The sequence below is a fragment of the Arachis ipaensis genome, chromosome B5, assembly GCF_059453495.1.
Source record: "Arachis ipaensis isolate K30076 ecotype BB chromosome B5, ASM5945349v1, whole genome shotgun sequence".
NCBI classification, from domain to species: Eukaryota; Viridiplantae; Streptophyta; class Magnoliopsida; order Fabales; family Fabaceae; genus Arachis; species Arachis ipaensis.
Genome location: NC_142440.1, coordinates 138,009,235 through 138,153,413, shown reverse-complemented (window position 1 = coordinate 138,153,413; position 144,179 = coordinate 138,009,235). Strand labels below are relative to the sequence as shown.

Sequence of the window (144,179 nt, the reverse complement as noted above, 5' to 3'; positions counted from 1 at the left end):
ACTTCATAAGCCAATTGGGCAACATCTGTAGATACGAATAAAAGCATTAAAGTAAAAGTAGCATAGAAACATAAATTAAAGTAAATATTAAACCTAGATCGAGAGTCACTCTTAAAAACTAAGAGAAGTCCTAAATCCTAATCCTAAGAGAGAGAGGAGAGAATCTCTCTCTCAAAACTAAATCTAAATCATGGAAAGTAATAAAAATGCGAGCTCTCTCTTGAATGGATGCATTCCCCCACTTTATAGCCTCTAGTCTGTGTGTTCTTTACCTGGATATGGGCCAAAAGGGCTTCAGAAATTGCTGGGGGTGTATTCTGTAAATTCTGATACGTGGCCTCTGTCACGCGTCCGCGTGGGTCACGCGGTCGCGTCATCTGGAGTTTTCCTTGTGGCGCGGTCGCGTCGGTCACGCGTCCGCATCGAATGCGCTATGCTCAAGTCGCACGGCTGCGTCAGTCATGCGGCCGCGTCGCTGCTTCTTCGCTCCTGGCACGCGATCGTGTCGTCCATGCGATTGTGTGGATGCCAGTTTCTCCAAAACTCTGTTTCGCACTTTCCTTCCATTTTTGTACGTTTCCTTTTCCATCCTTTAAGTCATTCTGCCTTAGAAAATCTGAAACTACTCAACACACTAATCACGGCATCGAATGGAAGTAAAGGTAATTAAAATAATTAATTTTAAAGCTTAGGAAACATGTTTTTCACATACATCACATAATAAGGAAGGGAAAGTAAAACCATGCAATTAATATGAATAAGTGGGTGAAGGATTGAATAAATCACTCAAACTAAGCACAAAATAACTCATGAAATATGGGTTTATCAACCTCCCCACACTTAAACAATAGCATGTCCTCATGCTAAATCCAAGGTAAAGAATAAGGTAAGGTTAAAGTGGTGGAATGTTATGCAATGCAACCTATTCTAAATGCATCTACCTAAATGAGTCATGCAATTCTAATTTATCCACTCCTATATAAAGCATACACAGTCAATTTAATTCACATTCTCAAGGAGTCATATATATATATATAGCCAACCCTTAAATGATAAAGCATTTTTGCAAATGAGTTGGGAAATAAAAATATTGTACAAACTTGCAAAATAATTAGTAAATTAAGCACAGATATATGTTGATGAGTTATTGAACCCTCACTGGATTTTTGTGTTTACCCTCTAGTCACTCAGTGTTTATTGGGTTTATTCACTCTACTTTTCTTTTTATGCTTACTTTCTATAACTTTGTTCTTCATCTAACCAATCAACAATTATAGAGTACAGTCATACCAAAAGTCATGAGGTCTTTAATTAAGGTTGTAATGGGGCCAAGGTAAAGGTAAGGATATATGTATAAGGCTAAGTGAGCTAATAAGTGAATCCTTAATTAGACTAAGATCTCACCTAACATACATATTTAGTAGAACAAGCTTCTTTACCAATTTTCCCATATTATCCCACTTGTTGTTACATGCTCATGTTTCAATTTTATTTTTATCCCATGTGCATTGCTTTTATTTTGCAGTGGGGAATTCTTTTGTATCCCCTTTTATTAAATGCTGAAAAATAACTTTTTTTTATTGCACATGGTAATTGAATCACTTTGATTTCTCATGAGCATGCTTCCCAAAATTTTTTTTATTTCTTTTAACTTTTCTACCTTTTGTTTCTATCCATGTTCCCAATAGGTTCCCCACATTTTAATCTATTCATAATTTTCTATCTTAAGCTAACCAAGGATTCAACTTGGGATTTTATTTTGTTTTTCTGCTTAAGGCTAGTAGTGTGGCTAAATAGAATAAAAGAGATTTTAAAGGCTCAAGGGGGCTAACAAGGGTGATGTGAAAGGTAGGTTATTTTGGGGTAAGTGAGCTAAAATCAAATGATGGCCTCAATCATTCTTTTGGTATGTATCTATATTCTATATTCTATATTCTATAATTGGACATATAGATTAAAGCAAAGTAAAGAACATCATAATAAAAAGAAGTGAAACACACAGGAATAAAATTATGGGTTTGAATGCAACCATACAATTAAGCTCAAGACTCACAGGCTGTGTGTTCTCTAACTCAAGCATCATATATCATTCATATATGTTATGCAGGTTTAGTTAAAAATTCCCATTATTCTCATAAAAAAATTATTTAGGGTAGCCTTTAAAGTTTTAATGTTCCTCCTTGATGAAATATTGTCAACTTAACTATATGATGTAATGCTATATATACAAGGTTTATGGATTTAAATCTGTTATGTTCAGTTTCCTAGCTTACTTCCTTTTTATATTTTTCAATTTAACTATGCTATCTTATGCTAAAAAGGGTAAACTATACTAATTAATCCACTAATAAGCCAGAATTGCAAACTAAACTAAATAACTAAAAATATGAACTGAAAATGCAAAATGCAGAAATAGAGTAAAAATACATAAAAGTAGCAATGTATAAGTACTCAGAAAATAACAGTAAAAAGAAAAATACAGAAAAATATCCAAAATAAAAGAAAAAAGAGATGTAATGGTTCACCAAAATAAAATGCTAGAGATGGCGACCTCCCCACACTTAAAATGAAGCATCGTCCCTGATGCTCAGTCAAGCCGGGTGTGAATGGGTGTCATCACTGGTAGGGATGGTAGCTGGAGGCTCTGTGGTGGTGGTGGGCTGAGTATCGGGTATGGATGGCGGCGGTGGGTGGTGGTTCGCGGAGGGCAGTGGCGGAGAGGGGGGGAAGAGAGGAAGAAAGAAGAAGGAAGAAGGGGAGGGAGGAAGGGGGGTAGGTGGCGGCGGCGTCTGGGTGGCGGCGGTGGGTGGGTGGTGGGTGGGTGGTGGTTGGGGAAGAAGAGAGGGAGAAGAGGAATTGGGGGGGGGGGGGGGGGCTGCGCGAATGTAGGGTTTCGCGTGACTGGGGGTGTTATATTTTTGAATCCACGCGGTCGCGTGGTGGGGTGAAATGGGGGTGACGCGGTTGCGTGGGTCACGCGATCGCATGAAAGGGGTGGAAGAAGGGGCGACGTGATCGCGTGGGTCGCGCGATCGCATCGCTGGAAATTGTGCTAAACGAACGACTCCAGCACCGTTTCAGTGCAACTCTCTGTCTCCTTCTGGGGTGATGTGCAATCCATGCGACGCGATCGCGTCGCTCACGCGGTCGCGTGGGATTGGTATTGTGCAAGTGACGCGATCGCATGGGGCATGCGATCGCGTGGGCCAATTGCGCAAGGGCCGCACGATTCCAGCCTAACTTTCTGGACGTTGGATGTTTACGCCGATCTCCAGGTCACGCGGCCGCGTGGATGACGCGGTCGCGTGGATAGTGTTTTCGCAATATGACGCGATCGCATGGGGCATGCGGTCGCGTCGTGCATCCCCTTTTTTTTTATATGTAAGATAAATGCAGAATGCAATGATTAATATGAATGCTATGCATGATTCCAGGTTTAATAAAGTGAAATGAAAAGAAAATAAAAATGAAAGCAATTAACAAGAATTAAATTGAAAAAGAAGCGACCATACCATGGTGGGTTGTCTCCCACCTAGCACTTTTAGTTAAAGTCCTTAAGTTGGACATTGGAGGAGCTTCCTGCTATGGCGACTTATGTTTAAATTCGTCCAAAAATCTCCACCAGTGCTTGGAATGCCAACAGCCTCCGGGGTCCCATACTAGGCATGTAAAGCTTCTGAGCAGCTTCAGACAAATTTTCAGGCTCCCGGGGTGACGAATGTCAGAATAGATTCCAGGATCCCAAGCTTTGCTATTAAATCCGCCTCCGTCTTGATCTATATGTTTCCATCCGGGCGGTTTAAAGAGTAGAATCTCACCATGGTGACCAAACGTTCTCTGTGATCCATGCAATTGAGCATGATACCAATCCGTGTACTTCGAGGTGAAGCGTGGAACCTTATTGAACCTTGTGCACCAACTCTGAGTACGAGCCATTTCCCTCTTACTCTTAAAGCCGCAAAGAGCTCTAAGCTGGCCATCTGTTTCAAGCAAACCATATTCAAGTGAATAAGTAAAGTTATAGGTTAAGGATTGTACCCACTTGAAGCTTGTATTGGGTGGCATTGGCCTTGGGGTAGGTGTTTCTGGTGGTTCTGTAAGTTCTTCTCCCTTTAGTTCTTCTATGAATTTCTCCACTTCCTTGCAAGAGTCTTCCGATGTGGTATCACCCTGGTCAAAGTCTTTTATGTCTTCCTCATCACTCGAGTCGTAGATTGGAGGTTGAGAGAAATCTACCTCTGCATCATCTTCGTATTCATCTGGGGAAGATTCTTCGATCTCAGAGAATTCACTTGCGGATGCAAGGTCATTACTAAGAGAGCTAGACTTGTGACTATCATCATCAAGGGAATTTGCATCCTGGGTTATTCCGTCTGATTCTTCATAAACAACTTGCCTTGGAGATTGTACAATATCCTCCTTAGCATCAACTGTAGCATCTTTGACGGAGTTCTCCTCAGTTCTGGATTCCCATGGAGGTTTAGCATCTCCTAGATCTTCAACCAACTCTTCTTCTTGAACAATGACAGCTTCTTCTACTTGTTCTAGTACGAATTCATTCTCTGTCTTGTCCACTGGAGTTTCTGGTATCTCCTTCATGCTACACTCTTCGTTAGACTGTTCACATGGGGTTGTGGCTGATCCTTGTGTATTTGAGCGCCTAGAAACCCATTGAATTATTGTTTGCTCCAATTGTCGAATGGTTGTTTGAAGTTTATTTATTGTTTCCTTTAGGCGAACCTCTGCTTCTCGGGTTGCCGGACTTGGGCATGTGGTGCACGAATTGTGAATCACACTTTTCACAACTCATACCACTAACCAGCAAGTGCACTGGGTCGTCCAAGTAATACCTTACGTGAGTAAGGGTCGAATCCCACGGAGATTGTTGGTTTGAAGCAATCTATGGTTATCTTGCAATTCTTAGTCAGGAAGTCAATTATATTTATCAGTTGAATTGCGAATGAACAAGAGAGCATGGGTTAAAAGTTACTTGTTATGCAGTAATGGAGAATATGTTGGAGTTTTGGAGATGATTTGTCTTCTGAATCTCTGCTTTCCTCTGTTCTCGGATTCACGCACGCACGTCCTTCTATGGCAAGCTGTGTGTTGGGGCATCACCGTTGTCAATGGTTACATCCCCTCCTCTTGTGAAAATGGTCCAAATGCTCTGTCACAGCACGGCTAATCGTCTGAGGTTCCCGATCATGCTGGAATAGGATTCACCCTCCTTTTGCGTCTGTCACTACGCCCAGCACTCGCGAGTTTGAGGCTCGTCACAGTCATTCAATCCCTGAATCCTAATCGGAATACCACAGACAAGGTTTAGACTTTCCGGATTCTCATGAATGCCGCCATCAATCTAGCTTATACCACGGAGATTCTGATTAAGGAATCTAAGAGATATTCATTCAATCTGATGTAGAACGGAGGTGGTTGTCAGACACACGTTCATGGATTGAGGAAGGTGATGAATGTCACTGATCATCACCTTCTCCATAGTTAGGCGCGAATGGATATCTTAGATAGGAACACGCATGTTTGAATAGAAAACAGAAATACTTGCATTAATTCATTGAGACACAGCAGAGCTCCTCACCCCCAACAATGGAGTTTAGAGACTCATGCCATCAAAGAGTACAAAGTTTTGATCTGAAATGTCATGAGATCCAAAATAAGTCTCTAAAAGTTGTTTAAATACTAAACTAGTAGCCTAGGTTTACAAAAAATGAGTAAACTATGATGGGTGGTGCAGAAATCCACTTCTGGGGCCCACTTGGTGTGTGCTGGGGCTGAGACTTGAACAATTCACGTGCATAAGGCTGTTTTGGGCGTTCAACGCCAGGTTTGGATCCATTTCTGGCGTTGAACTCCAACTTTTGATCCTTTTCTGGCGCTGGACGCCAGACTTGGGCAGAGAACTGGCGTTGAACGCCAGTTTACGTCATCTATCCTTGAGCAAAGTATGGACTATTATATATTGCTGGAAAGCCCTGGATGTCTACTTTCCAACGCAATTGGAAGCGCGCCATTTTGAGTTCTGTAGCTCCAGAAAATCCACTTTGAATGTAGGGAGGTCAGAATCCAACAGCATCAGCAGTCCTTTTTCAGCCTGAATCAGATTTTTGCTCAGCTCCCTCAATTTCAGCTAGAAAAATACTTGAAATTACAGAAAAATACACAACTCATAGTAAAGTCCAGAAATATGAATTTTTCCTAAAAACTAATGGAAATAAACTAAAAACTAACTAGAATATACTAAAAACTATATGAAATTAACCCCAAAAAGCGTATAAAATATCCGCTCATCACAACACCAAACTTAAACTGTTGCTTGTCCTCAAGAAACTAGACAAATAAAATAGAAGATTAATAGGTTGAGAAGCAATAATATCTCAGAGTTTTTGAGTGAAGCTCAGATTCTAATTAGATGAGCGGGACTAGTAGCTTTTTTGCTCCCGAACAATTTTGGCATCTCACTTTATCCATTGAAGCTCAGAGTGATTGGCATCTATAAGAACTTAGAATTCAGATAGTGTTATTGATTCTCCTATTTCAGTATGATGATTCTTGAACACAGCTATTTCATGAGTCTTGGCCGTGGCCCTAAGCACTTTGTTTTCCAGTATTACCACCGGATACATAAATGCCACAGACACATAATTGGGTGAACCCTTTGGATTGTGACTCAGCTTTGCTAAAGTCCCCAATTAGAGGTGTCCAGAGTTCTTAAGCACACTCTTCTTTCTGTTTTGGACCTTGACTTTAACCGCTCAGTCTCAAGTTTTCACTTGACACCTTCACGCCACAAGCACATGGTTAGGGACAGCTTGGTTTAGCCGCTTAGGCCAGGATTTTATTCCCTTAGGCCCTCCTATCCACTGATGCTCAAAGCCTTGGGATCTTTTTTATTACCCTTGCCTTTTGGTTTTAAGGGCTATTGACTTTTTCTGCTTTTCTCTTTTCTTTTTTTTTTGCTGCTTTTTCTTGCTTCAAGAATCATTTTTATGATTTTTCAGATTATCAATAACATGTCTCATGTTCACCATTCTTTCAAGAGCCAACATATTTAACAGTCTTAAACAACAAATTCAAAAGACATATGCACTGTTCAAGCATTCATTCAGAAGACGGAAAGTATTGCCACCACATGTAACTAATTAGAATTTCTCTTATTAAAAACTCGAAATTTTATTGCCTCTTATTCAAAAGATCTACTATTTTATTCATGTTTGCTGATGATGATAAAAATAAACTATGGCTTAATTGGAGATAAAATCAAAATAGATACTAATTACTACTATATGACTCCTTAAGGTGAACTTCTATAATGACACTATCACAGAGTTAAAGCAGAAATTGGAATTCAACAACCTTAGTTCTGGGAAACGGATGTTCCTCGGATCTTTGGGGTGCTTGGTCCTTCAAGAGATAACTTCTGGCGCTTCAATTCCCTCAAGTCACGCCCTTATTGATGCTTTGGTGATTGGTTTCTCGACTGAGATATACTCAGTTATTCCCATCCTTACCCCAGCGTCCTTGCAGAGCAGAGAAATCACGTTTGGATAAGCCAACCTGGCTTCTTTAGAATTTTTGTTAGCAATTTTGTAGAGTTCAGCTGAGATCAGCTGATGAACTTCCACTTCTTTTCCCATCATGATGCAATGGATCATCACTGCTCTTTTAACTGTGACTTCAGAACGGTTGCTAGTAGGCAACAGAGAATGCCCAATGAAGTCCAGCCATCCTCTGGCGACTGGTTTGAGATCTTCTCTCTTGAGTTGATTTGGGACACCCTTTGTGTTGGTGGTCCACCTGGCTCCAGGGATACATATGTCCTCTAGAATCTTATCCAGACCCTTGTATGTTCTCATCATTCTCCTGTTGAAGGAGTCTGGATTATCTTTCAGCTGAGGTAGCTTTAAGATCTTTCTGATCTTGTCAGGGGTGGTATGAACAATCTTTCCTCTGACCATGGTCCGATATTCATAGAAAGTAGTTCCAGATAGTTTTTGCTTGTCAGTCTGCCACATATTAGCATAGAACTCCTGGACCATATTCCTTCCCACTTTCGTTTCAGGATTAGCTAGGACTTCCCAGTTCCTGATTCGAATTTGCTCATGGATCTCCGGATATTCATCTTCTTTCAGATCCAATCTAACTTTCGGGATCACTGATCTCAGACCCATTATTTTGTTATAATGGTCTGAATGTTCTTTAGATAAGAACTTCCCTTGATTCCAAAGTGGTTTTGGAACGCTCTCTTTCTTGCCTCTTGGAGTAGGTTGTTTTCCTTTAGGAGCCATGATCTTAGTGATCGCGGATAAACACACCAAACTTAGAGGTTTGCTTGTCCTCAAGCAAAAGAAAAGAAAGGAGAGGGATAGAAGGAGAGCTAGGTGCAATTGTTGATGGAAGGGGAGGGAGGCCGAACCCAAATTTAAAGGGAGGGAGGGTGGGTTTTCGAAAAAAGAGATAAAGATATGATAAAAGAGATTGATTTGGAAAAGATAAGATAGAAGATATGATAAGAGAGGATATAGTTTAAAATTGAAAAGATATGAAAGATTTTTGAAAAAGATAAATCTAGATTTTGAAAAAGATAAAGTGGAGATTTTGAAAAAGATATTGATGAGTTGAAAAGATAGATTTGTTTTTAAAAAAAGATTTGAAAAGAGTTGGATTGAATTTGCAAAGAGGGTTTGTGCTTATGGATTAAGATATATTTGATATTTTTAAAGTAGGATTTTTAGAAATTAGGGATTTTAGAAATTAGGGTTCATAACATGTTTATGCAAGAAATCATGAATTGAAGTATGAAAATCAAGATTAGAATGAAAAAATATGAAGAAAAATGAGTTTGCCTCCTCCCTGCCATCCTGGCGTTTGAACGCCCAAACACTGCCTGTTTTGGGCGTTCAACGCCCAAATGCTGCTCTCCTGGGCGTTCAACGCCCAGTTGTTGCCCTTTTCTGGCGTTGAACGCCAGATTGCTACCCTTACTGGCGTTCAGCGCCCACTGGCTGCCCCTTTTGGGTGCTGAACGCCCAAAAATAGGCTCTTACTGGCGTTTTCTTGCCAGTGAGCTCTTTTTCTCTGTTTTGTGTGCAGATTCCTTCTGTAACCCTGTGAACTTATGCAATTGATTCTTTACCTTGTTATCAATGAACTCTATATAAACAAATAAAAATAAAAATAGAAATAGGGCAAAATGCTTAGAGGATTGATGCCCCATGGCTGGGTTGCCTCCCAGCAAGCGCTTCTTTATTGTCTTTAGCTGGACCTTGCTGAGCTTTTAGTCTAGCTTCAGCCTTGAGCACTCTTGCTCAATGTTGCCTTCAAGATAGTGCTTGATTCTCTGTCCATTGACAATGAACCTCTTATCAGAATCAATATCTTGAAGCTCCACATAACCATATGGTGATACACTTGTAATCACGTATGGTCCCCTCCACCGGGATTTCAATTTCCCAGGGAATAGCCTGAGTCTAGAGTTGAACAGCAGAACCTTCTGTTCTGGCTCAAAGATTCTAGATGACAGCTTTCTGTCATGCCACTTTTTTTATTTCTCTTTATAAAGCTTGGCATTTTCGAAAGCCTTGAATCTGAATTCCTCTAGCTCATTTAGCTGGAGCAATCTTTTTTCTCCAGCTAATTTGGCATCAAAGTTTAGGAATCTAGTTGCCCAGTAGGCTTTATGTTCCAGTTCCACAGGCAGGTGACATGCCTTACCATACACAAGTTGGTATGGAGAGGTCCCTATAGGGGTCTTGAATGTTGTTCTGTAAGCCCACAGAGCATCATCCAAGCTCCTTGCCCAATCCTTTCTACGGGTACTTACTGTCAGTTCTAGGATTCTCTTTAATTCTCTGTTAGAGACTTCAGCTTGCCCATTAGTTTGTGGATGATATGGAGTAGCCACCTTATGGCGAATTCCATACCGAACCATGGCAGAGTAAAGCTGTTTATTGTAGAAGTGAGTGCCCCCATCACTGATTAGTACTCTAGGGACACCAAACCTGCTAAAGATATGTTTCTGGAGGAACTTCAGCACTGTTTTAGTATCATTGGTGGGTGTGGCAATGGCCTCAACCCATTTTGATACATAGTCAACTGCCACCAGAATATAAGTGTTTGAGTATGATGGTGGGAAAGGTCCCATGAAGTCAATTCCCCAAACGTCAAACAACTCAATTTCCAAGATTCCTTGTTGAGGCATGGCGTAACCGTGAGGCAGATTACCAGCTCTTTGGCAACTGTCACAGTTACGTACAAACTCTCGGGAATTTGTATAGAGTGTGGGCCAATAGAAACCACATTGGAGGACCTTGGTGGCTATTCGCTCACCTCTGAAATGGCCTCCATATTGAGATCCATGGCAATGCCACATGATCCTCTGTGCTTCTTCTCTAGGCACACACCTATGGATTATTCCGTCTGCACATCTCTTAAAGAGATAAGGTTCATCCCACAAGTAGTACTTTGCATCAGTAATTAATTTCTTCTTTTGTATCCTGTTGTACTCCTTGGGTATGAACCTTGCAGCTTTATAGTTTGCAATATCGGCAAACCATGGTGTTTCCTGAATGGCGAATAAATGCTCGTCCGGAAAAGTCTCAGAGATCTCAAGAGAGGGGAGGGGCGTCCCTTCTACTGGCTCTATCTGGGACAGATGATCAGCCACTTGGTTCTCTGTCCCTTTTCTGTCTCTTATTTCTATATCAAACTCTTGCAGAAGCAACACCCATATGATGAGCCTGGGTTTTGAATCCTGCTTTGTGAGTAGATATTTAAGAGCAGCATGATCAGTATACACAATCACTTTTGATCCTACTAAGTACGATCTGAACGTGTCAATGGCGTAAACCACTGCAAGTAATTCTTTTTCTGTGGTTGTGTAATTTTTCTGGGCATCATTTAGAATGTGACTAGCGTAATAAATGACGTGCAGAAGCTTGTCATGCCTCTGTCCCAACACTGCACCAATGGCGTGATCACTGGCATCACACATTAGCTCAAATGGTAATGTCCAGTCTGGTGCAGAAATAACTGGTGCTGTGACCAGCTTAGCTTTCAGCGTTTCAAACGCCTGTAGGCACTCTGTGTCAAACACAAATGGCGTGTCAGCAGCTAGCAGATTGCTTAGAGGTTTTGCAATTTTTGAAAAATCCTTTATAAACCTCCTATAGAATCCTGCATGCCCCAGAAAGCTTCTGATTGCCTTAACATTGGCAGGTGGTGGTAATTTTTCAATTACCTCTATTTTTGCTTGATCCACCTCTATTCCCTTGTTTGAGATTTTATGCCCAAGGACAATCCCTTCAGTCACCATGAAGTGACATTTTTCCCAGTTTAAAACTAGGTTGGTCTCTTGGCATCTCTTCAGAACAAGTTTCAGGTGATCAAGACAGGAGCTGAATGAGTCTCCATATACTGAGAAGTCATCCATGAAGACTTCCAGAAATTTTTCCACCATATTAGAGAAAATAGAGAGCATGCATCTCTGGAAGGTTGCAGGCGCATTACACAGCCCAAATGGCATCCTTCTATAAGCAAACACTCCAGATGGACATGTGAATGCTGTTTTCTCTTGATCCTGGGGATCTACTGCAATCTGGTTATAGCCTGAGTAGCCATCCAAAAAGCAGTAATAATCATGACCTGCCAGTCTTTCTAGCATTTGGTCTATGAATGGTAAAGGAAAATGATTCTTTCTGGTGGCTGTATTGAGCCTTCTGTAGTCAATACACATGCGCCACCCTGTAACTGTTCTTGTAGGATCCAGTTCATTTTTTTCATTATGAATCACTGTCATACCTCCCTTTTTTGGGACGACTTGGACAGGGCTCACCCAGGGGCTATCAGAAATAGGATAAATAATCCCAGCCTCTAGTAATTTGGTGACCTCTTTCTGCACCACTTCCTTCATGGCTGGATTTAGCCGTCTCTGTGGTTGAACCACTGGTTTAGCATTATCCTCCAATAAAATTTTATGCATGCATCTAGCTGGGCTTATGCCCTTAAGGTCACCTATGGACCACCCAAGAGCTGTCTTGCGTGTCCTCAGCACTTGAATAAGTGCTTCTTCTTCCTGTGAATTTAAAGCAGAGCTTATGATCACTGGAAAAGTGTCACCTTCTCCCAGAAATGCATATTTCAAGGATGGTGGTAATGGCTTGAGCTCGGGTTTAGGAGGTTTTTCCTCTTTCAGAAGAGATTTCAGAGGCTCTTTCATGTCCTCTGAATCCTCCAAATCAGGCTGAACATCTTTAAAGATGTCTTCCAACTCTGATTCGAGACTCTCAGCCATGTTGATCTCTTCTACCAAGGAGTCAATAAGATCAACTTTCATGCAGTCTGTTGATGTGTCTGGATGCTGCATGGCTTTGACAGCGTTCAACTTAAACTCATCATCATTGACTCTCAGGGTTATTTCCCCCTGTTGGAAGTCAATGAGGGATCGTCCAGTTGCTAGGAAGGGTCTTCCTAGAATGAGAGTAGAACTCTTGTGCTCCTCCATTTCCAGCACAACAAAGTCAGTGGGAAAGGCGAATGGCCCAACCCTGACAATCATGTCTTCAATCACGCCTGATGGGTATTTAGTGGAGCCATCAGCAAGTTGGAGACATATCCGGGTCGGTTTAACTTCTTCAGTTAAACTAAGCTTTCTGATAGTGGATGCAGGTATTAGGTTGATGCTTGCCCCAAGATCGCATAAAGCTGTCTTGGTGCAGTTACCTTCTAATATGCATGGTATCAGAAAACTCCCAGGGTCTTTAAGCTTTTCAGGAAAGCTTTTCAGAATGACTGCACTGTATTCTTTAGTGAGGAGAACTCTTTCTGTTTCTCTCCAATCCTTTTTATGACTCAAGATCTCTTTCATGAACTTGGCATAAGAAGGTATTTGCTCAAGTGCCTCTGCAAATGGAATCTTTATTTCAAGAGTCCTGAGATAATCTGCAAAGCGAGCAAATTGCTTATCCTGCTCCTCTTTCCGGAGTTTTTGAGGATAAGGTATCTTGGCTTTATATTCCTCAACCTTAGTTGCTGTAGGTTTATTGCCTACAGAAGTGGTTGAAAAAGCCTTTTTAGAGGGGTTGTCATCAGTACTTGTGTGTGTCTGATCCCTCACTGGCAATTGAGTGCCAGAGTTAGAAGCTGGAGTGACGTGAGATGCCAACTCATTGTCTGTTCCTAGTGTCTGAACGCCAGAACTGTGCCCATTTTGGGCGTTCAGCGCCAGATCTTGTCCATTTTGGGCGTTCAACGCCAGTCCTGGCTTGTTACTGGCATTGAACGCCAGTCTTGGGCAGGGTCTGGGCGTTCAGCGCCAGCCTTCCACCAAATTTCTGGCGTTTTAACGCCAGAATTACTTTTCCCTGGGCTCTTACTGTCCTCAGGTGAATTTTGAGTGGTTTGCTCATTCCTTAGCTCTTTGCTGCCTTGAGGTGGGGTATGTAATGTTTTTCCACTTCTTAATTGAACTGCTTGGCATTCTTCTGTTATTTGTCTTGACAGCTGCTGCTTGGTTTGCTTCAATTGTTCTTCCACATTTATATTAGCCATCCTTGTCTCTTGTAGTTTATCCTTGAATTCAGCTAACTGCTTTGTTAGAAAATTCAATTGCTAATTGAATTCAGCAGCTTGTTTCACAGGACTGAGTTCAGCAGTTACTATTTTAACCTCTTCTTTCATGGAAGGGTCACTGCTTAGGTACAGATGCTGATTCCTGGCAACTGTATCAATGAGCTCTTGAACCTCTTCAATTGTCTTTCTCATGTGGATAGATCCACCAGCTGAGTAATCCAGAGACATCTGAGCTCCTTCTGCAAGCCCATAATTGAAGATGTCTAACTGAACCCACTCTGAAAACATTTCAGAGGGGCATTTTCGTAGCATCTCTCTGTATCTCTCCCAGGCATCATAAAGAGATTCATTATCTCCTTGTTTAAAGCCTTGGATGTCCAGCCTTAGCTGTGTCATCCGTTTTGGGGGAAAGTATTGTTTCAAGAATTTTTCTGTCAGCTGTTTCCATGTCCTTATGCTGGCCTTAGGTTGGTTATTTAACCACCTCTTAGCTTGATCTTTCACAGCAAATGGAAACAGTAATAGTCTGTAGACATCCTGATCTATTTCCTTATCATGTACTGTGTCAGTAATTTGAAAAAACTGTGCCAGAAACTCTGTAGGTTCTTCCTGTGGAAGACCAGAATACTGGCAATTTTGCTGCACCATGATAATGAGCTGAGGATTCAACTCAAAGCTACTGACTCCAATGGAGGGTATGCAGATACTACTCCCATATGAAGCAGTAGAGGGGTTAGCATATGACCCCAGAGTCCTCCTGGACTGTTCATTTCCACTTAGATCCATGATGGAGAAAGGGAGATGATGTAAAAAATATTTTTATTTTTATTTATTTATTTATTTATTTATTTATTTCAAAAATAAAATAAATTAAAATAAAATAAATAAAAATAGGTGAAGATTTTCGAAAAAATGAGGGGAGAGAAAGTGGTAAGGAAGTTTTGAAAAAGATATGATTTGGAAAAGATTTTAAAATTTTTAAAAAAAATCTGAATTTTTTTTTAAAAATGATTTTCGAAAATTTGTTTTAAAATTAGAGAGAAAAGATATTTTTGAATTTAGTGAGGAAAGAGAAAAACAATAAAATAGCACAAGACTTAAAATTTTTAGATCTAATGCTCTTTGTTTTCGAAAATTTTGGAGGGAAAACACCAAGGAACACCAAACTTAAAATTTTAAGATCACGACACAAGGAAAACTCAAGAACACTTTGAAGACTCACAAGAACACAAGCACATGAAGGAAGAACACCAAACTTAAAATTTTTAGAAACCCAAACTAAAATTTTTGAAAAACACAGAAAAATCAACAAGAAAACACCAAACTTAAAGTTTGGCACAAGATTTAATATAAAAATTATTTTTTTCTTTTGAAAAAGATTTTAAGAAAAGGAAAATAAGGACACTAAAATTCTAACACGACAACAATAAGAGACTCTAAACTAAAAAGAGAAATTTTTCCTAATCTAAGCAACAAAATAAGCCGTCAGTTGTCCAAACACGAATAATCCCCGGCAACGGCGCCAAAAACTTGGTGCACGAATTGTGAATCACACTTTTCACAACTTGTACCACTAACCAGCAAGTGCACTGGGTCGTCCAAGTAATACCTTACGTGAGTAAGGGTCGAATCCTACGGAGATTGTTGGTTTGAAGCAATCTATGGTTATCTTGCAATTCTTAGTCAGGAAGTCAATTATATTTATCAGTTGAATTGCGAATGAACAAGAGAGCATGGGTTAAAAGTTACTTGTTATGCAGTAATGGAGAATATGTTGGAGTTTTGGAGATGCTTTGTCTTCTGAATCTCTGCTTTCCTCTGTTCTCGGATTCACGCACGCACGTCCTTCTATGGCAAGCTGTGTGTTGGGGCATCACCGTTGTCAATGGTTACATCCCCTCCTCTTGTGAAAATGGTCCAAATGCTCTGTCACAGCACGGCTAATCGTCTGAGGTTCCCGATCATGCTGGAATAGGATTCACCCTCCTTTTGCGTCTGTCACTACGCCCAGCACTCGCGAGTTTGAGGCTCGTCACAGTCATTCAATCCCTGAATCCTACTCGCAATACCACAGACAAGGTTTAGACTTTCCGGATTCTCATGAATGCCGCCATCAATCTAGCTTATACCACGGAGATTCTGATTAAGGAATCTAAGAGATATTCATTCAATCTGATGTAGAACGGAGGTGGTTGTCAGACACACGTTCATGGATTGAGGAAGGTGATGAATGTCACTGATCATCACCTTCTCCATAGTTAGGCGCGAATGGATATCTTAGATAGGAACATGCATGTTTGAATAGAAAACAGAAATACTTGCATTAATTCATTGAGACACAGCAGAGCTCCTCACCCCCAACAATGGAGTTTAGAGACTCATGCCGTCAAAGAGTACAAAGTTTTGATCTGAAATGTCATGAGATCCAAAATAAGTCTCTAAAAGTTGTTTAAATACTAAACTAGTAGCCTAGGTTTACAAAAAATGAGTAAACTATGATGGGTGGTGCAGAGATCCACTTCTGGGGCCCACTTGGTGTGTGCTGGGGCTGAGACTTGAACAATTCACGTGCATAAGGCTGTTTTGGGCGTTCAACGCCAGGTTTGGATCCATTTCTGGCGTTGAACTCCAACTTTTGATCCTTTTCTGGCGCTGGACGCCAGACTTGGGCAGAGAACTGGCGTTGAACGCCAGTTTACGTCGTCTATCCTTGAGCAAAGTATGGACTATTATATATTGCTGGAAAGCCCTGGATGTCTAATTTTCAACGCAATTGGAAGCGCGCCATTTTGAGTTCTGTAGCTCCAGAAAATCTACTTTGAGTGTAGGGAGGTCAGAATCCAACAGCATCAGCAGTCCTTTTTCAGCCTGAATCAGATTTTTGCTCAGCTCCCTCAATTTCAGCCAGAAAAATACCTGAAATTACAGAAAAACACACAACTCATAGTAAAGTCCAGAAATATGAATTTTTCCTAAAAACTAATGGAAATAAACTAAAAACTAACTAGAATATACTAAAAACTATATGAAATTAACCCCAAAAAGCGTATAAAATATCCGCTCATCAGCATGATACATAGGAAAGTGGTGGTGATTGGGAGTGATTGGATTGGTACTGGGGTAAGAAAGGATCATATGGTGGCGAATGGTGAAGAGAAGCTTGTGAGTGTGGTGGTTCGATGTTATGTTGAAAGGATGGTTTATATGCATGGGGTGGGACTTGTTGGTAGTTACAAGGTTGTCCACCATATCTTTCAGCTGGGTATGCACGGTAGAATGGTCTTTGTCCAGGATATCTCGGAGGGTGTTGCTGCCTAAAGGGTTGATTAGATCCTCTTGGCTCCATCCATCCTTGATTGGTCCGACCTTGATGCATATTCCTGCTGTAACTTCTATTTCCTTCAACAAAGTTAGAACCAAACTCAAAGCGAGAGGGGTGAGAGTTCATGGTAGCAAATAAAGATAAAAAGCAAAAACAAAAATAAATAAACAAGCAAAAGAAAAATATTTACAATAACCAATAATAAGGCACACGTTAGCAGTTCCCCGGCAACGGCGCCATTTTGATGTTGAGGATTTTTTGCCAGTAAAGAAGTTCATAAAAACAGTCGCGTTGTAGATATAGTCTCTAAACCGACAGAAATCCCTTCGTACAAACGTTTTAGGTGTCACAAGTAACAAACCCCTTTAAAAATTGTTAACCGAGTATTCAAACCTCAGGTCGTCTTCTCAAAGAACTGCAAGGAAGTATGTTCTTATTATTGGCTATAAAGGTTGTAATCGGAGTTTAGAAGGTGAGAAGCAAGTGATTTAAATGACAAGTAAAGTAGATGGCAATTAAAATAAATAAATACTGCAAAGCAAACTTCTGGCAAGGTAAGAGAAATTGGAAGTCCAACTTAGTTATCTCTCTCAACAATAATGAAAGTTGAATCTAAATTCCACTTAGTTAACCTTTGCTAAAACAAAGAAAAGTCAAGGGACTAATTAGTTTGACCTTCGAATCCTATTTATTTCCTAAGAAAAAGTTGGGATTATTGAAGTTTAGTTCAATTAGCAAGATAACGATTATCAATTATGTTGAGTTTAATAATGTTGAGTTACTGATTTCTTAACCAAGACCAAAAGGGAAAAAGTAAAATTGTTGGAATAAATATGTCCTTAGATGGGAAGCAATAATAACTTAGATTAAAGAGAACAATAATAAATTGAAATACCTCAAATAATCATTAATTCAAATAATAATCTGTAACATGGAATAATTCATAAGCCAATTGGGCAACATCTGTAGATACGAATAAAAGCATTAAAGTAAAAGTAGCATAGAAACATAAATTAAAGTAAATATTAAACCTGGATCGAGAGTCACTCTTAAAAACTAAGAGAAGTCCTAAATCCTAATCCTAAGAGAGAGAGAAGAGAGAATCTCTCTCTCAAAACTAAATCTAAATCATGGAAAGTAATAAAAATGCGAGCTCTCTCTTGAATGGATGCATTCTCCCACTTTATAGCCTCTAGTCTGTGTGTTCTGTACCTGGATCTGGGCCAAAAGGGCTTCAAAAATCGCTGGGGGCGTATTCTGTAAATTCTGATACATGGCCTCTGTCACGCGTCCGCGTGGGTCACGCGGTCGCATCATCTGGAGTTTTCCTTGTGGCGCGGTCGCGTCGGTCACGCGTCCGCATCGAATGCGCTATGCTCAAGTCGCGCGGTCGCGTCAGTCATGCGGCCGCGTCGCTACTTCTTCGCTCTTGGCACGCGATTGCGTCGTTCATGTGATCGCGTGGATGCCAGTTTCTCCAAAACTCCGTTTCGCACTTTCCTTCCATTTTTGTACGTTTCCTTTTCCATCCTTTAAGTCATTCTGTCTTAGAAAATCTGAAACTATTCAACACACTAATCACGGCATCGAATGGAAGTAAAGGTAATTAAAATAATTAATTTTAAAGCTTAGAAAACATGTTTTTTACATACATCACATAATAAGGAAGGGAAAGTAAAACCATGCAATTAATATGAATAAGTGGGTGAAGGATTGAATAAATCACTCAAACTAAGCACAAAATAACTCATGAAATATGGGTTTATCACGTACTCACACTTCCTTGCCATATTGCACAAAGAGTGCAAGTTTATCATTTTGTTTGTTTAGTTACTATCAAAAATAGGTCGAGAGACCACTATGGTATCTGGAGCTCAATCTTGAAGATGATAATAGTACAATTGAAATTCGAGAAACTAAATCGAAACACGATATAAATCTCAAAAATCACTTTGATGATTTAGTTGGCAAAAATATATCATATACTAAGAATCTCTTTATTTTTTATCCGTTGAACAACGCTCAAATAATATTCAAATATTGAATATAAAAGTGAATACAATAAATGATAATCATAGTTCTGAGAATAAAATCGGACCAGTTAGTTCGGCCTGGTTAACTGATAATCGATCACTAGACTGATTCAGTTCAAAATAAAAATCTCTTGGTAACAAATTGGTCAAAAGCTAAAAAATTGTTTAAAATCGAATAAATGATTGAACGAATGTATTTTTTAGCGATTAATGGATTTTATATAATAAAAGGGTAAGTACTTTTTTTCTCTTTAAAATTTGTGGTCAAAATAAAATCATCCCTAATTTACTTTTTGGTTTAAAATCATCTTCAATATTATATTTAACATTAAAAATAATCCTTTTGAAAAAAAAATAAATTCTGGACAAATTTACCCTTCATTAAAATCATCTTTTATCATTATCTTTTTTTTTTTAAAAAAGGGAGAAGTATTGTTTTGGTCCCTAACGTTTCCCTGATGTAATTTTTTATTTAGAATTGTCTTTAATGTTGCATTTCATTTTAAAATCATTCTTTCTAATAAAATTTTTTTCTAAATGACAAAAATACCCTTTTCCCCACCATTTCATTCTTCTTGTTCTTCTTCTTCCAGAAGAATAAATTCTTCTTCCATTAACAAAACTCAAAATTTCAAATTTTTAAAGAAAGTTAACAAAATCCAATTACAAAAATTAAAAATACTCAAATTCATCTTCAATTACAAAAATAAAAAATCTATAAATTTAGGGAAATAAGAAACAAGAACAAGAAATAAGAATAGATTAGGAAAATCCAGAACAAGAACAAAATCAACAATAATAACAAGAACAGAAATCCATAAATCTACAAAAAAGCAACAGTAATCCAGAAATCCAAAAATAAGAACAAGAACAAAACCGACAATAAAAATTAGGGAATTAGGGATTATGATGATCAGATTCAACAACAACTAAGAATCAGATTCAACAACACCAACAACTAAAACATTATTCAAATCCAGAAATAACATCAAATTCAACAACCAAATCAACACACAACAACGATGAAATCAGAAAATAACAAATCAAAATCAGATTAGAAGTAGAAGCAGAAGAAGAAGGTCAAGCAAAAGTAAAAAGCAGAGACAGAATCAAGAAGCAGAAGACGAAGCAGAAATAGAGACCGAAGCAAGAAGCAGAAGCGGCGAGGTGCAGCGGCGAGACGGCGAGGAGCAATGGCGAGAACGTGGCAGTGAGGAGCAGCGGTGTAGAAGCAGAAGCTCTCTCCCTGGCTTGCGATGGCGACGACAGCTCCAAGCTTCGTCGGCGCCGTCTCCCTCCCCCCTTCCCCTTCCCCTTCTCCTCCCCCCGTATCCTTTTTAAAAGTCAAACTTTTTAAAATATATATATATATATATATATATATATATATATATATATTATTTTCAGTTATGCTACTCATACAAGTCTTTTTGCCATCCCAATCCAACCAAGTTGATCCAAATCCAACAAAAATCAACTTTAGATTAGAGAGCGTGTCAAGAGGCGCTCCCGCAACTGTTTAGTAGCGTGAACGTTAATATGACAAACGCTTCTTCTCCCTCGATCAAAACTAAAACAATCAAACATCAAACGACGCTCAAAATCTCTCAAGATCTTCGCGAAAAATCAAGAAAATCTCAAAGTTACATTCGAAATCTTCACCAAGAAACATAGAAAAAGAAGACGAAAGATTATTGAAGGTACTGTTCACTAATTGTCCAGTTTTTTCACTTTTTTCTTTCGCATTTTCGATCGTGAAATACTAAATAGTCATATTTATGTTTATTTAGTAGATTCATTTTGTGTTCTTGCGTTAAAGTACATATTACTATTCTCATTATATAGTTCATTTGGTGATAACTTTGTTAGGTCGGTGTAAAAATGTTACATAGTATTTCTCGTATAGTTTAACCTATATTTGCATGTGTTTGAGGGATTTGAATGTGTTTTTGTGCATGTTTGAGTGTTTTCATGTTTTGAAGTGAGTTCGTGTGTGTAGTAATTAGTAATAATTTTCGGTGTATTTGGTCTGAATTTAGATGCACTTGGTGTTGTTGTCCTCTTTTTGTTGTAATTAGGCAACATAATATTGTTGTAGTGCTTCTGATGTTATTTTGTGCATGTTTGAGTGATTTACATGTATTTTTGTCAATTTTTTAGGGATTTTGTTCATGGATTTGTTGTAACTAGCCCATAGAATTTTGTTGTAGTGCTTTTGGTGTCATTTTGTGCATGTTTGATTGAGTTACATGTCTTTTTGAATTGACATTGTGTGATATAATCAAGAAATAATAGCGGTATATTTGGTTTGTCTTTCGGTATATTTCATATGAATTGAGATGCACTTGGTGTTGTTGTCCTCTTTTTGTTGTAACTAGGCAATACAATATTGTTAGTTGTAGTGCTTCTGATGTTATTTTGTGCATGTTTGAGTGATTTATATTTATTTTTGTCCATTTTTGAGGGATTTTGTTCATGAATTTGTTGTAATCAGCCCATAGAATTTTGCTGTAGTACTTCTGGTGTTATTTTGTGCATGTTTGATTGAGTTGCATGTCTTTTTGAACTGACATTATGTGATGCAATCAAAAAATAATAGCACTGCATTTGATTTGTCTTTCGATGTATTTCATGTGAATTGAAGTCCACTCAACGTTGTTGTTACCTATTAACTTAATTTTTTATTCCTTACAGAAAAAATGACAATCAACAAAGTTGCTGAGAGGAGCACCACGAAAAAGAAGGAATAAAATATAGAAAATCCTTACTGTAGGTTTATATTAGGAGATATAAAAAGTTAATAGATTGTATAATGTAAACTTTTAACAATATCTCTTTAGTGTTTTGAACTGTGCGTACAGTTTTGAATTAACAAACACATACTTTGTATCTTTGTAAATATTCAATTCAAGCTTTTCATAAAATTTTTTGGCAAGATCAAACTTCTATGAACCTGTCTGTCTTGTATTGAAATCTTGTTAATCTGAATGAATCCAGGTTCACAAAATTGTAGAAAAAGATGAAAAATTTCTGCAATACATCGAATTACTAACCAAAACACCAAAATTATTCAAATAAATACCAAAAAATGCTTACAATTTTTTATGTAAATTTTCATAAGGACATATAGAAACTGTGTAGATTGAATTTCTACATTAGTTAACTATTGAATTATATGTGCACTATATATTTAAAACAAACAAATTCTTTGAAAAAATTGAGAAAACTAATTTCAAAACAAAAAACAAGAAAATATAAAAAGTAAACCTCATTTCCATTAAAAAATAAAAACATTACACAGATTGCACCAAAACTGTATTGCAAAACCCCGAAATGCCTTCAGATAAACACCGAGAAGTCTATCTTATTTTCTTGAATCTATGAACTGATAATTTATTATTTGTCCATGATAATGTCTAAAAATTGATTGCACTATTTATCCACCATCTAAAAGGTTCAACTGCAAAAATCAAATCATATATTAGCGATTAACATGCACAAATTCAATTTCCCCTATTTAAAGCACATCAATTGGTTCTTAATTTCATTTACTTTCTTATTTACATTCCGAATTTTAGTAAAAAAAAACTTACAAGTTTAGAATAATCTTTGTAGAATTGTCCAGCTTCTTTAAGGATGTTAAAAGTCATTTCAACCTTTGGCATATGCTGCTCATTAACATCACACAAAAACTGAAAAAACATCAAAAGCATTTCCATAATAAACCAAATCATAACTCCAAATGCAACGAAACTGGGAATAAAACAAATTCATCAAAATAATAATTCAGATTCCGAACTCCTACATTACATTCAAATTTAAACCGTTAACAATGAACAACAATTTTCACAAACAAAAACAAAATTATTCAGCTACAAAATCATAAACTACTAATGAACTACATTAACTAGATCCGAACCATACCTCAGCCACTTGATTCGATTCAAAACAATAATCCAATTCGTCCTGGTTCAATTGGTAGTCTGGGCTTGAATTATTTATTGTCTTCGAAAACAAAATACGTGTTTAAACCTGATTTCGTTGCTTGATTTCAAAATATTTGATCCAAATCTTTAAATCAGATAAAAGAGCATTGGTCTTGAATGAAGAGAACATAGAAAACGAAGAGAACACAGAGAAGGAAAAGAATGTAGAAAATGAAAAGAACGTAGAAAATACTGAGAAAATTCGAAAAAGAAAACGAAATCCGCATAAAAAAGGTAGTTATATATATTTGCGCGTTAAGTCAAAAGTTTGTTAGAGATAGTAGCGCGTGAAGGAGAATTAAGTTATAACAACTTAATTAAACTTGATTGATTAAATGATTTGGATATAGAGTTTTATTGTATTATTTTATTATATCCAATTTAATTCCGTTTAAACTTCAGTTAAGTTTTGAACCAATAAACTTTTAATTCTACTAGTTCGGTAATCAATTTGGTTTTCCGAACCTTCATCTTAATTGTACTCCTCAAAACAAAACAACACAACACACCCCCCAAACACACACCCCGAATTTTATTTTATAGAGAAAAACCCAAATCAGCCCCTGACAATTATCTCGAAAGACAACGAGGTCCCTGACAAAAAAAAAAACCCCAACCCGGCCCCTGACAAAAAAAAACCCAACCTGGCCCCTGACAATTACATCGAAAGGACAACGAGGCATCTGTGCCAAAAAAAATCAATGTTATTTTTTTTGGCATAGGGCTAATCAGTCTCAAAAAAAAATTATCAGGGGCCGGATTGGGTATTTTTTTTCTTGGGGGCCTCGTTGTCCTTTCGAGATAATTGTCAGGGGCCGGATGGGGTATTCACTCTATTTTATAGCATAATTTAAACTTTATAAATGGTCTATTATCATTCTCAACATAAATGGTGCATTTATATTTTTTTGGGATATAATATGTTCTCTTTACAGAATTGGCAGATTTTGTTTTTGATATTGGAGTAGCAACCGTGTTTTTTCAAAATGTGGGTTGATGGGGTGTTATTCTCAAATGTGAAACCGTTTAATTAGATAAACAAAAATCGGACCGTTCGATTTGTGAGAAGTACAGAAATTGGACCGTCTGATTTATGATGATACAGAAATCAGACTAAGGGATTTGTGAAATCGGACCGAGGGATTTGTGAGAGAACAAAAATCGGACCAAGAAATTTCTGTTAAAAAAAAAAAATTTGAATTATAGAAATCGGACCCTCCGATTTGCGTATCTTTCACACTTCTAAAAAACACCAAAAATTACAATGTTAAGGTATATCACCACTTTTACTTCTATATACAAAAAAAAAGAGCGCAGAATTGGATAACTTAATTCCTAACAAAAGATTCATTTATTAATTAGTTGAACAGCAACACAAACTATTAAGAAGTATTTCTTTCGTTAAGAAATAAGAAATGCATACATGAATAATATTTGACAAAATATCCAAATTTCCTTTTTCTACCTACCTTTTTGTAGATTTTGTCAAACATTATCTATAAAAGCGTCACAAACGCGTTTCTTTCTTTTGGATGGTTAGATTGTCAAAACCATAGAGACTAGGTATTTTTTCCAAACTAAAAAAAGAAGCAGAATATGAGAGAAACAGGGGCATATGAATTAGGAAAACTTTCTAGTGTTTCCGTTATTTTTAACCGTTGATCTTAATTATAAAAAATATATATAATATATATAATTAAGATTAATAGTTAAAATTAATTGAAACACTGGTGTATGGTATACTTAAAAACTTTCCAATGAATTATTTATTGGAGAACCAAATAAAAAATTGAAGCTATGTTGAGCTGTCTTTCCCCAAGAATACACCATCATCAACCACTATCTTTTCCTATTAGACTGGGGTTGGTCCAACATGTACACTAAACTGCTGAAAAAATCTGTATAGAGAGGGGAAGAAGGAGAAAAACATGCATGATATATTACTAAAAGGAACTTCCGTTGGCTAAAAGTTCACTACATTATCTTTGATTCCCCCCAAAATTGGAAGATCAGCATGTCCCTTAACAAAACTCAACAGCAGAATCAGGCAGAAACTCCATTCTTGTGTGGTAATGCTGAAAATGACAAACGGACGACACGGCTCAAATTAGTCTTTCTTAGAGGAGGGAGAGGAAAAACAATATACTATGTATTGAAAAATTTTCATTGTACCATTCGCAAGAACTGATCAGTATATGTTAATGGACCATATATCAAAAGCCTCTGTTTTCCATCGTCTGAAAAGGAAAAATTAATATATTGTCTTGCAAGACATGAGAGAAGTATATGTTAAAAATAGGCATAGTTCTTATGAGAATAATCGTTTAAATCATATAATGTGAATTGTGATTTGAGAACCAAAAAGGAAAATGTCATATAGTGATTTAACCTTAAACCTGAGTGATCCAGATGGCTGTAAATTAGTGTGTTTTGTGAAATCAGTGATAGACTATCTGATAAAATCAATCTAATGGTGCGGATAGGAGCTGTACCTCCAAAATAGTTTTCGCTTCGTCATTAAATGTTTTGCAAAGAATTTCGTAACTCTTCTCAATCCCCATCTGCATTCAGGAATAAAACCAAAACAATAAACAAACGGTAGGAAAAAATTTTCCTGTTATAACAGAAAATCATGTAAATAACACTAGATTACACCTTTGAAGGCGAAATGGTTGATATGATGTATCTGCAACACATAATTATTTCATCAATCAGCAATAACAAAGCAAATTAAAAACAGGAATGGAAATGGTAGTATGATAGGAAAATCTTGAAGGAAATGGTTAGGCTATTAAATTGTGATAAAAGCAGACTGCGTCGTCCATAGAAAAGTTCATGGAAGTAAAGAAAAAAAAAACAGTTGCATGACCCCCCAAAGGTCCATAACATTGTGATGATCAAGTTGTGCTTACTTATGTTTAACTTTGACATGATTTCACAAGCAAACATACACTTATATAGCAGCCTACCAGTCAGAATATGGTCTTATTTGGATTTCTCATGATGACAATTCATGACTCGCTCTCAATTTTTCAATACATGTTCATGCATTATTACTTACACCTTTTATCAAGATTTGTTTGCATGTGTAATTCTTTTGGCCACCAAATATGTTTGTAAAGAAAAAAGAAATATCTTTCCCTATGGCTACACAAATGTGATTCTTTTTCTCTTTTATTCTACTAAAAATCAACATGCAATGACTTGGTAAAGGAAATTGATTCAAAGATTGCACACACAAGTGAAGATTTTACCTCAGCTTACTTAGATAGAAATTCAGAGCTAGTAAATTTGCTTTTTGAACAGTTAGCATGACAGCACCCATGCACTTCTACAAGAGAGTTAAAACAAAAAACATAGATCAGAGACAATAGTCAATGTAGAATGTTATGCACACAAAACTCAGAAAATTTTGCAAAAGAATCACAAGGTATCCCAATGAGGTGCATAAGAACTTCAACAAAATGGACATTAGTAAGACTATACATTAATCAAATAAATAGACTTCATTTCTTCCATAAGAACAATTCATCACCTTTTGGGCAATAAGCTCAATTAGTTGCATTAGAAACTTCCCTAACCCTTTTCCTTGGACACGAGGCTCAATCTGCAACTCATACACATAAAGGACCGGTACATCTTCTTCCAGAACAAAACGGTAATGTAGAAATCCAACTAAGGGGCCACTATCTTCCACACAACTAGTTGAAGCCTCTTCTGCACTCAACATCATTCTTGTCTCATCACCAACTGAATTGGCATCCTCGTGCACAAATATATAGTGTGCTTCTGGAGCAACCATTTCTCTGCGCTTCACCTTTTCTTCATCCAACCACTCAGATCCATAGGGTCCTTCCATATTTAGCTGCAGTTTTTGAGTTGACAAGTCATATGCTTTCGGGTCTCTTCTCAATGAATAAGCTAATGAAAAAACCAACCATGAACAAAAGGAGAAATGATACATATTGATATTCCTAGATATTGTAGTATAAAAAAACCTAAAAACAATCGAATTTCAATAAACTAAGTTGGCAAAGTATTCGCCTTGGTGGTGCTAAGACGCCTCAATTATGAGGTTAACTTGTAAATTACTGAAAAGCCCTTACTTCAAACTTTATCAATTTACAATTTGATGGCTGGTCAGTTTTACTTATAATTTGTTAACATTTTCATTAAACCAATTTGAGACAAAGCTAGTTCTTAATTTAATCATTTTTCTTTGAATAGCTCTCAATATCTCTCTCCGGGGAGTGCAACTCCTTCTCTTTGTTTGACATTCCTTAATAGAATATTGAACCAACACAGATTCTTTCTCTATTCCTGTTCAGCAGAGACAATGGGCTCCTTAAAAACTAGCTCAGTCTTGTTTCATACACCTAAAATTGAGACTTTCAACTTCTTAACTGAAGATTGCAGGTAAGTTTCTAGTGATCTCTTGTCATTATCAATACTACCTTGCCTTCCTTCTCAACTTTTGAAATACCCTTCTGAACAGAGCTATCATAGCTCACATAAGATCCAGGGAAAAAAGATGGGGGGTGGGGGGGTGGGGAGTTTTCCCACAAAGAAATCAGTTCTATAACACAGTAATGCCTTTAGACATGGAGATCAAGTAAAAGGAACAAACTTTAAAATGAAATAAAAAAACACACAAAAAGGATAAAAATGAAAAACTTATAAGAGAATGTAAGATAGGTCAAAAGCCAAGTTTTTTAGAAGAAACGGAAGCTGAAAACAGAGAAACGGAGGAAGGCAAGGGAAAAGAAGAGAGGAAGGGCTCACCAAAGAGAAGAGATCGAGATTAGAGAAGCAGGACTCACAAAAACGATTATCTTTCTCACTAATAAACAAAGCACAGGATTATCTTTCTCACTAATCCTGTGCTTTGTTTAGCTAATAACATAACATAATTGTGATCATTAATCAAGAGCAGCCACCAATTTGCAGTTAACAAATCTTTGACCAGATGCAGAGGCCCTATGAGCATTTTTTGAAAACCTCATCAATGAGGTTTCCTCACACAACCTCATTGAAGACTTTGCCAACTAAGTTTCCTATCACTTTACAAAACAAAAACATAATAGCAGATTTTCTCTTATTATAGCATAAAGTATAAAGAAGGGAAATATTTCATTCAATATATTATAGTAATGTCTACATCAAAATATTTCATTCAACAAATTATAGTAATGTGTACCTTAAGGAGGCTCTGAACATAGTGCTTAACAGGAGAGGATAGTGTATCACCGCATCCTGACTTCAAACACATAGATAGACCTAAAATTCAGATTGAAATAGGCACCTCAGATTTAGGACTTAGAAGAAACAAAAAAGATGAACCAAAAATGAATAAAAGCACGGTATTGCTAACACATTCAACAATTTACTTACACTAACATCTCAAAACTTATGGGAATATTATAATTGTATTATATGAGAATTCAATATTGCATTATTGCTAATACAGTTACAGTAGTTATAAAATCCGTTGCGTTTGTTTGTTGAGTCAGTAGTTAGTTACAAAGTTTACTTCTGACTTTTATATTGTGTAAAACCATAAACACACTTTGCAACTAACTAACTGCTGAGTCAGCAAAATAAAGGTAACTGATCCTGTAACTAATCTAACTACACTGCACAGTTTTCTATTTCAGAAACAGTTACCGTTATTGACAAAGTGGCGGAACTCAGGGAAGGAAGCAAGGTGATCCTTTTCGGCACGTGCTGATTTGATGGATTGCTCAACGGCTTTCTTCTTTGCGAGGACCTGCGAAACAATGGCTGAACCTGAAACAATGATACCAGCACAAAAAGGGTGAAACGACGGCGTTTGGAGACTCACCTCGCTACGTTTGGGCTTCTTCTCTCTGGTAATGGTGCCATTTTGGATGACACTGCTTCGACGACGCCGTTGCGGCGTCTTTGAATCCATAGCTGGTGCGCTCTGCTAGAGAAGACGACTTAGCTAACCCCTTTATTTTTTTTTTTTGCTTCCTTGGGCCTTGGCTTCACACAAAAAAAAAAAAAAATAGCGAGAGGAAAAGAATAACGTTGCTTTCCGTGTATGTAAATTACGAATAAGGACAATTAGGATCTACTGCAGAAGCAGAGTTGCAATGGACAGAGACACCCGAATCCATGGCAGAAGGCCAGAAGCCAATATTCAAAGCTCATCCCCAAAAGAATCGGCAGAAGCATAAGAACCACCTATCTCATAGCATAGCTTCCAAAGGATAGATACAAAAATTACCAAAAAGCATAGCCTCATTACAGAGCCAGCACAGCAACCACAGTAGTACAGTACAGCAAAAACCGTTGTTCTATTTTATTCTTTTTATTAATTAAAGAGTCCAATTTTCATTGACTGGACATCTAATCTAATTAGATTCATCGTTCATGCGTTACACATGATTTTTAAGAAATAAATTAAAAGATTAGTTATATTTTATATGATAATTTTCCTGTGTAAAACTCTTTTACCTAATTTGATTGTATATGAAAATTAAATTTTTAATTAAAATATTAATTAAACAATTTTGTAATAAATTTTTTTAAAGATATAATACAAAATAATAAAATAACATAATATAATTTAACATAATTTAGTTTAAAATATAAATATTCATAATTCATTTGTTAAAACACACAATTGGTAAAATACAACAGAGAATTCTATTTATATTATTTAAAGGTCAAACTATTTCAAACATTTAAGATTTTCATGAACTAATTATCACACTTCAATAATAATATTGTCTAAATCTTATATTAACAAAACCAATAATAATTAGAATTATAATTTTAATTAAATTTTTATATAAATAAAATAAAAATTTATATTGTAATTTTACATCATATGAATTTAATGAGTCTCTATAGAGTGAGAATCTCTTTTCTCATTTCTTTTTTCGTTTATTTTGTCAATTTTAATAAATTTTTTTACACCATTTCTTAAGTATATAATGTATAAATAAAGATAATTAACACCTATTATATAATCAATAATCTATTATTTATCTATTTGCTATCTTCTCTATATCTATATTATATAAATTTATAAAAAAAAGTTGTCATACTAAAGATTTATACCCAAAATCTTTTAATTAAATTATAAATATTTTATCATTTCAATTAATTTTTTTTGTTATTTTACATATATTTAATAAATAAAAAAAAATGAATACATGCATATTGATCCACTAATCTTCTTATATAATGAAAATTGGAAAAAATAGTGTCCATTTTTTTTTTTCGTTTTTACTCTTAACTCGCAGCAAATAGTTATGCAATTTTTTCTTTCAATGAGTGACTTCCATAAAGTTATGATTAGTTTTGATAAAGCAAGAGCTATTTTTTATTTTTTTAATAATCTATTATTTTTTTCATAAAAGTAAGTTTAGAATATAAATAAATTTTTTGATAGATAAATAAAATTAATTTTATATCTGAAGAAGTAAATTATAATGTTTATCCATAAAAGTTAAAATGCGACCAAATCTACCAATAAATAAAATTATCATTTAAATTCTTTTATCATACACAGACTATATTTTATAGATAAAAAATTACTTTCATTGGTTTATGAATGATTTATGAGTCTTCAGGATAAAAGTATTAGTTTATTGTAATATTTTATTTTTGAAATTCCATTAATATTTTTTCCCCTCTTACTTGCTGCAACAAGCCAACTATCAACTCCCTCGCTTTCCTTCTCTTGTGTGTATAAAGAGCCACACCACCAAACCAACGAGGCAACAACAACAACAACTCTTCTTCCCTTTCTCTCTCTTTCTCTTTCTCTCTCATTCCCTCTCTTTTTCCAACTGTTTCATGCAAAGCCATTTCTAGGGTTTTTTTTCCAGTTCTCGCCATTCACTCTTTCAATTCCGTAATCGCTGCAAAGGTACTTCGTCGCTATGGCATTCCAAGCCAAGAAGCTCATCAACAATCCCGATGGTGCGCTCTTTCTCTCACTTTATCTTTCTTTCTTGTTCGCTTTGCTCCGTTCAATTTCTCGCCTGTGTAGGTGAAAGTCGGTTGCGATTTTGTTTTGTTCGTTTCTTTCAACTATTCGGTGCTCTTTCGCTAATTTCTTCACTCTTTCTTGTTTCATGAGGTGAAATCGCGTTTCTTGTTTGCGTCATTTTGACTGTTAGAGGTTCTTGCGTTGTGTTGACTTTAGTAGCATTTATCTTTGACTGAAAGGGACTGAGCTTAAAATGAGTTGAAATCGATTCTTGTTTTTGGTATCGGTCAATGAGAACTTCGTATAGCGGCTCTGATTTGATGCTTTGCTTTTAATCTTAGCGACGTAGTGTTTTACTATGAGAAGATATAATAGCGGTGTTGTTAGTTAGGTTCCTACCTTGGAGTTGCATTTTTACACTGGCGCGGCAGTTTCACGACTCTATTCTTTAGCGGCAAATAGGTTCTTGTTTTTAGATCGGTCAATGAGGACATTGCTTTTATTTGTTTTAATTCGAAGATGTTGATTCAATGAGGAAAGATGATAGCGGTAGTACACCAGTATTAGCATATTCTCACTAGTACTGTGGTATATGAAATTGAAAACTAGGAAGATAGTGCTTGTTTTCAGATCGGTCAATGACGACTTTGTGGAATTGCTCTGAATTGATGATTTTCATTTTACCTACTTTAGTTCCAACATGTCGATTCAAAGTGGAAAGTTGATGGCGGTATTATTAGCTAGGTTCCTGTTTTGCAGATTCTCAATTTCTCACTTAGCACCGTAGTTCCAAGATTGTGTTCTCAAACTGCTATATAATGTGAATATGTGATAGAAAGGAAGATTATACTTTATCTTGAACTCTAGATCTTTTGGAACAAAATTAATCTTGATTCTTTGTTAATATAATTTATTGTAGATGTTGTGACTGAATTCATTGAAGGCCTTGTGGAGACGTACCCTGGTTTACAGTACTTAGATGGATTTCCTCAGGTGATTACACATACAGAAACATGTATGGCTGTGTTAAATATATGAGAGGTGTCCATTTATTTTTGTTGGCTTGAATGCAGGTGAAGGTTGTATTACGTGCAGATGTTTCAAGTGCAACAAATGATAAAGTTGCAGTCATATCAGGTCTGTGACTATCCATCCGATGTTCCTTTTTGTTTTAATTTCTGTGAATTGTAGCATAGGATACTTATCGATGCATATAGGAATAGACAAATGGTTCATGAATTGTCGTACAGGATTTGGTCCACCTATTGTAAAAAGGTAGAAAGGTTGCAAGTGGGAAGAATGGGACATAGATCTATGCTATTTAGCCCTATGAAACATATCTAAGATCAGTAAAACGAAATATTATATGGTGCTTTTGTAACTATGTTTTCATACCCAAAGTGTTATCATGAAAATTTTTATCCAATCCTACATTCCACAGGGGGAGGAAGTGGCCATGAGCCTGCTCATGCTGGATATGTAGGAGAAGGAATGCTGACAGCAGCTATCTGTGGAGATGTCTTTGCTTCCCCACCAGTTGATTCAATTCTAGCTGTATGCTTTCCTTTTATTATGGATGGCATGTATATATCACACATCAGTTATTCTGAAGCATCTCTTATTATTGAAATTTAGGGGATACGAGCTGTAACTGGACCTATGGGATGTCTTCTGATTGTGAAGGTATCCTTTTTTTTTGTTCCCTTCGTGTTTGGGTAATACTTTAGCTCATTGACTTGTTAAATTACAGTCTTTAGAGTGGTCTTTTGGATCATCATGTATGTTGGATAAGCTATACCCAAAGTTATTGTAAGCTGTTAAATTGGAAAAATATAGTGTGAAAGATTAATTGTAAGATTCTTACGTTAAACTAATTGGGATCATTTCAACAAAAAAAAAAAAAAAAAGAGAGATAGAGAGAGAAGAAAAGAAAGAAAGAAAGAACGAAAATCAAAACATTTTCAAATCAACTTTGAGCTATGAATAAGTGATTTCTCATTTCTGCACATACGTGGTCTGTTTATGAGCAGTCATTAGGATTTGCTCTTGTTTTTTGATTCATAGTATTCCAAATTTGGGTGTTGACAGAATTACACTGGTGATCGATTGAACTTTGGTTTGGCTGCTGAGCAAGCAAAAGTTGAAGGTTATAAAGTTGAGGTACTGCTAGCCAGAATTATCTCATCTAGTACTTAGTTTTGTTATGTAGATAAAGTATGACTGAATTTTGCGAATGCAGACTGTAATTGTTGGTGATGATTGTGCACTACCACCGCCTCGAGGGATTGCTGGGAGAAGGGGCTTGGCAGGGACTATTTTGGTTCATAAGGTTCTCTCAGAAATCCACTTCTGATTTTTCAGCATTCTTTTATTTGCCCTGTTCACACATCCACTTTGAACAGCACTATTTTATGCTTGCATATATTGGACTTTCTGGCCTGTTTGTCAATGTTTATTTTATTTTCTTGTTGAACTTAGCATTGTTTTAAATATGATAGATAATTATGGTATTAATGCAAGATAGTGAATGATCTTTGGAATGAGCCTGGACGACAAAATGCCTTCCACACTATCTGCTGCTTCCTCTATTTTTCACATACCCCTCCATGTTTCCATTACCATCCATACTAATCCCTTGTCATGGGTGGACGTTCGTTTATTTAGATTAGACCCTTCTTTTAATTCTTAACATAATTCACCTTTTCCATCTTCAGCTCATTCATAATTCCGCATTTCATTTTTTGCTTCCTTTTTTCATGAACATTCAGTGGTCCTCCAATGGTTGGTAATCTTGCAGAACAACTCAGCTCTTCTCATGTATTATCATTGGTAATTTATCATTTACCTGCACATTTTGTTGATTGCGGCAGGTTGCAGGGGCAGCAGCTGCTGCTGGCCTTCCTCTTGCTAAGGTTGCTGCAGAAGCAAAACATGCCTCTGAATTGGTGGGGACAATGGGTGTTGGTTTAACTGTGTGCACACTTCCTGGTCAAGTTACATCAGATCGTTTGGGCCCAGGGAAGATAGAACTGGGGCTTGGAATTGTGAGTTTCCTTTAGTTAGGCACCTTCTTTGCAGTAGCGTGAACAGCTCGCTCTATGTTTTATGTTCTGGGATGAGTTCTCTGTTTACTTTTTCTTTTTTGATCTCCCTAGTCACTGAAGTTTGTCTTTATTCTCTACTAGTGCCATTTCTCATTAATTTACAAATAATGATGAATATCAATGCTACTTTTTTTGCTTTCTTTCTTTCCTTTTCATTTTATTTATTTATTTATTTTACAGCATGGAGAACCTGGTGCAGCTGTTGCTGATCTTCAGCCAGTGGATGTGGTGGTTTCTCATGTTCTGAATCAAATATTGTCCACGGTATGTTGCAATATTTTATGGAAAACTTTTGATTGTTGTGTACCGTTAACTCTCTAAAGAAATGTTCTTGCGACATTGTGGTACCACATCAAGAATAAAGTTCACTACTTGTGTGTTCGTCATGGACTTTGATGCTAATCATAGTTTAACCCAAAAGTTCTATCTTATCACAAAGTTCTAGTATTGCTTGAATAGGTTTGGCCGTAAGTATATATGTTTGTGTCCCTTTTTGGAGTTATCATTCCTATGAATGAAGTTACAATGCTTTCTTTTGGTAATGTTACCAGGAAACGAACTACGTTCCAATAACTCGAGGTGGTAGAGTGATCCTCATGGTCAATGGGTATGTTTACGGTATCATATATGTTTAAAAACTGAAATTAAGATTTTGTAGCTCTTAAATTCTCTTATATTGTTCTTGGGACTTGAGCACCATTTTATGAAGACATTCCTATACGTATATATCTGTGATTGAACTTAGCTTCATAGATATTCTCATCACACAACGTTGAAAAGCAATGTTTATGCTATCTACACCTATTATTGAAAATATACTGGTCTTCTCTTTTATTTATGTGCATTCTTTTTAGAATGTTTCTTTTTTGTGTGCGCTAAATTTTATCTGTTTTGATTCGAACCCTGGACACCATAATTTAATGCCTTCTCAAGTTTTATTGACCTTATGCAAGTTCTTCACTTGCAGGCTTGGTGGCACCCCTTTGATGGAGCTAATGATTGCAGCAGGAAAGGCAGTTCCAAGATTGCAGCTAGAGCATGGGCTGGCTGTTGACAGAGTTTACACAGGGACATTCATGACATCCCTTGATATGGCAGGTTTGTCACATCATTAATTCTCGTTGTGATTCATCAAGCAGTTCTAACTAGTATTTATTTCAGGTTTCTCGATATCTATCATGAGGGCTGATCCACCTATTCTTGAGCGATTAGATGCCAGTACCAAAGCACCGTCTTGGCCTGTTGGAGTTGATGGTCAGTAATTTCTTTAGTTGTTAATAACTGGATTATTCTAATAACTTGCCTCTGGATAATGTTTGTTCAAATGTAATATTGATGGAACCATTAAACTACTAGTTCATTGAACTTTTGAACTTTCTTCTCTTTTAAGGTGTTCACCCGCCTACTAAGATTCCTATTCCAGTCCCGCCATCTCCATCAGCAAAGGGCGATGAGGTATATACTTCATACACAGGGAATTACGTCATTTCTTCCATGACATTTAGCAGTTGTGGTTGAGAAGTAGTTAAAGGAAAATTATATTCAAACATGTTTGTTACAAGTTTATTTGGCTCATTGGTTAGTGGCATTTTGACATGGTTGAATATTTTTATTAGAAATTTACACCACCCTTTCCACATAGAAAAATTCTGTGATGAGTACTAGTATAACAACTTACATATAGAGACACTCAGGAAAAAATGATGTGACACAATAACAATTAAATTTACCTTGAAAAGCCAGTGAATTGTTAGACTTGTGTCCTTTCCATCCAAGAATCTCTGTGCTTTGTAATACTTCCTAGTGCATACTGCATCAACAACAACCAAGTCTTGTCCAACTAAGTGAAGTTAGCTATATGGATCAAATGATACCTTACTGAGTTGTCGTAATTCATGTTTATGTTTATGCTTCAGTCCACCATCAATTTCTGTACTTCTTGCTGGAAGCCCAAAACCAGCATCTGGCCACTGATTTTTCTCGTGATATCTTTGGCATGATCATAATATATTTCTCATAGTTATGATTATTCTCCTTTCTCACATGTTCATGCTATTGGTGAATCTGGTAAAAATAGAATTGACTTGTCAATATCATTTGAAAGCTGGTTGAGTTTTATTAAATCTATGTTAATCAAGTCAACTGTATATGTACTTATATCCTGATATAATTTTTGAAATATGGTTCCTATGTTTACTTTACATAAGCCACAGAGACGACCTCTGCAGCTAAGTGAGCAAGGCCAAGTCCTTGAGATTGCCATTGAAACCGCTGCAAATGTTATTCTAGATCTTAAGGACAGCCTAAATGATTGGGACAGTAAAGTTGGTGATGGTGACTGTGGATCAACTGTGAGTCCTGTCCTCAAAATTGTCTATTATAGCTGTTGAAGTATCATGGGAATTACTTGATTTATATGGTTCAACTTCTGCAGATGTATAGAGGCGCAAAAGCCATTCTGGAGGACATCAAAAAGTAAGTCTATGTCCTATTTGTTTAGGTATATCTTTGTTTGTACTCTTGGGGACAAGTTACTGCAAAAGCAATTGCCAATTTGAATTGTAATCACATTCTGACCTGAACTGCTGTTTTTTTGTTCACAGCTATCCTCTGAACGATGCTGCAGAAACTGTCAATGAAATTGGATCAACAATTCGAAGAGCCATGGGAGGAACAAGTGGAATCATGTATGATGCTATACTTACGCCATTGTTGAAGTTTAACTAATTATGCTGTTTGAGTATTGCTTTCAAGAAACTTTCTCTTTTCAGATATACAATTTTCTGCAAGGCAGCATATACACAGCTGAAACCAAGCTCTGGTTCTGTTGTCACGCCAAAACAATGTGGGAACTCCAATATGGCTACCTTAATTTCAGAGTTAACTTTTCCTTTTCCCTTTTTTACTGTCAATCCCTCATGAGTTGTTTGATTTTCAGGGGCTGAGGCACTTGCGGCTTCCATTGCTGCTGTTAGTAAATATGGGGGTGCCAGTGCTGGTTATAGAACCCTGCTAGATGCCCTTCTTCCAGCATCATCTGTTCTTCAAGAGGTCCTGACAATAGGTTTTCACTTCCCCTACATTATTTGGATGCCCTTTTATGGAGTAACTTACTGTGCTTTTTGGTTGAACAGAAATTAAATGCTGGGGAGGATCCTATCACTGCTTTTGTTCTGTCTTCTGAGGCTGCATTAACTGGAGCTGAGTTAACCAAGAAAATGCAAGCACAGGTGATACCTTTTGACCCGTCTTTGTTAAGAGTACAAATTTGATGCAATACTGAGTTTTAACGTAATAGCAGAGAACGTCTGGCATTCTGTTTCAATTATGTTTAGTTCATGAGTGATGCTCAAGCAAACTTGGTTTCATTTTACTTATGATTTGCTTGCTATTCTTTAATGAAACAAACATGGAGTTCCAATTTTAGGAAGCTCATTTTGAATTGCAGTTTTTAGCAGTTCGCCTCTAAAATTGAGAAAAATGCCACAACCATAGTGGCTTGTTTTTATCCATTTATTTGTTATTATTAAGTGGATTGTTGGATCTGATGAGGGAGTGTTATGTAGGCTGGGCGTTCTACTTACGTGTCTTCAGAGTTGCTTTCAACAGTTCCTGACCCTGGTGCCATGGCTGTGGCAACGTGGTACAGGGCTGCAGCTCTAGCTGTCCAGCAAAAATACAAGAGTTAGGCTACGTGCAATTAAGCTCTTCATGCGGATTTAGCCAAGTTTTGTTCCGGATTTTGTATCCTTTTAACCATTGGGCTCTCCGCTTATGTCTTTTTTGCATAAAGCTGAGAGAGCGATTGCATATACGCCAAATTTTACAGTGGATGTAAATTTCAAAAACTTGATAACTACAGTCGGACAATGATATACATCTATCTCATTGTGAGCCCTGTGCTTGTAATATTCATCGTTGGTTTATTCATTCTTTTATGCTCATTTTTTTTATCCTATGACCATCTCTTTGCGTCCTCCTCCTCAGTTTTGGCATTACTGTCTTTTCTACCGGTGTTTCTAATGCAATTTAACTTCTGCAATTTTCCCTTCGTAATCAGTAATATTGTTTTTATTGGGATGATATTTCTGTGCAGTTTTTGTAGCTGTGGTATAGATTAGGATATGTATTGTTGCTTTATAGAAAACAAAGTCGGGTTACGTGAACCGTTTCTACGTTGAAAATATCTTATGGTTCTTGTTTCTTGATAATGATATAGAACAAGTAGCATCTTCTGGGTTAACATTATTCCAGTTTGGCAATGACAATCTAGTGTTAAAATAATGAGGGAAAAAAAATGTAGCAAATATACGAGTATGGATAATCTAACATCCTAAAAATACTTACTAGTGGTGCACTGGTCTCTCTCAAAAAGAACATACATATTTGCATATAAGTTTTTTCCTTTTTATTTAATGTTAATATTTGCATCATAATTATGAGTGTCATATTTGTTGGCAATATTTGCATGAAAGGACGTGAAGAGAATCCCCGAAAGTGATTGGCGTGATGGATCCGTCGTTTTCTGGTGAAGGTGAGTCATGAGTTTTGATGCATGGAGTTTATCTCTCCATTCGGACCTGCAATGAACTTGGTTATTGTGACGACCGAGTGATATGATGGTCTCTTCTTATAAACATGCGCGACATGGAACTTCAGACTTCCATTGGATTTGGATGGGCGACATGTTGTATTCTTATAAACATGCCCGCCCTTTCCGCTTAGTAATGCTTCTGCCACTCTTCCACTCCCACTCTCAGCTACACCACAAACAAACGTGTCATCACACCACCACCCATTACGTTTTGCTTCACTCATCCCATGTTTTCTGTTCTTGCTAAACTTAGCAAAAATGTAAAAGATTAAAGTAAATTAAAAGTGAGTTTTTTACTTGTGGTATAGAATAACTTGATTACGAGGAAGATAAGTATAAAATAATACACTAAAAAACACGAGCTAAATAAGTATGGATTTGGATCCTCTAAAGTTTGAATTTCACTTTAGAGAATAAAGTGTGATCTTCTATTCTTGAATAGTTTCTCTTTCATATTTATTATTGGTCCCACCTATGAAATCAACGGTGACTCTAAAGTGAAATTCAAACTTTAGAGAATCCAAATCCAATAAGTATAATGCAACTTCTTAAAGCCACTTGTAATAAAAATAAGAGAAAATGACAAATAGGTCCCTGATTTTTTTTTGCGGACATTTTCGTCCCCGAAAAATGGAAAATACATTCATGTCACTGACCCCTCCAAAATGTGGACAAATTTACCTCTCCGTTAAAGTCACTTCGTTAAACCCAACGGAAAACGCTAACGTGGCTCCCATGGTGCTGACCTGGCCGTTACAGGGTGACACGTGGACTATAGGTTCTGAAAAGAGGACGTATTAGTCCCCATGCTCTAAAACGATGCCGTTTTTGTCCGACCCCCAATCTTTAAAATTCTTGAGTCCTAATCCTTCGAATGCATAGATAGGGTGAAGTGGGTGAACGAAGAAAGGGTGCTTTTCATCCCATGGTGTCCGATGGAGTATCATGTAGCTCGAGAAGAAGTGGAGGTGGAGGAAGACAAGATCAGTTCGCTGAAGGCTCGGTTCCTAACGGGAAGGATGGCAAAGATGACATCTTACCAAAGTGCTTTTGTGGAGAAAATGCAATCCTGTTCATGTCGAAGACGAGTAGCAATCCCAACAGATTATTTCTGGGATGTCCATTTTATAAGGTATGTAAAGCAACTCTGTGAAACTCTGTTTGTATTAGGGTTTATCTCCAAAATCATATTTTTTTTCTGAGTTTTATGGATTGATCTTATGTAGGTAAGACAACCCTATTGTAAGTTCTTTTTGTGGTTGAATGAGCATATTGCAAGACTTAGGATGAGGGATACAAGGTATCTGGAAGAGAAAAAAAAATTGGTGATGTTGAAGAGCATCACTGGAAGGAAGATGTGAAAAACAGGATCAGATTTTTTTAGAAGAGAATAGTAGCTTTAGAGATGAAAAAAAATCCAACAGGGTGGTGTATATGTGTGAATTTAATTGTCCTGATTGTTGCTGTTTTAAGTTGTAAGAATTGATCAATGGTTGAAAATGATAAATGTGGTAATTTCTTGCTAGAAAAATTCAACATGTCCTTTTTATAAATGTATCAGTATTTAGCCTGTATGTTGCAATGTATATTTGAAATGAAGGCTGGCAAAATCACAGGTAATCAAACATTCAAGAACACACATTAAAGCTGTGTAAGTAAACATTCATGATTAGAACTGACACTAAATATAAAAAGAAAACCAGTTTACTAGTAATGTCTACACATGTATGGCATGCTACCATTAACAAGTTTTTACTTGACCAATAACGGCTAACCAAAGAACAGCTAACAAAAAAAGGGAAGTTGTATGTGGAATTTGCCATTAAGAATTATAACAGCACACATTTATCCTAAAATAACCTAATGGCATGACTATTCATTCATGGGGATCCTTAGATGTTGACACACTTGGTATAGTTGGTAGTGGAGCCTCCTGATTCTGTTAAGCAGTTTGTGTGTTAGATGGAGTTAGTCTTTGGGAGACTTCTTGAACTGGTGTTGCCTGCTGTATGTTAGATGGTGTTGGTCCTTGATCAAGTGGAGCTGGTGGCCTGAAAATCTTCTACTTTGGTTTGAACTTTGATGGTTTCGGGCGACTTGTGTCATTGACCATGGATGGAGCTTTTCCTGGAGGCTTAAATGGATGGCTTGAAGTTGGGGCCGGTGGTCTACCTTGAGTAACTGTTGGCCCTAATGGTGCTATCACAAGTGTGGATCTTGTAACTTTGATTGGAGCTGGTGCAACATTTGGAGGACTTGGGCCAGCTACACTCAGAACCTGTAGGAAGGAGGGCACCAAAACATGACAACGTAAAGCACATTAGGCCATATTTAGCCAATGCATATATCAAACAGGTTATAATGACAAACAATTGCATCATTACAGTAGGGTGTTGCTGCTGGGGTGTTGAACTGCCTAGTTAGCTATTTGAAGCATCCTGGACATAGTAGTGAAAATAATAAACAGTTTAATACTAAGACATATTAGTCTCTCAGGAATAACATACTAAGACAGATTAGTCCTTGAAGATTATGGTACTAAGACATACTAATCCCTAAGCTTTCTAGTACTAAGATAGTTTAATCCTGACCTATTTAATGATAAGACAGAATTATTGCTGGAGTGTATAATCAAAAACTCTATTATCCATAAAGTGATCTTACCTCTGGTGGGGGACCTAATTGTGACAAGGAAGCACAACTAGTGCTTGGGAGGTGCTACCTTCCTTCTTCTTAGGCTGCTTTGTCTTCGGCTTCCAATTGGGGTTCGAAGGAGCTCCCTTGCAAGTTTTGTAATTGTGGCCCTTTTCACCACACTTGCTACAAGACACAGAGAATGACTTCTTCAATTTCCCCCCTTGCATCAATGGCTCAGCAGGATCTTTCTGCCTATTATGAACCTTTGGCCGGCCAATCCCTCTTTTGATGATGGGTGGGTTTGGCTGTGAGAATTCAGTTTTGGGCCAAAATTTTGCACTTGGTACTGGTTTAATGCAGTGTGCATATGTCCTCTTGATTGACTCCATACATAGCCAGGGGTGCACATAGTCTTGTAGCATGTCACGTCTCTTCCTAATGGCAGCAAGTGCATGTATGCAAGGCATGCCTGAGGTAATGAGGGAAACAGTTTTAAAAGTGACAAAATAATTAGTGCTAATAACAATTAAACACCATAATGAATGAATTAGAGTGATTACAGTTTTTACCAGTTAGTTGCCATCGGTTGCATGAGCAAGTGTACTTTATGAGGTCTACATCCACCTTGCTTGCTTTACGGCTCATCTCAAACCTTTTCTGTTCGTTGTCACCAACCTATTCTGCCGTTCACTTAGTGCTAATGTTGATTAACCTCTCCATCCTCTTTTGCTAGACTGGTGCTAGCTTTTCAGGGTGGTTGTCCAGTACTCGCTTGTGATTCACCATCCTCCTCATCAGGTAACACCTGATTTCTTTACACAGGGTGGTTGTCCAGTACTCTCTTCCTTTCCATTTTGATAAACTAGGGATCTATCACTTCCTCTGACAAAGTTACCTCCATGGTGAAAAATCGGCACCACAAAAACATCAACCATATGAAATTAACCCATGAACAACTATGTGTCAGTCCAAAAATAGTTAAAAAAATTATGAATGAAATCCCTTTGCCCTAACACAGTCCCTCCTTCTAATCCTAAACACATTTTAAAAATTGTTTTTTCACTTCATTACACCGCTGTTACCCACACTGTCAACATGCACACATAATGCCTTCATCCTTAGTTCACACAACAATAACTAAAACTTCAACGCTAAGCAAGGCGATCTTACCTTTTCACGAAGACAGCATCTACGACCTCAACAAAAACCTTCTTCTTAGCCTTTGACAGCAACTTCACCCTGCACTGATTGCTCTTCTACGTAGTGTAATTTTTTGAGGGAGAAACAGGGAGGAGGGAGTTTGATCGTTTGTCTTCTTAGGTTTATCAGTAATTCAGAAAATCAAACATGTGTGTTATGGGTATTGCATATGGGAATTAAAGTGTGTTTGGAGGGGTGGGGGAGAAACGACATCGTTTTGGAGCGTAGGGACTAATACGTCCTCTTTTCAGAAGCTATAGTCCACGTGTCATCCCATAACGGCCAGGTCAGCTCCACGGGAGTTACGTCCGCATTTTCTGTTGGGTCTAATGGAGTGACTTTAACGGAGGGGTAAATTTATTCATATTTTGGAGGGGTCAGGGACATGAATGTATTTTCCATTCTTCGGGGACGAAAATGTTCACAAAAAAAAAAGTTAGGGACCTATTTGTCCTTTTCTCTAAAAGTAGATAAACTGAAACTCATTTCATTTACTTTGGAGTATCCGTGTCTAGAAAAAAGGAAAAAGGTATCCTTAAAAAATAAATTAAATAGAAGTGGGAACAAGACACTCGAAAAGTGTCGTGTGGATATCTCATGCAAACATGTCCTAGATATGGAAATACATGTATAATTGTATAAATGAAGTATCAATAGTTCAGACAACTATATCCTTGAAGAAAAAACTAGAGCTTGGAGAACCACCCTTGAATATTCCATTTACTTTGGCTATGATTGAATCTGACAAGACTTTTACAAATTATCCATATGAAGATGAAATTAAATTTTAAGAACTGTTAAATGGCCATAATCAATTTATCAGTTACGAGGTAAAATAAAAAATAAATTGGATGAAAGGAATGCTTAAAGAAAATGTGATATTTATTACTAAAATATAATTCAGGGCAATTTAAATGAGAGGCTTATGAAAATAAAAATAAAATGAAGAAGTCTGCTTTGTGTTATATTTGTTGTAAGAAACATATTATTATTATTATTATTATTATTATTATTATTATTATTATTATTACTACGACAATAGAGATCAGTAGGAGAAGACTAAGTAGTTCCCAAATCTTCAAAAAGCTAATGAATTGCAACGATTTTAGCAAAAGTTTTAGCCAGAGCAGAATATTCTATTTTTGTGCTCGATCAAGCGGTAAAACTTTATTTCTTGACATGCTAGGAGAGTAGAGAGTCACCGAAAAACAAACGATAAATAATAGTAGAACAACGATTAGTGGGATCACCAGCCTAATCAATATTTAAATATGCTTGAAGTATTAAAGAAGATTGAGTGGAAAAATGAAGATCCTGAAACATAGTATCCTTGATATAACGAAGAATCTAAAGAATAGTGGCATAATGAGTAGTTCATGGTGCTGAAAAGAACTGGCTAACAACATGAACAACATATGCAATATCTGGTTGAGTAACAATGAAGTAGACAAGACCACTAACCAACTGTCTATAGAGAGTGGAATTATCCAAAACAGTTTCATCCATAGAAGTAAAGTGAGCATTAGGCTCAAAAGGAGTAGATTCTATGCGATTATCAGTTATCCCAACTCGAGTAAAAAGATCAGATGCAGACTTTGCTTAAGAAAGATAGATGCCATCATTGGATGAGATAACTTCTAGACCAAAAAAATAACTAAGAGATTCAAGATCTTTCATCTCAAAATAGTGGTGAAGGCTTGTTTTGAGATCAGTGATGCCATCAACATCGTCTCTAGTGATTATCATGTCATCAACCTATAATAGTAGGAGAACAACACCCTTGTCACTCTTGCGAACGAAAAGGGCATTCTCATGAGGATTGCAAGTGAAACTGAGATTGCAGATGGTATTGAAAAACTTTTCAAACCATTCTCGAGGAGCTTGCTTAAGATCATAAAGTGCCTTGCGAAGAAGACAAACTTTGTTGGGAGAATAAGAATATCCCGGAGGAGGTTTCATGTAGACTTTTCTTTTTAAGTCACTGTTGAGGAAAGAATTTTTCACATCCATCTGACATAGAGACCATTTGTAGACTATAGTAATTGCAAGAAGAGCTTGAACAGATGTGAGTCACGCAACAGGAGCAAAAATCTCTTCATAATTAATACCATACTCTTGAGTGCATCCTTGAGCAACCAAATGAACTTATATCTATCAATAGAGCCATCTGACTGAGTCTTGATTTTGTATATACATCTGCTTCTCACAACTTCCTTATCAGAAGGAGGATCATCCAAATTCCAAGTGTGTGGTTTATCTAATGCTTGAATTTCTTCCTGCATTGCTTGTTGCCAATTTGGAAGCTTCTTTGTATGAGCTAGGTTCATAAATGTGAAGAATAGTAGCAAACAATGATAATCATGAAGATATGGAGGTGGATTTCTTACCCTAGTACTGCGAGTGGATGTAGGAGGAAGAACCATAAGAGCAAGATCATCATTCTAGTTTGGATCATCGGGAATAGTGAAAAGTACATGAATAGGAGGCTCAAGAGGTGAATTTTTCACAATACCTCTATTATGATCATTAGGAAAATGATCAACAGTAGGATTAGTAAAGAAAGGTGAATGGGTAGAAGGAACAGACTAAAAGAAGGAAAAAATCAAAAACATATGATGTTCCCAGAATACAATATGACGAGATATGTGGATTCAGCGAGAGACAGGATCTCAATAACGATAACCTTTATGTTTAGTTCCATAACCATGGAAACAACATATGCAAGCACGAGGTTCAAGTTTATTATGTTCACGGGGTTGAAGGAGAACAAAAAAACACAACCAAAAACTCTAAGTGAACTATAATTTGATGAAGTATTATAGAGACACTCAAAAGGAGTGATGTTACCTAGAACAGAGAAAGGAAGACGATTGATAGCATGGACAACAGTGAGAACAACTTCACCCCATATACGTTTAGGATAAGAAGAGGAAAAAGGCATTGCACGAACAAAGTCAAGAATATGACGATATTTGCGTTCAGCTCTATCATTTTGTTAAGATATTCCAGGATAAGAGAATTCAGACAAGGTGCCCTGTTCAGTAAGGAAGTTCAAAAGTTTGGAGTCATAGTACTCCACTGCATCGTCACGTCGAAAATTTTAATAACTTTGAAAAATCGTGTTTTAATCATAGTAGCAAAATTAATGTAAATCTGAGGCAATTCATGTCTGCTAGACATTAAATAAACCCAAGTAAAACATGAATAATCATCAATAAATATAACAAAGTATCGAGTTCTCCCCAGGCCCCTATAAAAGCTATAGAAGCAGGTCCCTAAGCATCAGAGTGTATAAGATCAAAAGAAAAACAAGCAAGAGATGAAATATATGAAAGGATAAAGTTGGTTGCTTTGCAGTTTGACAAGAAATGCAATCAAAAGACTCATTATTGGTCGATCCTAATACTCCCATAGACACGAGAGGACACAATTTTCCTATTGAATTGTTAGCAAGACAACGATGTCATAAGTGAAGTGTGGATGGTGGAGAAAAAGCACAAAGGTTTGTGGTAGAAGGAACATGAAGATTTCTAATTTCAAACCGTCTTTCGATCTTACATCCAGTCCTAATGATATGTCTCGTTCGAGGATCCTACACACGACAATCAGAAATAGAAAAATTAACATCAAAAGCAAGTTTAACTAATTAACCCACAAAGATAAGATTTAAATTCAATTTAGGAATAAAATAGGTATTAGGTATGTGAAGGTTAGATTGTGCACAGGTCCTTTATGATTCACATACATAAGGGATCCATCAGCAGTGTGAATAGACAACGTGCTGGTAGTGGTTGCTGAGATACTTGTTGGCGTGACACTTAGGCTTAGTGGCATGTAATGTGGGCTTGGAATTGAGCTTGGATATTACACACCCTTAATGCCATTACATGCCTTTAATGGCGTTACATGCCACTTTGTATCTTGGACCAGGGTGTTACACGTCCTTAATAGCATGACACGCCATTCCTTTGTGATTGTAGATGCGTTGCACGCCACCTTCAAAGTCTTCCAGGGGCATTGCACGCCCATTCAATGGCGTTACACGCCATGTCTTCTTGGCTTCCAGGGGCTTCTTGAATTTCAAGGCGTTGCACGCCCTTATTGTGGCATTGCAAACCATTGCTTGTTGTCCTCCATTGGCATTGCACGCTAGTGCTTCTAAGCTGGAGTGGTGTTACACGCCACTGCTCCTGAGTTGGGGGCATTACACGCCCATAAACACCACTTTTCTTGCATAGCTTGCATGGCTTTGAATACTACGTGCATGGCTTTGTATGCTACTCCAATTGCTTGCCCTTTGAATATGATTGGTTTCCTTCTCTTTATCCTATATTTTCTTGAAACTTAAGAAACCTATTAGTAGCAAATGATACTTAATTCTATGAAAACATGAAAATAATGCAAGAAAAACTACTAATGATGCGGACGCATCACTTGCCCTTTGAATATGCCTCCTTTGCTCTTTGGTTTTTGTTGTGAGAGTTAATGTTGATCTAGAATTTCACAAAATAGAATCTCGTTGCAAGCATAGTCTAAACCAATAATTAACTCCCAATCAAAGTTTAATTTCGTTTGTCACAACACAACCAATAAAAACTGGGAGTTTTAAATCCCAGGTCGTCTTCCCTCGGACAATGCAATTAAGGTGCACATTCTTGATTGTGAAATAAGGAGGTTTTGAGGTATAGAACGAAAGATTAAAAGAACTAAGAAATAAAAGAACTAAGAAATGATAAAAAAGGAAATTAAAGCAAATTAAAAGGAAACAATATCAAAACTTAGTGAAAATGCTATAAATGCATAAAAGAGCCTTGACTTGGGAATGAGAATTAAGGAATCCTATCATCGTCATAACCACAACTACGGCAACTATGATGAGTCAATCTCGCTTCGTCAACCCTAACATCGAGGAGTAAGTCAAGCAAGCATAATTGACCTTAATCCATAAGTCCTAGCTAACTTACCAATTAACTTGGTAAAAAGCTAGTGTCAATAGAAACAAGAGCCAACTAACTACCCAAGAATTACCACTAAATGTTGGACATTATGACTCTAGTATCCTAGGAACTCATTTCCCAAGCCAAGGTATAAAAATCTACTCAAAATTACCAAGTGGCATTTTCACAAACGCTTGGTAGGCATAAAAACAAAACATGAAAATTTGCAAAGGAAAATGAAAACTATCACCAAACTATTCACAATATCAACAATAGAAACTCAATCAAGCATAGAGAAATCATAAAACATCAAATTCATAAACAAAAAATCCAAGAAACCAAAATAATATATATTAACAAAGTAACTTGAACAAGAGGAAAATGTAGCAAGAGTAGTGAAATTAAAGATGAAATTAAAGAGTACTTACAATAAAGATGAGCAAAATCCAAAATCAAAACTTAAAACTATAAAATGCTACAATGGAAATCAAGTAAACCCTAAGAGAGAATTTCTAACTATACTACTCCTACTCCTAATATGTTTTTCTATCTAAAAGTGAGCTCTAAAGTGTGTCTCCTTGATGTATGTTCATTTCCCTTTGATATAGCTGATGGAGGAAAAATGTCGGTAAAGATTTTCACAAAAATATCGCATTATAAGTATAGTTCTGATAAACCCATATTTTATGATTCATCTTGTACTCAATTTGAGTGTTTTTATCAATTCTTCACCCACTTATTCATATGAATTGCATGGTTTTACTTTCCCTTCCTTATTTTATGATATATGTGAAAAACATGTTTCCTATGCTTTAAAAATATTAATTTTAATTATCCTTTATTACCATTCGATGCCGTGATTTGTGTGTTGAGTATTTTCAGATCTCATAGGGCAGGAATAACTTAGAGGACGAAAAAGAAACATACAAAAATGGAAGAAAAGCACGAAAATGGAGTTTTGAAGAAAAGGCAGCGACGCGAACGCATGGACGACGCGAACGCGTGCCTAGCGCAAAATGGCATCGACGCAAACGCGTGACTGACGCGGACGCGTGCCTTGAGCAGAACGCAAATGACGCGTACGTGTGACCGACGCTTACGCGTGACAAGGAAAACTCCCAAACCACACGAACGCGTGACCCACGCGAATGCGTGACAGACGCCACATACAAGAATCTGCAGAAAACGCCCCCAGTGATTTCTGGACCCTTTTTCAGCCCAATTCCAAATCCAGAAACACAGAATATAAACCAGAGAATGGGGGAATCAAATAACAATAGAGAGAGACAAATTACAACTGGCATAATTCATAATTTTAGGATCAGATGTAGTTTTTAGAGAGAGAGAGAGGTTCTCTCCTCTCTCTTAGGATTAGGATTTAGGATTTCTATTATATTTAGGCTACTTCTTTTCAATCACAGGTTCAATGTTCCTTTAATTTATTTTCTACTTTTATTTATTCTATTACTTTAATTGTTATTTATTTTTTCAATTTGGCTTATGAACCATTCATGTTAGGATTTTCTTAATTAATATAAATTGAGGTATTTCAGATACAAGATCGTTTTATTCTAATTATGTTATTGATGTTTTTGATTTATCCAAATTATTTTCATTCAGTAGATTTTCTTTCCTTTTGGTTTTGGTTAAGTGATTGGTAACACTTGAGTTATCAAACTCAGCTGTTAATTGAAATTGGAATCGCTGATTGATTTGGATCGCTCTAAAAGCTAGTCTTCCCATATGAGTTGGCTAGGACTAGAGGATTAAATTAATTAGTCCACTTGACTTTCCTTTGCTTGAGTAAGGGTTAACTAAGTGGGATTAAAACCCAATTCTCATCACACCTGATAAGGATAACTAGGATAGAAATTCCAATTATCATACCTTGCCAAGAGATTTTCTAATTATTAATTTATTTTTCTTGCCCTTTAAATTGCTTGTTCCCTATTTCAAAAACCCAAGAACAAAATATACTTTTTCCATAACCAATAATAAATCATACTGCCCTGCAATTCCTTGAGAAGACGACCCGAGGTTTAAATACTTCGGTTATAAATTTTATTGGGTTTTGTTACTTGTGACAACCAAATCTTTGTACGAAAAGATTCTTGTTGGTTTAGAAACTATACTTGCAATGCGACTATAATTTTATAAAAATTTCTTTACTAGTAGGAATCCGATCGTCAAGTTCTAAACCGACAATTCAACCTCAATCAACCTTTAGATTGTTGTCACTTAAGCAAACCCAATAAAATTAACTGGAGTATTTAAATCTCGGGTCGTCTCTCAAGGAATTGCAGGGACGTGTAGTTTATTATTGGTTATGGGAAAGTATATTTTTTGGGATTTTTGAAATAAAGAACAAGAAAATATAGATTGCAAGAAAAATAAACTAATAACTAAGAAAGCTCTTAGCAAGGATTGAGAATTAGAAGTCCTATCCTCATTATCATCGTTAATTGTGATGGTAAATGTGAATTGCCTTCACTTTGTTAACATCTAACCAATGGAGGAAGGTCAAGTGCATACAATCAACTTGAGTTTACAAGTCCTAGTCAACTCATAGTGAGAGACTAGATTTAGTGAAGTTCAAGCTAACCAGCAATCTTCAATTACCATTCAACAAGAAACTTTGACAATTTAAGAGTCTCTAATTAATCAATCCAAGTCAATAACATAAAAATCTAATTTAAAATCCACCCAAGCATTTTATCAAATACTTGGAATGCACAAAATAAAAGCATAGAAAATTAATAAGAGATAATAAAATCTAAGATACCCAATTGCAAGACAACAATAACCAATAATTAAAGAAAGAACAATAACATAAAAATATAAATTGCATTAATCTAAATCAAAGGGAGCAAGAGTGCATCAACAATGAAGTAAACAAACGGAAGCAATAACAAATAAACTAAAAGAAGTAAGATGCTAGAACAAACAAGAGTAAAGGAAAACTAAATTAAAGCAAGGTGAAAATCTGAATCTAAGAAGAAATAAGACTAAAAACCCTAAAACCTAGAGAGAGAAGAGAGCCTCTCTCTCTAGAAACCTACATCTAGAATCTAAAGTGTGAATGAATGAAAAGTGATTGAATAATCCCCCATTCGTCCCACTTTGCAGCCTCTAATCTTCATTTTCGGGCTTGAAACTGGGCCAAAAGCAGCCCAGAAATTGCCCCCAACAAATTCTGTTAATTACAGCACGTGACGCTCGTCACGTGTACGCGTCAGCCACGCATACGCGTCGCTGGACTTTTCACTGGCCACGGGTAGGTGTCAGCCACGCGTGCGCGTCATTTGTATGCTGCACCAGTTACGCGTACGCATCGTCCATGCGTGCACGTCGCTACCAAATTCTGAAATCCTTAATTTCTTGTGTTCCTACCACTTTTGCATGCTTCTTTTCCATCCTCTAAGCCATTCATGCCTTATAAAACCTGAAATCACTTAACTCATATATCACGACATCAATGGTAATAAAAGAGGATTAAAAATTAGCAAATTTAAGGCCAAAGAAGCAAGTTTTTAATCATAGCACAAAATTAGGAAGGAAATTTAAAAATATGCAATTTACATGAATAAGTGGGAGAATAGTTGATAAAATCCACTCAATTCAATACAAAATAAATCGTAAAATAGTGGTTTATCAATCTCCCCACACTTAAACATTAGCATATCCTCATGTTAAGCTCAAGAGAAACTATAAAGGGGTGAAGATGGATGGTAGGATTTATTAAATGCAACCTATCTATATGAATGCAACTAAATGCAAAATGTTTCTACCTACTTGGTTAAAAGTAAATAAATCTTCCAAGAACAAATATGCACTGGATTCCATCAACTCAAATCTCAAAAAGGAAGTACAAATAGACTTGCAAGAAGAAAGCTCATGAAAGCCGGGAACAAAGAATCGAGTATCGAACTCTCACTGGAAGTGTATACACTCTAATCACTCTAGTGTTTGAGGGTCGATTCTCTCGGTTCTCTACTAATCTTGCTTTCTAAAGCTTGCTCTTCTTCTACCAATCAACAAAAATTTAATGCATGACTATACATATCAAGAGGTCTTTTCAAGGGTTGTAATGGGGTTAGGGTCAAGGTAGGATTGTATTTGGTCAAATGGACTAAAATCTGAATCCTTGATTAACCTAAACTTCGCACCTAACTTAAGACAATCCATGTAATCAGAATATAAAATCTAACTACCCATTAACTATGTTTTTCACATATTCATGCATCCAAATTTGAGTACAACTCATGTGCATTGCTACCACCATTTACTTTGGGGTATTTTGTCCCCTTTTTATTTTTTTCTCCTTTTTTTTCTTTTTATCTTCCTTTTATTTTTGGTTTTTCTTTTTCTTCTATTTTTCCCACTGCATACGATTAAGGTATTGAATGCATGAACATGTCCTCAACATTCTTTTTACATTTTTACAAAAAGTATAACATATCCAATTCTCAAATCAAATGTTACTATACCCAACTTCCCCACACTTAAATCATGAACACTCTCACTAGTCTAAGCTAACCAAGGATTCAAATTAGGGATATTTATTGTTTTTCCGCTTAGAGTTAGTGATGAGCTAAAGTAAAGAACAAATGGGATAAAATAGGCTCAACATTAGTTTGCAAAGGATAATAAAAGGTTAAGGCCATATCGGTATGTGAGCTATAGTGAACAAAGGCCTCAATTACATAAGTGCATGCATACATCAAACAATGAAAATATAAAATCAAGCAAGACAAAGATCACAATCATAGAGAGAACAACACATACAAAAAAAAAAACATTGGTTGATAGATGCAACCAATCAAATAGGTTCAAAAGCTCACTAGGTTTGTGTGTTCTAGCTCTAAACCATGTTCCAAAATAAATTCTTTAAGTAAGTTCAACAAAAAATTTTAATTCAAATTAGTGAAGCAGTGTCTTATAAAAGAAATTATCACTTCAACCAAGTAGTGCCTAAATGCAAGCAACTAACTACTCATGCAAGTTATCCTATCTAACAAACAAAAATTAAAATATTGGTGTTGAGAAAAGGAATTGTTACCCACGGAAGTCGGTATCAACCTCTCCACACTTAAAGATTGCACCGTCCTCGGTGCATGCAAAGATGTGCAAGTGGGCGGGTTGCTACAACTGGTGCGCTTTCTCCAAAGATTGTGCGGCGGGACTTGTTTGGCGCCCCATTTAGAAGTTTTTCGTTTCCCTTCTTGGTAGCCATCCTAAAAAAAGAGAAAAAGGAAGAAGAAGAACCCACAAACAAAGATATGCAAACAAATAAAATATGCGTGGGCTAATGCCAAATAATAGTGAGGTTCTCAACTACATGGTAGTTACAACATGCAAGTGAGAAAACAATATAGGCGAATGGCATATCAATAGTGCAAGAATTACAACAATGAGGGAGAGATAGTGGGTCATGAAAGACAATATAAGTTCATATCAATGCACAAAGAATGCAAGTAGCAATAGAGATTAAGCATTGACCTAAAAATTTCATTACCTAATCAATATGAAACACATCACGAGGCACCAAAACCCTGCAAGAAGTATTCAACGCTTGAGTAAGAAAATTTAACACCAATGTTAAAACAACAAATATAGAAAAGAAAAGAGGAACAAACAACAAAATTAAAATGCAATGATTGCAAGTATGCAAATGTAATAAGTAAAAGAAAAGAAAGATAAGAAAAATGAGACGTGAAATTTTGAAAAGTAAGAAGAATAAAGTAAGAAAGGAAGAAGAAAAGGAAGAAGAAAGGAGAGAGGAAATAAGGAGAAAGGGAAAAGAAGAAGCGACGCATAAGCGTCGTCCACGCGTACGCGTGGATAGCAGAATGAGGAGTCGACGCGTACGCGTCAGCCACACGTGTGCGTCATTTGTATGCTGCACCAGTTATGTGTGCGCGTCGCTACCAATTTCTGAAATCCTTAATTTCTTGTGTTCCTTCCACTTTTGCATGCTTTTTTTCCATCCTTTAAGCCATTCCTTCCCTATAAAACTTGAAATCACTAAACGCACATATCACGGCATCGATGGTAATAAAAAAGGATTAAAAATTAGCAAATTTAAGGCCAAAGAAGCATGTTTTCAATCATAGCACAAAATTAGGAAGGAAAATTTAAAAACATGCAATTTATATGAATAAGTGGGAGAATAGTTGATAAAATCCACTCAATTCAATACAAAATAAACCGTAAAATAGTGGTTTATCAATAGCATCTCAAAAGGCTTCAGCAACTCCATGCAATGTGTGCTTCTCCTTTGTTTTCTTCATGTGTTCTCCCTTCTTGCATGCTTCATTCCACTTTTTCCTAGCCATTCTTGCCTATTGGACCTGAAATCACTCACAAAACATATCACGGTATTTAATGGAATAAAAATGGAATTAAAATGATCAATTTAAGCATAAAAACGCATGTTTTCATATTTAGGTTCCATTTAGGGATAGAACACAAAAGTATGCTATTTTAGTAAATAAGTGTGAGTTTATGTGATGAAATCCGTCCAATTCAAGCCAAGAATTATCATCAAATATGGACTCGTCAGTTTTCTTCTCTTTATCTTGTATTTCCTTGAAAAACATTTACAAAACCTATTAGTAGCAAATGATACTTAAAGCGATTGGTTTAGATAAAGAAATTATAATTAATTCTATGAAAAACATGAAAATAATATAAGAAAAACTAATCATGATTCGGACGTATCACAATGCCAAACTTAAAACTTTGTTTGTCCTCAAGCAAAAAGAAAAGAAAAAAGTTGGCTTTAGTGAAGAAAAATTGAATCTCTTTGAGTGTTTTTGTCCATCTCAACAATGGGGTTTTCCAATAAACTCTTTGATCACAAATGGATTTTTTTTGTCTTAATGAATCTTGAAATCTTGGGAGTCAAGAATTCTCAAAAACTCAAATTCGGATGATATACGAGATCCCTATTTTACATTTTGATTGATCCTTGAATTGCTTACTTCACACTTTCAACCGAGAGAGATTTTTCAAATGTTAACTCAAAGTGCTTTGTCACAAGGCAGCTCTTGATGTGGGATTTCAATCGATAATCCCGAGGCAGTTGGCCCAAGTTACCGGCTGATAAGGCACCCCTTGGATCTAATTACCTAAGCCTCTCCTTGACACAGTCGCACCACAAGCATATAACTAGAGTTTTATTTTCCCAGACATCGATTTCCAGAACCTTTTTAGACTTCTAAATGTTTTATTGATGGAGGGACAATCTGGTAAAAGGATGTCAGAACGCTAAAATTTCGGCAATTTTTTTTGTTGGTAACCGTAAAGATAGGATTAGTTTTTTATCGAGTCAACCCTAAACGTGTTTCTTCATACTTAAAATGTGGGAGAGCATCTTCAAGACTTGGCAAAGGATTTTGATAAAGAAGAGAAGCTCTAATCGGCTCATAATCATCCATAAATGCCATGAGAAACTGAATTAGATGTGTCCGATTACGATAATCCTCATAAGCTTTAGCATCAATGGCATCTTTAAGAACAGGTTCACAAGAGGCCAATTGATCCCAAATGCGTTCAATTTGTGTTATAAAATCATAAACAGCCTGACCACATTCTTACTTAAGGTTGAAAAGTTCATTAAGCAATTGATATTGGTGTAAAAGATAAAAAATGGTGTAGCATTTTTCTAGATGATCCCATACCACTTTAGTAGTTTTATAACACCCAAATTGAAGATGGATTCCAGGGATAGTAGGTTGTGTAACACCCTAACTTTTAGCAACTCATTATCGCGCTAAAAGTTCAGGCATTACCTACCTCTACTCCTTTAATTTCATACTATATTTATTTAATATTGAGCCTTCGCGAATACAAATCGGATTTTTAATTAAGAAATCGAAAAATTTTTACTTTAATAAACTTTATCACATAATTATATCCACATAATATTAAATACATAGACTTATTCAAAATTTCTCAAATACAATTCCTACCCCTCTAAAAACCAAAACAATAATCGACGAGTGGGAACATAAAATCTAAAACTAAACCAAATGCAGAAAATGAATATATATATATATATATAAACACACACACACATATACATAAAGCTCTGTGGTTCGGTCGCGGCTTCACGCCAAAGATTCCTGAACCTGCCACTGAAAAAGAAAATATGTAGGGGATGAGAACATCGTCCTCGCAGGTTCTCAGTAAGGAAGGAAATACTATCAAAGTAGGAAATACTTGCAAATAGAGAGAATCCCATTATAAAAATAGTTTCTTTTTTAAAATATACTTTGGAAAAGATTTATAGGAAATCTTACTTCAGAAAGGTCATAAAGAATATTCTTTAGTTTACAAATCTGTAAAGTAAATCGTTTAAAAAGGGAAAATACCAAAGGCGTCTCTCAGGGTTTCCTACCCAACCAACTTACATCACTCATTCCTATCCATCCAACACATAACTAGAGTATTAGCTCAATACCAAGTCCAATCTACCTCAACCTCCATTACCACATCAGAAATAACATTCAGCGTCACCACCCCAGCATGAGAGATCTCTCAGTTTCAAACACAGACAAAATAATGCAAAACATACACAAATAGAGAGTAATAGAGCAATTAGATCAAATAGCAGATAGATGTAATTAATCAACTAGCCAAACCAAAAACAAGATTCACACCCAAATAATACACACAAATATAAATGTTGCATGTCTGTCCTATAGCTACCACGAGAAACGAAGCAGGATGACACTGCAGCAGCTTTTATTTCAATCATGCAATTTCCAGAACTTGACCCTAGAATGTTAACATCGTGAAATTCTCAATAATTTATAGCAGAATAATAGTGGTAAGAGTTTCAATGTTAGAATAACTTACTACAACTAAATAGAAATGAGGCAACAGAGTAGTAGTAGCTCCGGAGACCTTTACTGATGGCAGAGTAACTTGCAATAATTATTTTTCCTATCATAGACAACCTCAGCAACAACTCTCACGATAACAAGGATCTTGACAGACAAAGAAGGAAAACCAGAACAGAGCTAGAGCTTACCAAGAAGATGGCGGCTCCAACGGCGGTTTCCGGCAACTGCAGCTATGGCGGTAGCGGGTAGCTCAACGACAACGGTGACAAAACACAACAGTAGTAACAAATCTAACAGCGACTGGTCCCTCGGCAGCGCCAGAACGCGTTGGCTTCTCTTCTCCAACGCGGGCTTGATGACGACGACGACACTGGACGACGGCGACTGATACGTGAATATCTTATACCCTTTTTCTGCTTATTTTCTTGTTAAATTTAGTTGGAATTTAGTAAGTTTAATTATATTTTAGTATTAAAATCCTCTTTGGATGCTACTTTGAGTTGTTTTGGTATTTTTATGATTTCAGGTGAAATTCAGACCAATTTGGCAGAGTTTTGTGCAAAAAAAGAGAAAGAAAGTGAATGCTATCAACCTTGAACTCCTTACATTCCAACGCATATAACTTGAGTCATAGAGATCCAATTGACGCTGTTTCAACGACTTTGGAAAGCTAACTTTCAGAGCTTTTCAACAATATATAATAGTCTATACTTTTCTTCTGAAATTACTGCGATAAAGGGCGCTAAATGCCGAGTTTAGCGTTTAGCGCCTAGGAAGACAGAACCGAATGGAAACTTACTGCCAATTCTGGCATTGAATGTCAATTCTAGCACTAAACGCCAGTAGTGCGGGTCAAACTCACCCAAAGAAGCATCTTTAGCTAGATTTAGCTTTTAATTATTATTTTATCTTTTATTTTTGTTATCTTTATTTATAAACAAAATATTTTAGATTTAGAATTTTTTTTGTTTCAAATCAAAATTAGGTTAGATATAAAAGGGAAAAGGTTTAGCCCTTGGGATACACTTCTCCCGGAGGGGGTTCTTCTCATTTTTGCACTTTCACATTTTTTGGAACCCTTGTTTTCTCTATAAGTCATGAGCCACTAAACCTCCTCGATTAAGGTTAGGAGCTTTGTTTATTTCTATGGATTGAGATTATTATTTTTCTATTTTAATTAATGTATTGATTCAGTTTCAAGGATTGCTTTCGTTCTTCATCTCATGAATCTGGGTAGAACGACAGTATAACCCTTATTCTACATGTGTTCTTGTGATTCTCGACAGAGCTATCTCGCTTGAACAACAACTTGAAAGCAAATTCCTCCTAAATTGTTAATTACTTGAAATAATCTGGATACATGACATATAATTCGTTTAGCTTTGGGTAATTAGGGTTTCTGCAGTCATAAACTAGAATTGCTCTTAACCCTCTAATTTAAATTAAGTGACCAAGACATTGGCAGTTGATTTGGGTTAGAGGAGACTAAATCACTAAGACATTAGGGTTTAGTCAATTACAGTTTACTTTGAAATGAATCTTGCATGATTAAAATAGCTGGTAGGAAAACTTAATCTGGAAGAATAAACAACTTCGAAGCCTTAACTGCTTTCCATCATATATTTCACACCAATTCTATAGTTTGCATTTTATACTCTCTGAATTTCTGTTTAATGCGTTTACAACCATTAAAACACAAATTTCTGCTGGCCTGACTAAGTGAGTCATGCGACCATTGTTGCTCAATCCATCAATTCTTCTGCGATCGACCCTCACTCATCTGAGGTATTACTTCATACGACCCGGTGCACTTGCTGGTTAGTTTATGGGTATTCAAAAATCTGCATCAAGTTTTTGGTGCCGTTGTTGGAGATTGACTGTGATTGACAACTACTGGTTGTTTGATTTCTTAGATTAGGCGTTTTTACTTTAATTTAATTTAATTTATATCTTTAAATTTTCGAAAAAAAAAATTTTTTTGATCTGTTTTATTTAAAGTTTTTTTCTCTTAATTTCTAAAATTAAGTTTGGTGTCCCCTTAATTGTTTTATTCTTGCTAGTTATTTTACTTATTGAGTTTGAATTTCATACTCCTTTTTGCTTCTTAGTTGTTTTATTTTCTTAATTATTCAGTTTATTTATTTATTTTATTTTTCTTCTATTTTTATTGTCTTTTCTTTTTTATTTTATTTCTTTTGAAAAATATATATATCTTTTAAAATAAAATTTAATAAATAAAAATAAAATTCTTTCTGTTCTTTCCTCTTTGCTTTTCTGTTTACCACATGGTGTGTTTAATTCTGTTTGATGTTTTGTGATAAGAAAAATAATGGAGAGAGATCACATGGGTTACTACTCACACCCAAGGAGTGATTCATATTATTGTGGATAGAGGAACTGGATTTTGGTTGGCAAAGTCAACACCAAAGAAACTTCAGTGCTCCATATTCCATCTATCAAGAACCATCATCTCCTCACTCATATCAAGAACCATCATCTTCTTGTTCATATCAAGAACCATCACCTCCTTATTCGTACCAAGAACCATCGTCTTTTGATCTTGTCGGCCAAGAACTGCAGCAAACAATAGATAAAATTTTGCAAAAGTTTCCAACCTCGCCCCCTACTTACTCATATAAAAAACGTTCACCACGTGAGCTTGCTTTAGCACAACTCTCTCAAAATCCATAAAATCCATTCCACACTCCACAAAGCCCCTTTTAAAATACACAAAATTCATTTTACAATCTACAAAACTCCTTTCATACCCCAATACACCCTCAACACAGAACCCACATATCCACAAAATCCTTTCAAACCTTCATCTCTGGAGCTGGCTGTAAAACAACTCTCTCAAGATGTCAACATCTACGTTCAAGAGTCTAGGGCCTCAAGGAAAAATCTAAAAGTGCAAATGGCCCAAATGACACAATCTCTTGCTGAGGGAAAGGCCATGAGCTTGAAGATTGGAATAGTGCTTAGCAAGAACAATGAAGGTCAACTTCAGGCGACAAAGGAGGAGTTAGAAGTGCAAGTGCAAGATTAAGAGGTCCCTGTACCAAGTGAAATTCCAATGAAGAAGGAGGTAGTGGAGGCCTATAAGCCTAGGATTCCATATCCGCAGAGGCTACAAGAGGTGGCAAAAGAACATGCAAAGTCCCTCTTAAAAGAATCATTGCAAACTCATACAAAAAGGGAGGAGAGTAACCAAGGGAGTCCATACTCCAATGAATCAAGGAAGTGCATGGTGGTTGATTTAATTAAACCACCAATCCAAGAAGTTCTTGATAAAGGGGTCTTTCCAAACACTACACCACACTCAAGTCCCGAAAAAGAAGAAGAGTTAGAAGTGCAAGAGCAAGACCAAGAGACCCCTGTACCAAATGAAACCCAATGAAGAAGGAGGTTGTGAGGGAGGAAAACAATTATGGAAATCTACACTCCAATGAAGCAGAGAGTTGCATAGAGGGTGAGTTCATTGAACTACCAATTGAAGAAGTTCTTGATGAAGGGTACACTCCACCCATCACACAACACCCAAGTCCTGAAATCAGAGAGGTGAAGGCCATCAAGAAAAGCACTAACAAGGGGACTGTGACCAAGAAACAAAAGACAATATTCATGAAAAAGAGAAGGTCAACAAAAATCAATCCAACCCTTACCCCAACAAGCAAGGTGAATCAAGCTAATAACAATAAAAGAAAGCTTATTAGGAGGAATTCCAATCCGAGGGCACTAATTTTCTCCTCTCCTCCCTTGGGGTCATTTCTTTCAACCAACTGGAAGAAGAGGAAGAAAATTCGACAATCAAGTGTCAAGCTAATGATGTTAAAGAAGCGCTTATTGGGAGGCAACACAACCCTTAGTATCCTTTGATTTTATGTTCATTTTGATTTTTATTTATTTATGATTCTTATTCATAGTTTTCCTTGGTTTATTTATGTTTGTGGTCATGCAAAGTGTTTGAAACAAGAACAGGAGAAATCTGAAGGAAAAACAAAACACCCTAGAGAGGAAGTGACTCCGGTGCTCTGGCGCTAAACGCCAGGCTGCGTGTTTAGCGCCAGAAATGGCATGAAAAGTGGAGTTGCTTCTGTTTGCTTGGTGCTAAATGCCAAAAGCGGCGTTCAGTGCTAAGATGGCACAAATTGGTGAAAGCTTTCTGTCTGGCCAGCGCTAAACGCGGACCTGGGCATTTAGCGCCAGCCCTCATCCTTCAAAAAAATAAAAATAAAATAAAAAATAAAAAATTACTTCTTCTTACCCTTATATCACCACCTTCTTTTTTTTGCAATGTTTTTTATTTTTACTCATCTGTGCGCTTTTTATGGTCTTCCCCTTTTTTAGTTTTTCTTTTCTTGGGGACAAGAAAACTTTTAAGTTTGGTGTTGCAGAGCGAACTCTCTATTTAGGTCATCATCAATGGCACCAAAGAGAGGTGAATCATTTTCATGGAGGAGCACAACCTAAGGAGTAATACAGCCACCAGGATAACTGAGGTGGTTGAGTTCCTTTCATGCTATTTACTTATTTCAGTTCTTATTTTCTTTATCTCTTGTTTTCTAGTGCTTATTAGTGTTTCTTTTGCATGATCCTGTTTAGAGTCAGTAGTTCTATTGATAATTAGTAGTTTTAATTATCTTTAAAAATTTTCTGCTTGTTTTGAAAAGAGATCTCATGTATTGCTCACTGAGCTTGAAAAAAAAAAGGAAAAGAAAAGAAGTAGTAAAATGCATGAGTCTTGAGTTATATATCATGAGTTGTTCTGGTTACTTTAATGTGGTGGTATTATTTATGATTCTGAATGTATAAATTGAATAGTGCATATTTGATATTGGGGTTGAGAATGTTGATTCCTGAGGGACATGAACTTAGAAAAATATTATGGATTCTCCAAAACTCAGTGAGAAATTGACCCTTAAAGCAAAACAAACAGCAAAAAGAAAAGAGAAAAAGAAAAATAAAAAGGCAAGGTCTAAGGCTCTGAGCATCAATGGTTAGGAAGGTCAAATATGATTAAAAGCTCAAAGAGTTGTTTTCCTAACCATATGCTTGTGGTGTGAATGTGTCAAGTAACCCTTGAGATAGAGCACTAAGAGTCGAGACCAAGTGCAATTACAGAGTATACGAAAGGCTTTAAGCACCACTAACTAGGAGAAATTAAAAGAAAAATTAGAACTCAAAGAGTTTCCCTGTTAAGTGCTTGTAGTGTTTTTTGTGCCAAGTTAAGCTTGCAGACAAAATACTAAGAGTCACGGCTAGGGTCAAGGTGCAAAACACCAAAGAAAAGAAAAGAAAAAGCTGTGTTCAAGGACCAATCAGAGCTTAAGTAGGAAGAGAATCCATAATACCATCCGAGTTCTAGTTCTGAGGAATATCAATATTTCTGAGCTCCAAAAGGATAGTGAGATGTCAAACCTATTCAGAATCACAATGCCATCAACCCCACTCGGTAATTAGGCAAGAGCTTAAATGAATACTCAAGTCTTGGGCAATTTGTACTTCTCAGTTCCACGTTGTTTTTAGTTACTTGAGGACAAGCAACATTTCAAATTTGGTGTTGTGATACGTGAATATCTTATACCCATTTCTGCTTATTTTCTAGTCAAATTTAATTGAAATTTAGTAAGTTTAATTATATTTTAGTGTTAAAATCCTCTTTGGATGCTACTTTGAGTTGTTTTGGTATTTTTATGATTTCAGGTGAAATTCGGGCCAATTTGGAGTTTTGTGCAAAAAAAGAGGAAGAAAGTGGATGCTGTCAACTCTAACCTTCTTGCATTCCAACGAGCATGCATAACTTGAGCTACAGAGGTCTAATTGACGTTGTTCTAATGGCGTTGGAAAACCAACTTTCAAAGCTTTCCAACGATATATAATAGTTTATACTTTTCTTCTGAAATCACTGCCATGAAGGGAGCTCAACGCCGAGCCTCGCGTTTAGCGCCTAGAAAGACAGAACCGAGTGGAAACCCGCTGCCAATTCTGGTGCTGAACGTCAATTCTGGCACTAAACGCCAGTAGTGTGGGTCAAACTCACCCAAAGGAGCATCTTTAGATAGATTTAGCTTTTAATTATTATTTTATCTTTTATTTTTGTTATCTTTATTTAGAAATAAAATCTTTTAGATTTAGAATTTATTATTTTTTTAGTTTCAAATCAAAATTAGGTTAGATATAAAAGGGAAAAGGTTTAGCCCTTGGGATACACTTCTCCCGGAGGGGGTTCTTCTCATTTTTGCACTTTCACATTTTTTGGAACCCTTGTTTTCTCTATAAGTCATGAGCCACTAAACCTCCTCGATTAAGGTTAGGAGCTTTGTTTATTTCTATGGATTGAGATTATTATTTTTCTATTTTAATTAATGTATTGATTCAGTTTCAAGGATTGCTTTCGTTCTTCATCTCATGAATCTGGGTAAAACGACAGTATAACCCTTATTCTACATGTGTTCTTGTGATTCTCGACAGAGCTATCTCGCTTGAACAACAACTTGAAAGCAAATTCCTCCTAAATTGTTAATTACTTGAAATAATCTGGATACATGACATATAATTCGTTTAGCTTTGGGTAATTAGGGTTTCTGCGGTCATAAACTAGAATTGCTCTTAACCCTCTAATTTAAATTAAGTGACCAAGACATTGGCAGTTGATTTGGGTTAGAGGAGACTAAATCACTAAGACATTAGGGTTTAGTCAATTACAGTTTGTTATGAAACGAATCTTGCATGATTAAAATAGTTGGTAAGAAAACTTAATCCGAAAGAATAAACAACTTCGAAGCCTTAACTGCTTTCCATCATATATTTCACACCAATTCTATAGTTTGCGTTTTATACTCTCTGAATTATTGTTTAATGCGTTTACAACCATCAAAACACAACTTTCTGCTGGCCTGACTAAGTGAGTCATTCGACCATTGTTGCTCAGTCCATGAATTCTCATGGGATCGACCCTCACTCACCTGAGGTATTACTTTATACGACCCGGTGCACTTACCAGTTAGTTTGCGGGTATTCAAAAATCTGCATCAGCGATGCCACTCGCAACGATAACGGCGACGAGGCTTGTGACTCCACACGGCGGCGACAGAGGCAGCTTCTTCCTCTCCTTCCCATTGCGGTTCCCTTCGCGCGTCTCCCTCTCAGTGACAGGGACGGTCTCGACAACGGCTGGCTCAAGGCGATGGCGATGCGGACAGCCTCAGTCAATGAGGGTGGCGGCTCGGATGAAAGGCACGGCAGTTCCTTCCCGCATGTGGTATGGACAACAGTGGTGGCGGTGGCGGCACCTGATAAACCCCAATTTTGTGGTTTATATTGTGTAGAATTTGGGGGGTTTTGTCAATATTTCTCACACTTATTCACAAGAATTGCATGGTTTTGTGTTCTCTTCCTAATATTGCTTCATGATGAAAAACATGCTTCTTTTGCCTTAAAATTGCTATATTTTGATCATCTTCTATTACCATTCGATGCCATGACGTGTTTGTTGAGTGATTTCAGAATTTATAGGGCAATGATGGCCTAGAAGAGAGAAAGAAAGCATGCACAAGAGGAGGGAACATGAAGATTTGGATTTTGAGAATTCCAGCATGGGCGCGCACGCGCACCTCTCGCGCACGCGTGGATCTGGACAGCTGGAAGCGGCGCGCAAAGATGGACGCATCCGCACAGATTAGAAAATCCACACCGGCGCGCACGCGTACATGGCGCGCATGCGTGGATCACAATTTCAATCGGCGCGCACGCACGCATGGCGCGTACGCGCGACAAGCTGCACGTGACCTCATTAAAGAAAATCGTGCCTGGCGATTTCTGAGGCTCAAGATGCCCAAATTCATGCTGGTTCTGCATGGAAAATGTAACACCCTAACTACCAAAGCTCACGCTTCCGGCTGCACGACTCTGATAGCTCGGACATTACGACGACTCTTATACTATTTAATACTAAAATATGAGCCTGTTTAAAACTTTAAACCGCAATACCGCTCCCAAAGATACTTTTGTTCGATAACGTACATCCATAAATACCATTCAACTTACAACAACTCATAAAGAGTACATCCATATATATATATATATATATATATATATATATATATATATATATATAATATTACAAACATAATCCAATACAATTCCTATCCCTCTTACAGATTGTATCAAGATAAAGGCGAGGGAACAAAAATATACTAAAGCAATACAGAGCGTCTCAACAACAACTAAATGAACTCTTCATAACTTCTGCGCCATATCCTGAAAGGGGAAAATGTAGGGGGGTGAGAACATCATCCTCGAAAGGGTTCTCAGTAGAGGATTTTTGGGAATTACTGTAATAGGATACATGAAGATAAACCGTACTAGTGATTAATAACCGTCTTATACCTCTTTTCAAAAACAACAGTTTACAATAAAAGTAAAGTCGGAAATCTTTTCTGGAAAAAGAACCATTAAATTCTCAAAAACTCAAAAGCCCTTCAAAACGGTTTATCTATGCTGAACCAAAACAGCCTTTCATATTTTATTCCAAACCAGAAATACAAAACCGAAATCAACCAACGATTCATCTCATTTCAACCACGGCCATAGGCCCAAACAATTCAACCATCAACCAATCACCACAGTCCAACAGAGTCCCAGTAGCAAACACAAATAGGAAGATGCAAGCATAGACAAACAGTTATTACAAGTAGAACAAGTAGCAGTTAATCTCAAAAAGTCACAAAGGCAAACCAAGTACAATATGCACACCCAAACAATGTCACATAGATGCATATGATGCATGCTTGTCCCTAGTGGCTGATGATATCATCTGTCGGTTATAAAGCCAACCCGACAAGTCCTGGTAGCTAACCATTGGACTGTCCCTCTGTCGCGCATCCCCAACTTGAGTTATACTCATCATAAACTTGATCATAATCATGATCCATATCCATCACCCTCACTGGTGAATATTTACGGGGGCGAGCTCATCCGGGCCTTTCACAGTGCCCGGCCACACTTACAACATAGGGTCACAAGAGCTTCGAGTCTCAACCTGGAGCACGTGGTGGCTAGCCACTGCTTTCACCCAGGGAAACTCTTATCTCCGATAGTGGAAGTGCAACATTCACATTTATCAATGATTCAGCATAAACATGCATTCAATCTCATCCATGGATCAACATCCATCTCAGCCATCCAGCTCACGGTTCATTCCAGAACCAGCCAATATTCATATCATACACAGCCATTCTGGCTCACGGTTCAATCCAGAACCAACCAATATGTATAATCATACACAGCCATTCCGTCTCACAACAAAACAGCACTTCCACATTCAACATCATCAATTCATAAAATCGGCATTTAAGCCATAAATCACTTTGAAATCAAGTTTCAACTCTTTTCAGCCTTTGCTTTAGAAATCTCGTTTCTCAAATCATCTCAGGCTCATAAGCCACTTTTACTCAAGGAAAATTCCCTTTTTAAAACATGCCACTCTCGGCTTCCTCTTTCCAAAACTTCCAAAACCATGGAAAGTTAAAGATTCCTTTTGAAACATTCAAAATCACCCATCCAACAATGGGATTTTTGTAACAAAAGTTTCTCGGCAGAGTCCGAAGTCCTTAGAGAAGGTCAACCTATATCAATTTCTTAAAATTCATTGAAACTCTTAAAATCATGGATTCTCGGTTCAAGTAAATAAAATTGAATTTATTATGAAACCGAGCATACAAAATCACAAGTTCCAACCCGGTCCAAAAATCAACTCATTTGAAAAGGAACCGGATCATTTGAATCAAACCATTTTCAGGTTTCTTTTTGGAACCCATTTTTCTAACTCTTCCAAAATGCCTCAAACTTAATTACTCAATCAAAAGTCTAGATTCCTTTGAAATCACTAAAAGCTCCTTTTTATATTGAAATCAATATTAGAGCATCATTTTTTCCTTCAGTAATTCAAACGGTAAGAATAGTTCATTTCTAAATAAGTCAAACTCAAGGCATAAAGTTCACTAAATAAATTAAGCTTGAAAATATAATTATTCTCTTAATAAATCAAATGATACAGCTTCTCAAATCCAATCCTTTCTAAATAACTTTTCAAACAAGACTAGGATTTTGTAGAAATTTCGGCAGCACCTCCCCTAAAACTTGGACTTTTGCCACCCGGTCGGGTCCCAACTAAACCATTTCTCATTCCTTTTCAACAGCTCAAAACCAGAAATCAATTCAAAGCAAGCTAAATCCAACAGTCGCCTCAGTGGCATATCTCAAGAAAACCATTTCAAAATCAACTCAATATCAACCGATTTAACTCATTTCCAAAGCTTTAAAGAAACGGTTCAGTAACAAATCATTTGTCCAAGATCAAGTCAATTAAAGTAAACCAGGCTGAATTCGAAAGTACATTCGACTTTTCACATCATCAAATAATTGACTCAAATCAAATCAATCCTCAATGGATTAAACTCAGATTTCAAATCTTTAAAGAATCACTTCAAAACATTACATTTCACAAAGCCGCACAACAATTCAACCAAACCAACATCCATAATCACTCGAGTCAATCAAATGACACACAAGGTAGATACAATCACCAAATACACAATATCTCACAACAGTATCCATATGTAATAATTCCAATATATAAGAATATAGTTTTTGGAAAGCGCCCCTACCTCAAAATGCAATTCCATAACCCAAACGCCTCACAGAGTCCTTTCCGCCTCAATCCGAACTGACGGCAACCAAAACCTCAGCTCCCAGTCACGTGCGCAATAACCATGGCAACACTAATCGCAACATACAATAATCAAGACTCGACCCCACGTTATCAAAACTCATATTCATTAACCAAACACCACAGAATACTAACGCGAGGCTTTCCGAAACATAAATACTTACTAAACTAGCGAAACGAAGCAGCTGCGATTTCGAACCGGCGGTAGCAACAGCTCCGGCGGCGGCCAGAAACTCCGGTGGATCAACTAGAAAAACTGCACAGCATCAAAACCATCTCGAAAACCAAAAAGGCAGAAACCTCAAATGAAACCCTTACTGGCAAACTTTCTGGCGACGGCAGAAGTAGCCAGAACCTCTGGCGGTGGTTCCGGTGGCCTCAGAACTCCGGCAGCGGTGCTGTCAGACTCCGATGGTGTTTCAGGGCAGCTCTGGTGGCAAAAAGGTTTTCCGGCGACCATACACAGCAGACCCCCAACCACAGCAGCAGCTAGGAGACCGGCGGCCATAGCGGCAGACTCTGACGGCATGGCAGCAAGGGTGGTGGAACCACCCACCACCATCGCGCCTCATCCTCTCTGCAGCTCTCTCATGTGCGTTTCTGCTCCGGCGGTGGCTGAAAGGCGACAACACGAGCTCCACGGCGGGGAGCGACCGCGACCCCACAAGCCCCGCGAAGACGGCGGCGGATGCAAGGCCACTTCGCGGCGGCGACTGCACGAGGGTGACGGCGTACGGCGGGACGCGACGAACTGGTCGGCAACAAGGAGGACGGCGAAGGCCCCACACTCCGTGACGGTGGCAGGCGGTGATGGCTTCCCCGCGGTGGCTCCCTTTCGCGCATCTTCCCTCTCTCTCCCTGCGCGCGAGTTCGGCGGTGGCGAGGCAGGACGCGTCGGCGGTGGTTGTTCCAGGCCAGCAGTAGCGCGCGATGGAGGTGGCGGCAAGGGCCCTCTCCCCTCCTTCTCCTCCGATTACCTCTACTCCCTCTCAGATCTCTCTTTCTTTCTTTGTTCCTTTCTTTCAGGGAACACAAAGGAAACTTTGTGTGCTGTTGCTTTGGGGGGAAGGGTTTCGGCTGCTGAGGGCTAGGGAGCTGAGTGTGGGCAAAAAGGGAACCGGGTCGGGTAACGGGTTACTGGGTTAGGGTTTCCTTATTTTGAAAATTAGGATTAGGGGTAATTTGGTAGTTTCGAATAAAATTGGGAATAATATAATAATTGAAACCCAAATTAAATCCAACACTAATTATGTATAGAAAATACTATTTGTTCATCAATGTCACAAATTATTTTCAATAAAATGCTTGAATCCAAAAATTAGGAATAATATAATTATTTTCTCTATTTTCATAAAACAGTAGTAGTAATATTCAAAATATTAATTATTTAATCCAAATCATATAAATTTCTTATTATTTCATAACTGCCAACCTTATAATCTAAATATAGAAAATAATCCGATAATTATAAAATTGGATAATAATCATAACTTATCTCAAATTCAATAAATCAAAACTTGCCTTAATTATCTTTAATAAAATAATCTCTGAAATTAAGGCTATAAATAGCTATATGATTTGAGACTTGATCATAATAAGACTTTTCAAAAGTTCTGGGTCTTACAGAAAAGACCCAAGGATTCTAGGGGGAAAGGGGGATCATTCATTTTACACTTAGACACAATTTTTAGCTAGTTTTTTTGGTTCTTGTTCTTCTAGAGAGAGAAACACTTGTTCCTCTCTAGATCTAGCTTTAATTTGATCTTCCCTTGTTGAATTCTGAATTAGATCTTGTTAATTACTAGTCTTGATTGTTTAATTTGAATTCCTTAGTATAATTTTGTTTAGATCTTGTGTTAGTTTTATGATTTCTAGTCAATTGTCATTTTATACCCATTTTATGAATCTTGTGAATCTTGAATTGCTAATGTTACATTGATGATTTCCATGATTAATTGTGTTGTTTGAGTGATTGTATGTTGATAATTGTTAGTGGGTACTTGTTAGTTCCAATTTAATTGCAATTTGAATATGTCTTTTATTAATGCTTACCATGTGTTTGATGAAATGTTTCCTTTGATTATGGAGTAGTTCTTTTTACTCTTGGCTTAGGCTAAGGGAATTGGGTAAACTTGAGTCATTGGGTCTAATGGATTTGATGATTTAGGAACCCTTGGTGGTCAATTTGATAGCCATTGACACTAGCCTACTATTAGGTTAATTAGTAGTTAGGTTGGACCTTATGGGTTGATGTTGACTAAACCATTTGACATACTTCAAGTATAGAAGTAGACTTAATGAGTTTGGTTCCTCATAATTGTCAAGATATGGTTATTAGACAAGGTAGTGACCCCAATTCCCATGTCTAGCCAAGAGTTACTTTTATTATTCATATTTGAAAACCCAAAATTCCTAATTGCTTGTCTTAGTCATAGTTATTTGGTTAGTCTTAGAGTAGAATTATATTGGATGTTATCCTATTATTTTGGAATTGCTCACTTCTTGCTTTAGTTATTTGAATTAGTTTCTTGCATTTCAAGATTACTTGCTCATTAAGATTCCTAGTTTAATTTCTTGCTCATGAGTTGTAACTCCGGAATTCTAACCAATGTTGATGCACATGTTTGCCCATTCCTTGTGAGACGACCCGAGGTTTGAATACTTCGGTTACTTTATTGGGGTTGAACTTGTGACAACCAATTCCTTCTAAATTTGACTTGCGGATTGTTGTTGGTTAGAACTATACTTACGACGGGATTTTATTGCGAAATTCTATACCGACATAGTCCGCAAGCATCAGCACCCAGCCGCACCGACGTCATTGCCGTCTCCTTCTTCTCCTCCCTTTTCTTCTCCCCCGTCGCAGCGGTCTCTCCCTCCTTCTTTTTCCCTTTTCTGTGCGTGTGTGTGTTTTTGGGAAGGGGGTTGCGGTAAGCCTAAAATCACTCAACAAACACATCAAGGCATCGCATAGAATTAAAGTGAATTAAATTTAGCAATTTCAGGACCTAAAAAACATGTTTTTAATCATTAAGCACAATTAAGAGAAATTCACAAAACTATGCTATTTCAATGAATAAATATAAGATAAGTTGATAAAATTGACTCATTTCAATCTAAAATTTATCATAAAATTGTGATTTATCAGGCAGCTGTTAGGTTAGAGGGAGTTAAGGTAGGTTAGGGTTTGATTTGGTTAAAGTTAGGACTAAGGTTTCAGTTTGGGGATTTTTGGGTTAATTAGGGTAGAAAAATTTTAATAAAATTGAGACATAGAGTATTAATTTGAAATCTAATTTAATTTCTTAGAATTACTTTTAAAAAATATTATTTATTGTATCAATTTACTAATTGGCTTTCAATCAAGTACTCTAATTTAAAAATATAAGATGGTATAATTAATTTTCTTTATGCATAAAACTTAAGGTATTAAATTCAAAAATCTCAATTATTTATATCAAATCATATAAAATTCTTATGATTTTACAACTACTAAATTTTATAATTTAAATATAGAAAATTATTCAATAGTTATAAAATTAGATAAAAATTCTAATTTAAATAGTCAAAACTTCATTATTTTCAAATTTCTAAAACTTTAAATCGTAAATAGGAAAATACTCAATAATTGTAAAATCAGATAAAAACTTTGATTTATTTTAAATTCAATTTATCAAATCTTGCCTTAATTATTTTTAATAAAATAATTTCTGAAATTATAGCCTTTAATAAATAAATAAATTAAAGTTGGCTCATAATAAAATTTTCCAAAAGTTTTGGGTCTTACATTCTACCTACCTTATAAAAATTTTCGTCTTTAAAAATTACTTAGATAATCAAAGTCTCATTGTTTTAACTACTTGTAAAACAGGGGAAAGAGGAAATAACAAGGTATAAAAATCTCAAAACAGGCTTGATGAGTTCGCGTTAAGATAATATGGGTGGCGTTCACTCGCTCTCATTCATTTAACAAATAAAGAACTTCACTGTTTCCTAACTTGCTTATCACTCCGTTTCAAGTTCACTCGAATATCCAACATTATTCCCAATACTTTATCTTATATGAAAAAGCTCCTTAACTTCAATCCCTTTTAAATTCTCATCTCGATCCATGCCCAACCGTTATCGTTGACTTCCAGCTAACTCACTCAAGGTTTGAAACTTATTCGTCGTCAAGCAGTAGTCTAGTCAATCGATCTTATTATTTCAAAAACTTAGTAATCTGACATGCGCTCAAACACGTTAGTGCAATATCGCTATCTCACGTTACTCGATCACTTAACTACTTATTGCGAGTCATTATCCTATACGCATTGAGCTATTGAAAAATTAAACATCTTCTCAATCATACTCCTTCGTTGAAATCAAACACCCTAACCTGCGGCATTCTCAAACTCACAAAATTCACCTCTCGCGTCAACAAGCTGTGTACTAACGGAAAACGTATCGCTAGCCATGTCTGGGAGTCGCACGTGACATCGAAACAAGCTCAGATTTACTTGGAAGGATACCAAATCTTAGAAAAGAAGGACAAGCAACAAGGACAGTGTTCGCCAGAATTTGGAAGAATAGCTGAAATCACAAGTGAACAAGGATGTACAAAACAATAAAGTGCTCCAGAAAGAGAGTCAATTTACATCTTTACGAGGAGATCTGAATCAAGGAAACTCGATAGGAACAATCAAGAGGAAGAATGATTCCTTCATTTAAACCGAATTCGAGCTGAGTCAAAAAGAATACTAAAAGTCAATGGTAGCATTTACAAAGAGTGGATAATCTCAAGAAGGAATGAATCACTTTCTCAAAATAAATACTAAAAGTTTAAATAAGGTATTGCATCAAAACAACCCAAATGAAAATAAAATACGCAAGGTTTGTAAAATAAAACTTAATTGGGCTATTAGCAAAAATATTCTCTAAAAAATCTTAAAAAATACTCAGGTGCAAAATCACCTAGGAAAATGTATAAAATTGTGATAAGGTTGGAAAAATCAAGTTGTATTCAAAGAAAGAAATTCAGGGTAAAAATTGTTTTCACATGTCTATAAAAGAATAGATTGAGCATTGTAGATAAACAGATTTAAACCATACAAAGAAATTTCAGAATTCATGTAAGGAAGGATATGCTAATAAAGCGATCTCGTAAAAAATCTGAAGGATGATTGGGAAACACAATTAGATAGGGAAAGAGTCGATTCAAAACTTTCTCAATCCAAAACAAGAACTCTAGAAATAGACTGTAAGGAATGACACATCACACAAAAACAAGCTCAGATTACGTCAAGGAGTTACATAAGTCACGTAGAGGAATTCAGGGTCAGGAACTAGGATGTCAAGAATTTAAGAGATAACCAAGAATATGGTCAAATCAAGATATACCTTGGACATGACGCAAAAGAATCAAATTACATAGTTAGCTTAGTTCGAATTGTAACTTCCAAGGTTTCAAATTACTTAAGAATTAAGGATTTTATGTTACGCCAAAACAGATTCAATATCAAAATAAAGGGTACAAGATTTATGAAGAAATTTATAAATAATGATAAGAATAGATAATCAAGTCTAGTTCAAAAAAGAATTGAAACAAGGGGCAGAAAAGATGAAAAATAGAAGAATAAACAGTACGCACATCATATGGCACGATTAAAACAACCTGTTTTTGGTGCAAACTAATCAAAGAATAACATCTGACATTTTTCAAAGAATTAAGGATCATCGTCATGCAAAAACAAGTTCAAAGCCAAATCAAAGAACTCATGATTCAAAAGAGAAATATGAGCAATATCAAAGATGAACGTTCTAAATGATTTTCAAGTGAAATAATCAGGATTATAATCAAGCAGAAATATATATATAGCAACGAATAAGTGTGGTTGGGAATAGAGTCGAATCATATCCTAAAAGGGAAAATCTAAAGTAAGTAATTTCAATGCAATTAATAGAGAAAGAGATAACACTAAGCATGTGATTATACGCTGAAAGAGATAACACTAAGCATGAATAAGGATCATACGCCGAAACATAACTAACTCCGAAAATTAATTTCTAATGCTTCCAAAACCCGTGAATCGCATCACTTATTAATTCTACTTTATCTATGATAACCCATTAACTTTTCTGTACACATAAACCATCAACATTAAGTTGGCCAGACTTAACATCAGTAGATATGCAATAGTAAACTAACAGCGTTAATCAATAGATGGTCATGTGCATAAAGCTCTAATTCTTGTTATCCAGAAAAGACCTACAACATGACAGACACTCAGAGTATGCAATGAAGCATAATCAGTCCATTCCCAAGGCTCTAATCAGGATGAACTGCTTTGATACCATAATGTAACACCCTAACTTTTAGCACCTCATGATAGCGCTAAAAGTCCAGGTGTTACTTACCTCTACTCCTTTAATTTCATACTATATTTATTTAATATTGAGCCTTCGCGAATACAAATTGGATTTTTAATTAAGAAATAAAAAAGTCTTTATTTTAAACCACTTAATCATATAATCATATCTACATAACATTAAATACATAGACTTATTTAAAATTTCTCAAATACAATTCTTACCCCTCAAAAAACCAAAACAATAATCGACGAGGGGGAAAAATAAAATCTAAAACTAAACCAAATGCAGAAAATGAAAATATATATATACACACACATAAAGATCTGTGGTTCGGTCGCGACTTCCCACTAAAGATTCCTGAACTTGCCACTGAAAAAGAAAATATGTAGGGAAGTTAGAATATCGTCCTCGCAGGTTCTCAGTAGGGAAGGAAATACCATCAAAGCAAAGAAATACTTGCAAATAGAGAGAATCCCATTATAAAAACAATTTTCTTTTTAAAATACACTTTGGAAAAGTTTTATAACAAAATCTTACTTCAGAAAGGTCGTAAAGAATCTTTTTTAGTTTACAAATCTGTAAAATAAATCGTTTAAAAAGGAAAAAGACTAAAGGCGTGCCTAAGGACTTCCTACCCAACCAACTTAGATCACTCATTCCTATCCAACAAACACATAACTAGAGTATTAGCTCAATACCAAGTCCAATCTACCTCACCTCCATAATCACATTAGGAACAACCTTCAGTGTCACCACTGCCAGCATGAGGGATCTCTCAATTTCAAACACAAACAAAACAATGCAAAGCATATACAAATAGAGAGTACATATAGAGTAATTAGATCAAATAGCAAATAGATGCAATTAATCAATTAGACAAACCAAAAACAAGATTCACACCCAAATAATACACATAAATGTAAATGATGCATGTTTGTCCTATGGCTAATGAGCTCTTCTGTCGGTTATATAGCCAAACCCGACATGTTCGGAGCAAGTGAAATCACTCCACTGCATCTACCTAGATGGGTATATTTGGCAAGTGGAATCACTCCAATGCATTGCAATCACATCCGAAGCAAGTAGAATTACTCTACTGCGGCAAGTGAAATCACTCTACTATGGCAAGTGGAATCACTCCACTACATTGCAATCATATTTAAGAGCAAGTAGAATCATTCTACTGCAGCAAGTGGAATCACTCCACTGCATTTCCTAAGCAGGTACATTTCAATTAGACTCGCTTCCATTTTCATAATCATTCTCTTCATATCTCAATCATAATTAATCATTCATCACCTCTTAGTATCATAATCGCTCTCATCATATCTTAATCAAATTCATTCATCATCATCATCTCTCAATATCATAACCATCTTCATCATATCATAATCAATCATTCTCATTTCTCATTATCATACTCATCCCCATTATAACTCTTATTACATTTAACCCATCTTTCCTCAATTCACTGTCTCAGCTCACTTGGTTTCGTTCCTAACTCCTCTACCCTCTATTACACCGACTCTAGACTCATAACAGGGTTTATAGAGGTTTAGAAAGCTCAAAGAATGGTTGAGAACTTAAAAAATTCACCTTTCAGTAAAATAGGGGTGGTCGGTACACATGCACATGTTCGTGTATGCACGGGTGTAAACTTACAAATCTCGCGTATACGGACCACCTTTACGCACACGGGAATATTGGGCAGAACGAATATTCGTGTACGCATGCACATGTTCGTATATGCATGAGTGTCAAAAGACATGTTTGCGTACGCATGAGTGTTTTTGCGTACACATGCATATCAGGTTTTCAAAAAGCTGATATGTTGCAGAATTCAGTTTTTCAACCCAATTTTTGAACTTTTATAAATTTTTGTATAAATTCATTTTTCAACTATTCTTGAACCATTGGAAAGATCGATAAATAAATTTTCATAAAAATCTATTTTCGTTAAATTTTCAACTCCGAGGACCGAATTATGGCCCGTCGAAGTTGGTCAAAAATCATTTTTCGTCCAAAAGCAGAATTTACCAATCTTTCCAAAGGTTCACAAGCCTTATCAGTTTTTACTCAATATAATAATCCCCAAACCTTCCCAATTCACTCATTTATAATCAACCAAGTTCAAACCTGCTCAATCCACACATTGCAACGCTAAATCATCAACTTCACATTTCAATTTTAGGCATAACATTCAAACAACTTACCGAACTTACCTCCAAATCAAACATCACACAATTATCATCATATTCCTTAAAATAACTCTCTTTCTCTCGACTCAAATGTTTAATTCCATTAAAACCTCAAACTCACTCTCCTATTCCCAAACCCTTGAATTTATACTTAATTTACTTTTTAAAATCTTTAACTAGTTAATCAAATCTCTTTTCATTGTTATTAAAAATCAAGTGGATTAAAATCATGAATTAACAAAATCATAAGAATCTGATTTTTTTTTAAATCTTTAAAAGTATTCAAGACATATCTCTTTTGATAAAGTCAATCAAACCAAACTCATTTTCAAAATCTTAACCAAAACTTCCAAAACTCTTCAACTTCTCAGAAAAATTCCGGTAGAACCTCCCCTAAAAAATGGAGTTTACCACCCCTTCACAGTTCAATTCAACCTCAACCCAACAAAATCAGCATTTCAAGTTAACATTTCCAAATTCATCATTCAAGAACCATCATTATCAATTTCAATCAAAGAAAATCAAAATCAACATATTCAATAAATTTCACCAGAAATTCAGAAATCAACCAGTCACTAATAAACACAACATGTCAACCACAATAGAAAATTATTTACATCATTGACATTTATCCATTTGTATTAACCTACTAAACTTGTCAGGTATTCAAAACCCAAAATATTTCCTTTTTAAAACAATCCCCTACCTCAATAGTCAAAACCCTTAAAAGTTAATGCATCAAGAGTCCCTTTTATTCTTAACTCGCGGTAGCAACCTCGTTGACTTCCAGGCAATATCAATAGCGACATCAAGGATCACGACAACGACTTATTTGACATAAATTATGATTAATTCAGAATGGATATTAAGCAAAATTAGAACATAATTGACAATAGAGTATTACGGTAAACAGGAACGAAACCAAATAGTCTCACCACGAGAAACAAAGAAGGATGACACTGCAGCAACGTTTATTTCAATCATGCAATTTTCGGAACTTGACCCTAGAATGTTAAAATCATGAAATTCTCAATAATTTATAGAAGAATAATAGAGGCAAGGGTTCCAAGGCTAGAATAACTTACTGCAGCTAAAGAGAAATGAGGCAACAAAGCGGCAGTAGCTCCGGAGACCTTTACATATGGCAGAGTAACTCACAATAATTATTTTTCCTATCACAGACAACCTCAGTATCAACTTTTATGATAAAAAGAATCTTGAAGGACAAAGAAGAAAAACCAGAACAGGGCTAGAGCTTACCAAGAAGATGGTGACTCTAACGGCGGTTTCAGGCAACGGCGGCTATGACGGCAGCAGACAGCTCAATGGCAATGGTGACAGAACACAACGACAGTAACGGATCTAACGGATCTAAATTCTAATGTTAGAACATATAATAAGTTGTTGGATGGTCTTTTTAGAGTGAACAGATTCAGAGAAACTTGTGAACTTATAAAGGATATCGAAGAAAGGAATGTAAAACTGAATACGGTCATTTACAACATTATTATGCATGGATTTTCTTCTATTGGGATGCAAGAACGAGTTTTGCAAATTCTGTGAAAAATGTTGGTGAATGGAGTAAAGCCCGATGCCATTACATTCAATGTAATTACTCATGCATATAGTAAGTTGGGTAAGGTTAGAACTGCCATGCAAATTTTGGATAAATATACTGAAGAAAAGGAGTTGTATCTAGACATAAGGGCAAATCACCAAAATAAAATATTTGGGTTCCAAATTTACCGAAATACAACTTTTATAGTTTAGATATGAAAATGCAACTTTCTACAAGACTATGTAAACTGTAGGAGGGGTCCCACGGTTTCAAAATACACATAAACTGTTGATGGGGTTCCACGATTTACGTTGATAACGAATTTGGCTAGAAATCATAGTAGGGGTTCCACGATTTCTGTGTGAATGGGAAATAAGCATAAACTGTGGAAGGGATCCAGTGGTTTATGCTTGCACCAAGTTTCACTATATATAATTAACCCAAATTTAGAAGTTATTCGCCATCATTTGGATATATTATTTGTTGTATTGCAAATATCTATTTAGGTTTATGATTGGCTTCAATTCTTTTTTCATCAAGTATTAATGGATTTATAAACATTCAATAACATGAATTTGGGTGTTGAACTCTAATCTCATTGTATTTATTACAATGCAGTAAGGTGATTATGAGCTGATATATATTGACAGAGCATTTAAAGTGACCATTGCTCCTTTTTCTCTTTCTATGCTTGGAGACTATGATGATAATGATGTTAATACTATTTGAAATATAGAGCTTGTGATGGATTATTTTAGATTTAGATGCTCTCGAGGAATTAAAGTAAGGTATTTTGTATATAAAGGATCAAATTATCTTCTTGTGAATATCAGCAAATGTAGCATCAAAGTTTTTCCTCTTATAAGTATATAAACATTTATTCCACATTTGAACCTAAAATGTTATCAAGCCATGATAGGCAATTCTGGAGGAAAAAAAGAGACAAATGTATTTTATAGTTTTTGGGTTTGGATGAGGTAACTAAAGAGTCATGTGTGAATTATGACTAGTGAGTTAATACTTAATATGGTGAATTCTATGATGTAGAAAAAAAAGATTCTTCTACATGTGTATATTTGTGTTGTCAAAAGGATAATGTGACAAGTATTTAAAAAGAGAGTAGTTAAAAGGACAAGATTTGACATGTTGCAGGTGAAATGTAATGCATTTTGTCTTATGTAACATATGAATGATGTATTGATTAAATAGGCTAATTATATTTATGTTAATTAGTTATTAAAGTAATGTTGGGCTTGATATGAATTTTTTTTATTTTTAGACTTTTTGAATGTCCACTCTCTCTCCCCAGATCACAGTAACAATTGAAAAGAAAATTTTTGAACCAATAAATCTAAGCTAAAGTTAATATAAAAAGAAATCTAAGTTAATAATTTTTCTTCCAACTCATGTTACTTGAAAAAAAATTTAATTAATTATTTTTATTTACATAATAAATATCATCTGAAAAATTAATTTTTACACACAAAAATTTATTAATATTTATTTTAAATTAAATTAATAAATGTATAATATATATTAGAAAAATTATCATCTTTCTTCAACACACTTCTATCGTCTCAAAGAGAAACTAATCATATAATTTTGATAAATCTGTTTAGACATACTTTTTTCGTTTAATAAAATAATAAATATTAAATATTCACTCAATAACATAGTTTATTCATTGTAAAAAATTAATAACTTAATTATAAATAATAGGTTGCATCTAAAATATTCCAATAATAACTTGAAGTATTTAATTTTTTTGTAGACAAATTTTTTTAAATATTAATTATTAAAAGATTTTTTTTTAGTATTTGAAATTTTCTTTTAATTATTTTTTATGAACAACTATAAATAGATATTTTAATGCAAACAAAATAACAAGATAGCATCTACATAATACCGAAAAATAACTATGTTTTCTTATATATTTTTTTGTGTCAACCATGTTTTCCTATATGTCTGGTGTTATACAAATTTGGATGCACATATTTTTAGTGAGTTTAATTTTGATGTATTGACAGTATAAAATGTGTTTTACACACGTGAAATTATATTTGGTCTTTTGAATGACAATTCACACCGTCTATAAAAAGTAATTATTTTTATTAATATAGTGTTACATCATTAGATATAAATATAAAATTATTTTAAACTAACACTACATTAAAATTAAATTTATTTTTAATTTTCCTTTATAACAAAAAGAAAAGTTTTTTTATTACAATTTTCATTCTTAAAAAAATTAACTCTCCCAAAATATATATTCTCTCTTTTTACACCATAAAAATGACAGTATTACAAATGCTGTTTTGACATTAATATTTTTTAAACAATTAAATATAAATTTTTTTGTTTTATTAATTTAAAAAAATTTAAATATATAAATAATTAATAACAAACTATTTTTATAAGATGTCAAGAATATGTGGTGTTTGAATAATATTTTTTTATAAATATCTATATGTACCCAAAATAATATTGACAAATATATTGATATAATATTTAAATTAAATATATATAAATATTACCGTTAATTTAAATGTATGTAAATACGTAAAGTTATATGTTTTTTTGTTGGTTAAAATATGTAGATACATTTTTATATTTGTGAAACTGAATATATCGAAGTCATAAAAAAAAGGTATGTATATATTAAAATAAATAAATATTAATAAATTTTTGTGTGTAAAGTTAATATTTTTGGAGAGAGAGAGCGTACATTCAAAAAGTCCAAAGATAAAAAAAAAATCATACAAGGTCTAATATTATTTTTAATAATTAATTAACATAAATATAATTAGTCTATTTAATCAATACATCATTTATATATTACATAAGACAAAATACACTATATTTTACTTGCAACATGTCAAATTTTGTCTTTTCAATTACTCTCTTTCTAAACACTTGTCACACTATCTTTTTGACAACACAAATATACACATGTAGAAGAATCTTTTTTCTACATCATAGAATTCACCACTTAATATTCATGAAGTTTTTTCTACTCCAATATTATGATAGATTCATTGATATAGAAATTTTCTTCAAGGGGTGATCATCATCACCATTAACATGATATAGAGAAGTTAATCAATCAAATTCACGTTTATATAGTCATAAGATTTTGTCACGATGAATGCATACATGCCATGTCATCACTCACCAGTCACCATGATTTATATGCAAACTTTTCAAAAGAATGCAAACATTCTCATTTCTCTATAGCTTCATGCTATGCTCTTAACTAACTCCTCTCTCTGTATATTTATATGCTTTCATTATTATATTGCCATCAAAGATGAAAGGTATGTCTCTGATCTCTCCCACATCAAAGTTTGTTCATGTAAAAGAGTTAGTTAGAGTGTACTTATTCACATAAAAACCGTGGAATCCTTACCACGGTTTCTAACCAAATTCGTTATCAACGTAAATCGCAGGACTCCATCAGCAGTTTATGTGTATTTTAAAATCGTGAGACCCCTTCTGCGATTTACATAGTTTTGTAGAAAGTTACATTTTTGTATCCAAACTGCAAAAGTTGTATTTTCATAATTTTGGAATCCAAATGTTTTATTTTAGTAATTTTCCCCCGACATAATATCACATACTTATATCTTGTGGGGTATTTGCAATTGGTTAGACACTTAAGAAGCCATTGTGTATCTTTATAATAAGATGTTGAGTAAAGAAATCTTTCCTAATGTTGCCACTTGGGATGTGTTAATTCAAGATTTCTTTGACAATTGGGGTCATATAGGACCAACACGTATCTTGGATGATATCTTGAAAAATGGATAACTTGGGTCATATTTACCAACACGTATCATCCATTTTTCAAGATATCATCCATTTCCTGATCAAACTAGCTAGTTCAATCTGATTCTGTTCTCATAACTAAATTGCAATCATTCGGATGAAATTGCATAGTTCTAACTTCTAAAAATGGAAAGAAACTGACCAATTCAACTCAATAAAATAGAATCGAGCATCTAACTGATCTTATTAAAACAAAAAATCAATACAAAAAACCGGTACAAAAATATACAAAATGGGTGAATTTGTTGAAGCAGATTGTTTTTTATTGAAAAAATTGGCAAAAACAAATTTTTTCTAACAAATTTTTTAAAAAAATATATTATATGAAAAAGAAGAAACTCTTCAATCTCTTTCTATTTAAATTTTTAAAAACCTTATGATGTCTAGTGTATTTTATATTTCTTATGGTCTATCAATATTCTGATTTTATATTAGCTTTTGATTTATATTTAATAAAATCTAATGATTTATAAAAATACGGCACATTCAATAAGCACAAAATTATTGTGCTTATTTTAGACATATCCCTTATTTTGTCCTATGTTTTTTATTTTTAAGTTCTAGCCCCAATAAATATGGAGCTTTTTTGGGTGGAAAGAGTATTTTAATGACATTTAAGATCTATGACTTGCTTTTTCGGGTCTGTCTAAAATCAGCCCACCTCTTATGAGCTTATCTGATACACTATTCAATTTGAAGCGTTAGATTAGATTGACAAACGATCTAATGGTTTATATTTAAATTATTATTAATTTATTAAAAATTACACTTAAAGATATCAACTCTTTTGATATTTTAAAATGGCCCAATATAAAAGTTCATAACCAAACCCTTACTTGCTGCAGCTATGTGCCCCTGCCTCTTCCCTCCACCCACTTCCTCCATCTTCTTCCTCAAACGATGAAACGATGGTTTCTTCCTTTCGGTCTGCCTTCTTCTTCTTCGCGATGTCTCTCTGCTTCTTTCTCTACTCACTGTCCTCTGCCTTCTTCAACAACGACTCCATTTCGTTTTTCTACTCAATTTTCTCAAACCTCCAGTTGGGAACAAGTTTCGTATCGGTCAGAAAATCTGTGGCAGATTCTTTAGAGAGATCTATCTCGGTGAGCTTTCTCTTTTTAGGCTTTATCAGATTAATTTATTTTAATAATTTTTGTGTTTGTACCAATATTCAGACAAATGAAGAGGTTGTGATTAAGCTTGTGAGTACTCTGATCTACCTGTGTTAATTTTGAAAAAAAAATAGTAATAATCAGGAGGGGCAGCTACGGTTGCAAAAGGGAAGAGAAGGGCGGTGGAGGAACCAGTGGACAAGGCCACTCTTCAGAAGCAGAGACACATGATCAAGAGTCTGCTGCTAGGTCCAGGGAACGTAAACAGGTACTTAATTCATGAGGTATGTTCTTAATTCATGAGGTTATGAGTTCAAAACAATACCTTTTTATATGGCTAAACTATTTCCAAATCTTATATCGACCATTCTTAGATCTATAGGATAATTTAAAACCATTATTGATGTTGTAATTCCTCCCTTCAGTAGGTGAGTCTCCATGGATTCTTGAGGGTATTGGAGTTCCGTGACACTCTTCTGGCAGCCCTGCATGATGACGGATTTGCTGATGTTGACTCTGAAAGTAGCAACCCTTTAGTTATCAAGAATTTTGAGGACTCTATTTTGTATGAGACTATGAGTGATACATGGGCTTATGTAGCTGTCTAAACAATTATTGCTTACCGCCGCTGTATTTTATCTTTGCCCATTGTAGGATAATAAATGAACTTTTGATATTTCTATCATGGTTGTAGCTGTATCGTTGTACTTTTAAAATCAAGGTAGCGAATTCTTTCAACAACTTAGGCAGTTTGGACATGTTTTCTTATCATTTTACCTTAGAAATAATATTCATTTTTCTTTCTATGTTGTAGTTGCATTTGCTAGGCTGTTGTTTCCTGCTGAGGCTAGAGTTGCCATTGAGAATGCTGTGGTGGATTCAGCCTCGTTGGATACAACATCATCGGCTTTGAAGCGTGCAGGCGCTAATCGCGAAGTAGACCTGAATGAAACTCCGGCTGTTCAAACCGAAAAGCTGCAACTAAGATTGCAATCCCTTCAAAAAAACAGGTATGTCCTAGAGAGTGTTTCAAGTAGCTTCCTTGTGATGGTTTTTCTTCTCCCTTAAAAATCCCTAAACACTCCTCCATTTTGACCAACTAGCCTGAATCATTGTCTTGGATAATGCAACTAAGATATTTACATCACAACTTTGAAACTTTTTCTAAAATTCTGGAGTTAGATAAATTTCATAATTAAGAAAAATAGACTACTTTTTGAGTGTCTTTTTGTCCTTTATAGTTTGATTGTTATAATGTTATGTATGAAAGAACCATTTGTAATCACTTGTAGTACTTTGTAACTGAACTATAAGAAGAGAATTTGATGCAATTTTCAATTTGAGATGATAAGAAACAATGGTGTTACTTCACTTTAGCATAATTTAATGTTATGCTATTGCTAAAGTTGCTTGAGTATGTTTTTGTCTTTGGATCGGACTTGTATCCAGTTGAGAATGGTAGGCGCTTCTTTCCCCATTGCTCCGAGGTGCTTGAAAATTTCTTGGAGGACCACATACCAGATGTTTTCTTCCTAGAGAAGGGCTCAGAAGAAGAGCAGCGAATCAAGAAGGCGCGATTCATGGAGCTCAAAGACGATGTCCAGAAGGCGTTTCACATGGATATGGCCGAAAACAAACGCCATTCTGGCTTGTCATCGTCGATGTCTTCCTCTTCTTCGTCGTCTCGCAAGGAAGGTGTTGGCCATAGAGTGAGGAAAAAGTGAAAGTCCATTGTCTATGACCTCCTAAAATAGTTGCTGTTGATAAGACTAAGAAAGTTTTGGTCTCTTTTGTGGTAGTGTTTGCAAGGATAGTAGCATCTTGTATTATATTTTGTGAATAAGATGCTATGTTGTTAGAGATCTTTGTCTTAGAAATGAACATGAGAATCTTTTTGGGGAAACATCACATATTCTCTTATTACAGTCAAATCTATTCAAGATCAGCAGATATCTTTCCTAGCTTATTCAAGTTACTTATATTGAAGTTGGAACACAAGGTTGTTCCTTCACGACAGAGCTTATTTCTACTTTTTAAGGATTCAAACAAAATTTTATTTGATTTTACTTTTATCATTACAATACTCTCAAGATTCGGATAACTTATATATTGAAATACTCTATCTGTTTTTTTTTATATATTTTATTAGATATAATAAAGGATCACATTATGAACTTGAACAAAGCATATACATCATTAAGAAGATGCTAATGTGAACATACTTTAAAGTATATGAATTAATTAAATTATTTAGAATATAAAACTCATTTTTAAAAGATTAAGTAAGATTCATTACACAGAAATCAATAAACTAAGTTGGATGCACCCTATCTATAGGGAAATTGTCCATATAAAACTTTCTCCATTAGAAGATTTTTAAATTAACAACATGCAAACGCTGTTTGGGAGTGCCAAGAGAAAGAGGAACATAATAAATGAACTTTTGATATTTCTATCATGGTTGTAGATGTATCGTTGTACTTTTAAAATCATAATTTGTTTTTCATACCCCTCATATTTCTCTTTATCATGTGCGATGGTGTAACAGTGCTCTGAGTTATTTCTACTTTCTTTTACTCGAGGGACGGAGGATAGTCCTTTTTATCTTTTGGCTGCACTCCCCTTATGCATGCTTGTTACCTCCTACTAGTGAACAATATGCAAACTAATTTAGCAAATAACTGTTAAAAGATCCAGAGACCATTTTTTAAAACACCTGAAATTCCTTTCTGTTTCATCCACTTAGGTTGGGTCCTATTAGTCCACCCTTTAATTTTTCATTAAATATTTTGTAATAGTAAAAAATGTAAAAATTGGTCAACCTGATAACATCAAAATAGCAATGCTCATAGGAATAATTTTAAGGATTATGTAAACCAATTTTTATTTTATCATCATAAGAATAATTTTAAGGATTATGTAAACCAATTTTTATTTTATCATCATAAGAATAATTTTAAGGATTATGTAAACCAATTTTTATTTTATTTTATTTTTATCAATTCCAAATTACAAATTTATAATTTTCAATAAAATGAATAAAATTTGAACTTTGTTGTTGTTTTAATGCATTTGAGGATTTGCCTTGATATCTGTTAAAAAAGTAGGAATGAATGATCAAAAAAGAGGACAAAATTTGCATACTAATGATTATGCACTAAGAATGATTCAATATCATAGGTTTTGATTACTTATTACAAGTATTGAGATCATTTAATTACAAGTATCGAATACAAAGCCAGTTGGTATTTAAAGAAGTTCGCTTAGCCTTTTTGGTGATTCTGATTTGTGCCAAAACCACCCTGGCCTAATTTGGAAGCATTGGCATCTATTTATTGTTGATTGAGATAGAAACACGAGCAAGGCTCACAAGTAATGCAGCTCCATTATTGTTTTTGCCTTTTTTGAGAGAAAGTGCACATTATTACGGAAAAGCTAGTACTCATGCTGCACCTTTCATACCTTATCATATCATACAAGTTATTGACTATTTAGCTTAGCTTAAAAGAAAAACTTACTGAGAGATGTTTGGAGTTCCAATTAATAGAGAAGTTCGGTTAATGGTCAGTGTACTTTGAAGGCCATAGGCAGAAGCCATCATGGTGCTTTGCAGTTAGTATCATCAATGAGGCTTTCATACCTTATCATATCATACAAGTTATTGACTATTTAGCTTAGCTTAAAAGAAAAACTTACTGAGAGATGTTTGGAGTTCCAATTAATAGAGAAGTTCGGTTAATGGTCAGTGTACTTTGAAGGCCATAGGCAGAAGCCATCATGGTGCTTTGCAGTTAGTATCATCAATGAGATTCCTGTCTCTGCTTTGCAGTTATGTTGTGTTTGTTTTTTTTTTTTGCACCTTTCATACCTTATCATATCATACAAGTTATTGACTATTTAGCTTAGCTTAAAAGAAAAACTTACTGAGAGATGTTTGGAGTTCCAATTAATAGAGAAGTTCGGTTAATGGTCAGTGTACTTTGAAGGCCATAGGCAGAAGCCATCATGGTGCTTTGCAGTTAGTATCATCAATGAGATTCCTGCCTCTGCTTTGCAGTTATGTTGTGTTTGTTTTTTTTTTTTGTAGATTTTTTATATAATTGTTATGGTTGTGAGGATGGAATTGAAGAATCATGAAGATGGAGGTAAGTATAAATATTACTAAACATGTATAAATAATAAATATCAATATTTTATTTATGTTACACTCTAGTAAAATTTTTTTATGACTATACAATATTTATTAATATTATTTTCTGAATAAATACATGTAATATACACTAATATAATAATATTAAATTAATTAGTTACTTATTAAAATAAAAAATAGGCGCTTAGTGTAAAAAAAATAAAAAATTTGTACTATAAAAGAATACTGAAAGTTTATCTAACTAGGTCAGTAGTATAAATATTTTATTTTTCCATTTTATTAAGAAGTTTTAAGTATAAGTATTGTTAAAATAAATACAGAAGTACTTATATTTAGGAAAGAAGTTAAAAATAGAAAGTTATTAATAATTTTTTTTAAAACATTTAATCTTTAAAATACTGATATAATTTTATTTATTATGAATCTATAATAATAATTACAAATATAGAAAATCAAAGGATTAAATGATGCAAATTTATTGATAATAAATAAAATTACGTTATAGTTTTTAAGTTAGTAATAACACTTGTATTCAATTTTGAATTTTGAATATAAGAAAACAGGTTTATTTACTTGTTTCATTTTATTTTAGGGTCAGGGATCCCACAAAGAAGAGAAGCTAAATAGAGCTTCTCACTCCCACGGAAGAAACTTCGCAAAAGGGGAAGACGATGCCCAAATAGATGATGTGAGAATAGAAGGAGACTTGGGAAGCAGCGCAACAATAGAGAAGGCCGGTGTGGGAGATGGCGACGACGATGCAGCAACTCATCATCGATGTGGTGCATGCCCTGTCAGGTAATTACAACTTCTCATCTCCTTTAATCACGCATTGACATTCTTCTGTTATTGATTGATTACCTTAATTAGAGAAGATTTTGAAAATTAAATAAGAAAGAGAATCTGCATTAAAGAAATCAAATCAATTTCTATTAATGGACTGATTATGTCATATCTCTACTGATATTGAAAAAAAAATCGTAGAGATAATATCGATGGATTTAAGGAGTGTATGTGACGAGATCTTACAAGAAAGGAGTTTGTTCAGAAGAAAAAACCTAGAGGGAGAATTGCTCTGATCAATGGCCACCAATAATAGCCATGGGTAAAGGCTACACTCAATTCATTACGTTCATTGTTATTTTTGCTACTACTATTGGTTGAATTATATCTTATTATTATCATTATTGGTTCAGTTTACCCGACTCATGTGCACCACCAAGTGTTCTGATGAACTCCTTTGAGAGAAGAGTTATGGCTGATTTAGAGGTATGTAAGACCAACAAATAATTGTGTCCTATTTTTAAGTTTCAATGCTGTTGTGTTTTAAATTACCTATGTTGTATCTGTTATCTACAGGACATCAAAAGAGCTAACAACAGTATTCGAGAGGAACAAATTCTATTGAAGTCCATGATTGAACGCATAAATTCCATTTATGTCAAGCCTGAGTTGAAGGAGAATGAAAGACTTATGAAAAACAGCAAAACCAATCCTATCACCACCCCTCATAAGACATGCAAAATTACGAAAAATATAAAAAAAAGTGACAGCAAGTCAATATTTAATATGGATGTGCACCCAAATATATGTCTTGATCTGTCAGATAATGAGGATGATGTCATGGAACTAGATCGAACAACCATAACCCGCCAAGATCCACGCAAAGTTGCTGTCCAACAGAGCATTCCCTCTATCAAACGCCAGAAACTGTCACCCCAGCCAAATGGAAAAGGGAAGGCGAAACCACTATCAAAGCCATGGTTCCCTGGACCTAGTGAAAGGAGAACCAGGTTCCAAAATACGGTTGAGGTAAAATCTTTGCACATCCATATGCATTTATATGTTATTATTAAAGGGATAGGTTTATAATGCCCAAATTTCGTATGTAGGCGTTCAGAGGTGTACAACGACCGCGTCGTATGTCAACTTCTGAAATGGATGCACAAGTATCCCGTGGAGAAGCAGTACGAGCATCAAGCACGCCAGTTGCTGCACGTGTACGCGCAGAATCGAAACCGCTATCTATTTTTAAACAACAAAATTTGGTAGTGCAGAAGAAACCAAAAGTCAAATGTTCTTTTTTCTTCTACTTTTTTTTTGTTCTAACTATTGTGGTTAATAAATTAGAATTTTCAACTTTGAATTATGCAGAAATAATGCTTTAACAAAAATTGTTTGAACTCGAACAGGGAATAACAATTTATTTTAAAATGGGTGGCGAGATTAACTTGAGTAAGGGACAAGTAGAGATGTTTGCATATGTTTTTGATCCGGATTTATCACCAAGGTATACATTTTTTCATGTTCATAAATAAGCTCAATATTCATTCACGGCTGATTTTCGCATTGAGTCTATGTTCACTTGTTATCAGTGAGCACATTGTAAAGATAGGAGGTTCGTCCGCAATACGTCAAGAACTTTTTTGCTTGAGCAAGGATCATATAATTACTGCCAAGGTAAAAGTAATTATCTATCAATCTAACGTAGTCATCTATATGCTCAAAAATTGGATAAATGCCTAACCATATCTATGCTTGAATTAGATCATGGAGCTTTGGGCTAGGAGATGTACATGGGAGCAAAAAAGCATTACTCTGAAGACAACTTGGTGCCTTCCTCCCTCTTTTTCAGTACGTTTTGTTATAGTTATCAAATAAGAAAGCTTGAATTGTTATTTTTTATTCTATACTTTTTATCTACATAATTTATGACATATAAAACAAGTTGATGTATTTCAACATCTCCAAATAGAAGAGTAAATTGATAAATATGCAAATTATATGGGAAAATACCCTTCACTTGAATATGTAAGCTCTTGTCCTTATCTCTTCAGTTAGCATACAATTATGTATATTTTTTGACACCTCTATTGAACCATGCATTGTGTTCAGATTTATATTCCCATTAAAGATAATGATCACTGGTATCTAATGGTCATGAGTTTAGAACCAAAAATTGTCTTCCATTTGGACTCCAACCTGCCCCCTGAGTGCAAGGAACCAAGAACTGAATCTACTAACACTCTGGTATTGTTCTGAACTGCTTGATTCCCATAGTTACAAGCATCATGAGCTAACTATCGTGCTACAATATCAGCAGTAAAATATGTGCTACTATAATACCAGGAAGCTATGTGACCATGGATAGCAAAGCACTAAAGTTCTAAACAAGAATAAAAAATTGAAAAAATAAACAAAATAGATTCGCTCATTACTATAATGCAGTAATTACCAAAACTTAGTTGATAGTATTGGAAGCATAAAATTTCAGATCCACTTCTTCTTTAAGAATGGCAAACTAGGCAGTATTTGTATTTTTCCACTTCATTCTCCCTAATTCCTCAGCAAGATACACATTAAAAATAGAAAAGAAAAAGAAACTATGGTTGCTAGTAATTGCTTTGATTTGCTTCCCCCCTACAAAGATAGAACTTCATGAACTACTGTCATGTATATTTATTTTAGCTATGGATACCAACAATTCCTCAGAAAAACTGTTTTGATCAAATAACATAATGAAACTCAAAGAAGAAAAGAACTGGCTTCAAATTATATTTTTAAACTGAACAGATAAACCTCAGGCACCAATATGGTTTCATATTGAAACTAAGCCATAACATAAATCAAAATTCCAAAAATCACTAAAATTGCTGCACAATCAACCATGTATTATTCAGTTTATGAAGTCTAGCAAGCTGTAAAGCAATTTAACATCAATAAAAAGCATTCTTGGCTGCAAACACTAAGCAGCAATAATCATCCAAATATAAGTGCATTCACAAAAAAAAATGAATAACTCATTCTCCTCTTATAAAGTATTTAAGATTCAAAGTGATGTAAACAAGTTCCAAAAGTAAAATTAATAGAAACAGAAAAAAAAAAAAGTGCTTTTAAACTTGTCTTTGATTATTGTAACGGATGGTTCACAACTCTGCCTCATCATCATCATTTGCCCCTGAAATTTAAGCGACATATTTTTAAGTTTAAAAAGAGTAAAATAAGTATAACAAAAAATAAAAAATAAAATTTAAAACATTTTATACCACCAGAATCGTAATCCATTGAGTCAGTCTCGCCACCACTCTGTTCATAATACCTTGAGGAATCTAATATTCCTAGATTAAAACAGCAAATAGGAAGGCTTATGAGCTAGCCATACAATATTATATGTAACAAAATATACTCAACAAATGTATTGTACTTACATCTTCCTCCTCAAACCATTCAGTGTGAACATACTCATCACTTTCAGCATCTACGAAGGAGTAGTCTTCACCCTCAATATTCTCCTCAGCGTCATCATCAAATTGGGGAGTCCTTTCATCCATTTTCCTCATGGAACATGTAACAATGTTATGACCTCCTTTGCGACAGTAGCTGCAATGCTTAGGCTTCCTTGTGGTCTCTATCTCAGTACTTCCATTCTTTACAAGGTCTTCATACATGTATTCTGCATGCCCCTCCATCATGTTATTGTCCCCACTATGAGCCCTAATACATGAAAGTATATTTACCAATGCATCTTGTGATTCATTAAAAAGATCCCCTTTTAGGCACCCTTCGTTCATAATTTGTTTACACCAATGTGCCAAACATGCACGCCGACTGATATCCAACGAATCCTCCATCAAGCCACCCATGTCATCATACCCACTAATGCCTTCCTTCGCTTTTCTAGTCTATCTTCGCAGCACTAATGATTTTGGCAGCTCTGCAATGTCTAGAAAACCCAAAACAGCAAGTATATGACTACATGGAATACCTATGGAGTCCATTCTCATGCATGAGCATTTAAATTCATCTTGCTCTCCGTGAAAAGACACATGCCATATCATGTTAGGCTTGTAAAATTTTGACACCTGATAAATCTTGCAAGAACTCGTTTCCTTTTCATATATTACCTTCAATGTGCTGGCCTTGTGGAGCATTAAACGAAACAACATAAAAATTTGCTGGGTATAAATGGTAGCTGCTGACCTTTCTAATTGTTGAAAGTGTGTCTGCATCACAGGTTGTCCAGTTGATGATTTAAAGTCTGCCAAATCCTCTCTGTGCCGCATGTAGCTCAAACAACGCTGGAAGTGTTGAACAAATTCTGTCAAATTATGGCGTGATTTAACATATCTTTTGAGGACAGCATGTAGACTTTCACACCTCGAAGTCGTTCTAAACCCAACAAAGAATTTTCCTCGGATATGAGCGGTAGCCCACATGTTTCTTTTCCCATACATATCTACTATCCATTCTCGATCTTCCACTCCAAAGAATCCAACCATTTCCTCCCACTTTTGTTCGAAAACACCAACTTCGTAATCACCTAGCATTAACTTTGTAAACATTTTCGTAAACTGAGGTTTGTGAATATTGCTTGTTGCATTATGCATCAAGTGCCATGCACATAATCTATGATGTGCATTCGGAAACACTTCCTGAATAGCTAGAGCCATCGATGGATGACCATCCGTAATTACTGAAGTCGGTGTCTTTCCCTTCATTGCTATGAGAAGCTGTTTTAGTAACCAAACATACGTGCTTTTCCTCTCATTCGAAACTAGCGCAGCACCAAATACAACGGTTTGATTATGGTGGTTAACTCCCGAGAATATTACCACCGGCAATCTGTATCTATTCTTCTTATATGTGGCGTCAAATGCTAGCACATCCCCGAACATATCGTAGTCCAACTGGCACCGGCCATCACACTAAAAAATTTGCCGAAACACTCATTCTCTGCCCTTCTCAACACTATAGAACAAGTTTTGATCCCTTGCTGCTAGCATTTCCAGGTAAGCCATTGCAGAGGTTAAATCATCAGGTAATTGTCTTCTTTACTTCGTAACTTGATTGTGCATATCCTTAATTGAAAAATTAACGTTCTCGTACCCACCACACTAACTAGCTAATGACCCAAATATGTTTGGCATGCTGATCCTCACCTCTTTCATATGGTTCATTTGACTAATGTCAGGCTCAGTCATTTTCTTGTGAGATCTTAACATTCTTGCTAACTTTGGAACAACAAGCTCATGGTTGTGTTCATCACAAAAATCTCTCACTACCTAACTCTCAGTTACCGCATTGAAGATAACATGAAGTTTACTCATACAACCACATCTTGTCTCTGGTTTTGGCTCCCTAACTCGATTTTTCATATGGTTCCATTTTTCTAATCTATACCCTTCACAAGAACAAACATATGTTTTTTCTCTAACTTTTCCATCAACTATTCTACTTCTACTCTTTCGCACACTAAAGCCCCTCGTCTTGGCATATGAATTATAAAATTCGAATGCCAAGCCAAGATCAGCAAAGTGCAATTGACAAATATTTTCCATACATAGACTTGAGAAATCAATCTTACCAATATCTTCCCAAGAGTTTATGCGATATTGATCCATATCCACCGCATCTGAAGTTGCATCTTCATCCACATGATCACTAACATTATGCACATTTTGATCACTTGTGTGTCTTTGACTATTTGATGCTTCCTGTAATTTATAGTGACTAACGTTAATTACCCAAAAAATAGCATAAATTAGGTACAATTTATAATCAAATAAGCAAAACTAACCAATAATCATTGAATTTTAAAAAAGAATCACAATTCTAATTTCTGAATTTGCTTATGGCAGCTTAAATTCTATCTTGTCTCATATTTTAGTGATTAAGATCAATTATATAGATTTGATGAGCGGATAATTTATACGCTTTTTGACATTGTTTTTAGTATGTTTTTAGTAGAATCTAGCTACTTTTAGGGATGTTTTCATTAGTTTTTATGTTAAATTCACATTTCTGGACTTTACTATGAGTTTGTGTGTTTTTCTGTGATTTCAGGTATTTTTTGGCTGAAATTGAGGGACTTGAGCAAAAATCAGATTCAGAGGTTGAAGAAGGACTGCTGATGCTGTTGGATTCTGACCTCCCTGCACTCAAAGTAGATTTTCTGGAGCTACAAAACTCGAAATGGCGCGCTTTCAATTGCTTTGGAAAGTAGACATCCAGGGCTTTCCAGCAATATATAATAGTCCATACTTTGGCCAAGAATTGACGACGTAAACTGGCGTTCAACGCCAGCCTTCTGCCCAAATCTGGCGTCCAGCGCCAGAAAAGGATCCAAAACCAGAGTTGAACGCCCAAACTGGCACAGAAGCTGGCGTTCAACTCCACAAATGGCCTCTGCACGTGGAACACTCAGGCTCAGCCCAAACACACACCAAGTGGGCCCCAGAAGTGGATTTATGCATCAATTACTTACTCATGTAAACCCTAGTGACTAGTTTATTATAAATAGGACCTCTTACTATTGTATTAGACGTCTTTTTGACCATCTTTGGTCTCAGTTTTATTCCATTGTTCATCTTAGGAGACTATTGATCTCGTTTAGGGGGCTGGCCATCTCGGCCATGCCTGGACCTTCACTTATGTATTTTCATACGGTAGAGTTTCTACACTCCATAGATTAAGGTGTGGAGCTCTGCTGTTCCTCAAAGATTAATGCAAAGTACTACTGTTTTCCATTCAATTCTTCTTATTTCGCTTCTAAGATGTCCATTCGCACCCAAGAACGTGATGAAGGTGATGATTATGTGTGACGCTCATCATCCTTCTCCCTTATGAACGCGTGCTTGACAAACACTTCTGTTCTACATGAATTAAGCTAGAATGAATATCTCTTAGATCTCCTAACCAGAATCTTCGTGGCGTAAGCTAGAATGATGGTGGCATTCAAGAGAATCCGGAAGGTCTAAACCTTGTCTGTGGTATTCTGAGTAGGATTCAATGATTGAATGACTGTGACGAGCTTCAAACTCGCGATTGTTGGGCGTTAGTGACAGACGCAAAAGGAGGGTGAATCCTATTCCAGCATGATCGAGAACCGACAGATGAATAGCCGTGCCGTGACAGGGTGCGTGAGCATATTATTCACTGAGAGGAGGGGATGTAGCCACTGACAACGGTGATGCCCTTGCATAAAGCCAGCCATGGAAAGGAGTAAGACTGATTGGATGAAGATAGCAGGAAAGCAGAGGTTCAGAGGAACGAAAAGCATCTCCATTCGCTTATCTGAAATTCCTACCAATGATTTACATAAGTACCTCTATCCCTATCTTATTATATAATATTCGAAAACACCATTATCACTTTATATCTGCCTGACTGAGGTTTACAAGGTGACCATAGCTTGCTTCATACCAACAATCTCCGTGGGATTCGACCCTTACTCACGTAAGGTATTACTTGGACGACCCAGTGCACTTGCTGGTTAGTTGTATCGAAGTTGTGACAATTATGAATTAAGATCAAAGCACCAAGTTTTGGAGCCATTACCAGGGATTGTTCGAGCCTGGACAACACAATTTCGTGCACCAAGTTTTTGGCGCCGTTGCCGGGGATTGTTTGAGTTTGGACAACTGACGGTTCATCTTGTTGCTCAGATTAGGTAATTTTCTTTTTATTTTATTTTCAAAAATTTTTCTAAAATATTTCAAAAATCTCTCATATGTTTTCGAAAAAATAAAAAATAAAAAATTCTTTTCAAAAATTTTATTCAAAATTTTTAAGAATGAATTCTAGTGTTTCATGAAGCATGTTGAAGCCTGGCTGGCTGTAAGCCATGTCTAACTTTTTGGATTGGGGTTTCAACTTGCCATCACAAATGAAGAGATTCTCACACACTGAGTTGTTCTATACATGAAAAGTATCCATACTTGCTGAAGCTTGGCTGGCCATTGGCCATGTCTAGTGTTTTGGACTGGAGCTTTCATTGAAAGCTTGGCTGGCTAGTGAGCCATGTCTAATTCCTGGACTGAAGCTTTAGACTAACATGGCAAGATTCCTGGAATTCATATTAAAAATTTTGGAATCCTTATTTTTCTTTCAATTTTCGAAAAATATAAAATAAAAATCCAAAAAAATCAGAAAATCATAAAAATCAAAAATATTTTTCTGTTTCTTGTTTGAGTCTTGAGTCATGTTATAAGTTTGGTGTCAATTGCATATGCATCTTGCATTTTTTCGAAAATATCATGCATTCATAGTGTTCTTCATGATCTTCAAGTTGTTCTTGGTAAGTCTTCTTGTTTGATCTTGATGAATTTTTGTTTTGTGTCTTTTCATGTTTATCATATGCATTCTTGAATTCTTAATGTCTAAGCATTAAAGAATTCTAAGTTTGGTGTCTTGCATGTTTTCTTTGCATTAAAAATTTTTCAAAAATATGTTCTTAATGTTCATCATGACATTCATAGCATTCTTGCATGCATTCATTGTTTTGATCTAAAAATTTCATGCATTGCATATTTTTCATGTTTTCTTAAAAATTCAAAAAATCAAAAAAAATATCTTTCCCTTTTTCTCTCATCAAATTCGAAAATTTGAGTTGACTTTTTCAAAAAATTTTAAAATCAAGTTGTTTCTCATGAGTCAAATCAAATTTTCAATTTGAAAATCTTATCTTTTTCAAAATCTTTTTCAAAAATCAAATCTTTTTCAAAATTCTTAGTTATTTTCAAAAATTTCAAAAATATTTTTCAAAAATCTTTTTCTTATTTTTATACCAAATTTTCGAAAATAACAATAACAATTAATGTTTTGATTCAAAAATTTGAAGTTTGTTACTTGCTTGTTAAGAAAGATTCAAACTTTAAGTTCTAGAATCATATCTTGTGATTTCTTATGAATCAAGTCATTAATTGAGATTTTAAAAATCAAATCTTTTTCAAAACTAATTCCTATCATATCTTTTCAAAATATCTTCTTATCTTATCTTTTTCAAAAATATCTTTTCAAAATATCTTTTCTAACTTCCTAACTTCTTATCTTTCCAAAATTGGTTTTCAAAATTTGTTTCAACTAACTAACTAACTTTTTGTTTGTTTCTTAACTTTTTCAAAACCACCTAACTAACTCTCTCTCTCTCATTTTTCGAAAATATCTTCCCTCTTTTTCAAAAATTTCTTTTTAATTAACTAATTATTTTTATTTTCTATTTTTGATTTCAAAAATTTTCGAAAAATTACTAACATTTTTCAAAAACCATTTTCGAAAATCACTAACTCTTTTTCAAAAATATTTTCGAAAATTCTCTCTCTCCCATCTTATTCTATTTATTCATTCATATCCTAACATCTCATCTCACATATCTTCCATTCGTACAGTTGTGTTTCTTCCTTTACATCACATTCTTTATCTCCCCCTCTTCTTCCACTAACACAGGAATCCCTATACTGTGGTATAAAGGATCTCCATTATTATTATTATTTTTCTGTGTCTTCTTCTTTGTCATATGAGCAGGAGCAAGGATAAGAACATTCTTGTGGAAGCAGATCCAGAACCTGAAAGGACTCTGAAGAGAAAATTAAGAGAAGCTAAAATACAACAATCCAGAGATAACCTTTCAGAAATTTTCGAACAGGCAGAGGAGATGGCAGCCGAAAATAATAATAATGTAAGGAAGATGCTTGGTGACTTTACTGCACCTAATTCCAATTTACATGGAAGAAGCATCTCCATTCCTGCCATTGGAGCAAACAACTTTGAGCTGAAACCTCAATTAGTTTCTCTGATGCAGCAGAACTGCAAGTTTCATGGACTTCCATCTGAAGATCCTTTTCAGTTCTTGACTGAATTCTTGCAGATATGTGATACTGTTAAGACTAATGGAGTAGATCCTGAAGTCTACAGGCTCATGCTTTTCCCTTTTGCTGTAAGAGACAGAGCTAGATTATGGTTGGATTCTCAACCCAAAGACAGCCTGAACTCTTGGGATAAGCTGGTCACGGCTTTCTTAGCCAAGTACTTTCCTCCTCAAAAGCTGAGCAAGCTTAGAGCTGATGTTCAAACCTTCAGACAGAAAGAAGGTGAATCCCTCTATGAAGCTTGGGAAAGATACAAACAGTTGACCAAAAAGTGTCCTTCTGACATGCTTTCAGAATGGACCATCCTGGATATATTCTATGATGGTTTATCTGAGCTATCAAAGATGTCACTGGACACTTCTGCAGGTGGATCCATTCACCTGAAGAAAACGCCTGCAGAAGCTCAAGAACTCATTGACATGGTTGCTAATAACCAGTTCATGTACACTTCTGAAAGGAATCCTGTGAATAATGGGACGCCTATGAAGAAGGGAGTTCTTGAGGTTGATACTCTGAATGCCATATTGGCTCAGAATAAAATATTGACTCAGCAAGTCAATATGATCTCTCAGAGTCTGCATGGAATGCAAGCTGCATCCAACAGTACTCAAGAGGCATCTTCTGAAGAAGAAGCCTATGATCCTGAGAACCCTGCAATAGCAGAGGTAAATTACTTAGGTGAACCTTATGGAAACACCTATAACTCAACATGGAGAAATCATCCAAATTTCTCATGGAAGGATCAAAAGCCCCAACAAGGCTTTAATAATGGTGGAAGAAACAGGTTTAGCAATAGCAAGCCTTTTCCATCATCCACTCAGCAACAGACAGAGAACTCTGAACAAAATGCTTCTAATTTAGCAAATCTAGTCTCTGATCTATCTAAGGCCACTGTAAGTTTCATGAATGAAACAAGGTCTTCCATTAGAAATCTGGAAGCACAAGTGGGCCAGCTGAGTAAAAGGATCACTGAAATCCCTCCTAGTACTCTCCCAAGCAATACAAAAGAGAACCCAAAAGGAGAGTGCAAGGCCATTGACATAAGCGCCATGGCCGAACCTGTGAGGAGAGGAGAGGACGTGAATCCCAAGGAGGAAGACCTCCTGGGACGTCCAGTGATCAATAAGGAGCTTCCCTCTGAGGAACCAAAGGACTCTGAGGCTCATCTAGAGACCATAGAGATTCCATTGAACCTCCTTATGCCCTTCATGAGCTCTGATGAGTATTCCTCTTCTGAAGAGAATGAGGATGTTACTGAAGAGCAAACTGCCAAGTTTCTTGGTGCAATCATGAAGCTGAATGCCAAACTATTTGGCATTGATACTTGGGAAGTTGAACCTCCCTTGTTCATCAATGAACTAAGTGATCTGGATCAACTGACATTGCCTCAGAAGAGACAGGATCCTGGAAAGTTCATATTACCTTGTACCATAGGCACCATGATCTTTAAAGCTCTGTGTGACCTTGGTTCAGGTATAAACCTCATGCCCCTCTCTGTAATAGAGAAACTGGGAATCTATGGGGTACAAGCTGCTAAAATCTCACTAGAGATGGCAGACAGCTCAAGAAGACAGGCTTATGGACAAGTAGAAGATGTATTAGTAAAGGTTGAGGGCCTTTACATACCTACTGATTTCATAGTCCTGGATACTGGAAAGGAAGAGGATGAATCCATCATCCTAGGAAGACCTTTCCTGGCCACAGCAAGAGCTGTGATTGATGTTGACAGAGGTGAAATAGTCCTTCAATGGAATGAGAACTCCCTTGTATTCAAAACTCAAGGATCTCCCTCTGCAACCATGGAGAGGAAGCATGGAAAGCTTCTCTCAAAGCAGAGTCAACCAGAGCCCCCACAGTCAAACTCTAAATTTGGTGTTGGGAGGCCACAACCAAACTCTAAGTTTGGTGTTGAACTCCCATATCCAAACTCTAAGTTTGGTGTTGGAGAGTCTCAACAAAGCTCTGCACATCTGTGAGGCTCCATGAGAGCCCACTATCAAGCTATTGACATTAAAGAAGCGCTTGTTGGGAGGCAACCCAATGTTTATCTAACTCTATTATTATTGTTTTTCATGTTTTCTTAGGTTCATGATCATGTGGAGTCACAAAAATAAATATAAAAATTGAAAACGGAATCAAAAACAGCAGAAGAAAAATCACACCCTGGAGGAGCATCTGTCTGGCGTTCAGCGCCAGAACAGAGCATGGTTCTGGCGCTGAACGCCCAAAATGGGCAGCTTCTGGGCGCTGAACGCCAGAACAGGCATGGTTCTGGCGTTCAACGCCAGAAATGGCACACAGATGGGCGTTGAACGCCCAAAATGGCCACCAACCTGGCGCTGAACGCCCAGAGTTGGATACAAAGGCATTTTTACATGCCTAATGGGTGTAGGGATGTAAATCCTTGAACACCTCAGGATCTGTGGACCCCACAGGATCCACTCAGGATCTGTGGACCCCACAGGATCCCCACCTACCTCCACTCACTTCTTCTCACCACTCTCTTTCACACAACCCCATAAACACTCTTACCCAAAAACCCTTCACCAATCACCTCAAACTCTCTTCCCCATCACCTCTTCACCACTCACATCCATCCACTCTTCCCCATAAACCTACCTCATAAACTCCACCTACCTTCAAAATTCAAAACCAATTTCCCACCCAAACCCACCCATATGGCCGAACCAATACCCCCCCTCCCTTCCCTATATAAAGCCCTCCATTCTTCATCAAATTCACATAACACACCCCTCTACACCCTTCTTGGCCGAAACACATCTCCCTCTCCCTCTCCATATTTCTTCTTCTTCTCCTTCTATTCTTTTGTTTATTGCTCGAGGGCGAGCAATATTCTAAGTTTGGTGTGGTAAAAGCATAGCTTTTTTGTTTTTCCATTACCATTGATGGCACCTAAGACCGGAGAATCCTCTAGAAGAGGGAAAGGGAAGATAAAAGCTTCCACATCCGAGTCATGGGAGATGGAAAGGTTCATCTCCAAAGCCCATCAAGACCACTTCTACGATGTTGTGGCCAAGAAGAAGGTGATCCCTGAGGTCCCTTTCAAACTCAAAAGAAATGAGTATCCGGAGATCCGACATGAAATTCAAAGAAGAGGTTGGGAAGTTCTAACAAATCCCATCCAACAAGTCGGCATCCTAATGGTTCAAGAGTTCTATGCCAATGCATGGATCACCAAGAACCATGATCAAAGTAAGAACCCGGATCCAAAGAACTATGTTACAATGGTTCGGGGGAAATACTTAGATTTTAGTCCGGAGAATGTGAAGTTGGCGTTCAACTTGCCATACATGGAAGAGAACGCACGCCCCTACACAAGGAGAGTCAACTTTGATCAAAGGTTGGACCAAGTCCTTATGGACATATGTGTAGAAGGAGCTCAATGGAAGATTGACTCCAAAGGCAAGCCGGTTCAACTAAGAAGATTGGATCTCAAGCCTATAGCTAGAGGATGATTGGAGTTTATTCAATGCTCAATCATTCCCACTAGCAACCGGTCTGAAGTTACTATAGACCGGGCCATCATGATCCATAGCATCATGATTGGAGAAGAGGTGGAAGTTCATGAGATTATACCTCAAGAACTCTACAAGGTGGCTGACAAGTCCTCCACCATGGCAAGGTTAGCCTTTCCTCACCTCATTTGCCACCTATGCAATTCAGCTGGGATTGACATAGAGGGAGATATCCTCATTAAAGAGGAAAAGCCCATCACTAAGAAAAAGATGGAGCAAGCAAGAGAGCCCAGTCATGGAGCTCAAGAGGCGCAAGAAGCTCATCACCATGAGATTCCGGAAATGCCTCAAATGCACTTTCCTCCACAAAACTATTGGGAGCACATCAACACCTCCCTAGAAGAATTGAGTTCCAATATGGAACAACTAAGGGTGGAACATCAAGAGCACTCCATCATGCTTCATGAAATAAGAGAAGATCAAAAAGCAATGATGGAGGAGCAACAAAGACAAGGAAGAGACATAGAAGAGCTCAAGGACATCATTGGTTCCTCAAGAAGGAAACGCCACCATCACTAAGGTGGATTCATTCCTTGTTCTTGCTTTCTCTGTTTTTCGTTTTCTATGTTATGTGCTTATCTATGTTTGTGTCTTCATTACATGATCATTAGTAGTTAGTAACTTTGTCTTAAAGATATGAATGTCCTATGAATCCATCACCTCTCTTAAAAGAAAAATGTTTTAATTCAAAAGAACAAGAAGTACAAGAGTTTCGAATTTATCCTTGAACTTAGTTTAATTATATTGATGTGGTGACAATGCTTCTTGTTTTCTGAATGTATGCTTGAACAGTGCATATGTCTTTTGAAGTTGTTGTTTAAGAATGTTAAATATGTTGGCTCTTGAAAGAATGATGACTAGGAGACATGTTATTTGATAATCTGAAAAATCATAAAAATGATTCTTGAAGCAAGAAAAAGCAGCAAAGAACAAAGCTTGCAGAAAAAAAAATAATAGAAAAAAAAAATAGGCGAGAAAAAAAATAGAAAGAAAAAGAAAAAGCAAGCAGAAAAAGCCAAAAGCTCTTAAAACCAAGAGGCAAGAGCAAAAAGCCAATAACCCTTAAAACCAAAAGGCAAGGGCAAATAAAAAGGATCCCAAGGCTTTGAGCATCAGTGGATAGGAGGGCCTAAAGGAATAAAATCCTGGCCTAAGCGGCTAAACCAAGCTGTCCCTAACCATGTGCTTGTGGCGTGTAGGTGTCAAGTGAAAACTTGAGACTGAGCGGTTAAAGTCAAGGTCCAAAGCAAAAAAAGAGTGTACTTAAGAACCCTGGACACCTCTAATTGGGGACTTTAGCAAAGCTGAGTCACAATCTGAAAAGGTTCACCCAATTATGTGTCTGTGGCATTTATGTATCCGGTGGTAATACTGGAAAACAAAGTGCTTAGGGCCACGGCCAAGACTCATGAAGAAGCTGTGTTCAAGAATCATCATACTGAACTAGGAGAGTCAATAACACTATCCGAAATCTGAAGTTCCTATAGATGCCAATCATTCTGAACCTCAATGGATAAAGTGAGATGCCAAAACTATTCAAGAGGCAAAAAGCTATAAGTCCCGCTCATTTGATTGAAGCTCTGTTTCATTGATAGTTTGGAATTTATAGTATATTCTCTTTTTTTTATCCTATTTGATTTCCAGTTGCTTGGGGACAAGCAACAATTTAAGTTTGGTGTTGTGATGAGCGGATAATTTATACGCTTTTTGACATTGTTTTTAGTATGTTTTTAGTAGAATCTAGCTACTTTTAGGGATGCTTTCATTAGTTTTTATGTTAAATTCACATTTCTGGACTTTACTATGAGTTTGTGTGTTTTTCTGTGATTTCAGGTATTTTTTGGCTGAAATTGAGGGACTTGAGCAAAAATCAGATTCAGAGGTTGAAGAAGGACTGCTGATGCTGTTGGATTCTGACCTCCCTGCACTCAAAGTGGATTTTCTGGAGCTACAGAACTCGAAATGGCGCGCTTCCAATTGCTTTGGAAAGTAGACATCTAGGGATTTCCAGCAATATATAATAGTCCATACTTTGGCCAAGAATTGACGACGTAAACTGGCGTTCAACGCCAGCCTTCTGCCCAAATCTGGCGTCCAGCGCCAGAAAAGGATCCAAAACCAGAGTTGAACGCCCAAACTGGCACAGAAACTGGCGTTCAACTCCACAAATGGCCTCTGCACGTGGAACACTCAGGCTCAGCCCAAACACACACCAAGTGGGCCCCGGAAGTGGATTTATGCATCAATTACTTACTCATGTAAACCCTAGTGACTAGTTTATTATAAATAGGACCTCTTACTATTGTATTAGACGTCTTTTTGACCATCTTTGGTCTCAGTTTTATTCCATTGTTCATCTTAGGAGACTATTGATCTCGTTTAGGGGGCTGGCCATCTCGGCCATGCCTGGACCTTCACTTATGTATTTTCATACGGTAGAGTTTCTACACTCCATAGATTAAGGTGTGGAGCTCTGCTGTTCCTCAAAGATTAATGCAAAGTACTACTGTTTTCCATTCAATTCTTCTTATTTCGCTTCTAAGATATCCATTCGCACCCAAGAACGTGATGAAGGTGATGATTATGTGTGACGCTCATCATCCTTCTCCCTTATGAACGCGTGCCTGACAAACACTTCTGTTCTACATGAATTAAGCTAGAATGAATATCTCTTAGATCTCCTAACCAGAATCTTCGTGGCGTAAGCTAGAATGATAGCGGCATTCAAGAGAATCCGGAAGGTCTAAACCTTGTCTGTGGTATTCTGAGTAGGATTCAATGATTGAATGACTGTGACGAGCTTCAAACTCGCGATTGTTGGGCGTTAGTGACAGACGCAAAAGGAGGGTGAATCCTATTCCAGCATGATCGAGAACCGACAGATGAATAGCCGTGCCGTGACAGGGTGCGTGAGCATATTATTCACTGAGAGGAGGGGATGTAGCCACTGACAACGGTGATGCCCTTGCATAAAGCCAGCCATGGAAAGGAGTAAGACTGATTGGATGAAGATAGCAGGAAAGCAGAGGTTCAGAGGAACGAAAAGCATCTCCATTCGCTTATCTGAAATTCCTACCAATGATTTACATAAGTACCTCTATCCCTATCTTATTATATAATATTCGAAAACACCATTATCACTTTATATCTGCCTGACTGAGGTTTACAAGGTGACCATAGCTTGCTTCATACCAACAATCTCCGTGGGATTCGACCCTTACTCACGTAAGGTATTACTTGGACGACCCAGTGCACTTGCTGGTTAGTTGTATCGAAGTTGTGACAATTATGAATTAAGATCAAAGCACCAAGTTTTGGAGCCATTACCAGGGATTGTTCGAGCCTGGACAACACAATTTCGTGCACCAAGATTCATAGCCAAAATCAATATAAGATATACCTCATAGTAATATCCTTTCAAGAATAATTCATGTACAACTAAAACTATCAAAATTCCCAAATTTCAAATCCAATAAGAACTCCAAAGTCTGAAATAAACCTAAAATATAAAGCAACCATAACATGAACACACTGCTCAGTGCTCACACCACTAATTAGATTTCAAAAAGTGCAATTTTGATTCCTTTAGGTAGATATGCAGTTTTCAGGTATAAAGAAATAAAGCTTTTCCAAATGCTGTATATACATAAGAGTGTCACATATCAATTGCATTTCAAGTTCATGCCTGTACTCTTGAGAATCACTTCACCTAGAAGTATGAGCTATTAGTCAAGGCCTTCAAATTAAAAATGTTTTTGATGTCTATACAAATTTCACGTTAAGTCTACATTGGCTTGAAATAATGAAAAAGATTGCTCGGAGAACTCAATATTACATATTTCTAAATTCAGAGTGTAACATATAAACAAATTGATAGGTTCTATTTTTCTCCTATATGAAAGATTCTCAAAACTTGTTAAAACAAAGAGATGAACTCCACATAGTTAAACTCCAGAATCAAATAAGCAAAATTAATGAAACCATTTTATTTTAGAATTACAATAATGGAGAATTACAATTGCTACATATGATTACCAAATTGGCATGAATCTTAGCTACACCAACGTGTTTGTAGCACAAAACAGAACAAATATACCCTACAACCCCTGAATCAGAACAAATAAATAGAACAAAAAAATTGAATGAAATCAATGAAAGAAAGAAATACAACAGATTCATACAAGGAAGTGGAGGAATACAACAAGAAGATAAAAGGAACAAAAAGAAAATTAAATCAATGAAGTAACTTCATACCTGAGTCTGAGGCTCCATTGTTACTCTGGAAGTGGAGGATGAAGGGGGAGACAGAGCACCACAGGGCTTACGACCACTCAACGAGAGAAGAGAGAAGAGAGAAGAGAGAAGAGGAGACGGGGAGGGAGAGTCTACGAACGACGCTGGAAGATGGATTGGACGGCAACGGCGACGGCTTGGCTGGACGGCAACGGTGAATGCTAAGACCAGCGGAGAGTAGAGTAGGTGGCGGCAACTGGTGAGTAAACAGGGGGAAAGGAATTGGGAATTAGGGTAACGTATGGTGAGTTTGGGGGTGGGGCTGAATTTGGATTAAGGGTTTTGTTAGTTAAAACATAAAAAAATTATTATTATCATTAAACCCCATGTGAGGTATATTTCTAATTTATATTTTGTGCCTATTAGAAAAGCTCAAAAGGCTTGAGTTTACTAAAGACAGACCCTGCTTTTTCTATTATCAAAATTGACAGGTCAATTTGTAAACTTTTACAATTATAAAAAATATCTTATTTTAGGTTTCAAAAATAACGATAAACATTTTTAGTTTATTGTTATCATTGTTAATAATTATAATTATCATAATACTATAAAAGTAATTAAAACTATTAGAGTATCGTATTACTGGATTAGGTTAATATAATTAAAGGTTTGTAAATGAGGTCTATAGTTGTTAGTACAGTAGGTTAATATCAGTATAAATGTGGGGAATGGATCCTCTCAATTGTTAAAAAAATTGAGATTGTAAAGTGTGATCTCTAATTCTTCATTGTTCTCTCTTTTTTATATTTATTCTTGGTCCCACTTATAAAATTAATGGTGAGAGATCACACTTTACTCTCTCAATTATTAAAAAAATTTGAGAGAATCTATTTTCGCAGCGAGGGACGGATTTACATTCAACAATGTAGGGGCAAGTGCCCCCATTGAATTTTTATAAAATTTTATGTAAAATACATAAAAAAATATATTTGCCCTCACTTAAAAAATAAATTTGACCCCACTAAATTTTTTTTCTTGGTTCACACACTTTTCAGTGTATAGAAGTAAAAAAAAAAACTCAAAACATAAACATTAATCAATAATGAATATATAAAAACGTCAATATAAAACACATCAATTCAATTTTAGTAGATAAATCTATTATCATTAAAAGTTGATAGACTATAGATAATGTTAAAATAAAATTATTTTTTATTTGTTAATTTGGTGCTTAACAAATTAAAAAAATTAAATAAATATAATGAAGAGCCAAAATTTGACTCCATTAATATTTTTTTATTATAAAAGATTAAAAATTTATCTATGAAAAATATATTTAGTTCGCTTAATATTAATAAAAAATTAATATCTAAATTATTTGAATAGTTAAAAATAAATTTAGATTTTTGGTATGTTTATGTAAATAAATATTATCAAAGAATTTTTCTTATAAATTGCCTATATCAAAATTTGTAGTAAAATTTTAAAATCTAATCAATTGTTGAAGAAAAACCAAAAAAAGAATAAATTAAAAATAAAACAAAAAAATATTGTCTGAAATTAAATGGCTTAGTTTCTAAAATAAAAAAATTATATAAACTCAAAAAAAAATTTTTTTATTGGTAATATTTTTAAATTAGTTTTAGTTTTGTCAGTAATAACAACATTAGTTGAAGAAACTTCTTCAGTTATAAATATTATAAAAAGTCAATTTCATAATTATACGAGAGATAAATTTTTAAATAATTGTTAACTTATATAAAAAAATATTTAATTGTATTGACAATTGAAAGAAAATATAAAATCTATTAAACTTACTATTTTAGTGATTAAATTTATTCGTTAGATAATTGGAAACTAATTATATTTTACAATAACAAAATATAATTATAAAAATTATTATCATATTATATATGCATTGCCACCGTTAACAAAATTTTCTGAACCATCACTGCTGAGTGCTGACAGCAACTTTTTCTTCTTTTTTCGGCCACTCTCTGTTGTTGTATTAGATCATCAACCCTCCCAGTAACTTTTCTACGTAGTTCTGAGTTGAACAAACACAACACCACCCGAATCCAATGTTACAAGTGCTGCTGGAATCTCTGCCGCCAAAGTTGCTACACCATCATCATCATTCTCAGCACAACATTTTCTCATTCATTCTTGGTCATCTTTTCGACATCTTTGAGCAACTTCAACCACTCCATCGTATTTGACTCTTTGTCCCGAGTCCGAAAGAACCAAGATCATCGCCGTAGGAGTCTTGACGCGCCGCCACACACAGATTGAAGTTGCGGTCCTTATCACTCTTCAACCAGTTTCCAGGTTGAATCTTGACCGTTCGCTGTATCATGGTCCAGATTTTGCCACGTGTCGCAGTATCACTTGTCATCCCATACCTGGTTTTCTTAACTCGCATGTTGACTCGGGTTGACCCAACCCAATCCATTTGCCTGCGCACACGTTGACATCAGCATAGGGCTGAGTCAACTCGTTGAGGTGGTTTCTTCGCCAGTAAAAGTCTGCCATGTGTCATCTTGTTGCTGGTATGGCAGATCCGCATGGTTGTTGACGTGGCACTTTGTATGAATCTCTCCTAAAATTTTTTGGTGTCCTCTTTTCGATTTTATCCTTTATTTTGCGATTTCTACTACAATCTTGCTATTTTCACACTTTTTAAACAGTCGTAAATTTGGCATTATGTGACGGACGATATTGTATGTCCACCTAAAATTGAGACTGGCAAATCCAAAGAAACTACTAAAAAAACCAAAGAAGCTTCTTCTGAATCAATGTTCTGAAAACCGGTTCGAATTGCCCGATCGAACCGTGAATCGGTGAGAATTACGATTCGGTTTTATGCCAAAATCGAAAAAAATGGAAACCGTTGTTGAACCGCTAAACCGGCTGGTAACCGGTCAGTCAAACCGAACTGGGACCCGGCCGGTTTTTTGCTTGGCCACGCGCGTTTAGCTTTCAGTAACCCCCTCCCCAACTCTTGCGTTACCAACCCTAACCCACTCCAAATCTCCAACGGCGCAGCACACGCTCCCTCGTCCCTCCCATCACCGTAGAGCTAGCCGTTCCTCTCAACGCCGGCGAGCTCAGTCCCTCCCTTTCGCGCTGCCACGGTCCCGCCGGCGCTAGCTCTATTTCACCGCAGCCACTGTCCCGTTCGAAGGTGCTCCTTCTCTCGGTGTCTCCTTCTTTCGTGTTCTGTTCAAGGCTTCTAGCTTCGAAGGTGCTCTCTTTCGCCGCCGTCGCGCTCACATAGAGGAAGAATCATCGCAAGTGCCGCCGTTTCCTCCTCCTCTCGGTCAAGCCGTCATCCACTTCTCTGCTGCGCCGCTGTCTACTTCTCAATCCTCCTCCTTCCCCTGTCCCAAATCCATGCGGCCAGACCTTCTCTTCTAGGCTTTCTAGCTCGGCACGTCGTCCTGTCTTCGTCGGTGACTTCGGTGTTCAAGGCTTCCAGCTGCTGCGCCGTCGAGTTGCCGTCGTCGTCCTGCTGTCGGTGGAAGGTTAGTGAATTTGTTTTTGAGTTTGAGCTGTCAAACCCAAAAAACCCCTAAGCTGCTTCAGGTTTTTTGGTTGTTTCCAATCCAGCACAGCCTTGGATGAGAGCGAAAGTGACCCTTGGATTTCTTTTTCCCCTGTTTCAATCAGCTTTTCATTTTTTTTTAATTTGTGTATTAGTCTTTTGGTATTCAGTCTTTTAAGCATTTAGTCAAGAAAAAGTCTAGGGGCCAGCAACTTTGTCAAATTCTAGCCAGCATGTAGCCAGCAAAACAAAGTGAGCCATTGGATGAAATCTCACACCAATCTCACACTATTAAAATCATCATTGATGGCTATTTGATGGCTACAAATTACAAAAATTGCTGGCCTCCTAGCATTCCTCTCTATTCAAATATTCAAGTTGTAGCAATATTCAAGTTGTAGCAGCACTTCATTGCTTCAAAGTTCAAACAAAACAAAATTGAGACAATTCAAGAATAAAAAGTGTGAAGAAACCGAGTCTTTCTACCAAAAATTATTTAGCTAAAATCAAGAAATTTGTTTTTTATTTTGAGCTGTTTCAGTGTTATGAATTTGATTTTGAATGTCTGATGAGTGATTTGTGATTTTTGAATCTGAAATTAATTAATTTGTGATCAGTGTTTTGAATTTGAAATTTGCGATCAGTGATTTGTTATGCTGCATTGCTGCTGTTGGTATTTAATTTGTTGTTGAAATAGTTACTGATTTGTTGAAATAGTTACTTATTTGTTTAATTTCTGAATGCTCGGTTCTTCTTCTTTCTTTTAATTTCTGAAATTTTTGTTCAAATTTTCTTGTAATATTTTGTAATGTTTTGTATGTTTGTTGCTGTTTTGTAATTGCTGGTTGCTGGGTGCAGGTTTAGTGTCATCACTGATTTGGAATGTTTTATAATGTACAATGTTTGTTGTTGTTTTGTAGTTGATGTTTTGTAATTGCTGGTTGCAGGTTTAGTGTGATTATTGGTTAATGTTTTGTAATGTTTGGTGCTGAAGGCTGATTGTTGAGTTCAGATATAGTTGTTTATTTTGACTTGGGTAAAGAGATTTATGGTCATTTTTTCCTGCCTTGTACCAATTCAGATGATTATTTTCAGAGGATGAGCACTTATTTATGTATCTTGAGAAACTGTTTCTGTTTGTTATGAGCACTTAGTTTCACCAAGAAATCTTAGTTTGTTATGAGCACTTAGTTTCACCAAGAAAGCTTAGTTTCGCCAAATGGTCCTCAAAGCAACTCATCCAAAATGCTGCTGCACAAATCCAAGTCTATTGTCTCTCAAAGCCTGCATGCTCTTTCATTTGGTGAAGTCTTTCTAGCAGTAGTCCACTGCCAACTTTGTTATTAATAATGTTATCAAATTTGTTTATCCAAGTACTATGTTTATTTTTTTCAGTTGGATTTAGGATAATTCATTTGATATTCTCCCTATTCTTGTGAGATATTTCTTTTAACATTTTGTGTACTGATGAGGAATTGTACTTGCTTGGTATCATGCTTTCATCTGGCAATTTTGTATTTACTATAAAAAAAAAAAAGAAATCCTAAAAAAGTAATTTACCACTCTATTGGAAAAATTTCATACTACCCTATACCCTCAACTTAATACTTGCATATTTATAATTTGTTTATTATTTTATTCTAAAACGGTTTTTTTGGTTGAACCACCGGTTGAACCGGTTGGACCAATAAATCAGTGAACCAGTGACTAGAGCGGTTTGATGACCGGTCCGATTCTCAGAACCTTGTTATGAATCTTTTGATGCTAACAAGGATTTTGCCGAAAAATCGGAGGACTGGGATAGTAAGAATCATCAAATTATTACTTGGTTTCGCAATATGTAAGACTTAGAATTTTTGGAAAATCTTATTATGAGCCAACTTCAATTTATTTATTTAATAAAGATTTTAATTTTAGAAATTATTTTATTAAAGATAATTAAGGCAAGTTTTGATAAATTGAGTTTAAAAATTAAGGTTTTTATCTGATTTTATAATTATTGAGTATTTTTCTATTTACAATTTAAAATTTTAGAAATTTAAAAATAATGAGGTTTTGACTATTTAAATTAGAATTTTTATCTAATTTTATAACTATTGAATAATTTTCTATATTTAAATTATAAAGTTTAGTAGTTGTAAAATCATAAGAATTTTATATAATTTGATGTAAATAGTTGAGATTTTGGAATTTAATACCTTAAGTTTTATGAATAAAGAAAATTAATTATATCATTTTATATTTTTAAATTAGAGTACTTGATTGAAAGCCAATTAGTAAATTGATACAATAAATAATATTTTTTTAAAAAGTAATTCTAATGGATTAAATTAGGGGGAAATTACTAAAATAAAACATTTGGATTCCAAAATTACGGAAATACAACTTTTGCAGTTTGGATACGAAAATGCAACTTTCTACAAAGCTATGTAAACCGCAGAAGGGATCCCATGATTTCAAAATACACATAAACCGCTGATGGGGTCTTTACGTTGATAACGAATTTGGCTAGAAATCGTGGTAGGGGTTCCACCAAGTACACTCTAACTAACTCTTTTACATGAACAAACTTTGATACGGGAGAGATCAGAGACATACCTTTCATCTTTGATAGCAATATAATAATGGAAGCATATAAATATTCAGAGAGAGGAATTGGTTAAGAGCATAGTATGAAGCTATAGAGAAATGAGAATGTTTGCATTCTTTTGAAAAATTTGCATGTAAATCATGGTAATTGGTGAGTGATGACTAGGCATGTATGCATTCATCGTTACAAAATCTTATGTTAATGGTGATGATGATCACCCCTTGAAGCAAATTTCTATGTCAATGAATCTATCATAATATTGGAGTAGAAAAAACTTCATGAATATTAAGTATTAACTCACAAGTCATAATTCACACATGATCCTTCAATTACCTCACCCAAACCCAAAAATTATAAAATACATTTGTCTCTTTTTTCTTTCCCTCCAGAATTGCCTTCAGTATATTTATCCAAAATTTGCATGGCAGTTCTAACCTTACCCAACTTACTATATGCATGAATAATTACATTGAATGTAATGGCATCGGGCTTTACTCCATTCACCAATATTTTTCACAGAATTTGCAAAACTCGTTCTTGCATCCCAATAGAAGAAAATCCATGCATAATAATGTTGTAAATGATTGTATTTAGTTTTACATTCCTTTCTTCGATATCCTTTATAAGTCCACAAGCTTCTCTGAATCTGTTCACTCTAAAAAGACCATCCAACAACTTATTGTATGTTCTAATATTAAGCAAACACTCATATTTTTCCATCTGATGAAAATATACTCATGGCCCTTTCTATTCTTCTGTTAACACAAGCCTTTGATCAGTGTGTTGAATGTGACAACATTTGGTGGGCAACCATATTTTCAATAAGACGATGAGCTTGGTTAAACATAGACATTTGACAAAGAACATCTACCATAGTGGTGTATACCACAACATTAGGATGGCAACCGCAATTTATCACCTTGTTCCATATTGCAGAGGCACCTAATAGGTCCCCAGCTTTTACAAAACCGGATATTAGAGTGCTATATGTGGTCACATTTGGACTGCAAGAGCTTTTCTCCATCTGATTACAAATAGATATGGCCTCAACCGTATTCCCAATGGTGCAAAAACCTTGTACGAGGGCTTGTATAAAACAACATTCGACTTAACTCCCTCCATGATCATAAGGTTCCACAATTCAAGAGCTTCACCAAGTTTTCCTCCCAATAAACAGCCTTTTATCAGCGAAGAATAAGTATGAATATTAGGGTTGCATTCTTTCTTAAGCATTTGTGCAAAAGAAACAAGAGACAATTCAATATTTTCCATATCAAAAAGACAATTGATAATAGTAGAGTAACTGATAACATTTGGGTCAATGCCCTATAACACCATCTCATTCATTAAACAAAATACCTCATTTATTTTGTATTCTTTGCAAAAGTCATTGATCAAAGCATTATAGACAGGTACTACAGGAGCAAACCCATTGGCTTGCTCCTTTGCCTTCTCTACTTGACCAAGTTTACAAACAGAAGATACTACAGTAGTGTAACTTACAGCATTTAGGGGACAACCCTTATTCGACATTTCTTCAAGCAGCTTGCAGGCACCATCCATCTTCCCATTCTTACATAATGCCTTGAGAAGCATGTTATATGTAAACCCATTTGGTTCCAACCCTTCACCCTTCATATACAGGACTAATCATCTGAAACCTAGTTTCACCAAGCAATGCATCTAAAAGGTGATTTATATCTTAATTGTGGGCTTGCACTCGAATTTCCTTATCCTATAAAACATCTTTAAAGCTTGATCAATCAACTCTGCCCTCCTATATGAATTCATTACACATATGAAGAAATCTTCAGAGCAAGCTACACCTTCAAGCTTCATCTGTTGTAACAGATACGGAATGCCATCCATTTCACCATTTTCCCCAAGCTTCTCAATCATGAGCTGATATGTAAATTCGGTATGCTTGAAAGCTCCAGAATTGGCCAAAGACTTAAAATATTCAAGCGCCAAACCAATATCTCTCTTATGTTTCAATCTCTTCGTACATGGAACTCTTCAACAGAAGAAGCATTAGTGGGTTGAGGTTGGAAATTAATTTCAAGATTGAAAATTGGGTTCGTGTTAAGCACAAAAGGAATTGAAGGCATGCACACTTTTAACAACAAGGAACACCCATCTCTCAAATACATGATTTTAATATCGAAAAAATTGTTGAGATAAAAGAATTGAGTTAGCTTTAAGAAGCTGGAATATATTTGGAAAAAAAAATAAAGGGCAATTTACTTGATTAAAATGATTGTGAAGATCTTTTACTCAAATGCAACATTTTCAATTCGTTTACGTGAGTGTCTTTTTTGGTTATTATGTAAACCGTGGTAGGTAACTACAGTTTTTAATTTGTGTATAAACCGTGAGAGGTTGACACGATTTACACTTAGGAAACGTTGAACATAAATCGTGGCTGCTTACCATGGATTATGAAAAAAAAAAATGCTAGTAGAAACCGTGCTTGGTCACTACCGTTAATGAAAAAAAGTTGAGTATAAAACCATGTTAGTTATCACGGTTTATGCTTATAGTAGTATAAATACATAACGGTTGTTAATTTTTAACTAACAAATAAATACGCTTATATTATTTTTAAAATTAAACTTTTTAAATAAATGTACTCTTATTATTTTAATTTTTTAATTTAAATAAATATATTTGTATTATTTTAAATAAAATTTAAAATTAATATAAGTAAGTTTATTTAAAATTTTAATATTTTAAATAAACATACTCTTATTATTTTAAATAAGTATAGTCTTTTAATTTAAAAATAATATGAATGTATTTAAATAAAAAAATTAATCACTGTTATTTTTTAAAAATTGAATAAATATAATTAATCATATAAATACAATAATACGAATACATACAATTTTATAAATCATTAATTTAAATTATATCTATTTAAATTTTAAATTACAAATTAATACAAATTTTATAATTTAAAAATATAATTATTTAAATAAAATTAAATTGATTAAAAAAAATAAATACAAATAATCAGTCCAAGATAACGGCGTCAGTCCACGTTTAAGTGCTGCATGCATAACATCAATCCAAATCTCTTCACCACCAACATCCGCATAAGGACCCGATGCACCGCCATCCGGTACAACAACCACCACTCTCCTCTCCGTCAGAACCGTCATGTTCACCACTACTTCGTCCCGCGCCATGGACTGCCCGTGAACGGAGTGTGCCTGGCCTCGGGCCGCGATCCCGAAAGGGATAGGAAGGGAATTTGAGAATTGAATCAAAGTTAGAAATGTCCGTAACGGAAATGGGTGCGAAGATGGTTGTTGGGTTTTGGCGAATGATGTGACCGTAATCGGTCGAGGCTAATGAAATTGAGAGAGGGTTTGTTGTATTTCACTTGGTGCTTGTAGTAGTATATTTTTATTTTTAATCAATTTAATTTTATTTAAATAATTAAATTTTTAAATTATAAAATTTATATTAGTTTGTAATTTAAAATTCAAATAGATATAATTTAAATTAATGATTTATAAAATTGTATGTATTCGTATTATTGTACTCATATGATTAATTATATTTATTCGATTTTTAAAAAATAACAATGGTTAATTTTTTTTATTTAAATACATTCATATTATTTTCAAATTAAAAGACTATACTTATTTAAAATAATATGAGTACGTTTATTTAAATTTAAAAAAATTTTAAAATAATAAGAGTATGTTTATTTAAAATATTAAAATTTAAAATTTTAAATAAATTTACTTATATTGATTTTAAATTTTATTTAAAATAATATAAATATGTTTATTTAAATTAAAAAATTAAAATAATAAGAGTACATTTATTTAAAAAAATTTATTTTAAAAATAATATAAGTGTATTTATTTGTTAGTTAAAAATTAACAACCGTTATGTATTAATACTACTCTAAATATAAACTGTGGTAGTCAACAGAGTTTTATGCTCACATTTTTTTTTCATAAACCGTGGTGACCAAGCACGGTTTCTACTAGCATTTTTCTTTCATAATCGGTGGTAAACAACCGCGGTTTATGTTCAACGTTTCCTAAGTGTAAATCGTGTCAACCTCCCACGGTTTATGCACAAATTGAAAACCGTAATTACCTACTACGATTTACATAATAATCAAAAAGATACTCACGTAAACGAATTGGAAATGTTGCATTTGAGTAAAGAATCTTCACAATCATTTTAATAAAGAAAATTGCCCAAAAATAAACGTTTTTAACTGTTCATGCTTTTTATGTATCTACTAATATTAGAGTATAGTCTCTGCAAAATCTATTTTTCTTCTTTATTTTATATTCATGAATTGATATATGTCCAATAAAGATGATATTTTGATCCTACCAATTTTATATTTTTTGTTAACCAGTCCATATTTGTTAGGAAATTAGGAATCTTCTACCCAAAAAAGAGCAAGGTTCTAAAAATTAGACTGACTGGATTAATCGAAAATTGGTCATTTGGCCGGTCCAATTGACTTCAGAACCATCCTGCAAAAACTATTAAAAAATTAGTTGAACCAACCGTTAACCGTCAAACCAGCCGGGTTTTTAATCCCCGGTTTTGTAACCTGCCCCAGAAACGGCGTCGTTTTGACGCCAGTAAAAAAAAAAAAAAAAAAAAAAAGAAGAAAACCCACGAAGCCTCCCTCATCCCTCTCCCTTCCTATTTTCCTATTACCGGTATGAAGGCACTCCACCCCTCTCTTTCTCTCTAAAAATTCAAATTGGAGAACCCTAGTGCCAAACCTCCTTTGAACGCAGCCGCAGCAGCCACCATCCCTCCTCGGTCATCGCCGAACTCTTCTCCTCCGGGGACAGACCGTGGGTGCTGCGTCTCGTGTGGAAGCTCTGTTCGGCGGTTTGGCCCTCTTTGATTCGTTCCTCCTGTCGTCGCCGTCGTAGGAAGCTCTCCTCTCCTCTCATCCGGGCTCTCTCTCTCTCTGTCTTTGCCGGCAGTTCCCATTCCTCCGTCAGACCGTCACCGTCACGAAGGTCGAGCTCGTGGCGTCGCCGAGCTCAACGGCCCTGTTTTGAGCTCTCTCTCCCCGTCCGAGATCACTTCCTTTCTTCTGTCGCTGTCACTTTCCATTCCTCCGTCACCGTCACTACCCTTCCTTCCTCGCGTCGGTAAGCTCTCTATCTTCAATTTTTTTTTGCTTGTTTAATTCTGAGTTGCTGAGTTAGGTTTAATTCTGAGTTGCTGGGTTTAAGTTTGAGCTGCTGAGTAAATAATAACGATTTTGTTGATGTTTGTTTATTCTGAGTTGCTGATTTTCTGATGGGCTTGTTTAATTCCGAGTTCCTGAGTTAGGTTTAATTGTAAGTTGCTGGGATTAAGTTTGAGTTTTGAGTTAATAATAATGATTTTGTTGATGTTTGTTTATCCTGAGTTGCTGATTTTTTGAAATTTTGTTGCGGATTATAGGAAATGAATGATGTTGTTGTTGATTTTCTGATGGTCTTGTTTAATTCTGAGTTCCTGAGTTAGGTTTAATTGTGAGTTGGTGGGCTTAAGTTTGAGTTGCTGAGTTAATAATAATAATTTTGTTGATTATGGGAAATGAATGATGTTGTTGCTGATTTTCTGATGGTTAGTCACCAAAAATGATTTTCTGATGGTTAAATATTTTTGGCTGTATGTTAAACATTATGTTTGTCATTTACTCAGCGATTTGACCTGCTTTAGTTATAAACTATGATATTTGAAGTTGTTTATGAGCTTTCATTGATAAATTATTGATAATTTATTAGGTGAAATTGTGAAATTTTAAATTTTACTAGGTTAAAAATTATTAAATTTAAATGTTTTTTTTTGGTGACTATTGAATTTAAATGTTTGGAATTATATGTTGAATTTTTAATAATTTTATTTAATATTTAATTAAACCGATTGAATTCCGGTTAAACTTCGATCGGACCATTGAACCAGTGAATTAGTCACTTTTTCGGTTCATTGGTCGGTCCGGTTATCGCAACCTTGAAATGAGCGAAACAAAGGGTCAAATAAAATTGGTAAATTGCAAATAACAAAAACAAAAAATAATATAGAAATTAAAAATAAATCTATATTCTTTGTACAAAACTTATATTCATAGTGTTTATTTGTTTGTTTATTTATTTATTTATTCTTTATTATATATTTTTAATTATTTTGTAAAAATAAATTAATTTATATTTTTTAATTAGAATTGAATTAGATAACATAAAATAATATATATTTAAAAAATCAATTTTTTGTATTTGATTATTTTAAATGGATTAACAGCTAAATTTTTTTTATTAATTTATAAATTTCTTCAATTTTTGAGCACGTCGCTCACAACTGAGTACAATCGAACCAGGAGGATCGGACTAAATCAAGACCTGACACAGGTTTTCGGTTAACCTGATCAAACTAGCTAGTTCAATCTGATTCTATTCTCATAACTAAATTGCAATCATTCGGATGAAATTGTATGGTTCTAACTTCTAAAAACGAAATCAAACTGGCCAATTTAACTCGATAAAATGGAATCGAGCGTCTAACCAGTCTTATTGAAACAAGTCTTATTGAAATAAAAAATTGATAAAAAAAATTGGTACAAAAATCAGCAAAATGGGTGAAATTGTTGAATCAGATCGTTTTTTATTGAAAAAATCGGTTAAAAAAAAATAATTTTTTCTAAAATTACTTTTTTGAAAAATATATTGTATGAAAAAGAAGAAACTTTTAAATCTCTTTATATTCAAATTTCCAGAAATCTTTTGAAATTGGCAAATTGCTTTTGTAATGAGTTAGGATCTATTTATCAAAATTGGCATCTGATCTTGTCATTCTTGTGAGAGTATTTGATCACTGGTTTAACCAATAAATTATTAGTTGCTGAATCACAGGATTATAATTACATAAATATATAAAATTATTACAAAAATAATTAAAATTAAAATAATTAATGCAATTTGTTTTCAACAATTTACATTAATCAAGTATCAATTCTCGTAACAATTAAACTTTACACAACTAAATCAACCAAACAACTCATTAACTAAATCAACCAATTAATGGCTCGGCCCGGATAGCACCGGGTAACAAGGTTTCCGGTCTCACCAGATGAATCGAACCAGCTTTAGCATGAGATCTCGTTCTGCTGTGTTTATAGTTTGATTTTCCTGTCTTGATCGGCAATATTTTACTGTTTATAGTGTGTAGCTGAGATGTGAGTCTGAGACTGTTCAGTTTCTAATTTTGGATTCGATGCAAGCAACTAAACCATATTCTGTAGATTACAATGTAATTAGCTTTCATTTTGTTTTCTTCATATTAAGAGATTAGGGTATTGATCCTAACTCATTACAAAAGCAATTTGCCAATTTCACAAGATTTCTGAAAATTTGAATATAAAGAGATTTAAAAGTTTCTTTTTTTTTCATATAATATATTTTTCAAAAAAGTAATTTTAGAAAAAATTAATTTTTTAACCAATTTTTTCGATAAAAAATGATCTGGTTCAACAAATTCACCCATTTTGCCAATTTTTGTACCAATTTTTTGTATCAATTTTTTGTTTCAACAAGACTGGTTAGATGCTTGATTCCATTTTATCAAGTTGAATTGGCCAGTTCCATTCCGTTTTTAGAAGTTAGAACCATGCAATTTCATCCGAATGATTGCAATTTAGTTATGAGAATAAAATCAGATTGAACTAGCTAGTTTGATCGGGTTAACCGAAAACCTGTGTTGGGTCTTGGTTTAGTCCGATCCTCCTCGTTTGATCGTACTCCGTGCCTGCCTGGTCATTGTTGTTCGAATCTTGGCTTGTTTTGGATCAAGGTAAAAATCAGTTGTAAGCGAAGTGGTCAAAAATTGTAGAAATTTATAAATTAATAAATTTTTTAGCTGTTAATCCATTTAAAATAACTAAATACAAAAAATTAATTTTTAAATATATTATTTTATTTTATTTGATTCAATTGTAATTAAAAAATATAAATTAATTTATTTTTACAAAATATATAATAAAAAAAATAAACAAACAGATAAACACTATGAATATAAGTTGTGTACAGAGAATATAGATTTTTTTTTTAATTTCTATATTATTTTATGTTTTTGTTCCTTGCAATTTACCCATTTTATTTGACCCTTTGTTCCGCTCTTTTTTGGGTGGAAGATTCCTAATTTCCTAACTAATATGGGCTGGTTAACAGAAAATATATAAGCAAAAGCCTCGAAATAAAATTGAATAGGATCAAAACATCATCCTTATTGGGCATAGATCCATTCATGAATATAAAATAAAGAAGAAAATTGGATTTTGCGGAGACCATACTCTAAATTTCGTAGACACAGACAAAGCATGAACAGTTAAACACGTTTATTTTAACTTTTTTTCCAAGTATATTCCAGCTTCTTAAAGCTAACTCAATTCTCTTATCTCACAGCAATTTTTTTCCGATACTATAATCATGTATTTGAGAGATGGGTGTTCCTTGTTGTTAAAAGTGCGCAAGCCTTCAATTCCCTTGGTGCTTAACACGAACCCAATTTTCAATCTTGAAAGTAATTCCCAACCTCAACCCACTAATGCTCCTTCTGTTGAAGAGTTCCATGTATTGAAGAGATTGAAACATGAGAGAGATATTGGTTTGGCACTTGAATATTTCAAGTCTTTGGCCAATTCTGGAGCTTTCAAGCATACTCAATTTACATATCAGCTCATGATTGAGAAGCTTGGGAGAAACTGTGAAATGGATGGTGTTCAGTATCTATTGCAGCAGATGAAGCTTGAAGGTGTGGCTTGCTCTGAAGATTTGTTCATATGTGTGATGAATTCATATAGGAGAGCAGGGTTGGCTGATCAAGCTTTAAAGATGTTTTATAGGATAAGGGAATTTGGGTGCAAGCCCACAGTTAAGATATACAATCACCTTTTAGATGCATTGCTTGGTGAAAATAGGTTTCAGATGATTAGTCCTGTGTATAACAACATGAAGGGTGAAGGGTTGGAACCAAATGGGTTCACATATAACATGCTTCTCAAGGCATTATGTAAGAATGGGAAGGTGGATGGTGCCTGCAAGCTGCTTGAAGAAATGTCGAATAAGGGTTGTCCTCCAGATGCTGTGAGTTACACTACTATAGTGTCTTCTGTTTGTAAACTTGGTCAAGTAGAGAAGGCAAAGGAGCTAGCCAAGGGGTTTGCTCCTGTAGTACCTGTCTACAATGCTTTGATCAATGGCTTTTGCAAAGAATACAAAATAAAGGAGGCATTTTGTTTGTTGAATGAGATGGTGTTTAAGGGCATTGACCCAAATGTTATCAGTTACTCTACTATTATCAGTTGTCTTTCTGATATGGGAAATATTGACTTGTCTCTTGCTGCTTTTGCACAAATGCTTGAGAGAGGATGCAGCCCTAATATTCATACTTATTCTTCGCTCATAAAAGGCTATTTATTGGGAGGGAAACTTGGTGAAGCTCTTGAATTGTGGAACCTTATGATTATGGAGGGAATTAAGCCGAATGTTGTTTCATACAATGCCCTCATACACGGTTTGTGCCGCATTGGGAATATGGCTGATGCCATATCTATTTGTAATCAGATGGAGAAAAGCTCTTGCAGTCCAAATGTGACCACATATAGCACTTTAATATCCGGTTTCGCAAAAGCTGGGGACTTGCTAGGTGCCTCTGCAATATGGAACAAGATGATAAATTGCGGTTGCCATCCTAATGTTGTGGTATACACCACTATGGTGGATGTTCTTTGTCAAATGTCTATGTTTAACCAAGTTCATAGTCTTATTGAAAATATGGTTGCTGATGGTTGCCCACCAAATGTTGTCACATTCAACACATTGATCAAGGGCTTGTGTGCTAACGGAAGAGTAGAAGGGGCCATGAGTGTACTTCATCAGATGGAGAAATATGATTGTTTGCCTAATATTAGAACATATAATGAGTTGTTGGATGGTCTTTTTAGGGTGAACAGATTCAGAGAAGCTTGTGGACTTATAAAGGATATTGAAGACAGGAATGTGGAACTAAATACGATCACTTACAACATTATTATGCATGGATTTTCTTCTGTTGGGATGCAAGAACGGGTTTTCCAAATTCTGGGGAAAATGTTGGTGAATGGAGTAAATCCCGACGCCATTACAGTCAATGTAATTATTCATGCATATAGTAAGTTGGGTAAGGTTAGAACTGCCATGCAAATTTTGGATAAATATACTGAAGAAAAGGAGTTGTATCCAGACATAATATCACATACTTGTATCTTGTGGGGTATTTGCAATTGGTTAGGCACTGAAGAAGCCGTTGTGTATCTTCATAATAAGATGTTGAGTAAAGGAATCCTTCCCAATGTTGCCACTTGGGATGTGTTAATTCGAGGTTTCTTTAACAACATGGGTCATATGGGACCAACACGTATCTTGGATGATATCTTGGGAAATGGATGACAAGCAATTTCAGATTCTTTAATGATTGAATAATGATGGCCTTAAATTATGGTAATTTTGTAGGACTTAAATTCTCTTATATTGTTTATGAACTTGAGCGATCAGATGCCAGTACCAAAGCACCGTCTTGGCCTGTTGGAGTTGATGGTCAGTAATTTCTTTAGTTGTTAATAGCTGGATTATTCTAATAACTTGGCTTTTACCTCTGGATAATGTTTGTTCAAATGTAATATTGATGGAACCATTAAACTACTAGTTCATTGAACTTTTGAACTTTCTTCTCTTTTAAGGTGTTCACCCGCCTACTAAGATTCCTATTCCAGTCCCGCCATCTCCATCAGCAAAGGGCAATGAGGTATATACTTCATACACGGGGAATTACATCATTTCTTCCATGACATTTAGCAGTTGTGGTTGAGAAGTAGTTAAAGGAAAATTATATTCAAACATGTTTGATACAAGTTTATTTGGCTCACTGGTTAGTGGCATTTCGACATGGTTGAATATTTTTATTAGAAATTTACACCACCCTTTCCACATAGAAAAATTCTGTGACGAGTACTAGTTTAACAACTTACATATAGAGACACTCAGGAAAAAATGATGTGACACAATAACAATTGAATTTACCTTGAAAAGCCAGTGAATTGTTAGACTTGTGTCCTTTCCATCCAAGAATCTCTGTGCTTTGTAATACTTCCTAGTGCATACTGCATCAACAACAACCAAGTCTTGTCCAACTAAGTGAAGTTAGCTATATGGATCAAATGATACCTTACTGAGTTGTCATAATTCATGTTTATGTTTATGCTTCGTTCCACCATCAATTTCTGTACTTCTTGCTGGAAGCCCAAAACCAGCATCTGGCCACTGATTTTTCTCGTGATATCTTTGGCATGATCATAATATATTTCTGATAGTTATGATTATTCTCCTCTCTCACATGTTCATGCTATTGGTGAATCTGGTAAAAATAGAATTGACTTATCAATATCATTTGAAAGCTGGTTGAGTTTTATTAAATCTATGTTAATCAAGTCAACTGTATATGTACTTATATCCTGATATAATTTTTGAAATATGGTTCCTATGTTTACTTTACATAAGCCACAGAGACGACCTCTACAGCTAAGTAAGCAAGGCCAAGTCCTTGAGATTGCCATTGAAACCGCTGCAAATGTTATTCTAGATCTTAAGAACAGCCTAAATGATTGGGACAGTAAAGTTGGTGATGGTGACTGTGGATCAACTGTGAGTCCTGTCCTCAAAATTGTCTATTATAGCTGTTGAAGTATCATGGGAATTACTTGATTTAAATGGTTCAACTTCTGCAGATGTATAGAGGCGCAAAAGCCATTCTGGAGGACATCAAAAAGTAAGTCTATGTCCTATTTGTTTAGGTATATCTTTGTTTGTACTCTTGGGGACAAGTTACTGCAAAAGCAATTGCCAATTTGAATTGTAATCACATTCTGACCTGAACTGCTGTTTTTTTGTTCACAGCTATCCTCTGAACGATGCTGCAGAAACTGTCAATGAAATTGGATCAACAATTCGAAGAGCCATGGGAGGAACAAGTGGAATCATGTATGATGCTATACTTATGCCATTGTTGAAGTTTAACTAATTATGCTGTTTGAGTATTGCTTTCAAGAAACTTTCTCTTTTCAGATATACAATTTTCTGCAAGGCAGCATATACACAGCTGAAACCAAGCTCTGGTTCTGTTGTCACGCCAAAACAATGTGGGAACTCCAATATGGCTACCTTAATTTCAGAGTTAACTTTTCCTTTTCCCTTTTTTCTGTCAATCCCTCATGAGTTGTTTGATTTTCAGGGGCTGAGGCACTTGCGGCTTCCATTGCTGCTGTTAGTAAATATGGGGGTGCCAGTGCTGGTTATAGAACCCTGCTAGATGCCCTTCTTCCAGCATCATCTGTTCTTCAAGAGGTCCTGACAATAGGTTTTCACTTCCCCTACATTATTTGGATGCCCTTTTATGGAGTAACTTACTGTGCTTTTTGGTTGAACAGAAATTAAATGCTGGGGAGGATCCTATCACTGCTTTTGTTCTGTCTTCTGAGGCTGCATTAACTGGAGCTGAGTTAACCAAGAAAATGCAAGCACAGGTGATACCTTTTGACCCGTCTTTGTTAAGAGTACAAATTTGATGCAATACTGAGTTTTAACGTAATAGCAGAGAACGTCTGGCATTCTGTTTCAATTATGTTTAGTTCATGAGTGATGCTCAAGCAAACTTGGTTTCATTTTACTTATGATTTGCTTGCTATTCTTTAATGAAACAAACATGGAGTTCCAATTTTAGGAAGCTCATTTTGAATTGCAGTTTTTAGCAGTTCGCCTCTAAAATTGAGAAAAATGCCACAACCATAGTGGCTTGTTTTTATCCATTTATTTGTTATTATTAAGTGGATTGTTGGATCTGATGAGGGAGTGTTATGTAGGCTTGGCGTTCTACTTACGTGTCTTCAGAGTTGCTTTCAACAGTTCCTGACCCTGGTGCCATGGCTGTGGCAACGTGGTACAGGGCTGCAGCTCTAGCTGTCCAGCAAAAATACAAGAGTTAGGCTACGTGCAATTAAGCTCTTCATGCGGATTTAGCCAAGTTTTGTTCCGGATTTTGTATCCTTTTAACCATTGGGCTCTCCGCTTATGTCTTTTTTGCATAAAGCTGAGAGAGCGATTGCATATACGCCAAATTTTACAGTGGATGTAAATTTCAAAAACTTGATAACTACAGTCGGACAATGATATACATCTATCTCATTGTGAGCCCTGTGCTTGTAATATTCATCGTTGGTTTATTCATTCTTTTATGCTCATTTTTTTTATCCTATGACCATCTCTTTGCGTCCTCCTCCTCAGTTTTGGCATTACTGTCTTTTCTACCGGTGTTTCTAATGCAATTTAACTTCTGCAATTTTCCCTTCGTAATCAGTAATATTGTTTTTATTGGGATGATATTTCTGTGCAGTTTTTGTAGCTGTGGTATAGATTAGGATTTGTATTGTTGCTTTATAGAAAACAAAGTCGGGTTACGTGAACCGTTTCTACGTTGAAAATATCTTATGGTTCTTGTTTCTTGATAATGATATAGAACAAGTAGCATCTTCTGGGTTAACATTATTCCAGTTTGGCAATGACAATTTAGTGTTAAAATAATGAGGGAAAAAAATGTAGCAAATATACGAGTATGGATAATCTAACATCCTAAAAATACTTGCTAGTGGTGCACTGGTCTCTCTCAAAAAGAACATACATATTTGCATATAAGTTTTTTCCTTTTTATTTAATGTTAATATTTGCATCATAATTATGAGTGTCATATTTGTTGGCAATATTTGCATGAAAGGACGTGAAGAGAATCCCCGAAAGTGATTGGCGTGATGGATCCGTCGTTTTCTGGTGAAGGTGAGTCATGAGTTTTGATGCATGGAGTTTATCTCTCCATTCGGACCTGCAATGAACTTGGTTATTGTGACGACCGAGTGATATGATGGTCTCTTCTTATAAACATGCGCGACATGGAACTTCTGACTTCCATTGGATTTGGATGGGCGACATGTTGTATTCTTATAAACATGCCCGCCCTTTCCGCTTAGTAATGCTTCTGCCACTCTTCCACTCCCACTCTCAGCTACACCACAAACAAACGTGTCATCACACCACCACCCATTACGTTTTGCTTCACTCATCCCATGTTTTCTGTTCTTGCTAAACTTAGCAAAAATGTAAAAGATTAAAGTAAATTAAAAGTGAGTTTTTTACTTGTGGTATAGAATAACTTGATTACGAGAAAGATAAGTATAAAATAATACACTAAAAAACACGAGCTAAATAAGTATAATGCAACTTCTTAAAGCCACTTGTAATAAAAGTAAATAAACTGAAGCTCATTTCATTTACTTTGGAGTATCCGTGAGTGTCTAGAAAAGAGGAAAAAGGTATCCTTAAAAACTAAATTAAATAGAAGTGGGAGCATGACACTCGAAAAGTGTCGTGTGGAAAATCTCATGCAAACATGTCCTAGATATGGAAACACAGGTATAATTGTAGGAGCTTTCTTAAGTGGGAAAAGTATTTTCAAGATCTTTATGGTCCAAGATTCTTTATATATAATGGCTATTAAATTTTTGAATCAATGGCTCAGATTTAAAACTTTTATTAATAATATAATAATTATATATGTTTAAATATTTTTATAAATATTTCTATTTTAAAATTACATTTTTGTCCTTTCTTTTCATCTTTTTTCCATCACCCTCTTTTGCCGATGATGTCATTGAAAGGAGGAGCACCACCGCCACGAGGAGCCGCCTCGAGGAGCCACCGTCGTCGTCATCTTCTCGGACTGCCTCTGCGTGCGCCGTCCTCGCCGTCGTTCATCCGCGTCTTGTCGTCACCGAGCCGCCGTCGTCGTTATCTAGATATTTCAATGGCTGTTGCAGATGTTGAGTTCCGGTGCTTTGTTGGTGGGTTGCATGGGCCACCGATAATGAAGCTCTAGAGAAAGCCTTCTCTGCCTACGGAAAAATCGTTGAATCGAAGGTCCGTATATTGCAGGCATCATCGATCGGGATCTAAACACCGATTTGGATTTGGATTTGTTACCGCTATCCATCTGATCTGTGATATGTGATTTCTCTGATCTCTGATCTGTTCTCTGATCTCTGAGCAAGCCATAAGGGATGCGATTGATCGCATGAACGGCTCCAACTTTGATGGCCGTAACATCACTGTCAACGAGGCTCAATCCCGTGGAGGTGACGGATTTAGCCGCGGCGGCAGTGGTGGTGGATACGGAGGTGGGGCCGTCATGAAGGTGGATACAATAGAAACAGTGGTGGCGGCGGTGGCTACGGAAGAAAAAATGTGAGAAGAAGAAGGAGATGAGGGCATTTATGTAATTTGTTATTTTATTTTATAATTTTTTCTTTTAAGACCACCAAGAACCTGAATATACTTTCCCCACCTAAGACAAAGCCATAATTGTATAAATGAAGTATCAATCATTCAGACAACTATATCCTTGAAGAAAAAACTAGAGCTTGGAGAACCACCCTTAAATATTCCATTTACTTGGCTGTGACTGAATCTGACAAAACTTTTACAAATTGACCATATGAAGATGAAATTAAATGTTAAGAACTGTTAAATGACCATAATCAATTTATCAGTTACGACGTAAAATAAAAAATAAATAGGATGAAAGAAATGCTTAAAGAAAATGTAACATTTATTACTAAAATATAATTCAGGACAATTTAAATGAGAGGCTTATGAAAATAAAAATAAAATGAAGAAGTCTGCTTTGTGTTATATTTATTGTAAGAAACATATTATTATTATTATTATTATTATTATTATTATTACAATAGAGATCAGTAGGAGAAGATTAATTGACCCCAAATTTTTAAGAAGTCAACGAATTGCAACGATTTTAGCAGAATTTTAGCCAGAGCACAATATTCTACTTCTGTGCTCGATCAAGCGGTAAAAGTTTGTTTCTTGGCGCGCTAGGAGATTAGAGAGTCACCGAAGAACAAATGATAACTAGTAGTAGAACAACGATCAGTGCGATCACCAGCCCAATCAACATCTAAATATGCTTGAAGGATTAAAGAAGATTGAGTGGAAAAATGAAGATCCTGAAACATAATATCCTTGATATAACGAAGAATCTAAAGAATAGCGGCATAATGAGTAGTGCAAGGTGTTGATAAGAACTGGCTAACAACATGAACAGCATATGCAATATCTGGTCGAGTAACAGTGAAGTAGACAAGACCAGCAACCAGCTGTCTATAGAGAGTGGGATTATCCAAAGCAGTTCCATCCATAGAAGTAAAGTGTGCATTAGGCTCAAGAGGAGTAGATTCTATGTGACTATTAGTTATCCCAACCAGAGTAAAAAGATTAGATGCATACTTTCCTTGAGAAAGATAGATGCCATCCTTGGATGATATAACTTCTAGACCAAGAAAATAATTAAGAGATCCAAGATCTTTCATCTCAAAATAGTGGTGAAGGCTTGTTTTGAGATCAGTGATGCCATCAACATGACAACATCGTCTCTGGTAATTATCATGTCATCAACCGAGAATAGTAGGAGAACAACACCCTTGTCACTCTTGCAAACGAAAATGGCATTCTCATGAGGATTGCAAGTAAAACTCAGGTTGCAGATGTTATTGCAAAATTTTTCAAACCATTCTTGAGGAGCTTGCTTAAGACCATAAAGTGCCTTGCGAAGAAGACAAACTTTGTTGGGAGAACAAGAATATCCCGAAGGAGATTTCATGTAGACTTTTCTTTTTAATTAAGTCACCATTGAAAAGGGCATTTTTCATATCCATCTGACATAGAGACCATTTGTGGACTGCAGTAATGGCAAGAAGAGTTCGAACAGATGTGAGTCACATAATAGGAGGAAAAGTCTCTTCATAATCAATACCATACTCTTGAGTGAGTGCATCCTTGAGCAACTAAATGAACTTTATATCTATTAATAGAGCCATATGAGTGAGTCTTGATTTTGTATACACATCTGCTTCCCACAACTTTCTGATCAGAGGGAGGATCAACCAAATTCTAAGTGTGTGCTTTATCTAATGCTTGAATTTCTTCCTGCATCGCTTGTTGCCAATTAGAAGCTTCTTTGTATGACCTAGGTTCATAAATGTGAAAGATAATAGCAAAACAATGATAATCACAAAGATATGGAGGTGGATTTCTTACCCTAATACTGCGAGTGGACATAGGAAGAAGGACCATAGTAGCAAGAATATTGTTCTAGTTTGGATCATCAGGAATAGTGGAAGGTACATGAATAGGAGGCTCAAGAGGTGGATTTGTCACAATACCTGTATTATCATCATTAGGAAAAAGATCAACAATAGGATTAGTAAGGAAAGGTGAATGGGTAGAAGGAACAGACTAAAAGAAGGAAAAACTTGAAAACGTGTGATGTTCCCATAATACAATATGACGAGATATGTGGATTCAGCGAGAAACAGGAACCTAATAACGATAACCTTTATGTTTAGTTCCATAACCAAGGAAACAACATATGCAAGCATGAGGTTCAAGTTTATTATGTTCATGGGGTTGAAGGAGAACAAAACAAACACAACCAAAAATTCGAAGCGAACTATAGTTTGATGAAGTTTTATAGAGACACTCAAAAAGAGTGATGTTACCTAAAACCAAGGAAGAAATACGATTGATAGCATGGACAACGGTGAGAACAACTTCACCCCAAATACGTTTAGGACAAGAAGAAGAAAAAAAATATTGCACGAACAGAGTCAAGAATATGACAATGTTTGCGTTTAGCTCTATCATTTTGTTGAGACGTTCCAGGATAAGAGAATTTAGACAAGGTGCCCTGTTCAGCAAGGAAGTTCAAAAGTTTGGGATCACAATACTCCATTGCATTATCAAGTCGAAAAACTTTAATGACTTTGGAAAATCGTATTTTAATCGTAGTACAAAATTAATGTAAATCTGAGGCAATTCATGTTTGCTGGACATTAAATAAACCTAAATAAAATGTGAATAATTATCAATAAACATAACAAAATATTGAGTTCCCCTCAGGCCCCTATGGAAGCTATAGGAGCAGGTCCCTAAACATCAGAGTATATAAGATCAAAAGAAAAACAAGCAAGAGATGAACTATATGAAAAGATAAAGCTGGTTGCTTTGCAGTTTGACAAGAAATGCAATCAAAAGACTCATTATTGGTCGATCCTAATACTCCCTTAGACACAAGAGGACACAATTTTCCTATTGAATTATGAGCAAGACGACGATGTCATAAGTGAAGTATGGATGTGGAGAAACAACACAAAGATTTTTGGTAAAAGGAACATGAAGATTTCTAACTTCAAATAATCTTCCGACCTTACATCCAATCCTGATGATTTGTCCCGTTTGAGGGTCCTGCACACAACAATCAAAAATAAAAAAAATTAACATCAAAACTAAGTTCAACTAATTAACCCACAGAGATAAGATTGAAATTCAATTTATGAATAAAATAGGTATTAGGTAGGTGAAGATCAGACTGTGACACAGGTCTTTTATGATTCACATACATAAGGGATCCATCAGCAGTATGAATAGACGACGTGTTGGTAATTGTAGACAAAGATGAAAAATCATGACACATAGGTGCACGTGATTGAAACTACCAGAAACAAAGTACCATTTAGAGTTATCTCGAGGAGTGGATAGAGCAGCAAAAGTATTACCAAAGAATGAAAAAAGTTGTTTGAAAAAAGACTCAACATCAGATGGAGAAATAGGAGATGGACTACCAGAAGTAGATGAGGTAGAGACATCAGCGACAGCAGCTGCAGTGATAGGCGTTTACTTGGGAGAATTGGAGTGAGAATGATACGTGTTCTTATCTAGATGAGGTGCACAAGTAGGTATCAAGTGACCCAATTGTTTGCAGTAGTGACAATATAAAATGGAACAATTTGAGGCAATATGACATTTCTGCTTACATTTACGACATTCAATAGAGGGACAATTTGGTAGAAGGAGGTCAGAACGCTACAATTTCGACAAAATTTATCCTTTTTGTTGATAACTACAAAGATAGGATCAATTTTTGATCGAGTCAACCCTAGACGTGTTTCTTCAGACTTAAGATGCGGGAGAGCATCTTCAAGACTAGGAAAAGGATTTTGATAAAGAAGAGAAGCTCTAACCGGCTCATAATCATCCATAAGTGCCATGAGAAACTAAATTAGATGTGTTCGATTGCAATAATCCTCATAAGCTTTACCATCAATAGCATCTTTTAGAACAGGTTCACAAGAGGCTAATTGATCCCAAATGCATTCAATCTGTGCTATAAAATCATAAACAGTCTGAGTCTGACAACATTCTTGCTTAAGGTTGAGAAGTTCCTTAAGCAATTGATATTGGTATGAAAGTTCAAAAATGGTGTAGCATTTTTCAGATGATCCCATACCTCTTTAGTAGTTTCGTAAGGCCCAAATTGAAGATGGATGCCAGGGGTAGATGTGTTGCAAAACCAAGTAATACTATGATGATTCTTACTATCCCAGTCCTCTGATTTTTTGGCAAAATCCTAGTCAGCATCAAAGGATTCAGAGGAAGCTTCTTTGGTTTTTTTTTTAGTCACTTCTTTGGATTTGCTTGTCTCAATTTTAGGTGGGCACACAATATCGCCCATCACATAATGCCACAATTTATGGCCTTTTAGAAATCCTCTCATGACTTCAACTCAATGGTTATAGTTGGAGCCTTTGAGCCATTAAGAGTGACAGGGATTGGCTTAAAAATATCTAGTTTCTCTATGAGAATGATTAAATATTCCTCAAAAGATGTGAAAAGTAGCAAGATTGAAGTAAAAATAGCAAAAACGAGGGACAAAATCGAAAAGAAGACACCATAAAATCTTAGGAAGGATTCACACGAAGTGCCACGCCAGCAACCACGCGGATCTGCGACGTCAGCAACAAGATGACACAGGAAAAACTTTTAGTAGCGAGGAAACCACGTCAACGAACTGACTCAGCCCTATGCCGATGTTAGCATGTGCACAGGCAAACACGATAGAGTGGTTGAAGTTGCTCAAAGACATCAGGAAGATGACCAAGAATGAGTGAGAAAATGCTATGGTGAGAATGATGATGATGGTGCAGCAATTTCGGCAGCAGAGATTCCAGCCGCGCGTATAACATTGGATTTGGGTGGTGTTTTATTCGTTCAACTAAAAATGACGTAGAAAATTTTTTTGAATGGTACAGTTGATGATCTAATACAACAACGGGAAGTGGCTGAAAAAAGAAAAAAAAAGTTGTTGCCACAAACCGAAAAAAAAAAAGCTCTGAATACCAAATTACAAATACAAATTTAAAGAAAATGTATTTTTGTACATTACTTAATCTGATATACACATATTTATACTGATATTAACCTACTACACTAACAACTATACACCTTATTTACTAACCTTCAATTACATTAATCTAATCCACTAATACGATACTTTAATAGTTTTAATTACTTTTATAGTATTATGATAATTATTATTATTAACAATGATAACCATAAACTAAAAATGTTTATCGTTATTTTTAAAATCTAAATAAGATCTTTTTTATAATTGTAAAAGTTTACAAATTGACCTGTCAATTTTGTTAATAAAAAAAAGCAAATCATAGATCTTAAATGTCATTAAAATACTTTTTTCAACCAAAAAAGTTCTATATTTTTTTGGGGCTAGAACTTAAAAATAAGAAACATAGGGTAAAATTAGAAGTATGTCTAAAATAAGCACAATAATTTTGTGTTTATTAGATGTGCTATATTTTTATAAATAATTAGATTTCATTAAATATAAATAAAAAAATATAAAAGAAGAAGATAGACTATAAAAAATATAGAATACACTAGACGTCACTAGTATATAAATGAATAAATAATTATCTTTTAATATATAATATTTTAAATAAAAATATAATCTTTTATTTTTAGATAATAAATATAAAATATATAAATACAAAAAATATTTTATTTATTTGGATCAATTATCATGCAATAAAATTTTTATAATATTAAAATATCATATTAAAATAATATTGTAAAATAAAAATATTTATAAACTGGCTTTTTCAATTTTTTTTTATAATTAATGATTCTCTTAATCTGAAGGAAATAAAATGAAAGCTAATTACATTGTAATCTACAGAATATGGTTTAGTTGCTTGCATCGAATCCAAAATTAGAAACGGAACAGTTTCAAACTCACATCTCAGCAACTAATTTATTAGTTAAACGGTTAAACCAGTGATTAAATACTCTCCCAAGAATGACAAAGATCAGATGCAAATTTTAATAAATTGACCCTAACTCATTACAAAAAACAATTTCACAATTTCACAAGGTTTCTGGAAATTTGAATGTAAAGAAATTTAAAATTTCTTTTTTTTTATATAATATATTTTTCAAAAAAGTAATTTTAGAAAAAAAAAATTTTTTTAACCAATTTTTTCAATAAAATCGATCTGGTTCAACAAATTCGCTCATTCTGCCAATTTTTGTGCCAATTTTTATATCGATTTTTTTGTTTCAGTATGACCAGTTAGATGCTCGATTCGATTTTATCGAGCTAAATTGGCTAGTTTTATTCTGTTTTTAGAAGTTAGAACCATGTAATTTTATTCGAATGATTGCAATTTAGTTATGAAAACAGAATGAGATTGAACTAGCTAGTTTCATCGGGTTAATCGAAAACCTGTGTCAATTCTTGGTTTAGTCCGATCATCCTAGTTTGATCGTACTCCATGCCTGGTCATGGTTGTTCGAATCTTGACTTGTTTTAGATCAGAGTAAAAACCAGTTGTGAACGAGCAAAGTGGTCAAAAATTGAAGAAATTTATAACGTAATAAATTTTTTAGCTATTAATCTATTTAAAATAATTAAATACAAAAAAATTGATTTTTTTAATATATATTATTTTATTTTATTTTATTAAATTCTAATTAAAAAATATAAATTAATTTATTTTTACAAAATAATTAAAAATATATAATAATAAATAAATAAACAAACAAATAAACACTATAAATATAAGTTTTGTTCAGAGAATATAGATTTTTTTATTTCTATATTATTTTATGTTTTTGTTATTTGCAATTTACCAATTTTATTTGACCATTTGTTTCGCTCTTTATTGGGTGGAAGATTCCTAATTTTCTAACTAATATGGGTTGATTAATAGAAAATATATAAGTACAAGTCTAGAAATAAAATTAAATAGGATCAAAACATCATCCTTATTGGGTATAGGTCCATTCATGAATATAAAATAAAGAAGGAAATTAGATTTTGCAGAGACCATACTCTAAATTTCGTATACATAGGCAAAACATGAACAGTTAAATATGTTTATTTTTTTCATGTATATTCCAGCTTCTTAAAGCTAACTCAATTCTCTTATCCCACAGCAATTTTTTCCGATACTATAATCATGTATTAGAAAGATGGGTGTTCCTTGTTAAAAGTGCGTAAGCCTTCAATCCTTTAGTGCTTAACTTGAACAAAATTTTCAACCTTGAAAGTAATTCCCAACCTCAATCCACTAATGCTTCTTTTGTTGAAGAGTTTCATGTATTGAAGAGATTGAAACATGAGAGATATTAGTTTGGCGCTTGAATATTTCAAGTCTTTGGCCAATTCTGGAGCTTTCAAGCATACTCAATTTACATATCAGCTCATATTTGAGAAGCATGGGAGAAACTGTGAAATGGATGGCGTTCAGTATCTGTTGCAGCAGATAAAGCTTGAAAGTGTGGCTTGCTCTGAAGATTTGTTCATATGTGTGATGAATTCATATAGGTGAGCAGGGGTTGTTGATCAAGCTTTAAAGATGTTTCATAGGATAAGGGAATTCGGGTGCAAGTACATAGTTAAGATATACAATTACCTTTTAGATGCATTACATGGTGAAAATAGGTTTCACATGATCCGTCCTGTGTATAACAACATGAAAAGTGAAGGGCTGGAACCAAATGGGTTCATAATTAACATGCTTCTCAAGGCATTATGTAAGAATGGGAAGGTGGATGATGCCTACAAGCTGCTTCAAGAAATGTTGAATAAGGGTTGTCCTCTAGATGCTGTGAGTTACACTATTATAGTGCCTTCTGTTTGTAAACTTGGTCAAGTAGAGAAGGCAAAAGATCTAGCCAAGGGGTTTGCTCCTATAGTACCTATCTACAATGCTTTGATCAATGGTTTTTGCAAAGAATACAAAATAAAGGAGGCATTTTGTTTGATGAATGAGATGGCGTTTAAGGGCATTGACCCGAATGTTATCAGTTACTCTACTATTATCAGTTGTCTTTTTGATATGGAAAATATTGACTTGTCTCTTGTTGCTTTTGCACAAGTGCTTAAGAGAGGATGCAACCCCAATATTCATACTTATTCTTCGCTGATAAAAGGTTATATATTGGGAAGAAAACTTAGTGAAGCTCTTGAATTGTGGAACCTTATGACCATGGATGGAGTTAAGCTGAATGTTGTTTCATACAACACCCTCATACACGATTTGTACTCCATTAGGAATATGGCTGAGGCCATTGAAGGTTCTTGATGGCCTAGATAACAGAGGATTGAATCTATGACCTTCTTTAAAACTTGATTAATAAAGCCTCAAACAAAAACTTGTAACGTAGCTTCCGTTTGGTATGTGTATTGGATTATGCAGGAGACAATTTAGTTTTGTCTCATGAATTGTCCAAAAACAAAATCTGACTAGGGAAGAAGAAAGTGATACAGCCATGTATCCTGTTTTAGTTGCCTAGTGCAATACAACTTACATCCAGTCTCCACCACAATATTGGTGGAATTTTTGCTATCTTTTCAAGTATTACATACACCAATCCCAAGGACTCAACATAATCCTATCAGAGATACATCAAGCTTCAACATAAACTTGACTTGGCTATGTAACTACCTAGACTCAACACACTAAGTGTTTATCCAACTTAGCAAGGGATACCTCTTAGGTGCATGACACGAAATAAAAATACAACAAAAAAATCTAAAATCACTCTTGACTTTTCTCTCCAAGTATTTCTCTCAGCCTTTTCTCTCAATGGCTTTTTTTCAATGCCTATCTTTCGTACTTTTTACCTCTGAATGAATACAAATAAAGATATAACACTGAAACAAAAATATAAACAGTAAACTATGAAGGAGATGATGAATCACAGCCTTAACCCTATATGCTGAACTCAACTTCTGAACTCTCAAACATTGTTCTTCATCTTAGCGGAGTGCTCTCTTTAGTATAGGTGTAATGCTTCCAAGACTTCAAACTCTGTTTGTGAGGTTTTTACTCTCTTTTCTTTTTGGGTTCTCTCTCCTTTGTTCAACCCTTGGCCATTCACCCCTTTAATAGAGGAGTGAAGCTTCCAAAGTTTGAAACTTTGCTTCAGCACGATTGATATCTTCTCCCAAAAAATCAATAGCAGCAACAGCGTCACAGAGGAGAGATAGAGTAGAGGCGGCAGTGACTGAATCATACATGCATCCATACCTTCTATCTTCTTTTTCATCTTTTTTCAAATTGCTTCTTGAATCTGAACAGTGCATTCTCGCTTTGGCTCCAAGTTTGATTTTTGAACGTTGATTCACAATAGAGCTCCATAGCCTCTATTTTCTTCATCTTACTAGAAGTGTGTATGAGGATGAAGGAAGCTTCAACAAGCTACTTTGGATGTACCAAAAATAAAAAGATCTTTCTAATCCAGCCTAAGATTTATTTTGTGCTTTTGTGCCTAACTTCTGATTTCTTCTTCTTTCTTCTTTGTAAGTTGTAACTAAACCCTTTTTCTTCTTTGATGTGATCCCTAGATAGAGCTTTCTTTTCTTGCTTTGCTTTTGGAATTTCACATGGGTGATAGGAAAGAGAAAAGAGAAAGAAGAGAAATTTTGGTTACAGTGGTGTATTATTTGATTCTGATGAAATTTGAGTTCCATTGCTTAATTAGCAACTAAGTGAATGGTTGGACTTCGATGTGGACTAACAATTTGGGCTTTGCTACGGATATGAGCTCACTTTCTTTCTTTTCTTATTTCTTGTAGTTCAGCCACTCAAAAAAAAAATTTTTAGATTGGGAGTGATGATATGAATGCTTTATTCAAGTTGAACTAAGGTTGAGCTTGTGTTGATGCTTCTTGGGCCTCTTTTGATAACTAAATTTTCTACACACTTAACAAAACAATCAAGCACATAATTGACTTTTAATCTAATTAATAATGTTTAGTCATCATCTATAAAATATTGTTAGTTCTTCAAACTCAATAATATCTATTTATAATCAAATGGAAAAAAGGTCTTGTAGTCCAAATATGACCATATATAGCACTCTAATATCCGATTTCACAAAAGCTAGGGACTTGCTAGGTGCCTCTGCAATATGGAACAAGAAGATAGATTGCGGTTGCCATCCCAATGTTGTGGTATACACCACTATGGTGGATGCTCTTTGTCAAATGTCTATGTTTAACTAAGCTCATTGTCTTATTGAAAATATGGTTGTTGATGGTTGTCCACCAAATGTTGTCACATTCAACACATTGATCAAGGGCTTGTGTGCTAACGGAAGAGTAGAAGGGGCCATGAGTGTACTTCATCAGATGGAGAAATATGAGTGTTTGCCTAATATTAGAACATATAATGAGTTGTTAGATGGTCTTTTTAGAGTGAACAGATTCAGAGAAGCTTGTGGAATTATAAAGGATATTGAAGAAAGGAATGTGGATCTAAATATCGTCGCTTACAACATTATTATGCATGGATTTTCTTCTGTTGGGATGCAAGAACGGGTTTTCCAAATTCTGGAAAAAATATTGGTGAATGGAGTAAAACCCGATGCCATTACAGTCAATGTAATTATTCATGCATATAGTAAGTTGGGTAAGGTTAGAACTATCATGCAAATTTTGGATAAATATATTGAAGAAAAGGAATTGTATCAAGACATAATATCACATACTTATATCTTGTGGGGTATTTGCAATTGGTTAGGCACTGAAGAAGTCATTGTGTATCTTCATAATAAGATGTTGAGTAAAGGAATCTTTTCCAATGTTTCCACTTGGGATGTGTTAATTCGAGGTTTCTTTAACAACTTGGGTCATATGGACCAACACGTATCTTGGATGATATCTTGGAAAATGGATGACATGCAATTTTAATATTCTTTAATGATTGAATAATGATGGCCTTAAATTATGGTAATTTTGTAGGTATTAAATTCTCTTATATTGTTTTATGAACTTGAGCACCATTTCAAAAAGACATTCCTATAGGTATATATCTACCAGTTTGATTGAAGTTGGCTTCATAGATCTTCTCATTACATAACATTGAAAAGCAATATTTAATTATTGAGAATATAATAGTCTTTCCTTTTGTTTATCTACATTCTTATTTTAGAATATATTTTTGTGTGTGCTACTTTTAAGCTGTTCTTTACATATGCAAGTTCTTCACATGTAGGCTTGGTGGCACCCCTTTGATGGAACTAATGATTGCAGCAGGAAAATCAGTTCTAAGCTTGCAGCTACAACATGGACTGGCTGTTGTTAGAGTTTATACAGGGACATTTATGACATCTCTTGATATGGCAGGTTTCTCGAGATCTATCATGATTCATGAGGACCGATCTTCCTATTCCTGATTTGTTGGAGTTGATGGTCAATAGTTTCTCTAGTTGTTAATAATCTTGATTATTCTAGTAACATGGATTTTACCTCTCAATGGTGTTTGTTCAATGTTATGTTGATGGAAGCATTAATTTACCGATTCATTAAACTTTCGAAGTTTTGTTTTTTTTTTTTTTTAAAGGTGCTCACCATACTAAGATTCCTATTCCAGTCCCGCTATCTACATCAGCAGAGAGTGAGGAGGTAAAGGAGATTTATGTCCAATACAGTTTGATACAAGTTTATTTGGTTCACTGGTTAGCTGCAATTCGACATGGTTGACTATTTTTTCAGAAATTGACACCAACCTCAGACATAGAAAATTCCTTTGATGAGTACTAGTCTAATAACTCACATTTGAGACACTAAAAAAATTGCAAATGAATTTATGTTGAAGAGCTAGCAGGGCACATTTTTAATGTGGCTGTGTCTAAATGTGAGTTGTTAGACTTGTATTCGTCCAAGAATCTCTCTACATTTTGTAATAGTTCCCTGTGCATACTGCATCAACAATGACCAAGTCTTATCCAACTAAGGAAAGTCAGGTACATGGATCAATGATGTCTTACTCAACATTTTATATTATAGTTGGTGAAGTATCCTGTTCATCAGCAACTCATTCACAATTCTGCATTTCATTTTTTGCTTCCTTTTTTTATGAACATTCAGTGGTCCTCTAAGGTTTGGTAATCTTGCAGCCCAACTCAGCTCTTCTCATGTATACATGAGTTAGAACCCTTTGGAGTACTATTATATTAGTGTATTATTGATGGTAATTTATCATTTATTACCTGCACATTAAATGATTTTTTGTTGATTGCGGCAGGTTGTAGGGGCAGTAGTTATTGCTGGCCTTCCTCTTGCTAGGGTTGCTACAGAAGCAAAACATGCCACTGAATTGGTGAGGACAATGGGTGTTGGTTTAACTGTATGCACATTTCTTGGTCAAGTTACATCAGATTTTGTGGACTCAGGGAAGATAGAACTGGGGCTTGGTATTGTGAATTTCCTTTAGTTAGGCACCTTCTTTGCAATAGTGCGAACAGCTCGCTCTCTGTTTTAATCTTTCTAGCACCTTCTTTTTCATTTTTATTTACTTTATATTTCTTTTACAACATGGAGAAGCTGGTGCAGCTGTTGCTGATCTTCAGCTTGTGAATGTGGTTGTTTCTTATGTTCTGAATCAAATATTATCCAAGGTATGTTACAGTATTTTATGGAAAACTTTTGATTGCTGTGTACTATTAACTCTGTAAAAAAAATTTTTCTTGCGACATTGTGGTACCACATCAAGAATAAAGTTCACTACTTGTGTGTTCCTCATGGACTTTGATGCTAATCATAGTTTAACTTTAACCCAAAAGTTCTATCTTATCACCAAGTTCTAGTATTGCTTCAATAGGTTTTGTAAATCCAGAGTAATTAATGAATAGTTAACTAATAAATTAATTATTATTTAAAAAATTATAAAATTAAATTTTATAGTTTAAAAAAGTAGAAATAATTAAAATACAAATTTTAACACTAATTTTAAAATTTTTGGCTCAAAATTGGACCGTCGAACCAAACCAGTTGAACCAAGCCTGAACCGGGCCCAAGGCCCACATATAAATGGAGCATTCGGCCTTCTTCCTTCCTCAAACTCAAATTCATGCAGAAGATGACATAATAAAATCATACGAAACCCTTTTCTCCTAATATTCAAACCCTTGTAACTTTCAATCCGGAGTGACCATGCGTTCGTCTTGGAATTCTCTACAAAACCCACTAAACATTTTGGTAAGAAATTTGATATTTTGTGTCCATTTCTTTCCCTATCAGTTTCGTGATTTTGAGAGATTATGTAATTTTAGTGTTTAGGATCAAATTAACCTTGTGGACTTGCTGGATTTTGTCCCAAACGTCCGTCGGTAAGGTGAGAAACCTCTAACCTTTGTGAAATTGTTAAATTAGTAAATCCTATATTGATTTAGAGATGTTGGTGTGGAAATAGATTGTATATATGTGCATTAGAACCAAATTGATGGAGTTGGAAGCTTGAGTTGGGTATTGGGTGCTGAGAATCCTTGCGGTGGAGGCTTGGAGCTTATGAATTGAGGACTTTTGGGGTGCTCGAGCATTAGGAAGGAATCGGTCAAGGTATGGTTTTAATTTTTGGTAGATAATATATAATGTTGCGTGAAAACTTAGGTTAGATGATCATATTTTAAGCTTGAATGTGTTGAATTGTTGAACTTGATGGATTATAGGTACCTATGAGTGTGATGAGTAGTGTGGGTAAAGTGCATGTATAAAGTTGATGCATGATATGTATGATGGAGTTAATGTGTATACATGTGTGTGTGCGTGCGTGCGTGCAAATTGAATGGAAAATTGTTGATAATAATGATGTGACATGAGCAAGGTTCTGACAATCAGACCGGTTCAACCGGATTAACCGGAAATCGGTCACCTAATCAGTTCAGTTGACCCTAAAACTGCCTTGTGAAAATCAGTGAAAAATCGGTCAAACCGATGGTTAACCGGTAAACCAGACGGGTTTTTGGAAGTGCCGGTTTTTTTTACTTTGGATCCAAAACAATGTCGTTTTGACGCAAAAAAAAAAAACTAAACGAACCCATACCCACTAACCCAAATAAGCACCTGGTAACCTGTAACCCAACCCGTTATGCTGAGACCTCACTCCCCTCACTCACCAGCCACCACACTTCAACCTTAATTTCACTTCCGTTCCAATCTTCATCCAGCTCCAACGAAGGCCATTGTCCTTCCCAGTCTACTACAATCGACGCCGCATGAGAGCTGCTGTCACCGGGAAGAAGGACCTCCAACGGGCGGAAGGAAGTCACCGTCGCGGATTGAAGCTGCTGTCAGCGGCATCGTTCGTCTGGTCGTCTGAACTCCGAGCTTTCGTGGTCGGCGTCGTCTGCTCGTCTGGTCGTCGAAAGCGTCTCTGTCAATGTCACCGGGCATCTTTTCTACCCCCGTGACCTAGACGCCTTCTCTGTTCTCTACTTTTCTGCCGCGGTGAGTTGTACTGGCCTGCTGGGTTTTTAACTAATATTTTTTGTTAATTATATGAATTATGTGAATTGATATGAAATTATGAACTATATGAATTGATGCAGAGTTCTTTTTTTTTTTTGGTTAATTATATGAATTGATATGAACTATAAGAATTAATGCAAAGTTCTTTATTTGGTTAATTATATGGATTAATGCAGAGTTCTGTATGTAATGGCTGCTTAATGTAATTCAATTTTGGATTATTTGGTTAATTAATTATTTGGTTAATTATGGCGATATAGTTGTTACTGTTCAAATCGAAGAGATCAAATTGGTGGATCATAGGTGTTATGTTTCTACAAAGCATAGATGCTGTTTAAAATTTCACAAATAAAAAAGACATGTCATAACACATAGTGGATCTTTGGAAAATTAACATAATACTTAAACATCATAAATAAGGTTGTTATATTAGTTTAGTCAGCAATTTTTTCAAACTTCTCAAACTCATGCTATTATAGAGTGTTGATATTTTAACTAGTTCTGATTAAGCATGTCATATTTGGATCTAATGTATTATCAGTTATATATTCTTGTTCTTTTTGGATTTCAAGTTACTGTAGAAACGTGAGAACTTTATTTCAATTAGATATGTAGTTTTCTTTTCACCATAGTATCTGTTGATCTGATTTTAAAACTTTAATTAAAATAAAACATGAAACTTTAGTTGTGCATGTAGCTTAGCCAATTAATTTAGTAAAAAGGAAGCCTTTGGAGGAACAGGACCGGGGGAACAAGGAAAATTTGGTAAATTATATATTGAATTTTATATAATTTCAATGTATATTTAATTAAACCAGTTCAACTACGGTTCGACTCCGGTTGGATCATTGAATCATTGAACCAGTCACTTGTACAGTTCAAAGACCGGTTCGGTTCTCGCAACCTTGGACATGAGTCTTGATGATGCTTGGAAAGTTGTGGAAGGAATAAAATGGTAAGGGAATTGTTTTGAGTGTATTTGAAGTTGTTTTAAGGTGTGAACTTTGGTTTTGAAATTGCAAGTTTGGAAAATAGAGATTTTGAACTCTTTTGATAAAAATAGATTTTTAACGAACTTCAACAGATCATAACTTGAGCCTCGAGTTTTGAATTTGAAAGAAATTTGATTCAAATTAAAGATAATCTCAAGAGCTTCAAAACAGTTTAAAGTTTGTGAAAATTGAAGTTTTGTAGAGAAAGTTATGAACGTCGAAAATTAGATGTATAAAACTGATTTTTAATGCCTTAACAGCTTTTGGAGCAAAATGGAGTGTCGCGTACACAACTTTCACGCACGACGCGAGCTATGCTCACTGTTTTGTAATCTAGCGTACACAGGGCAAGGCCTGCGTACGCGAAACTCAATTTTGAAAACTCGCGTACGTGAGAGTACACACGCGACGCGAGCACTTCCTTCTGTTTTGCAATTTTGCGTACGCGGACATAGTCTCGCATACGCGAGCCCCCTGTTTTGGCCAAAAATGAGATTTTTGAATGTTAAGTCAGTCCTCTATCTTTTCAAACCTCTTTTACACTTGTTTAAGGTCTGTTAGTGAGTATTTAAGTCTTAGAATGGGGATGAGTCTGTTAAATAAGTTGAGGAGATACTTGGGAGGGTTTTGTAAAGTGTTAATTGAATTAATGAGGCATTGGTAATGTTGAATAAGAAGTAAATAATAAAGATAATGATAATAGTAATAAAATATGGCTGAGTCGAGAGGTGTTTGATGGTGAGGTTGGTTAAGAGAAAGAAGAATAAGAAGAACTGAGTTAACTATGAACTTTGAATGAGATATGATGAGATTGATTGAGATATATGAGATCGGGTAAGATGTAGTGGTGTTATCTACTTGCTTCGAGTAAGAAATGAGGAAGAAGAATGATTGAAAGCAATTATGAAGACAATGATTATGAATGTGAAGTGCGAATGTATGCACTGTTTTGTTTTGTTGCATCATTTTCTCTCTGTTGTAAAGTGTGTCGGGCACTATACCCCATGAGTGTGTCGGACACTATATCCAAGAGCATGGCGGGTGCTATATCCCAAGAATGTGGGAGCACTTTATCCTGGAAAATGTGTCGGAAACTATATCCCATGATTGTGGCGATCGAGCACTATATTCCAAGAGTGTGGCGGGCGCTATATCCCAAGAGTGTGGGAATATTTTATCTCAAAAAATACGACGGACACTATATCCCATGAGTGTGGCGGGCACTATATCCCGAGAGTGTGACCGACACTATATCCCAAGAGTGTGGAGGCATGTTAAAGAGATGATATCCGGATTAGCTACTAGGTATGTCGGGTTCTGGCAAAGTTACCAATACGTGAGCTCACGGCAAGTAGGATAGGCATACATCATGTGCATTTATATGTTTTACTTGAGTGTGCATTATTTTGGTTTGCTTAATTGCTTTATCTCTGCTTATCTGCTACTTGTTCTACTTGCTATCACTGCTATCTATACTTGTGTTGTCCTTGTCTGTTTTGTATGTGTTTGCAACTGAGAGATCCCTCGTGTGGTGGAGGTGCGACGAGGGTTGTTCCACCGGTGTTTCGGAGAGTTGAAAGAGACAGAAAGTGAATTGTAGGGCTAGAGTTTAATGAGACTAAAAGTGAATTGTAGAGTTAGGATTAAATTCAGAACTTGAGAACCTTAGACAGTTACCAAATTTTTGGTTTAGTTATTCCTTTAAGTTTAAATCTGAGTGTCAGAATTCTAGGAATGCTTCTAGCTTTTTTGAGACCTTATATATTACCTATATGGGCACTTTTACCATGGTGAGAACCCCCGATTCTCATTTCATACATATATTGCTATTTTCAAATGCAGATCAGGAGGCACCTTATTGAACATTCTGGAGACTCTTTGGAAGTGAATAACTCTTTTTGGGACTTATAGTTTATATTTTGTTTCTATATATTATAAATAGATTTTCTACCTTGTATATATTTTACTTTATCCCTCTTAGAGGCTGACTTGGAGAAAACAGCTGTTGTCTTGTGTTTCAGGATACTTTTGGGATGTATATATATGTATTTATATACTTCGACCGACCTTAGCTTCGTAGGTCAAGCCCTGGAACTTGTTATTTATATTTTTGGAACTCTGATCTTTTATATATATATATATATATATATATATATATATATATATATATATATATATATATATATATATATATATATATATATATATATAATCTTTTCTGTTCAATCTTATTTACCTTTCTATGTTGACTCGATCGAGAATGATGCGCTTGTCTGTTGGTGTTTCGTTTACTTTTCTTCCAGGACTCCTAGTTAAGTTATTCTTCATATATATATATTTACGTATTTCGTTTTAGAAGTTGTAGTGCCTTGCCACCACTGATTTACGTCCTAGACATATGTTCGTTACCTGGGGTTCTCGGGTTGTCGGTAGGTGATGAGAGGAGAGAGGGATGGTCCCGAGCGGGCGTGGAGCGAGAGGAGGCGTGTGCTGGCAACGTCGGAGGGTGGACGGAGCAGGGGGTGCCCACCTGCAAGGACACTCCAACGATCAAGTCAGAGTCCGTACTGAAGGTGGCAGAATTAGGTAGGGGAATAACGTACCTTAGGGGGAGAGCTGTCCTCTTCCCTTATATACTATGTTGGGTGGGCCCATTAATGGTCAGGCCCATTGGTGGAGAGTGAGCTGTCACCTTCCATGCATG

General features: G+C 35.6%; 6 protein-coding genes, 1 long non-coding RNA gene, 1 other non-coding gene and 3 pseudogenes across 11 annotated transcripts; 6 read left to right on the top strand and 5 right to left on the bottom strand.

Annotated features, from left to right (window-relative positions):
* Positions 1-24,640: 24,640 nt before the first annotated feature.
* Positions 24,641-29,232, bottom strand: LOC107644090 (Acyl-CoA N-acyltransferases (NAT) superfamily protein). Its single transcript, XM_016347880.3, has 9 exons — positions 28,768-29,232; positions 28,590-28,692; positions 28,123-28,202; positions 26,461-26,790; positions 26,180-26,256; positions 25,581-25,611; positions 25,418-25,486; positions 25,098-25,162; positions 24,641-25,000 (listed from the first exon to the last, which is right to left on the bottom strand). Exons 1-8 carry the CDS (start codon positions 28,855-28,857, stop codon positions 25,139-25,141), a joined length of 804 nt encoding a protein of 267 aa, XP_016203366.1. The 5' UTR covers positions 28,858-29,232; the 3' UTR covers positions 24,641-25,000; positions 25,098-25,138.
* Positions 29,233-30,559: 1,327 nt separating this feature from the next.
* LOC107641090 (Dihydroxyacetone kinase) lies at positions 30,560-37,953 on the top strand. Of its 2 annotated transcripts, none has more exons than XM_088486278.1 (20): positions 30,560-30,881; positions 31,811-31,884; positions 31,965-32,028; positions 32,333-32,445; positions 32,527-32,574; positions 32,980-33,051; positions 33,131-33,220; positions 33,762-33,935; positions 34,176-34,259; positions 34,547-34,602; positions 34,963-35,093; positions 35,157-35,249; positions 35,386-35,450; positions 36,203-36,346; positions 36,430-36,470; positions 36,599-36,682; positions 36,767-36,840; positions 36,934-37,046; positions 37,130-37,225; positions 37,562-37,953. In XM_088486278.1, exons 1-20 carry the CDS (start codon positions 30,842-30,844, stop codon positions 37,682-37,684), a joined length of 1,779 nt encoding a protein of 592 aa, XP_088342404.1. In that variant the 5' UTR covers positions 30,560-30,841; the 3' UTR covers positions 37,685-37,953. The 2 variants fall into 2 exon arrangements, with proteins under 2 accessions (XP_088342404.1, XP_020979614.2); XM_021123955.2 differs by having other exon boundaries at positions 30,671-30,881; positions 36,209-36,346.
* A 28,956-nt stretch (positions 37,954-66,909) lies between these two features.
* On the bottom strand, positions 66,910-67,449 carry LOC148565919 (uncharacterized). The gene is made up of 3 exons (XM_088486568.1): positions 67,260-67,449; positions 67,106-67,188; positions 66,910-66,993 (listed from the first exon to the last, which is right to left on the bottom strand). The coding sequence occupies exons 1-3, from the start codon at positions 67,447-67,449 to the stop codon at positions 66,910-66,912; spliced, it is 357 nt and encodes a 118-aa protein (XP_088342694.1).
* A 19,768-nt stretch (positions 67,450-87,217) lies between these two features.
* LOC110272117 (uncharacterized) lies at positions 87,218-89,276 on the top strand. Its single transcript, XM_088487304.1, has 9 exons — positions 87,218-87,240; positions 87,332-87,404; positions 87,495-87,947; positions 88,028-88,204; positions 88,328-88,425; positions 88,511-88,595; positions 88,683-88,769; positions 89,031-89,165; positions 89,265-89,276. The coding sequence occupies exons 1-9, from the start codon at positions 87,218-87,220 to the stop codon at positions 89,274-89,276; spliced, it is 1,143 nt and encodes a 380-aa protein (XP_088343430.1).
* A 1,541-nt stretch (positions 89,277-90,817) lies between these two features.
* LOC107641089 (protein FAR1-RELATED SEQUENCE 5-like) lies at positions 90,818-91,810 on the bottom strand. The gene has a single exon (XM_016344597.1). The coding sequence runs from the start codon at positions 91,808-91,810 to the stop codon at positions 90,818-90,820; it is 993 nt and encodes a 330-aa protein (XP_016200083.1).
* Positions 91,811-96,963: 5,153 nt separating this feature from the next.
* Positions 96,964-97,071, bottom strand: LOC148565918 (small nucleolar RNA R71). Its single transcript, XR_015884254.1, has one exon. It is a non-coding gene; the product is annotated as a small nucleolar RNA R71 (small nucleolar RNA).
* Positions 97,072-107,553: 10,482 nt separating this feature from the next.
* LOC107644087 (uncharacterized) lies at positions 107,554-109,604 on the top strand. Its single transcript, XR_001621201.3, has 2 exons — positions 107,554-108,074; positions 109,042-109,604. It is a non-coding gene; the product is annotated as an uncharacterized LOC107644087 (long non-coding RNA).
* Positions 109,605-110,910: 1,306 nt separating this feature from the next.
* LOC107624639 (uncharacterized) lies at positions 110,911-112,834 on the bottom strand (annotated as a pseudogene).
* Positions 112,835-115,353: 2,519 nt separating this feature from the next.
* Positions 115,354-124,007, top strand: LOC107644085 (putative 3,4-dihydroxy-2-butanone kinase). 3 transcript variants are annotated; one of them, XM_088488569.1, is made up of 10 exons: positions 115,354-115,831; positions 119,126-121,297; positions 121,441-121,505; positions 122,264-122,401; positions 122,485-122,525; positions 122,654-122,737; positions 122,822-122,895; positions 122,988-123,100; positions 123,184-123,279; positions 123,616-124,007. In XM_088488569.1, the coding sequence occupies exons 2-10, from the start codon at positions 121,183-121,185 to the stop codon at positions 123,736-123,738; spliced, it is 849 nt and encodes a 282-aa protein (XP_088344695.1). In that variant the 5' UTR covers positions 115,354-115,831; positions 119,126-121,182; the 3' UTR covers positions 123,739-124,007. The 3 variants fall into 3 exon arrangements, with proteins under 3 accessions (XP_088344695.1, XP_088344694.1, XP_088344693.1); XM_088488568.1 differs by having other exon boundaries at positions 122,258-122,401; XM_088488567.1 differs by lacking the exons at positions 121,441-121,505; positions 122,264-122,401; positions 122,485-122,525; ... (3 more) ...; positions 123,184-123,279; positions 123,616-124,007 and having other exon boundaries at positions 119,126-121,177.
* A 1,599-nt stretch (positions 124,008-125,606) lies between these two features.
* Positions 125,607-126,064, top strand: LOC110262511 (glycine-rich RNA-binding, abscisic acid-inducible protein pseudogene; annotated as a pseudogene).
* Positions 126,065-133,185: 7,121 nt separating this feature from the next.
* On the top strand, positions 133,186-136,912 carry LOC107641088 (uncharacterized; annotated as a pseudogene).
* The last annotated feature ends 7,267 nt before the right edge of the window (positions 136,913-144,179 follow it).

What these genes read in the sequence shown, in the direction of transcription:
- LOC107644090 (XM_016347880.3), bottom strand. Translation starts at nt 28,857, where the DNA reads ATGGATTCAAAGACGCCGCAACGGCGTCGTCGAAGCAGTGTCATCCAA. An exon ending in TTCTATCTAAGTAAGCTGAG is followed by an intron (nt 25,612 to 26,179) that starts GTAAAATCTTCA and finishes TATGTGTTGCAG; the next exon opens with ATACATCATATCAACCATTT. An exon ending in CAACCATTTCGCCTTCAAAG is followed by an intron (nt 25,487 to 25,580) that starts GTGTAATCTAGT and finishes TCCTGAATGCAG; the next exon opens with ATGGGGATTGAGAAGAGTTA.
- LOC107641090 (XM_088486278.1), top strand. Translation starts at nt 30,842, where the DNA reads ATGGCATTCCAAGCCAAGAAGCTCATCAACAATCCCGATG. An exon ending in TGAATCAAATATTGTCCACG is followed by an intron (nt 34,260 to 34,546) that starts GTATGTTGCAAT and finishes TAATGTTACCAG; the next exon opens with GAAACGAACTACGTTCCAAT. An exon ending in GACATCCCTTGATATGGCAG is followed by an intron (nt 35,094 to 35,156) that starts GTTTGTCACATC and finishes TATTTATTTCAG; the next exon opens with GTTTCTCGATATCTATCATG.
- LOC148565919 (XM_088486568.1), bottom strand. Translation starts at nt 67,449, where the DNA reads ATGGCCGCCGGTCTCCTAGCTGCTGCTGTGGTTGGGGGTCTGCTGTGT. An exon ending in CGTCGCCAGAAAGTTTGCCA is followed by an intron (nt 67,189 to 67,259) that starts GTAAGGGTTTCA and finishes CAGTTTTTCTAG; the next exon opens with TTGATCCACCGGAGTTTCTG. An exon ending in TGCTTCGTTTCGCTAGTTTA is followed by an intron (nt 66,994 to 67,105) that starts GTAAGTATTTAT and finishes TGTTGCGATTAG; the next exon opens with TGTTGCCATGGTTATTGCGC.
- LOC110272117 (XM_088487304.1), top strand. Translation starts at nt 87,218, where the DNA reads ATGGCCACCAATAATAGCCATGG. An exon ending in GCCACCAATAATAGCCATGG is followed by an intron (nt 87,241 to 87,331) that starts GTAAAGGCTACA and finishes TTATTGGTTCAG; the next exon opens with TTTACCCGACTCATGTGCAC. An exon ending in GAGTTATGGCTGATTTAGAG is followed by an intron (nt 87,405 to 87,494) that starts GTATGTAAGACC and finishes TGTTATCTACAG; the next exon opens with GACATCAAAAGAGCTAACAA.
- LOC107641089 (XM_016344597.1), bottom strand. Translation starts at nt 91,810, where the DNA reads ATGTTCGGGGATGTGCTAGCATTTGACGCCACATATAAGAAGAATAGA.
- LOC107644085 (XM_088488567.1), top strand. Translation starts at nt 119,150, where the DNA reads ATGTATTTGAGAGATGGGTGTTCCTTGTTGTTAAAAGTGCGCAAGCCT.